The 144179-nt window shown below is 42.2% G+C and overlaps 3 protein-coding genes and 1 non-coding gene across 6 annotated transcripts; 1 reads left to right on the top strand and 3 right to left on the bottom strand.

Annotated features, from left to right (window-relative positions):
* The first annotated feature begins 8620 nt into the window (after positions 1-8620).
* On the top strand, positions 8621-21336 carry irs2b (insulin receptor substrate 2b). The gene is made up of 2 exons (XM_044018416.1): positions 8621-12289; positions 18514-21336. The coding sequence occupies exons 1-2, from the start codon at positions 8938-8940 to the stop codon at positions 18516-18518; spliced, it is 3357 nt and encodes a 1118-aa protein (XP_043874351.1). The 5' UTR covers positions 8621-8937; the 3' UTR covers positions 18519-21336.
* Positions 21337-45702: 24366 nt separating this feature from the next.
* On the bottom strand, positions 45703-128170 carry myo16 (myosin XVI). Of its 2 annotated transcripts, none has more exons than XM_044016253.1 (35): positions 128049-128170; positions 112764-113033; positions 106117-106187; positions 105257-105400; positions 99267-99375; positions 97256-97380; positions 97034-97159; positions 93725-93800; positions 91902-92052; positions 91577-91727; positions 91359-91469; positions 88674-88739; positions 87891-88018; positions 86519-86624; positions 85282-85399; positions 84763-84910; positions 83975-84092; positions 82047-82164; positions 81371-81442; positions 80410-80551; positions 79506-79578; positions 73568-73720; positions 73115-73315; positions 71364-71439; positions 70241-70437; positions 69144-69224; positions 66442-66647; positions 60124-60226; positions 59304-59400; positions 58925-59201; positions 57238-57617; positions 55880-57124; positions 53094-53246; positions 52295-52380; positions 45703-45963 (listed from the first exon to the last, which is right to left on the bottom strand). In XM_044016253.1, exons 2-35 carry the CDS (start codon positions 112996-112998, stop codon positions 45790-45792), a joined length of 5817 nt encoding a protein of 1938 aa, XP_043872188.1. In that variant the 5' UTR covers positions 112999-113033; positions 128049-128170; the 3' UTR covers positions 45703-45789. The 2 variants fall into 2 exon arrangements, with proteins under 2 accessions (XP_043872188.1, XP_043872179.1); XM_044016244.1 differs by lacking the exon at positions 128049-128170 and adding an exon at positions 117221-117437.
* On the bottom strand, positions 123580-123689 carry trnal-caa. The gene is made up of 2 exons: positions 123652-123689; positions 123580-123625 (listed from the first exon to the last, which is right to left on the bottom strand). It is a non-coding gene; the product is annotated as a tRNA-Leu (tRNA).
* An 11388-nt stretch (positions 128171-139558) lies between the features above and the next one.
* On the bottom strand, positions 139559-141931 carry LOC122761032 (tumor necrosis factor ligand superfamily member 13B-like). Of its 2 annotated transcripts, none has more exons than XM_044016264.1 (6): positions 141288-141931; positions 141064-141172; positions 140775-140831; positions 140470-140594; positions 140057-140207; positions 139559-139964 (listed from the first exon to the last, which is right to left on the bottom strand). In XM_044016264.1, the coding sequence occupies exons 1-6, from the start codon at positions 141519-141521 to the stop codon at positions 139852-139854; spliced, it is 789 nt and encodes a 262-aa protein (XP_043872199.1). In that variant the 5' UTR covers positions 141522-141931; the 3' UTR covers positions 139559-139851. The 2 variants fall into 2 exon arrangements, with proteins under 2 accessions (XP_043872199.1, XP_043872204.1); XM_044016269.1 differs by having other exon boundaries at positions 140470-140570.
* Positions 141932-144179: the final 2248 nt, after the last annotated feature.

The raw sequence follows: 144179 nt of genomic DNA, 5'->3' as shown, positions 1-144179 counted from the left end.
AGAACTGCATACATGTTTTTCATATTTTTTCTGGATGTGTTCCAATAAACTGATATACAGTGTGATCATTATAGTATTGCTAAAACTAAAACATTCTAAAGGTGGCTTCAGTCTTTTTGAAGAGTTGTGAAAGGATAATGATGTTCTACACTGTGAAATTTACATTGTGACCTTTGCTCACAGACATAGACGATGTTTTATATCAAATGTTGGATGGAGACAATCATTGTTGTCTGTCTCACAGAAGGTGTTCTGCGCCCGAGGATAGAACATTTCCTGTGGTCTCTATAGCAATTGGTCCTCCTCCTCACATCCTTCCATCCCTGCGGTGGCAAAAACCACTCTATTAGTCCACTGCCCACACAGCCGGCCTATGACTGATGAATGTGCAGGCAGACAGAATAGTTTATCCCACAATACACACGATACACATGTGATCTTCACCCACCAGCAGCAATAGTATGTTGAGAGATACGTGACACTGAATGGTACAAACAGATTTTTTCCTTTTTTTCCCTCAGTGCAGCTGTGAGTGTCTTTTCAAGCAAAGAGGTGTGGAGATGGACGTGGATCATTCTGAAATGTTAAATATTTAACGGCTGCAGGCCCCTGAGCAATAGAGGGGAGGGAATAGAAGAGGAGATGGGGGAGCAGCACTGAGAGATGGGGGAGGAGAACTGAAAGTGAGAAATATGAGAGAGAAGGAGGTAGAATGATATAATATTCCAGCTTTCTAATTTCAATATAGTCTTCATTACATATTCATGTGATGGCGCAGCCATTATGTGTGTGTGTGTGTGTGTGTGTGTGTGTGTGCGTGCATGTGTTGCGTGGCCAGTGATCATACATATTACCTATCACTTCCACTTTAATTGCACGCGGTCATGAGAGGGTGGGCTCATATCAATAATTCTAATGATACATAAAAGCAAATTCTCGTTTTTCAAATGATTTGCTTGAATGCACCCTCTGGAGTGTTAGATGAATGTGTTTATGTAGCGAATGTTAGTGTCTGAACTGTTATATATTATGACTGATTCTTTCATGAACCGTACCTTTGAGCGAGCATGGTCATTTTATGTCTGTATATGCATATATGTGGCTGTGTGTGTGTGTGTGTGTGTGTGTTTGTGTTTATACATGCATGATTTCATGTATCCCTCTCTGTCTCCATATAAAATTTCATTACAACCCCATCAACGCCCAATTTATTAGATATCATGTTGAACCCGTAGCAAGTTGCGCTTCAAATAAATACAATTATGATTCACTTTGTGTGCATGTGATGTATTAAATGATACACATTATTTGAAATAGATCTACCCTGACTAATAACATTGACACAAAACAAGTAAAGAAAAAGGTAATAACTGTATGGCAGCCTGTAAGTCTCAGCATTTGTTTCATGAGAGATGATGATAAAAAAACAAAAAATACATTATGGTCACTTTTCACTCCTGGATCAACATCAGAATTGCAATGATGAATCTCTTGTGTGTTTACTAGTACCTGAGTAAAATGAGTTTAACCTTAATGGGGACATTGGTGACTTTGTTGACATTTAATTGCTCTATACCAGACTATTATGCAAATGTCATCGGGATGTAATTAAAAACATATCGCATAAGCAAATGGCATCATTAGAAAACAATTAAAAAGTGGGGCCAGATTTAACATTAATAGGCTAACAACCAAACTGTACTTCATAATGATAATGTTACAAGTTTTTTTTTTTAATGAGGAAAGCCCAGAATCACCACCTAATTATTTTGTGGCAAAGAGTCATCAATGTGTAATTTAAACGTGGTTGGCTAAATTAATCTACATGGATAATTTAACTTGCTTTCTTTTCTCGCCCTCCATTGAATGAATAGAAACATGAGAAATTCAAACCCATCTGTCTTTTTCGTCACTGCCCCGAAGCTGGACAATCAATGCATCGCGGGTGCGTAAATGTCAAGTTTCTTTTTGGGAAAGTTCACACAAAATGAATGTTTGTGGACGTCCTGTACTCTTTGACGTCACAAAGGTGGGGAGTTGTTTGTTTTCTTTCAGATAACCATCGGCAAAGCACCTCTAATGGAGCAACAGTCAGGCATCTGGTGATAAACCTTGACCTTTAAAACCATGTGATCCCAACAGCTGAGCTCATCCTTAAACAGCGTTTCTGACCAGATTACCGTTGCGTCTTTTCATGCAAGCTGCTCCAGTCTTGCAGGGTCAGAAATATACTGTATTTTTAAAACGCTGAAACTGGTAAACATGGAGTTGCCTTCAGTCGATGCAGAGACGTCACAAAAGGAAATTGTTCATCTAGTTTGCAACATGAGAACTTTGACATAATGGAGTTTTCACTTTAAGTGGATATAGTGCGTGTGTTAAGGGACATGCTCACTTGATCCTTCATCATTTTATCTGAAAAACAGGTGCAATTACTGCTAAAGAGAGAGCGAAAAAACGTTTCATTCGGAGAGCACGTTACTTGGTCTTTCTTATAGAGTTAACCCCCCCCATGGATAATCATGATACAACACACAACAGATGAGCTCTCTCATGCAAATACATACTTCTTATTATAATTTTGGGTCTGATTTGAGGCTCTTATTTTACCTTTAAATATGTATAAATCGATTAAAGTGTATGTGTATGTTTATGTACTTCAATTTCTATAGTAGTGAGGACCAAATTAGGTTCAAAGTCGTGACACATTTTGGGAGGTCCTCTTCTCAGGGGTAGTTAAAGCTTTGCTTTAATGTTTAAATTTATATTTAGATATAGGTTCATCAAACCAGTTGGAGGCACAAAAAACAACAACATGCAATACTATTACTTGGACTTACAGTGCATCTTTGAAGCAACTCCTTAGGCCTTCATGGATAAGGAATGTGCTGTGTCCTTGCAGCTATAGAAAGAGAAGAAAATGTGTTCGCACACTAATTTGTGAGCATGTTGGTGTGAAAGACTGAAACAGGATGTGTGTGTGTATGTGTGTTTTTTTGGAGAGGAGAAGCGAATATTAGATGAGCGTGTCAGCTGAGGCTAAGTCACAGAAAAAAAATAATACAAACAAGCAGGAAAGGAAGAGAAACTTCCTACGCACTCCCACATGGAGCTATTCTCTTTTTTTCTGTTTTAAATACTCGACGTGCCGCCCACATTCCTCTAATCTTCCTTCCTCTCATCTCTGTGTGGACTGTGACTGGCAATAGGGGAAACTAATTCTACAAACTGAGTTTTCATGAATGGGAAAAATATCGCTACTAGGATCCAAACACTGCCTACAGTTTCCTCCGCAATGGCAAATGTCACCTGTCTCAATTTTTTAAGCTGTCTCACATATCCAAATATGTTCAACAAAGTTGACTGTATATTCCTTTCCACGTTTAGAGTCATTTTTCTATGTTTCCCCCCGCTTTGACCGAAGCAGAGAGCGGGGTCATGTATCATTGTCATTTATATCAGACCACGTGACACGAGATAACGCATAATTATGACAAATGACTGATGATGGTATTATGGAGCCTGAATATCGCATGCGTTCATATCCGTTTAATCAAAGCTACAGAGAGCTTTAGATTTCAGATGGCAGGCTGCTGTTATGTTATGTCGTTTGTTCAGGGGAGATGTGCTCATGAATAAATATGTTGTCTGTGTACGTTTCTCCCCTATACATAAACACATTATCATCGGCTTCTCTTCTGGTCACATGTGACCGCATCTGCCTGGTATGTCGCCTGTCCCTTCTAATGAGCATATTAAGTAAATATCTGTCTCAGTGACCTGTGAAATGAGACACCCCCAAGTCATTCACCGCAAGTCACGTTCTTAAAAAAGGAGTTGATAATGTTATAAGAGTGATAAGGCCCGGGAATCGTCACAGAAAGTGGAATTTCCACAGTCACAGAAGGGCCTCAACCGAATGTGCTATTAGTAAAAATGTAAGTTAGCAAACCTCAGCAGCTGCACAGTTCAGTAAACATGCAGAAAAGATTATTTCACAATGCGGGTGGGCCACTGAATACAACACAGTAAACACTATAATTGACTTTCTGATACTATGCTACACACACACACACACACACATGCAGTATTAACTCTCCTCAACTCGCAGATTAAAGAATAAATAAATCAAGTCAATACCAATGACTTGGTTACCTGAAGTAATCAAAACTGTAATCACTTGTGCTGTGGCTCAATACAGCTGCGGGCAGTCATGTCCAATAACACGAGGACCTCCATTGGCACATGCTGTCTTTGCTCCTGGTCAGGCTGATGAACAATCAGCACAAAAATTAACCAGAAGAGAAATTTCAATTTCCCCTTTGTTGTATTGATTAGGGAATTGAGTCAATTATGGGTGACAGCACGAGATTGAATGGAGCAATCTATACTGCATGTGCTCAAGAGCATAGAAAACGGTGTTTGTCATTAACTGGTTACAATATTAGGTAAAAGGAAATTACAGTTAGTGGGAAACACAGTTTGAATATTAAAAGAAAATAGAGGAGGCCTACATGGTTAATGTGGTTTTCTCATATAAATTTTCTTCTGATTACATTTTTCTGACCAAATCCATAGAGAAATATTGACCCCTTGTTTTTCCACCAAAAAAAATAATGTTGTGGGCCCAAATTAAAATGTGGAAAACAAACAGACCTTTGTATTATTCATTCATTTATTTATTTGCTTAGGCACCTGCATTGACAAAGAGGAGAGGTAATGTAACACAAAGGGTCTTAAGTCTAAATTCATCATATTTATCCATGTTTTCTAGTTCTATAATCTGTGTCATCTCCATCTGTCGTTTTCTCCGTGCAGCAGACGTCCAAAGAGCAGATTTCTAAAAATTCTCCTAAAGATTACGAAACAATGAAAAAAGAAAAACATGTTTGTAAGTCTGTTACAGATAACATCGAGTCTGAACAGAACATCACAGTCAGCTGACTAAGTTATCCAAATAAAGGTTAGCCTAACCAGTTCCATCTCTGATGCAAGTGTCCTGACAGTAAACAAACTAGTAACACAAACACCAAAACAACACTGTCACAACAATATGAATCAGACACCCCGGGCTTTGACTGTGACTAATGAGTGTGTGAGTGTGTGTACTTATAATTGTTACCTTTTAAGAACCTTTTCTGGCACAAACACTGACCTTGTCAGGACCCATAGTCCTCATGGGGATCAAAACCTGGTCATAATGATGGTCAGAATCTCATTTCTGAGGACCTGGTTAAGTTAAGTTAAGGACCAAGATTTGAATTGTGGTTAGGTTAAGGTTACGTTTAGGCATTAACAATGATGATGATATTTGTGCTGCTCATTTGACGGAGCCTTGTGTGGCAGTGAGGGGAGTTTGTCTGAACGTAATCTCCCTCCCTCCTGCTTGTGCTTAATCTTATCTCATCAGATCACTTTGTTAATCTGCTTTACGAAAGCTTATGAAACGAATTGCCGTGCTCAGTGACAGTGCAGTGTGTGACGGAGGCGTTATGTGCTTGTGACTCAGCAAGATTAGCGCCTCAATGCTACAGGCTTGTGTGAGTTTGAATAATCCATTACACTTAATTTAATAAATCAATATTCTCATATTTAATGGACACTATTTGCACTAGAAAAAAAAAGAACGAGATCCAGGGCGTAAGAAGGGCCGATCTGTTTTGACAGGATGGCCAAGTAAAGTCACACCACAATCCATCTTTAAATAAATAAACCAATAAAGACCTAATGAGAGGCCCAGGCTAAAGCCTTGTAAATCAGGTTAGGCTGGCCCTTTAATTAACTTGTAAATTAATGCACCATGCTGTGTAAATTGGAGGGTGATAAATATTCATGTAGTTACCTGAGAAAAGGACAAGGACATATCACAGACATAAGCAGACGGGGTTTGCAAGCAGCACACGTTATGGGACGATCACCCACCTTATTGGTATTTTATAGACAGCTGATTTGCATTTCTTATGCTTCAAGGGGTTTTCAAAATGAAACAGTGGCTTCCTCTGCCCTTGCTTTCACTCCACAACACTACCCCCACTCAGTTTCTGTTTATCTTGCCAGAGTCAGGTCAGGGTATTAGACAATGTGGGTTGTCATGGGCCTGAAAAGCTTCTGAAAGGGACAGTCTATTCCAAATTTATCAGAGGTTTAAGCAACGGCAGATAGTAGAAATGTTAACCTTTACTTAGCAGTGCAGTCAGCAGTCGGATAGTTTTGTTCACAGAGAGGGTGAAAGTTCTGATTCAAGCCTGTGTCTGTAAACCTAATATAAACAGAGAGAACCCTCCATATCCTACAGGGAGATATTTGATCCAGGGGGTTTTAACAGCCACCATTGCTACATCTATTTATACCAATCTGCACAAATAGCATTTCAGGCACAGCTGAGGTGAAATGGTAGCTCAAATAAAGAATTGGCGACTACAACACAATACATAAATAAAAAAAATGTGACAAAACTCTCAGTTAAAGGTTGTTGGGGATATATCTTGCAAGAGGGTTGTTGCTTTATTTTTGGTTTATTCGTTCTCCATGATGGCAGCAGTCATCAAATCATTACCTCTGGTTTTGCATGTGACATAGTATTTGACCTTGCTGCTGAAGACAGGATAGTGTGGTGCTGAGCCAGCATTCACACTGTAAGAATATGATATCCCCCATTAAGTCTTTATTATCTTTAAAACCAATTAACAGGACATTTTGGACCCTTAAACACAAGTAATTGAGTTTTCAACTCATTATCGTGACTGTCCAAGTTGTCAACATGTATTTAGCAAAGCAGAAACATTGGTCTTGTTCTAAAGAATTTCATATATTATCAAGGCAACTGGCAAATGCACAATTAATAGTAAAGATAAGGAATTTAGTTTATCTGTGTGAAAACAACAGTCAACTTGACCTAAAATGACTGATTTTAATTGAAAGTATTTTTCCTTTTTTTATGGCAGTGGGTGTATTCCACCTTGATATGTACTAATTTGAGTTGTTGAAAGAATAAAGACAAAGAAATCATATAGGGATCTGAGGAGGGGTTGTTGAATTTTCCCTGCTGTCATCACTGGCACAAGGACAGCAGGTGGGGTACATGGAGTGATAATGTCTGTGAGAGAAGTGTGACTCGGTGTTTTCGTCAGTCAGTCAAACAGCACCGTCTCTGTGTCTGCCAGGATGAGGACACTGCCTGGTCATTGGCTGTCAGGAGCAGCATCAAATTCTCATCAGCGCCACCACCTTTTTTTTCCGCGGACTGTAGCTACACCAGCAGCTGGCTCCAGCATTTCATCATTACGCACATCACCAGCATTGACGCATCAAGATATTTTTGCGTCATTGTTACCGCTGTGTGTGTGTTTTTTTTTTTTTGCTGTTACCACATATGGATCACTCTTCTGTTCGGCTTACAGGGGGATATGTCTGTTTTTGGCGATGCGCTTTAACCTACAACCAGTCACAAAAAAAACAACATATTGTCATCCTTTTAAATGTGCCCCACAGTGTTTCTGAATGAATCACTCGGCACCAGACTATAATGGGATCTCCAGGCAAACATGAATAAAACAGGTTATGCAATCAAGCTCCGTCCTCGACGTGTCTGTGTCTCTCTGTTCTTCCCAAATATGTTGTTTATCTCGATCACTCAAGACATTAGGACGGAAGGCGGCGGGCTAGGAAAACTCCCTTCCTAGGATGCACATTAGATTCCCGTCAAGCTGAAGAGCGGATGCTTGTTTACCAGTCAGAAAGAGTGGGATGACTCCCTCTACAGTCACGGTGAAATAATATCAAGTGGGGTTGTGGAAAACATCAACATATTGCGTGAAAATAAAGCAATAATAAAAAATAGTTGTTTTTGTTTTTTTTATACAAATTGCCCCTGTACATGATTCTATAGCACAGCATTTATTAATTATTAAATGTTATAATCGTAATCCATTTGATGAACTGAAATGACGCAGATCATATGTGGCTTTATAGGTCAGAACTACTCTATATTAGTCCCGCTATTAAAAGAAGTACTGCTTTAAGCAATTCCTATCCAAAAATGTCAATTTCATATTCATTTCTTTATTAGGACAGAAACAAACCAAGTATACAATAGCATTGCTCACATGTTCATTTCTTTGGAAGACCATCACATCAATTGTCTCCTTGTATCTTGAACTTCAACTAAGTAAAAAATCAGGCGAACGAACCATCACAAATTGAACATAAGAACAGAGGCAGAGCAGCCAATAAACATAATAATGATAATAACAACAACAACAACAATAATAATAATAATAATAATAACAATAATGATAACATAGTACTTAAACAAACACTACATGATCAAAATCAATACGTGTGTATAATCGTCCTATAGATACACATGTGTGTATGTGTACATACGTGTATATGTACAGTCACAGCATAAAAAAAGAGATATTTGAGCTGATTGGTGAAAAAGCCCCACACACCACAGATATTTTGCTGGATCATAAGACCAGAGCTGCTATAAATAAAGCGTCAGTGCTGACTGACTACGCGCAAACGCGTCGGAAGAGGGCAGAGTGATAGTAGGAGGGTTCTCTCCTTCTCTCCCTCCTTTGAACCTGAGCCATCTCACTCCAGCATTCATCGTGTTTCCACCAATAGGCCCAATGAGCTGACTGTGCACCACCCACTATCGCTGTGTGTATTTTTTCTTCTCCGCTCCCTTCCTTTTTTTTCAAAGCCAGTCAGAGCTGGATGTGTGTAGACCGTCACATGTTGTTTCCCCTCCTCAGTCGGGACACCGGGAGACATGTGTTATATATCGCTCAGCTGTGGGAGAAGACGAACCGACGCACTCGAGCGGCTCCGGAGACACAAGGACTGAAATAAAAGCGCAGTCGTTTCTCCAACAAGTCGAGGGAAAAGAGGGGGAAGGAAGCATTGTGTCTGCACGCAGAGGACGCGAGAATGGCGAGTCCGCCGAACACAGGAGAGCAGTCGTTATTCGCCGGCAACGTGAGCAACAACGTCAAGAAATGCGGATACCTGAAGAAGCAGAAACACGGACATAAGCGCTTTTTTGTTTTGAAGGAGCCGGGCGAGGGTTTCCCTGCGCGCCTGGAGTACTACGAGAGCGAGAAGAAATGGAAAAACAAATCGGCTGCGAAGAGAGTGATACCTCTGGACTGCTGCCTCAATATCAACAAGAGAGCGGACGCGAAACACAAGTATCTTATTGCTCTGTATACCAAGGACGAATATTTCGCCGTGGCTGCTGAAAACGAGCAGGAGCAGGAGAGCTGGTACCGGGCACTGGCGGATTTAATGGCTGAGGGGAAAGTGTACGACGGCTCCGCGTCCAACTCTGCGTCCTCGCTGGTTGGCTTCGACGAGGCGAGCTACGGTGTGATAACGCCGGTCACCGCCGCCTACAAGGAAGTGTGGCAGGTTAATCTGAAATCTAAAGGCTTGGGACAGAGCAGGAATTTAACCGGGGTGTACAGGCTGTGTCTCTCCAGTCGGACTATCAGCTTTGTGAAGCTGAACTCGGAGGTCGCCTCCGTCATCTTACAGCTGATGAATATCCGGCGGTGCGGCCACTCTGACAGCTTTTTCTTCATCGAGGTGGGTCGGTCGTCAGCCACGGGTCCCGGGGAGCTGTGGATGCAGGCTGACGATTCGGTGGTGGCACAAAGCATCCACGAAACTATTCTGGAGGCGATGAAATCCATGAAGGAGCTGTCGGAGTTCCGTCCGCGCAGCAAAAGCCAGTCGTCGGGTACGAACCCAATCTCGGTGCCCACAAGGAGGCACCTGAACAACCTGCCCCCCAGTCAGACCGGGCTTCCCCGGCGGTCACGCACTGACAGCATGGCCATGACCTCCCCCGTGAGTAAATTCTCCTCCTGCCGAATACGAACAGCCAGCGAGGGCGACGGCACCATGACACGCCCTATGTCAGTGACTGGGAGCCCACTCAGCCCCGGGGGTCACAGGACCCTCTTGAGCAGATCTCATACCATTACAGCTCACCCCTGTCGGACTTTTGAATCCTCTTCCCTTCAGCACAGTAAGTCCATGTCTATGCCCCTGTCTCACACCCCACCCATAGCCTCCCCAAGCCAAGTGAGCCTGTCCTCCTGCCCAGACTCTGTTGCCCCTCGACCCTCCAGTTGCAGTGCCTCCTTCTCAGGCTCACCCAGTGATGCTGGCTTCATATCATGTGAGGAGTATGGATCCAGCCCTGCAGATGCACGCGACATCAGACTGCCACTCACCCTCCGAAGCAACACTCCCGAGTCCCTTAAAGCTGACACTCCCCCCTCCCGAGATGGCAGTGAGCTTGAGGGCTACATGGTGATGGAGAGGCAGAATTTGAATGGTTTTCGTCGGTTACCAGACATGGACAAGGCTTATCGAAAGCGCACATTCTCTCTTACTACCCCTCGCCAGCAGAGGGCCCCTTTCCAAGTATCCTCAGCCTCCCTGGATGAGTATACTCTTATGAGGGCCACATATAAAAGCGGAAGCCAGTCTTTTCGCAGATGTCACATCACCTCAGCTAAAGGGACCTATCCTGAGGATTACAGGGACGTCCAGATTGGATCTAATAATATCCAAGCCGACAGTGGTTACATGCCTATGATGCCAGGTGTGGCACCACAAATGCCAGGGTCCAAGGATGACCCTTACATGCCAATGAGCCCCATGTGTGTTTCTGCTCCAAAGCAGATCATCAACCCCCGTTCACACTCCTCTTCTGTGGGGCTGGCCCCGCACACAGACTCCCCTGTGAGTGTTTCTCTGGAGGACAGTGGCTATATGCGCATGTGGTGCGGAACCAAAATGTCTGTGGAGAGTGCAGATGGAAAGTTCACAAATGGAGAGTACTTGAATATGTCTCCTGTTGACCCTCTGGTGTCTCTCACACCCCCCGAGTACATCCTCAGTCCAGGAGGAAACCCACAACATCACAAACTGCCTTATTCCTTTAGCTCTTTACCACACTCGATTAAAAGCCCATTGCAGCGCAATGGGTCAACAGATTCGGATCAGTATGTGGTGATGAGTTTACAAAGACAGCGAATAGAAGAGGAGTCCAACTATTGTCCTGTGTCCCCAGGAGACTCTGTGGTCAGCAGCTGTGCTGGGACACCAAGCACCGTGTCCTCCGCTGTATCTCCACTCAGACTGGCTCGTGTAGATGGGGGCATGGTGCACCGTAGTAGGGTGTGTCGGCCCACCCGTCTGGCTCTGGAATCTCTCAGAACATTACCATGTATGAGCGAACATCCCCTTCCGTCAGAGCCACGGAGCCCTGGCGAGTATATCAACATAGATTTTAATACTGCTACCCATGAGACTCAGGCCTCCACTGTGTCAGAAAGCTCTGGGGTAACTGAACGTATATTGTGTGAAAACCAGGTCTCCCTACCACTCTCTGACTATGCTAATGTTGACATCAGTTCCCCAGGTCACCCTGGTTCACACCAAGCAAGGGCTCCCTCCCCTTCAGGGTCCCTAAACCACACACCCGAAGTCTTGCCTCTGGTGAACAAAAAGCAGAGTATGCAGGAAGGTCAGGAAGAAGAAGAAGAAGAAAAAAGCACAGCAAGACAGGCAGAGGAGAGGGGGAGGGTAGAGGTATATCATCCCCAGCAGCAGGTGAGCCTCAAATGTCAGAATGTACCAGTGAAGGATGACTATACTGAGATGACTTTCAGTCCGTCTGCCCCACTGCCTGCTCTTTGCAGCACAGATGCTGCTTCTCTCCCTACCAGCCCCACTACCTGTGTCCAGAGACTTAGCCTTGAAAGCAGCATTGTGAATGGGGTGCCCCATGTGCCAGAAGACTCATTTCTTGTGGGGTGTCCTTCATTATCTGTCACCCTCCTGGATCCTCACTGGGGGGCCAAAGTGATCAGGGCTGACCCCCAGGGTCGCAGGCGGCACAGTTCTGAGACCTTTTCCTCCACCACCACTGTCACTCCTGTGTGTCCATCCTTTGCCCACAACACCAAACGGCACAGCTCTGCCTCTGTGGAGAATGTCTCCCGGACTGTGAACAGTTCTGAGGGACCTGAAGAGGACTATAGCAACAACAGCCCCATGTGCAGGGAGATGTCAGCAGGTTATCAAAACGGACTTAACTACATTGCCTTAAATTTGATGGAGGGGAACTATGGTGGATGTCGGTTAGGAGGCTGTGATGGACTCCTGAGCTTCAAGACAGCCTGTGGCTGCAAGGGTGGCATGAATAGTTTCAACACAAGCCCCTATGCCAGCATGGGATTCAAGGAGACTGCTGCTGCTGTGAAAGGTGAGTGTTTATCTTACACGTCTCACTCACTACTCATTCATCCCACAGGTTTTCATTCATGAGGGGAGTGGTGTCAGTGTTTGAGCACATTTGTGATCCACGTCACGACTACTGTTTGCTCTCAGCGATAAGCTATTTGTGGATCAGCAGCAGCTCTTGAGCACATTCTAGATTAAAATTTAAAGGTAAATGTTATCTTTTGCGGAATATAGTAAAACAGAACAGCTCATGTGTGAGTGTCTGCAGCCGAGTGTGTGTGTTTAAACCTGTCTATGTGTGAAACGCCCCGAGTGTCTGTGCTTTTCAAATTGATTGTGAAAACTAAAAGCCTACAGTGTTATGTCATTAGTAGTAACATGGTTCAGTTGCATGCTTTTTTTTTATTAACAGAGGTGGCATTCCGAGAGGTTGTGTGTTATGATGGCAGCTTTCGGTGTGTAAACACAGGCTACCAGAGCTGAGGGAAGGGAAGTTGTTATGAACATTGCTGTTGGGTGTAGGCTGTGATGTTTAGATAGTATTAGTCACTTGCTCGTCACACCCATGACACATGGGCAAATTTCAAAGCCGATGCTGAGGAGGAGTTTTTGCTCGGTCCTTGATCTGTTTGAAAACAGCACAGAGATGTAAGAACAGAAGCAGAGACACGTGATCTTGTTTATTCCAATAATAATAGCTTAGCATTTGACGATCTGGAGAAAAACAGAAATGGAGCCACATTTTCTTTTGGTTTGAATTTAAAATTGTTGTTGAAACCATTGTACTGAAACTATGACAATGATTTTACATTGCATTTAATTGTTGCTGGCCTGATGCTACAGTGTGTGAATAGTCGGCTGTGGTTTCCCCCAGTGATGACTTAAAAGACAACAACACATTAGTGTTTCACAAACATCTAATCTGACTCCGTATGAGTGCATGATACATGAATAAGCAGTGACTACTTGCCTTTGTAGAAAGAACACTTGCCATCAAAATATTACATTTCACCTCATTTATTTTCTTTTGTGTCGGTGGCTTTTCATGTGTCCCTAAAAGGCAGGGATTATTTACCGGGAATTGATGACCTGGCAGAGGCATGTCAGAAGTTGCTGTTGTTTGAAAAGAAAACACTCTGTGTCAGGATCATCTTGAGTCAGGAGTGTGTTTTCCTGATGGTGAAACACAAGAGTTTAATTGCCGTTTGTGGTTTCACAACCAAGTTGTCTCTCTTTGTTTCTGTCTCACTTGACTCTCATGCTGCGAGCGCAGCCAGTGTGGGACTTGATGGAAGTCATCGGGTTCCACAGAAAAACAAGTGAGTCAGTTGTTTATCAGTTTTCAGGTACTGGGTTTCAGGACTGGAATGTAGGCAGTGTGCAAAGGTTGCTGGGAGAGGTGAATGCTCACTTGTTTTTCTAAGCTGGTGGGATTGACTGGGGGGGTGGGGGTTCTCCTTTTTTCTTTTCCCCACCAAGAACATCTTCATAAACATGCTATTGAAACTACTATATACATATGTATATATATGTGTATGTATATATATATATGTAACTAAACTTTATATGACCTAATTACAGGGAAGACAACTTATATGCACATGTGTTTTAAATTACTCGGTCATCATTTTATCATCTTATGGTTCTTTCATCTCTCAGGACTCGAATAATACTTTTTGTGACACTCGGTCCAAGGCAAAGAGGAGCAGAGTAGGAAAGATGGAGCTGAAAAAACAGTGTGAAGGAGAGATGGATGACTTGTTTTGTTATACGAGTCCAACAATATAGACAATCAAGCTTTGGGCTGAAGGGTGGGAAAGAGTGAGGGGGAGGAACGGAGGAGTAAGAAGAAAAGAGAGCCAAAGATAAAGATCGTTGTCTCTCCAGTAAGAGTTGTTTTTGTGTTTCTGTCTTGGTTATGTAAGTTCCACCCAACAAATATTTTCTGCATAGTAGAGAAACACTCAACGCTGATTGGACATGAGACCTGACCATGAGTGCAGCAAGTCATTGATATTAACTGGCAAATACACTTCTGTTTCCTGTGCGTGGGAGGGAGAAAGAGAAGGCACGCCTGTTTACTACGAGGTGATAGGCTTTATGGCATTCTCTTATCGCAGAGGGAATAGTTCATATTCCCCACAGGGCATCCTTTTGAAACGGATGAATTAGGTAAACAAATCACTTGTCCTCATTTGGCGTTGCAGTTTGAAGCATAGATGGGTGCTGCAAACATGTATAAAACATGGTCTATCTGTCTGTGGAGGTTTTCACACAACACTTAATTTTGTCAGGTTGCACTGTTGTTATTTGGGTTGTGGCCCTGACATTAGATGCAAAGGGCGGCCGGGGGGGGACGGGACTTCTTTAGCTTTCAGTGCACACTTTCTGGTCCTGCTGACAATGTTGGTTACTTGAACTTTGACCTCGCACTGCATGTGTTGTGAAATGGTTTGAGAGAGACCACCCCACCAGGGCATTTCCAGATATCCAGACACCCCCCACACACACACACACACACTGAATTATTTCAACAAAAATGTTTGCAACTTTGGCTGTTCTCATTTTGCCTCTCCTTTTATTTGTTTATACATGTCTCTATCTTCAATCAAACCATAATAACTATCCCAGCTCCATCCCATTTCTGTCCATATTTAGTTATCTCATGTTTGCCTCTCTGGCTAAAAACAGCCCTGCATTGGTGGGAAGATGACAAGAGAACTCTGACTCACACTCTCCATTTATAGACACCCCCCCATCCCATCCCATCCCCAAAAAAGAAAAAAAAAAAACCTCTCTCTCTTGCACACACACATTTCCTCTTAGTCTGAGTCTCCATCTCCTGTGTGTGTGTGTGTGTGTGTATATATACGCAGCCATAAGCAGATGGCAGAGGGGTAGTAGGGTCAGGGGTTTTGCACCTGCCCTGCCAAGCAGTGCTCACTGGCCCTTCAGAGGAGAGTGACAATACGCTAATGACTGGCCACCATCTGCCACAACAACAACAGGGAGAAAGTGGGGGGGGCCTACACCAACCCAAAACCCTTCCCCCCTTTCGTCCTCCCACATTTCTCCTCCCTTTCTCTCCAGGCATTGGTTTCTTTTTTTTTTTTCTTCTTTTTTTTAACAGAAATCATGTGATTCACGCACACACACACACACACACACACACACCCACCTCGACTCACACCAACACACTCCGTCACCCCACTGGTGTATTGGAGCCCTGTGTTTTTCCTGTGATTATCTGACCTCAGTGGACTGTCTCTGGTTGGCTTTTCACACACCAGAGGGCACGGTGGATTGTCCGACAGTGCGTTAAACAATTAGCTAATCATATCTGATCGCAGCCACTAACAAGACGCGCTCCTCTCGCCTCTTCATGCACCTCACACCACCAAGCACAACAACAAGACAGGCAACCAACCGGTCTGAACAATTGATGGAGTCACATTTCAAAAACACATGCCAAATGTTTCCTGTCACCAGTTTAACAAATGTGACGCTGTGATATTTTTTTTTACACGTAGCCTTATCAGTCGAGCATCTTTGAGGCTTGGAGGGCGCCTCGTAAATCTAGACACTTGAAAATTACAAAAAAATCAAAAAACATTTAGTTGACAAAATGATTGTACCTGTAAAAATGAGTTGTTGTTTCACTAAAAACATCCACACACCTAAATATCTTCCAGTGTTTGACAGCACAAGTCATGCATGCTTATGTACAGTATAGCATACCTTTCTGTAGGCAATTACAATACTGAAAGAACCTGTTCTTATCCAAGGACATTTAACTGTGCAAACATAGCAACACATGGTTACAGTACATTTACGTACAGTACTGTGTTTTTTTGTCTGTCCTGTCCTCACCTGTCCTGAACACACCTCCCCTGCAGACACACATCCACATCACCCCTGGCTGTCTGATTCATAACATTTAAGGCAAAATAGGGCGCGACGTTCCTGTAGTACATGAAAACAACGCTACCCTCTCGTATCCTCCCTTTCGCTTGGAGGTAAGAAGGATGACGTTCACTTCAGAGGACGGCGAGAGGGTTGAGATGATTATTGTTGCGATGCGACAGACATATGTTTAATATAGTCAGTCAGAGTCAGTGGGGATAGCAGAGTTAGTCGTGGTTGTTGTTTTATTGGCCAGACAGAGGTGTGGGAGGTCAGAGGTGACGAGTCAGTCCGTGTTTGTTTGGTGGAGCGCTGCTGTAGATCGGGGAGGAGCCAGGAGGGCAGGAATGTAAACAGCATATCTGAGACGGCTGATCTCTCCCTCTCTGTTGGAGGAATCCTGCTCATTGCATCAGTCTTGTCATGTTGTGAAGCTCCATTTCCATCATCTGTGCAATTAGGAAACAACCAGTGACCCGGTTTTACTTTTGTTGTCTTTTGTTTTTGCTGTTCAGAAAATACCGTTGTAGCAGTTCACCTACAACCCATTAACTCAGCCCATGAAACTACTCGAGCAGGCGATGCATCAACAGACATGGGCACTTGTTTACACTGCCTCTAAAGCACTAGAGAGGAGGCCGCTAATGCGTGTGTGTCCTGGCCGTGAATGGAGCAGGGCTAAATTTAGCCTGTGAGGACTAAATAAATAATGAACAGAGCCTTGGAGTGTGTGTGTGTGTGTGTGTGTGTGTGTGGGACAGGGGGCGCAGACATGGGTTGTTGGGGAGGGGTGGAGGGAAATGTGAATGTGCTTGAAAAAGGAGGAGGGGTTAAAGCCACTGGGTTCATTCCCCCCTGTCTCTCACTATACACACTCACACACACACACATAAACATTGTCCCTGCCCCGCCACACTTTTCTCCGATCGGCATGTGTTTCAAAAGCAAGGGGGGTGTCCGTGGCGAGCCCCGATATACCACTTATCCATCGTGCCCACAAGACTCGTAATGTTTTCGAACATTTATGTCTGTGTTCCCACCCGGTGTCTAATAGAATATAACCGTTAGTGATTCACCTCTACTTCCCGGTAGATCTCAGTCATTCTCACCCTAGTGTCTGACTCTGCAGGCCACTGTGTAGCCCAGGCCCTCCAGAAAAACACACATGCACACACACATTCAGATCGTTATGGGCCGACAGTCCCATGACCTCACCGCATTCCCGTTCCTCTCCGTCAGGTTGATTCTGTTACTGTGGTTTTTCCACCACTTCCCACCTCAGTGTTTCTGTTTTCCTCTGTTGCCGATATCCATGGCTGTGAGGAGACCGGGCCCAGCACACCCACCCCCTCGTGCAGGATTGGAATCAATTATGTTATTTCTTTTTCAAATGTCTCTATACTTATGCCTTCATGATGCCTTAGAGTCTCACTGGCCTCACTGATGTTGAAGTCATCACTAAGGGTTGTTGTCTGTAAAGCTTTAGATTTTTTTTATATTAACATCTGATTTTCATTTCCAGAAAGTATGCATAGGGCAAAAAGAGAGAGCGAGAACAGATGCGAGTGTGTGTTTATGGTGGGAGTCACTGGTGGGGGGGGGGCTTTGAGGTTCCTGAAAGAAAGGTTTGTTTTAGAGAATGACAATCACATCCAGCTTTGTGAAAACAGCTCTTGTTTGCGACTGGGCAAGAGGGAGAGGACGTAGTGAGTGAGGGAAGAAACAGCCGTGGAGAGGAGCTCTGTGTGCGTGTGTGTGTGTGTGTGTGTGTGTTAGCCAAGACTTCCGCTCCCATTTGATAGCTCTGCATGCAGATGAAAGCACACAAACAAGCACACAGGGGGAAGGGACCGTTTTCCACCAGGGAAACAGCAACACCCTGGAGTTTGAATAGTGTGTGAAAATAACTCACTTTGGTGTGTGTGGGAGTCAATTTTTGTTTATTTGGCTCTAGTGGGAATGTAATCAAGAATACTCGCGTGTATGTGTGTGTGTAAGTCAGTGTTGTTGCTGTCTCCTTATTTGTTCATGGTGCCTGTTCTGTTCTGTGGCGGTTGTTTTTTCCATTTTTGTGAAAGCACCTGCCACTTTAGGAACACACACTCACTGTTACTCACACATACAGTAGGTACTGTAGGCCTGTGAGAGCACAACCTTACTTGGTAACAGAGTGGTTGGTATATGTTTGACCTAATGGTCCATTTAATTGTTTGGTCCTATGTAATGAATCACATATACTTTATGTACATTTCTGTCGGGAATATTGATTGGGAAATATCGTTCCGTTACACGCAGCTATGAAGTCACATGACATGGGACTCACTTGTGTGTCTTTTCTTTCAGAATGAAGGTCGATGGGTCCTCCCTCCCTTGCCCGACCCCCCTCCTCCTCCTCCTCCTCCTGTGAACGTAGGATTTGGCTGCAGCCAAGTGACGAGGTCGCCACAGCGACAGTTGGACCATGCGCTGCAGCTAATGTCCTTTGACCTCTTTGCTGCCTTCAAGGTTCACAGGGACTGCCATCACCATGGAAACATGAACACTTGACCCTTGCCCCAAATCTCCCCTCCGCTTTTCTCCGGCACCAAAACATTCAGGCGCCATCGCTGCTGTAGTTCTAGATTACTTTTAAAAAGAAAAGAAAAACACCTTAAATGGACTACTAACTCTAACCATAGATAGGTAACTATTTATCTATTTATCTCTGGATGTAGGTCTGCAAAATGATTCTGCAGTATATTGTTATGTTGATTTTTGTTGTTATTACCATTCATACACTTTCAACCGGCCTTATTTTGGCTTTAGTCAAGAGTTGCCGGTTAACTTTCACCTGAAAACCTGTGAACCAAACCTGGAGAGTACGAGCGCGCACACACACACACAGATACACGCAAAGAATGCATACAGATTACATGTATTTATTTATTTATCATGTCTGTATGTACGGAAACGAAAATGTGTGCGTAAAATACTTTTTATACAGATTGTACTGCAAAAAAGAGGTGGCATTTATGAGCATATTTAAAAATCAGAGTTAACATTTGCTTAAAAAAAAAACCTACCTCAGCAAATAACCAGGTTGGTACCAATTCACACAGTAAAAATATATAGAAAATATTTATTTTCGGAGGTGAATATTTTGTTTTTTTTTTGTTTCTTTTTAAAAGAATCACCAATCCAAAGCCTTACTCTCACCATCAGCTTCCATCTGATGGACCTTTTCAGTTTGGACCTATGAACACGCAGTATATCAAAGATTTATCCGATTATCAGAGACTGAATGTGCGTCAGAGCTGAAAGAGAAGCAGTCTCTCTGAGATTAAGTTCCTTCTCTCCCCACACACATTTATGACAATATTATGTATTAAGAAACATAGTAATATATTGCCTGAGATGGAGGTTGCATTCACACCGAGGAGAATGCACATGCAGACAATATGATAACACTTTACATTATAGTACAGCAAAAAAATATGGTAATTAGGAGGTGATATTACAGTAATTCCAACTTATTTCTAATGCAATTTCCAGCTTGGAAATAGTGTGGTTCTAATGTGATAATATTACAGTAATACCATGTTATTTCTAACAAATATCCAGTGAATAGCTTGGTAATGAGAATTACTATAGGCTGCACATACAAATGAATTAAAACTGATAATTACAATATAATACAGTTGAAATTCATGTCCCACATACGTTTCCCAAGCTATTACTGGTGATTACTATAACATAAGAGTGTATTACCATAATATTACTTTACAATTGTTACAAAGTTATTACCATATTCATTGCCTAGTCGTATTGTTACTGTACTGCAATGTAAAGTGTACCAGACAATGCAGCATGAACCAGGTCTACTTGGACTTGAGCACCGGATCTGTGGCCTGACTGAGTCCAAGTCTCAGCACCTTTTTTTTTCTTTTTTTTTTTTTTTTACACTTAACCAACTCACTCCTGTTCAACTGTGATTTCCTGCTTAGCCAATCCCGCAGGACGTTTAATGACCTTTCAACACAAGGGATGGGAACACGAATGTTTCGAAATTCTCTGTGGAGTTACTGGACAGCCCCAGTATCTTACATTTTGTCACCTGATGCCTCACTGTGGGGCGTCCGTCACACGACGTCGGACGGCATCGAGCAGCGCCGCGAGCGCGGGACGCGGTCCCAGCGGCTGGCCTGAACTCCCAGCCTCCGCTGCACGGTCTTGCACTTACAAACTTTCCAGATTGTAACACAAGACACGTTGAATGTAGTATACGCTGTGTTCCAAGTTCGGGAGCACACGACTCACAAACGAACACCACAACAACTGCAACAACATGAATGAAACACGCAGAGGTAGAGAGTGGAGAATATAACGCAGACACAAGCCGAAGAAAAGAGACAAACCAGGGGAAGTATCTTATTATTTATCTGAACTCACTGGTACCTAACCTTTGCTTCTACACTGTAAATAGTGCGATGTTACAGAGAACTACATCCAAGCAAACGCTGCAAAAACTTTGAGAAATGTTAAGTTAAATAACTTATGTTGTTTGTACTGTACATAGTCTGTGTTTGAGTGAACTTTCTGATACAACAAAAGCACTAATTAAGTTATATGCTAAATAGTATGGTTTGGCTTTGATTTTCTTTTTTAAACTGTCATGGGATAACGTGTGAAATGGATGCCACTACGAGGACATTTTCTAATGCTGTAATTCTGAAAAAAAGATTTGAAGAGAAATCATTAATACTTGACATAGTTAATTCTTACCAAGGTACAACACAAATGGCATATATGCAATATTTACACTTTCTAAATTAGTTTACAAAGATGTACCAAATGTATAAATACTGTTAATAATGTTTGTTAAACCTAAAAATCTAATTTTTGCTGTTTGTACTTCTTTTTTTTCTTCTTCAAATTTGAAATTGAAATTTTCTCCTGTTTGTTTTTGAGCAGTGTTTTGCATTTGGATAATGTTTCGACTTTTTATTCAGCATCTAAAGGTTATGATATGGGCTCTGGCTTATCTTGCTGTGACTTTCATTGTATATGTTTCATATCTTGCATATTGTGATGCTACTAAGAGAGGATAATTTAAACATAGTTCATTGCTTAAGATTGTATTGATTCTTTATAGACACATGCAATAAATAATGACGTTATTTAAGACAACCAATGGCCTCTGTCTGCTTTCTTCTCTCTTTCTCCCCCTCGTCACATCACAAACAAACACACAGCTTTCCCGTCTCTTGCGTGAATGGTCCCTCACTAGAGCAGATGTTTCGATTCACATTGATCCCTCTCACCAAGGAAGCTCTAATTAGGAGAGTGAGAGAAGGAATTGAGGACAAATCTTGATTCTTTCATTTATTTCATTGTTTGTGAAGCCCAGCTCCCTATTGAGAAAGCATGCATCAAGAACTGGGTGTAGGCCTAACCTAGCGTCGCCTCCAGCATGAGCATTGTTATTGTTTTTCTTTGCCTGCTTCTCAGTCCCCACCCCCAGCAATAGTAATTAGACCAGCATGTTGAAACAGCCCATGGTACTGGGAGGGAATAAATAACACTGTGATAGGATTATGATTTTGCACCCGTAGCCATATGCTGTCAGATTATTCATTCTCACAGCCTTGCTAATTAAAATGGTAATTAATGCTGAAAGATAGGTCTAATGTTGGTGCTGCGTTTAGATGGGAGGTGTGTGTGTGTGTGTGGGGGGGGTTTTGTTTTTTGTGTGCTGAATGACGGACATGACATGCTCTTATTTAAGTACAGCATGTGAGCAGTAAAGTGGCGGAGAACAGCTGGGAAGAAGGGCTGGGCTGCGGAGAAATGTGCAGGTTGACTGACAGAGGAAGGGCAGAAGTGTAGCCTGGAGGTAGAGCTCTTCCATTAGGCACATTCGTCCCTGCAGCATATGCAGGAACTAGAGGGCTAATGAGAGAGCAAAGTATGACAGTCTCTGTAAACCAAATCTCATCCATCACTGCTCTGTCCGTTGCTCCTGTTCCCCCTCTTAACTCAACCTGCTCCTAAAGTTTAATTAAAGGAAAGGCTGAACGAAGGCACAGCGTGTGAGCGGCAGACATTTCAGCCTCCCTGTCTCTATTATCACCGTCCAATGTGTCACTCCATGGCCGAATATGTCCAGAAACACGTGAGCACACGCGCTTTGTGGGGGAAAAACTGTCCCTGAGACATTCAGACATAAAACCACTCAGATCACTATTGCACTGAGTGAATTTATGTGCGTGTGCATGTGAATGAATGTTTGTGGTTTGCGGGGTTGATCGTGCAACAGTATGCAAGACCGTATGAGAAGTGTAAGTCACGCCAGCTGCCCCAGGGAGTGGAGGGACTTGCATTAGCTCCGTAGGAAATTCTGCAAAGCTGTCTTGTGCATGGACACTACATTAGTGGCAAAGCTGCTCTCTCTCCCTCTCTTTCTGTGTGTGTGTGTGTGCTGTAAGAAACAAAATAAGTTTGCCGTCAAGCCATTTGTTGTTGTCTCAACATAGAACAATGCCCTTCATTTACAGAATAGCAGTAAAAGTCCAATGTTTTATTATTGAAAGCCATTATACACCGATACAGACATACGTATGGGTGGTACATTCAATTTCTGCCAGTCAGTCCCAATAAAAATGTCACACATTGGGCCTTCAAATACCAAAACACATGCAACCAGAGCTGCTGCTGCTGCTGCTGCTGCACAGGAAGTGCTCCTGGACACTAACAAGGTGACAGTATTGATTTAAAGCAGCATATTGTGTTTCTGAATAGACAGAGGAACACGTTTTATTCACAGAGATTAGCAGAAGGTGCACATTTGTATTCTTTCTGTAAGTGATATTACACCACATTTGTTATGTCTGAAACCAGCCTCTCCGCTCTTGTATCTGCGATACAAGTTCTGTTTCCATGAGTTCCCATGTCAAGTTTTTAACAGCTGTCAAACATGAGAGACTAATTGCTCATACTCAAAATACGTTTTTTCTTGTGATCACACGCACGACTATTTGCTTAACTATTTGGCAGCGGAGTCTGCCAGCAGGTTTGGTCTGGTGTTATGGGCTCATGGGTAAAACTACGTTGAGTTTCTCAGATATTTGCCGCAAATCCTACGAGCGGACGTTCAGATAATGCGGCATACAGAGTTTGTTTCCACCGTACGTGTATATACAGTGAAAGGGAGAGAATGGATGACAGTTTCACAAGTCACAGTGTGTATTACCCATGTGTGTGTGTGCGCGCGCACGTAACTGATACTTCTTTAACTGTGCCACCTATTCAAATGCCACTTCCTAATTGTCTGAGTTTCTGCCATGATATCAACAGTCTCTCTCTCTCTCTGTCTCCCACACACACAACACTTGTTATTATCATTTCAGTGTTGCATAATCTGCCAGCAAACGTGCAGTAAACAACATTTAACTTCTTCTTTTCAGTGAAATCTGAAAGAGCAGAGGCTGTTTCTTCCCGTTCACTTCCAAAGACATGCACACGTTCTGTACATCGACATGCAACGCACTGTAAAGGTATATGCCCATGAAAATATATAAATGTGATCAAATCGTGGTTATATTCAAACGAACCAAGTCATTAAAGTGTGCAAAGAAAGAAAGAAAGAAAGACCCTTTTGAATGGTTGAAAAAGAGCGCAGGGTCAAAGAGTGGTAGAAAAGGCTAATGCAGTTACGTGACGTTTTTATTGAAAGTAAAAAGCACTTTATGATCTCCCAGGCTTTTAATCAAGCTTTCCTCTGTTTTCAAAAACTATCATTCTTGAGAAATGAGTCAGTACGAACGTTCCATTTGGGTCTGACCCAACATGTATCTTACAGGAATGTGTGTGTGTTCCAAGTATTACTCATGCAGGGAGGAAAAGAAAGTCCCCATAATATAATGACAAAAATCTTAAGATTAAGGTAAAGATAGGTTGAGAGTGAGATTAAATAAATCCTCAACTGCTGCTCCCTTGCATGCATTAGCGGGTAAATGTGTGTTTCTAAGTATATACATGTGTGTTTGGTCAGCTTGTTAAGCAGACATTCCCAGCTGTTTTCCAGGTAGTGTTCTCACGCTTCTTGTGCATCTCCTGTTTCTCATGCTCACTGGCTGCTTTGACTGTAATCCCTACCACACAGACACACACACACACATGCACGTGTGTGCATGTGCGTGCGTGTGTGATGCTCCACCTCTTTACTTAGCCACCAGGTGAACAAAACCACCTCACACACATTAAACGGACACACCTCTTCCTGTCTCTGATAAAAGAGACGCCGCCGAAACAAAGACAGGAGGGAAAATAATCACAATCACTAATGAACACACACACACGCACACGCACACGCACACACACACACACACACACACACAGCAGCAGAGGGAATTAAAAGTGATGAACAGGTAGAAACGGGAAGAGCCACGTAAGAGGAGGGGAAGACAACAACAGGGAGTTTGGGGGTGGAGATTAAAAGTGGGAATATACGGGAACCAACAGGATGAGCTCATGCTCTACCCCCCCCTGGCTCTGCCCCTGCCCACCTAGGTGAGTCATACACGGCAGGTGTGTCTGTATGTGTGTTTACAGCTGCAGGTCAGCTCAGGGTGTGTCCTCATTACACTACTATGGAACATGTTTCCTCAAGCACACGTAGAGCTATTCATCACACCGGTGTTCCAACAGCTTTGCTTCTTTATTAGCACACTGCCTACTCTAAGCTAAGTGCAAACGAGCAAGAGAAATAAAAGGCATTCAAAAACCAATTTTCTGGAGCAGGAATTTTGAAAACAGTAGCCCTGCAGAGTGAATGATGTAAGGATTACACATTTGGACAAGTCTTGTTTACGCAGTGCCTGGAAAGTAACCACATCCCCTCCATGAGCACAGTATGAGGGAGCGTTTTCAGGAGTGGGCCCCCACTACAAGTCGTCTGTTCCCTTCCCTGCTTTTGCCTCAAATTGATGGATGTTGTTGGTGGAGACGGCACACGACCTGCAGACAGCATACCGCCAAAAGCTCCTTAGAAGGAAACCCCATCTGCTTCTTAGGCTGCTGAGTGTCAGTGAGCCATGTATGTGTATCTTATTCAGAATGTGTATAATCGTAAAATTTATGACAATGACACATGAACCCAGGGATTTTGGAAAAGGAGCCGTCACTCTGGGTCAAGCCTAGCTCAGACATAACCTGTGGCAAGTACAAATTCATCACTCTTGTTGCATCTGTTCTTCGTTTATTGCGTCTCTTCTTCAGCAAAAAGAAATCGTGTGTTGAAACATACACGTCATCTTGCCTCTAATGCATTCCTTCATGGTTATTCTAATCTGCCAGCAGTTCACTCCGTCTGCACACGGCCTACATTGGTGAAATTCCCATTACCTGACATGGTCATAATGCCAGTTTTTGTAAGCATTGAATTCTAAAAATCTGTTAGGCTGAACATTTGAGTTATTTTTAGTATCCTATTCTGCAGAGTGAAATGAGTGCCACAGCTACGTTTTCATCAAGACTCCAAATGTTCTGACCTTGTTCGTGTTTGCATATTTATATGGAGGCGCAAGACCAATCGTTACTCACACCGACAAAACACAGTCATTCATTTCATTTTCGTTTTGTGGGATTCAGTGGGATTCTTCAAATAAGATGAATTACTCTTTGACTACTTTTCCACAAATCAAATCTTTCCACACAGGGACCACTGTGTTAGGTAGTTTTGACATGTTTTGCATTCAGAGATGATTTTCTCCATAAATTGGTTATTTGTCTGTTCATTCTGACCTCTGACCTCTGGCATATTCACCCTGAGAACGGCTGCTCAATGGATATTTTCTTTTTCGGATCATTCTCAGTAATACTGAGGCCAGCTCACTTTTCTCACCTTTCTTTCCCATTCGTTTGCTCTGTCTAAACCTCAAAGTAGTCTTGACAGTGCATCTTTAAACGACCACGCGGTTGAGTTTGCATGTTCTCCCTGTGTGTGTGTGTGTGTGGGTTTTTTCCGGGTTTTCCGGTTTCCTCCTACAGTCCAAAAACATGCCGATTTAGGGAGTTTGGACACACTAAATCAGGGGTGTCAAACTCGACCTCTGGACCAATGAGCATCAAGTCTGGTAAAAAAAACAGCAATTCATCAGCGGGCTTAAAATTCCATCATGAGCTTAAAATTACAACTCAGGATGTTGCAGTTAAGATATTCATGATGATATTTAACAGAAAGTAAAAGTGCTTGTTTTTAATGTGGAATGATGTATACTCTAAATCTATCAATATCAAAAACAGAGAAATCATTAGATGAAATAAATATTAATGTGGAACACCAAAAAAACACCAGCCAAGCTTATGAAATTCAATGTTGACATTCGGTTGTAATGTGTTAATTGCAACCTAATGTCAAAGGTGTACACCGCCTTTTGGCCTGTGTCAGATGGAATTGGAACCAGCGTCCCCTGTGACCCTCATGTGGAGGATAAAGTGGTGGGAAGATGGATGGATGGGTGGATGGATGGGTGGATGGGTGGATGGATGGATGGATTGGCTGACTTTCAGTTACTGAAAATGGGTCAACAACTAATCATCAATTACAGAAATATCAGGTTTAAATTTGCTAACATTTGCTTCCATTGGTCATATAGACCAAGTCTATAGCCTCAACAGAGTGAATTTGAATGCTTCCATCACATGTTGCCATCGGTTATTCCATCTTTAGATGTAAATTAGCCAGTTGCAAAAATCTGCCATATTTACATGCTGATGTAAAAGTAAACAAATTAGGAAATTAGCATGACAATAACACTTCCCATTTATGATTTATGGTCAGGGTTAAGCACAACAAGCGACTTGTTCGGGGCACGAAAAAGACTGCGTGAACCTTCTCTCCATAAAAACACAAGTCGTGTGAAAATCTATTAAAACAAAGTGTATTTGTGATGTCTGTCCTTGACCTGCTCTGGAATGACACCACTGACCTCGCCACCTTCCAATGACAATTGAACCTAGTTCTGTCACATTAGAAATGTTGATATTAGCGCTGTCAGTTTAACGCAAACCCATTTTAAAGGCGTCATGTGATTTTTTTTTTTATCGAGAGATTAACGTTCTTTTTGGCCTAGCAAACTTTGTAGTTCTTTTTCACATGCAGTTGCAACAACTAGTAAAAACAGTAAAAAACACCACACCGGAAAAACAAAAACAGGAATATTGTCACAGTAAAAGAGCACAGAGCACTTTTCTATGTTGACAAGAGCATTAAAATGAGAAAAAATAATGGGACAAAAAGGAATCAAGGGACATTTAGAATAGATAGAAAAGTGCGATTAATTGCGATTAATGTTAAAGTTAACTATGACATTCATGCACACAGCACTAGTTGATATATCACGTATGAAATGATTTGCCCAAAACATAACAGCGAAACGTTTTTTTTTTGTAAAGAATGTAAAGTATTTTGCATGGTTTGCAGAAAAGTAAAACGGCGAATCTTTTTCTGGAAGAACAAGCTGCTTATCAAAGACAGATAATGCACTTGTTACACTGAATGGAAAATGTACACCCTGCAGTGGAAAGGTTTTTGCAGCTTATCTCCTCAGTGTTTCAAATATGTCCATACAGAAAATTATTTATTTTAGACCAGAAATATCATCACTGAGATGTGCACACCTTGACCTCTACTCTCTCCATTCATCGCCTTCTCCACGTAAAGTGTTGAAATAAAAGTCATCCGCCATCTTTACAAATGTTTCACTTCTGCTAATCTCCGTCACCTTCATCCACGTTTTCCTTTATCTCTGCTAATGTTCTGAATTCTCGGGACTCGTGTCTTATCTCGAGCTGCTCGCTATGACGCACGGAGCTGAGCAAGGACATGCAGCTTCTATGTTACTCTGAGACAATTTTCTAAAAGCGCTTTACAAATGTTTCTGGTGAGATTCTGATAGAAAAGTGGACGAGGCCTGTGAAGGACAATTGGTCAGATTTAGACTTACATGGTTCATGTAGGGGTCCAGTGAAGTGACCCCTAGATAAGCTCATGCAAATGTATAAGTGATAAACATGATAGGCGGAGCTTGCAGGGACTGTTTACAAAAGTGAAGGGGGGATGGGGATTATCTCATTTGGGAATGACCACATTATTATATGAATGATGGTAGCTGGATAAATAAATCATTAGGGAAACACACAGTTGGCTTCTTCTTTTCAAAGCATTCATAAAACACAAGCATTGATTGATGTCCCCACTTTTGTTATTCATTTCCTTGACAACAATAACAAAATGAGATTTGAGACACAAAAGGTGTCTATGTTTGGCTTCTCCTGTAACAGTGCGATCGAACAGTGAGTGCTCCAGAGAGACTGACACCGTCTGGAAGTGGGCCATCAGTTTCCTTCAATCAAGCCAGTGTGGAGAGCTGTGTCGGTGACAGCCATCCATAGCGACGTGATACCCCTCCCCCTGAGCGCTAATAAACAAACATGCAGCCTCCCTCAGAGTCCCCCAGGTGGTCTCAGTCAACACGTTGAAAGGAGCATCACTCAGTGATGGATAAAAAGAAAGACCATCCACCCCATCGCTCATCTTCTCTTCCTCCATGTCCTCCCAGCTGTCCTCTCCTCCACTCGCCCACTCTTTGATCCATCCTCTCTCGTTTAGCTATACTCGTGTATCCATCTTGGGTGATCCTGCCCTGCTCTGAGCTCTGAACAGGCCAAGGAGCCCCGGACACCATCCCTCATCCAGCTCTCCCTGCTGGGACAAATAGGTCCCTGAGTGCCCCCGGTGAAGGATGACCCTGTTAGGCATACAACCATTTTCTTTCTTTATTTTTTCCCTTTTTTTTTTTCTTTTTTTTTTTACAAATTCCTATGTCTCATACTCTCATACATGTTGCTCTCATGTCATCAAACCCAGCTGCTTTCAAACGGATGATCCATTACTAAGTCATTTGTCTAAGATGTAGAAAAACACACACATATATATAGATAGATATGAAACGTACTGACGCTGCACTTTAAGTTCTAACTGTTTCCACCCTCAGCCCCTGTTTACAAAGCAAAATATGTGGCATGTGTGCAGGGATTACACGTCTCTGTCTCAATGACACATTCTCAGACTCCAGCGAGGCCATCTTTGAGATCAAAGTAAATATGATTCTAATTTCAGAGGACAAAAAAAAACCCATGAATGGTTGTCCTCCATCTCTTCAGCCCGGAAATGAGTGACTGATATACTTAGAATGCGTCGACCAAAATGCTTTTTGGGGTATATACTGATTTGAAAAATCCCAGGTAAAGGCTCCCATGTGTTGTCATGATGTTTGCCCAGTGTTCCTTATCAGTGGTCAAACGCAAACAAACTTCTCACAATTAACATGGTATATTAGCTGTTATCTTGTAAAAGGTGAAAGATAGAAGAACATAGGACTGTATCCCTGCATCATACCAGAAATGGCCTGACTATGTTCCCTAAGCTACTTGTTATTTGCTACGTCAACGTCTTAATTTATCTGTGAGCTCTTGATAAGAGCAGGTGCTTAAATCAGTAATCAGATATGTCAGGCTTTATTTCTCAGCAGAATGCCAAAGGTTACTGACACTTGTTTGTGCATCAAGTAAAAGTCTTAAAGTTGGTTTAACTCTTGGCCCCAGTTTGCATGAATAAGGCATCTCTCCGCTCTTTTACAGCTGGCGTTTTTGTCTTGACTGTTAGCGCTGACTTTCACACAGGCCTGATGAAGCACAGGTATATTAAAGCAGAAAGAGACCAGCAGGAGCAAGGTTTAGACTAGCAGACGAATAACAGGCAGGCAGTTATGCAAGGCCTGAGCACAGAGCATCATAACAGATTTAATGAAAACCAGAGACAGGAGCCAGTGCAGACCAATGATAAACTCCCCAGGTTTACCCGCTATTTTGACCACTTTCGTAACATTTTTTGGTTTCTCTTCCCACTTGTGTCGCTCTGTCTCTCTCTCTCTCTCTTTCCTGTCTGTATATATCACATGCTCTCTTCTTTTTTCCTCGAGCATGATATCATGGTAGTTTTTTTCTCCCTTTAAGCCCTCGCAGAGCAACAACACATTCCTGTCCACATTCCAGCCGTAGGAAAAACAGTGTCCAGAACATAATAAAAGGCCGAGCACGTCATTTGTTTTTTAAACCCACTTGCTCGCTGGAACAAAGCTGCGCTGAGGGCAGGATTGGGCAAATGGGTTAGTGCATGGGGTGATTTGTTTGTGTTTATAAGAATCTGTGTGCATTTGTGTTTTCCATTTCTCTCCGTGGTAATGAGAGCATCATGAGCTTACTACTCTGCCACCAACAATACACCACACAGCCACCGCCTGACATATAATTGTGTGGAGGAAAATAAAATAAACACCCACAGCTCACAGTCTGACTTTGATCAGCCCATATCACAGGCCGCACTGCCCGTCAGCACATCATATGACTTCATTTGTGCCGCATTTCTCCCTCTGACTGCTGTTGATGACATGTTGTCCAACTTGTCTCTTGTTTTACTCTATCTGCACTCGAGGTCACTTTCAAATCCCCAGGTTGACTGTGACCTCGTTCGGACTCACCTGCACTCTCTGCTCTCTTTGCTGCGCAAACACACACTGGAGTGACGGCACACATACGCAGAAGGACAGACAAACGCACATGGCTGTACACACAATAATTACCATTGAGCAGCTGATAAGAGGAGGGCTGGACAATTTGGCGCTGTACACGTCCTGTTTGTTGTGGAGACGGCCTTTGGTGTTGTGCGTGTGTGTGCGTGCGATCACACTGGAATCTTGATAATTATGCATGCATCCCTGACAGAGGTGGCAGGTTGAAGGTCAGGTTAGTCTTTTAGTCATAGTGTATCCTTGGTCTGAGAGCCACTTGACTTCCTGCCAGGGACAATATCACTTTCACTCCACATCCCCCCAGCTGGCCATCACTCATCAAGCGTGACTCTGACCGCTTCTAGTGGACAAGCCTCTGTTATGACATTTTGCATCAGTCATCCTCTTGGCCATCCAGTCCACTCCATGTGCCACAACCTCCCAAACTCTAATGTTCTACACGTCTTGGGCTTGTTGGGAGTAACTGCTACGAAAAGCTTCTGGCCAGTCCATAGCACCATTGACCTCAGCGTGTCCTCTTTTATGTCCGGTGTCCCTCCCCCTCAACGCCATCACTTGCTCGGGAAGCTAATAATCGCCTTCCTGTATCTGACACAGGACAAGACTGACAGCGAGGCCCATGGTGGAAGGGTGCGTGAGTGTACATGTACGCACAAGCTCAAGCACAATGATTATTCAGCCATAACGGAAGTCATAAAGACTTCCGCTGATCACTATCAGTGTAGACAGAGGGAGTGGGGAGATAATACACACACGGGGTGTATGCGGAACACTAGAGCAGATCTGTACTGACACCCAAACAAAGCTGCTGCCTGAGAGGGCGGGAGATTCCGCATTCTTCCTGAATGCCTGTTAGTGTCAGGTAAAAACTGTGGCTGTACCACGGTGCTGATATAAAAAAGATGGTTTACATTTACCAGGTTCATGCATAGCAACGATTTGTTTGCACGGAGCATCACAAGTTTTCTTTGCTGAAATATAGCCCACCGCGCTCTCGTTATCGCACGGAGAATTTAAATCTTGCACTTGGCTGTTTTGCTCATACAAGCCGTCTTGTAAGCACCCCAATTAAATCCGCCGCGTTTATTTTTTTGCTTTGTTTATCCAGTTTTCATCAGAATGATGCAAAAATATACAGAACAAAATTGAACCAAACTTGGTGGAGGGACATGCCGTGGGACACGAAAATGTTGGTCCAAATGAAAAGAGCATGCATTTTGCATACTAAACATAATAAGATAGGACCTATTTGTAAATATATGATGGACACGTTCAGATCATAGATGACTTTGTCCCCTATTCCTTTTGTTTTTCTATGAACTACACAGGCATGTGTAAATTGTTTGGTGTTCTGCTGATGTGTGATGCTTAGTCAATAAATAGTCAATAATAGCCTGTTTATGCCTGTCTGACACAGACCTCATCACTGACCCACATGGCCGGACTGGCTTATAATCCCACATACACAAAACCTAACCAAGCACAAATACTTTCAGTCCGACGCTGCAACAAATATATGATTTACTCAGTAATTGTTGCTTAAAAACTAAAAAGCCCAGTGGCCTCACGAACAACAGTGTATTACTAAAGCTGTATGCACAACACAATGGAAAAACAAGTAAAGAACATTTTTATTACTTATGTCTGTCTCTCCACTCATTTTTCCATCCCCACTACCTTATATCACCCCGGTTAGGAGAGAAGTGTCTGTGTATGTGATGATGATCTCACTCAATATTCTGCTCCTATTAAATCTTATAACTTTACACGTGAGAATTGGATAATGCACATGTTTACACAACAGGCTGTTAAGAGAGAAACCCCAGCCTTTTGTCCAACATTAAATGTCTACTCGTGGCCCATTTTCTAAGATTTAAGTCATCCCTTGTTATAATTATTGACATAACCTTATTGGCTTGACAGTAGATAAATATAGAGCCACACCAGCGATGTCCTTTATCTTCCTGAAATCAGCTCTGATGCACACTCAGTGGTCACAGCGAAAGGCGCGGCCAATATCCGTGTCCAGTTGTAAGTGATCTCACAGAGATGTCCCACACAGGAAACATCAAGAGGCCAAAGTTTAACAGCCCGCCAATAAACCAGCAGTTCTTACAACCCGCTTTTATATGACCCAATATCACACAACCACTCTGTTAGGACCTGAGGGACCAATAACTTGTGTCATTAATGACCACCGCTTATCCTTCCTCTTGACCTGGACATCTCTTGTAAAAGAAAATAAACAAAGGAGGGGAAAAATAAAACAGCGCCCCAGATTTTCGTCTGCGCTCTTTTTGGTACGTTCATATACACAAACATGGATCAATACTGTGTTGAATTGACCATTAAGCTGTTTAATCCCTTTTGTTTTGTTGCTCTCCTTTGTTACAAACCCCTTTTACTTTAAAATGACAAAAAAGATGATTAACACATTCCAAATCTGCTCTTTTTAACTTAACGACATCGTATCCTTCACTTCCGTGTCTCTTTCAGTCGATCTCAAAGTCAATTCAGTTACTGAAAAAAAGAAAACTAAAGTGCCGTCTCGTGTTGTGAAAGTGGTAGAGTGAGTCATCTTTAAACTCAACGGTTGGGGGTTCCATTCTAGGCTCTGCTCGTCTTCAGTGTCTTCTGTTTGCCGTCACGACCAGATAAACATGCGCTGTGGTGTTGTGCCAAAAATGAAGCAGATGAAGACGATATTATGACAATCAGAGGCAACGCTGATAAAAACCCATGTGCCTTATAGAGTCATTTGACCCCGGGGTGAATGCAGGTTGAACACATTCCCGCTGGTGAAAAACCTGTTTCAAGCCCTGGTTAAATGTGTTTTTTGACCAGTGGAAATATGATAATACACAGCTAAAGAATGAAGGGGGAAAACGTTACCTTCTTCATCTGAGTGTGTGGCTATCACTTGCACCCTTTCTGTTTCATACTGCTTCTTATTTTCTGTGGCAGGGTCTGGATGTCGTAATCCACACCTGGACAGGCGCCAAGCATGTCTACACCTGCTCCGGTCCCACTGAGGAAAAACAAGACTGAACAATAAAGGACAAATCCTACCCTCCATCTTTTCTCTCCCCATCTCTGTGTCTCCTTCTCTGTTTGTCCGTGTGCCTTCTACCCCCCCCACCCTTTACTCACTGGGTCATATGACTTCCTTCCTGTTGTTTTGACCCCGGGGTCACGTTGCCTCAGGGTCAATGTATCTTGCCTTTTGTTTATTGAACATAATCTAAAAATCTCATTCTCTTCTACAGTCACACACACACTGATGAGTGGGCCCCTTACTGAATCTGATTGAACTTTAGAGGAACTCAATGACCAAGTTCTCCTCCTCTTTATGGTGCTCTCCGGCTGACCTTTCAGTCTGTGGAGGACAGCAGACAGCGTGTGTGTGTGTGTGGGGGGAGGGGCGCTTCTCTCTCCTTGTGTTATGGCTGCTTCAAAAAAGCAAACTCTGTTTTGGGTGCAAGCAATAACTGTTGTGTAAAGACGACTGTAAACATCAGTCGGCCACACTAGATGCGTCACATTATGACGACAGAGGCAGTCTTGAGCAGCTCTTCATCACCGCATCAGTTGTCAGGGCAACAATGTTTTTTGGGGTTGCCTTAGAATGAATGGTATTGAGGTTTGGAAGAACAATCCAATCCAAGGTCATTAGAACCAAAAAATGTCCTCTGGATTTATACAGAAATCTCCTGACTTATCAAAGGCCTTGCTATCTGCAGTGCTGTTTTCCCACAGCAGCAGCCTCCTCTGCTCCTATCTCACACCATTCATACATTTTTCCAATTCAGAACGGGCGTCAGAGGGCCGAGCGTGGATCCAGTGTGTTGTCATAGTTACAGATAAGGCTGTGTTTTATCACGCTCTACGGCTATGGAAAGCACATGACCATGAATTGTAGTGCAATTGGTTTGTGTGAGTATTTGCGTTTGTGTGTTTGATTGTGGGCACTGGTCTGTGTGTGTGTGTGTACTGCGCACGGATATGGGAAACGTGTCACCGGCCCGAGTTCTTGAGCAAGATGGAAAAGGACATTGATTACTCTCGCCGAGCTTCATCACCAAGCTGATATCCACCTCTGTATGGTGATCTGTCAGCGTGTATGAAAAACATCTCACTTATCAAAAATGTTCCTGTCAAGAATGGCCTGGTATTTGCTCTGAGTGTGGAACACTCTGTCTCGTGCTATGTTTAATCTGTGTGTGCACGTGTGTGTGTGTGTGCGCACAGCAGAACGCTTCACTCGGTGTTCCTCAGCTGACAGAGAGAAAGAGCTTTTCCCCGCGCTGCTTTGGCAGCTTTGCAGAATGCCGGGTGCTAAGCGGTCCAAATTAGATCCACTTTGGCTGCGGCGCGTCCTGTTCCCAGTCTGAGAACGACGAGCTCCCGTGGCACAGTGTCAAATATGAGTTTGAGTGCTTCTCAACACCTTATGCAAGTAGAGCAAGGTGACCTGCGAGTGTCAAGTCAGCCATTTGAGCGGAGGAGTGTGGCGAGCGCTCCATTCTCTGTGTGAATGCCGTGTCACTGCTGCGGATGGTGGATCATCATAATGCAGATGATAGAGACACAAACACACATAACTCTGCTCATGGCACTGTGGCGTTCACATATTTCTGTGTGTAATGTAAGGTGGTGTTTTTTGAAGAGTGTTAACACAACGCATGCTCTGAGGTAGGAGGAGTGTCTCGGTACTGGAATTGAACATTGTGCTATTTATTAAGCCTCCATATTTAAAAAAAACAACAACAACAACAACAACAAAAAAACAGGATTGACACTTTGCTCGGTTTAGATACCCTAACTGTCATCACCTCTGTACCTTCCTTTTTGTGTTGTAAACATTAAGCGCTAACACGACGGATCCATACCGCTGTAGCCATGACAAAACACAGTAACAGGTCGGTCATGACTGAACCACTGTTGACCTGATTCATACACACACACGTCACTTATACCATCGTTTACCATGTTTTTGTCTTTTTCATTCCTCCACCGAAAAGCCCCACTGGGCGTCTTCATGTTTGAGTGTTATAATAAATGCTGTATGTTGATGATAATAATGCAAATCCGGCATAAACATTTGCATGTTCACATATAGATGATAAAGGATTATGCGTGTGTGTGTGTGAGTGTGACTTACATGACAGATCGAGAAGGGACGGAAACCAGTACTTACACATGCCTCCCATGGAGAAAGTGAATAAGGGGAAATCTTTTTATTTATTTATTTATCTCCCAGATTGTGTGTGTGTGTGTGAGTGTGCGTGCACGTGTCTGTGTGTGCTTGTCTGCACTTAATAGTTCATTTTCTCACCGTACAGTGAAGATAACTCAAATGGTAAATGAGAAGAGAGCTGACAGCTCAGTGTAGCAACTCTTCTTTCAACCCATAAAGAAGAGCCGGCCATGCTAATTAAACTACTTATACATCTTCAATAGGGCAATTATGAGATTTAATTATTTAATGAATGGTTGATTGGTTAGTTAACTAATTCCTGATTAAAAAAACGACCACAGCCCGGTGTGATGCTGATTAGAATGTACAACTGGGAGAGGGCTTGAGGAATGGGGAGATTGTTTTAAAGCCATGTAAATATGAGGGATGAAAAGAAAATAGCAGGGCGTTTTCCACTCTGTATTTCACTCTGTATCTCCCCCCAGATGTTAGGGGCATAAATGGTCTGGGGTTTTCTCTAATCTTTCATTTTACCACTGACAGCGGAGACAAATGAAGGGAAAAAAAGCCGTGGCCACAGCACAGGCCGGGCCCACAGGACAAAAGGAGAGAAACATCTGACATTCATCCCTCATGACCAGAGCCACGTTGCTCGCTGTGCGTTTTGCCCGCTCTTGTAATTTCACAGCGTATAAATGTCATTCTGAATTCATCCGTCGCGTGATCCATCTGACTTTTAAATGTGCATATGTGCAAAAAAGAAAAAAAACAACCCTCTGAGCAAGTACACGTGCATGATGCCGGGACGGCGTGACTCGTGCCTACGTCACCACTTCTCACTGCGGTTCATGTAAATCCGACGTACAGCAAAGAGAGGTCTGTGCAGGAGTCGACCTAAGGCAGAGAAGCAGCAATGGTTATGCTGCCATGACGGGGGCCTACCGTTGCCGTGGAAACCACACAGAGGTTATTGACATAAATTCAGAGAATCCTATCTTGTCATTTTTTCCCCTGATGTTTTCTACCAAACCAAGATGCATGTGATGCTATACATATTACATATACTGCATATTACGAGAGAGGGAGAGAGAGGGAGCAGATATTTCATTATCACCGTTTCTTCCTTAGCCCTTAAATTTGTCAAATATGCATTAAATAAGTCTGTACGTCTGTAGCCGTTACAGACACAACTAAAGTGAATTGCTCCCGTATGAGTCTTTGTGAGCACCTTACTTGACAGATATTTCCGTGTATATGTGGATCTACGTGTCTGACTCTGTCAGCAGTATAAGGGCCTTGTTAATTGTCGTGTTAATTAGTTTTATCATTTAAAGGCGGCGTTTGCTGATCTGCTGACTGCCGAGGAAAGGCATGAAGGATGGAGGCCGGGTGATTTCAGCGGCCGCCGCCTCGGCTCACGGAGGGTGGAGCGGATCGAATTCGTCTTCTTCGTATTCTTCTGTTACTGAACTCCTATCAGTGTTTAATCACTTTGTTTTCCAAAAGCACACGTGATCGTTGTGATTCAAGACGCACAGAGGAAAAGTGCGTTATCTCGCGAGTGACGTGAGACCGCAGTGAACTGTAGGTTATGGAAGTTCTCTGAAACCGGAGCGAGCGAGAGAACGCCTGCAGGCGGTCAAACAAGCAGTGCTTCTGTTTAGTGACACACATTTGAACACGCACAATTAGAAGCAATGACAACAACATTGTGTTTGTTTTGTTGCATCGTGGTGACAGCGAGGCAAACTGAATGTCAAGTGTTATTTATAGTGCTGTCTCCATATAAAGCTCATTTGACTCCACAGAGATGAACATGACTGGTGATTTAGTGTAGTCTTCAACATAAGATATTAATAAGTGATGGAAGTGCAGCGGGCGTATGTTGTGCGTGTGTAACGACACAACAACGACGACAACATGTGCCTCTTCTTGTTTGAATGCGTGTCTTATCTGATCCGCTGTGATGGATGTGACCTCAAACTTGTTCATTGAAAATTGAGACAGTGCTGGGACGATGGTATCGATCTTCCCGCCGACAGCGAGTAGTGCACAGAAGTCTCACCTATTGTGAGCGATGGGTGAGGAGTTGAAAGGGAAATAACAGCGGGGTCAACGCAGGATCGTGAAAACTGGAATGGGGGGAGGGGCATGAGCAGACAGAGTAAGAGAAAGAGAGAGAGAGAGAGGGGGGATCATGAGGTTAGGGTAGGTAGTAAAGTGGGGCCGGCAGATAGACATTATGGTGCCTTTAAATGCTTGGGAAAGAGCTGCCATCCTTCATGTATGTTACAAGCGTCACCCTAAACCTTTGACTATCATAAAACCGCTGAAGAACCACAGCTCAAGGAACGACATGTGCCTTTTCTTCACCGCATTGATCAGACAGGAGTCCGTCCCCAGGCTGTTTAGAAACAACATAAACCCACAGACCCTCCAGTAATCAATAGCGGTGGGACTCATGTTTACTCCAGTGTTTCATGGCCTTTAAATGTCACGGAAAACAGGGGGACTCCGACGCAGCTTTCATTTGCTTCACTCCCTCGTGCTCCTCCCCCCCCTTCTCAAGCACAAACACAGACACAAAGACAAACAGTACTGTAAATCAGTACGTCTCAGGTGAACGCATTGGGGGTTGTTTGTGGACCAAATCAAAGATGTATGATCAATACCTCGCCTCCATCTGTTCATTGTCCACACCACATGCAGTCATCCCCTCCTTCTGCACATCCTCCTCCACGCCAAACCGCTCAGTGCTTCCTCAGGAACAACAGTATTATTACTCCAGCATGAAGTGATGCTTGATTGGAAACATCGGCCGTTCGGTTGTTGGATTGAGCCTCAGATTATTGGACAATCATTCTTGCTTCTGGTGTTAGGAAGTACAGCGGATCATTTACTGGACACATCCACATTTTCTTTGTTTCCCAGTTCATTTCAGGACATTCTCTGAAATGAAACACTACACTGAGGTATCTCGTGGCAGCTTTAAACTGTGTGTTTCTGTACAGTGACCTCAAATATGTGACCTTGACTTGAACACATTATGTTACAATGGATATACCATAATACCAATGAAACCACTTATGTCACAGCCAATCTAGTTTATGCTTTCAGTGTCATTTGTCAACAGATTCTTCTCAAACTTATTCAACATTATAAAATAGAATGTTTTCTTCAATATGTCGGTTAAGAAGACAATACATATAATCTATAATAATAAATATTCAAGCAAATCCAGATAATGATCCAGACTTTGGAAAGTAAAAGTAAAAAGACGTTGGTTCTTGGTTTATTTATAGATAAATACTTTGTTCATTCACTAAAACGGATGGAAACTATCAAAGGCAGCATGACCACGCATGACCTCAGATGATGTCTGAGGGGCGGGAGAAAAGCACTGAGCGACAAACTGTCTGCGAGTTATTAAGTTAGTGAATTATCCAGTCACCTGTATCACATTCAGCTGCCTGCGTGCCGCACAAATAATCAAAGAGTCGCTGTGTTCTCCAACAATTTTTCAGAATACCAACACAATCGTTCACTCCACCCACACACAAGCGACGACTATTTTGACAATGTCCACTATCTTTACAGCCCCTCAGTATAGACTTAGACAGTTATTTAATGTCTTTTATAATATAGCCTTGATCTCAGAGAAAAAAAAGACTGAGGTCCAGCCCTCAGAGACCTCATAAATGACGACAAAGGTGATGAACACCAAAGAGAATCAGGAGAAACAGAAGATATATTGCAAAGGTGACCACATTCAGTGCCCCAGATGGAAGAGTGAAAAGAAGGCACTGTGTGTTTGATTAAGGGCTTATTGGTTTAGCATCAGGGGGCGGTTTGGTCCAAATTACCTCGTGGCCATTTACTCCCTCTTGCTGTGTAGAGGTGGACCTTTCCAACCTGGAATAGATGACAAAATGGCCTCTTTTAGTGCTGGGGATAAATTAGGAAACAGCCCTGCTCTCCACGGTGACCTGAACAACAACCTTCTGATCCCTTTTTATTTTTAGCAAACTGCAAAACTGAGTCGCTCAGCTTTCTGCCTAAATCAACAAGATATAAATGTAATGACGACAGCCGCGTAGATTAGAGCAACTACTTCTGTTTCAGACTTCAAACAGTCATAAAAACGCTATAAGTCAGAGGATCATATCTTTAATCACTGGCGCGATGCGCCGTTTTATTGCTTTATTCTTGCTGATTGTTTGTTTTTGGGTTTTTTATCCTGTATTGTATTCGTTTTTATGTGCTGCTGAAAAGCAGTTTTAACTGAGTCAGACCAGTTGAACTGTTTTAATGATTCAGTAGGTAAATTGGACACTCTAAATTGACTGTAGGTGTGAGTGTGAGAGTGGATGGTTGTTAACGAGCATAGCACTTGGTAACAGGTACTTTTTTTAATACCTGCTCTGGCGAGGATCCAAGCGAGATGAGGCGATTCTATGCACGGCCACTGATTGGTCAGAGTGTCGTCACAGGAAGAGACGCCCGATCAAGCCGAACAATGCCGAACTGTCGATCAGTTAAAAAGACTTAACAATCCTAAAAACGTGGGTTAATCTCCAACAGTTACCAGGGAAATGTCTAAAATCTCAATATTTAACAGAGGAGTTTTTTCAAGCAACAGCACTGCTGACTGCGAGTGGCATCACAAACCCTGCTGTTGTATTTCAGTCCAGTGACTGTGTCAGACGGTGACTGTGCTCCGGGCCATGGAGGCAGTACTGAACAAAAATCCGTTTAATTAACTGAGAATCAGTTAATTAAACGGATTTTCATTCATTACAGTTACACTGCAAACAACTGTAAGTCAAGTCACTAGTAAAACAAAGTCACTGTGGTTTCATGCAGCCGTGCAGTGATGACTCCGCCCACGTTGAGTAGCTACTATTTTTGTCGTGGAAAACCAACCTAAACCATGCCGTGCAGTGCCGTGGTGAGGTGAGGTGAGGCGAGCTGTGACCATAGTGGACCATAGTGGGCCATATGTGTCCCTGTGATGGACTGGCACCTGTCCCCCTACAGATTAAACAATCAAAACAACGCCATTTTGGCAGGAAGCCGCGTGCTGTTCAAATCCATACATACAGTACATATGTCAGCTTCATTAATAAAAAGATAACTGTTGACAGAACCAAGGATACAGGAGAGCATTTGACAGGAGCACCAAAGATGCAAAGAGACCGTGGGAGTGGATCACTGCCATGAAACACAGTGTCACACAAGTCAGATTCAACAGATTCCACTTGTGTAGTGATCACTTCATACCAGGAGTTAATCTCTGACCAGCTTTAATAGCTTATTTATTTGACATGCTTCGTCAGCATTCTCTGGAGCAGAACGAGGGAACGTTTGTCAATAAGGTTGAAGATGTTGGAATACTGCAGGTCTGGAATAATGTCCTCTCTGGCCACTAGGGAATTATACGGGTCAAGTTCTGTGATACATTGCTCAATCTCCGCGCCCATTGAATGCTGACAACTTGAAACCAGCACTGGCACCGCTCATTTTTGCTGAAGCTTCTCCAGACGCTGTGGCTTTGTAAACAAAGAAGAGTCAAGATGATTGTTTTTTGTTAATGAAATCATTTAAAAACACAATTATTTGAACGTTACAGTCGTAAGACGTGAGGTTTATCTGTGTGATTAAAAGTATGTACTCTACTGCACAAACAAAATCAAACTACTACTATGCCAGTATTCTTAGCTTTTGCTTGAAAAGAACAATATTCAGTTACAACAATGTGAAGACTGAACCACTTTCCTTTCCAGCTGTATATACAGTATCTCCCCCCTCTCTGTTGTTGATCCTGGACTACACACTCCACACACACCTGGCAGTGCATGAATCAGCACTTTCCCACACTCTGAGGATTCTTGTAGGTTACTATTGTGGATTATTTATGTGGGAAGACACAGTTCAGTTGCTCCGCTGACATAACTGGTGCTTGTCTTGACCTGATTCTAAACAGAAACCACCGCAGGTTAAAATACCTGGAAGGGCAGCCTCCTCTCCTGGGATATGTCACCACACAGACATTATATTGGACCTGGCAGAGATTTTACAACTCAGCTAAAATAGAAACAGAACCAAGTTTTAACCAGCCTCTAGTAGCATGTGCCCATGCAGTTTCATTTTACAATCTTGTGCGCACAAAATGACTTATTAAAGAACACCACTTAAAGCACTCCTGTGGAGCAAATAAAAAAAAAAAGGATGATGTGCAGATGATTTTGCAAACAGACTTTGAATGGCAAAATTGTCATAAATATCCTTTAAGGTTAAAAATTGATAAAGATTACACTTTATAACTTCATAATACGGCGCAGTTAGGTCACCTTGACCCATTAGATCATAAAATGCTTGATTACGTGTACCAAGTCTCCAAACCCACAATGTTTTTTTATTTTTAGCCCTGTCATTGGTAAGCGTTACCTTTCTTGCTCTCTCTCTCTCTCTCTCGCACACACTCACACAACCATGAACGACTGGCATCGACACAATTGTGCTTTATTGCTGTACAGGTACAGTACTTATAAAACATTGGGAACATAATAATTATGAAATATCACATACGATCTTTTTATTTCCACAAACACGTACGGTATGTATGCAGTTTAAAACGTACGTATGCCATGTACAAAAGAAAGATTACAATTTAAAAAACAAAAACAAAAACACTATGAAAGGCAGTGAGATGCCCCCGTTTAGGTGCTAAAATATTCTCTCTCTCTCTCTCTGGACAACTATACATGGACTGGGGACAACAGGATGGTCTTTCTGCACTGACTGTAGCACCAGAGAGCTGATCTCAGAGCAGAGGATTCCTGACGAACAACGATGACCGGCAGTCATGTGGCTGCCGGGGTTTGATATGCTTATGATAGTCTGACCTGGGTCATCAGGGAGTGTATATGATAGAGCCTATGTGTGCATTGGAGCCCCAGTTAAAAGTGGATGATAAGTGGTCAGATGCCACAAAGGGAACAGTGAATTGATTCACAGTGCAGTTGGAAATGGCTTTTCACATTAGAGAGCCATCTCAGCATGAGCACATTATGGGGACAGACGTGAGGCCCTGCACAGTGGAGAGCGATGATGTGCTTTAAAGCTGTGGCGTGTAACTTTTAAACAGAAACGAACGGTTGTAACATTCCCGCTGTTTTAAAAGGGTTTCACACAATGTCGATCATCAGCTCCTCACAAATCTAGCAGTCTTTAAACGTGGAAGCACAGCAGCTACACTTGAATAGCAAAATACAATACAGTGAATATTTGAAATATGGACCCATCTGACCCATATAACATACTATGCACATGTCTAACCAAAACCCTGATCACAATGACATGAGGCTCCTTCACTGACATCAGTGTTGACGTACTTGCTCCGGGTTTTTGTCTCTTTTGTTTGATCACAGGAATAAATACTTGTGTGAATGAGCCGAATGGCACCATAACGAAAATGCAGCAAACAGCCACCGACGTGTGACGCATGAAGCAAATCAATCCCTTACCATCATAGTCTTGCATTAATTAAAAATGAAGTGCATACATAAGTTGTAAAGACGTTGTAATCACATTAAGCAGTCAGGTACACTCTTAGGATACAGGCGCATGTTCCAGTAATAAGATACGCAAGGGTTTTATTGATATGCACAGGCAGTGGGGGGAAAAAAAAAAGCATCCATACATTTAGCCAGTCAGTCTCGAAAATGCAGCTCAGCTGAAATATCAGTGGCCTCTAACTCCTCTTGAATATCTGTGCACCTTCAAACTCATCGACAGCAGCGGACATTGATCCGGTGAAGGCGCTGCTAATTTGTAAGGCTGAAATCGATCAGACACATTGCGGGTGATCAGTGGGAATGAGAAATCCATTAGAGCTATTGATACTTCGTGGCTCTATCAATTCAGACCGATCGCCAAGTTATCAAACACCTTGTTGAGCCATGCCCAGCCCATTACAGAAGTCAACACGATAAAACACGCAAAATACTGTGCAATAAAACATCCATATGAAAACATCTGCCCTGCATTAAGGGAACAGAACAACAGGCTCAAGGGCAGGGGGAAGAAATAATATTAAATATAATAGTATAAAGAATTTCATAGCCATAGACAATCATTCAGAAAAAAAACCCCAAGATATTCACATTTTAAAATAAACCTCTTCTCTTTACCTTAGTCACTGTAGTCATTGCATCGAACCCATGACATTCTGGCATCTCACCATTCTAGACGCCGTGATCTCACCTTTCCCATGTCTTTCAATTCAAACTGTGCTTTTTCCGTCATAGTAAAAGCTACAACATTGTCACCATTTACATAGCAGTTACCATGGAAACACCCGTAGAGCCGGTTTAATCCATTAGGAAGGTCAAAAATGAGGGGTCAGTTTGTTGGGGTCAAGTGTGGAAAGGAGGTGAACAGAGGACACGGAGGTGAGGACTCACCAAAGATGGGGGACTCTGTACAATAATTGAGTTCATCTGCGCGTGAGTTCCTGAGCTCTGCACAGTCTCCTGAGCAACACCGAACACATGGCCGTTCTGATGTTGTTCAGACGTTGATGAGACACATTAAGAGTTATTAAGATTCTACTTTCTAGAGTGGACTGTTTTGGTTTTTTTTGTCCCCTCTTTTTCTTTTTTTCATTTTCTTTAGATCCTTTTAACCACCGAACAGCTTTGATTTGGTCATTCTGTACATATGAGTGTTTGAGGACGACTGGATTTTACAACTATACTTGTTATTTCAGACATATATTTCATAAGATGTGTCACTTTGGCACAGAGTGTCATGTTCGCAACATGAACCGTATACCTTGCGGCTTTTGTTTTTGTTGTTTTAGCTTTATCCTTTGAACCAAAGTAGGTTGTTGTGTTGGATTGCCTTCTCGTAGTAAGGTAAGTGCAGTAGTTTGCATTTTGGCCGGAGGGGGTTGTTCCTCGAAGGCTGGTGGTAACAGTGGGGAGAAGAAGTGCACCTTGGGATAGTACTGAGGTTACCCTGACCCCTGGTTGCACATGGCCAGGGCTGTAGTAGCACTTAGAGCCCATACATGATAGGCTAAGTGAGGCTGTGTACCTGAAAAAGGTCCCATTTCTCATCATGTGCTCTGGTGCTGAACACTGACAGTGTCTGACAGCATCAGTGGACTTGTAAACTTCAGAGAGGTCTGAGACTCACCGTGCACACACACACACCCACAAGCACTCATGAGAACATCACAGGACAGCATGCCACGTAAAATCAGCACCATGTTTTTAGGGGGTGGAGATCCTTCCTGTGCAGCAGTGCATCATGGTCCACTCAGACACAGACAAACCAAAAGGGCCGTTTTATATCTGACTGCCATGGAAATGCTGCTCTTTAATCCATCAGTGGACATCATAGACTTTTTTTATCTCATAAGACCTGAGATAAATAATAACATCATCTGCGTTATTTTCGTTAGTAAAATATTTGATCTTGATCACAAAATAAACCCCAATCTCCCTGTGAATCTCTGTGTGATTCATTGATAACACCCGTCAGTGTCACACAGTGCTGCGCTTCTATGATAAAAGTCGGGGGCATTTTTCCACAGTCGAGGTCGAGCAGAGAGGCAGGACGTTCAGCCCAGGGACTCAGCTCACGCTTTGGGGCTTTGGAGTTTTAGCTCAGCCCCTGAGGGCTACTAACTGGTCCCGAAAAAGTGTAAAGAGCACGTGCGAGTATTGGCTGAAGAGAGAGAGTAAATCCGGGGTCAATACATGTGACTGCTTCACACGGCCTCTGTTATGGAGAGGCTTTCCTGTTGGTCCAGAGCAGTGTGGGGGGCAAGGGTGGAGATTGTGGTGGTGGGCGGTGCTTCCACTCACCCCGCCCCTCACACTGCGCACGCCGCCACCGCAGAATCTCTGCCAGGGTGGCACTTTCATTCCCATTGGAGAGACGTAACCGCTGGAACACCTGAAGAGGAGGAGGGGGACGGAGAGAGGAGATTAGAGTGTGTTTACATTCAAATCACACGCTGAATAGGGACACAAGGGCTGGGTATCGAGCTTCACTACTTTTGTGGTATCGACTGAACTTTGGGCTGGGTACTGAACTCTCTCTGTGCCACCAAAGGTGTTGTCATTCGATATCACATTTTGTTAACTAGGGTTAATCTCATCAGCATCAGTGAGCCAATACTCTGAGATCTAACAATGCTCATGATTGGCTCTGGAAAATATTGCTCTGGAATTGGTATCAAATTCCTGATAACAATCCTTCAAACATCTTTAATCAATACCCAGCCCTAGAAAGGACAAGTTTGTGAATGTGCAGGGAAGCAGATGACAAAAAGCTAAAATGACCAAGCTGTGGCGGGAGCGAGTAAGAGAGTATGAATGACAAACAGTGGTTAAACAAATCAACAACAAAAACTTTGTTCTTATCTTTCTGACACTGTGAACTTAAAGTATCACCTTCTAATCTTCGCTCCATTAGAGATTACCACCGACTGAAGAAGAAGAACATGACATTTCTGTCTGATCCATCATCGTGAAAGAGCCAGTGATCAGTGGGATGAATTTCTCTCCTTAGAGCGGGTCAGTTTTTCTCATGAATCATTCTAATGAACAACACGGAGATGAATCTGGGGCTGGCGAGGACCCGTCTCATGAGACCATAGATACAACAGGAAGCATTTGGGTGGCGGGGTCCGTCTTTGACTGACAGCTGTAACTGCACCTCATTTCCATATTCTATCTCTGGAGCCCACAGAATGCACATCAGCAGGAAGGAGATCTTGTGAATTACAGTGGGAACCCTAAGCAGTGAGCACCTCTGAGTGGCTCTCCTGCTTTCTCAAAGACACTCGGGTCAAATTCACAAGAGCACACACACACACACACACAATGGTCTGTATAGAGCACATGATCAATCATTTGCCAGTCAATACCCTCGTAAATCAATCAGAAAGAAATTCCAATCTCCCTCAGTCAGTAATACCAGCGACAGGATGGGGCCCTGATGATCAAGATCGGATTAGGAACTGGAGATCATAATGGTGGCAGCTGATGGCCTGCTGAGAGAAAAAAAAAAACTCTTCCTTCATGCTCACAGATGAGATTTAAAGGACAGGACTGGCAATATCTTACCATATGTGAACCATATGTTACCTACTGTCAACAAATCCCATGAAAACAGCAAAATGAAAAATTGTGACTCGGTGTCTCTGTGTTTTCTGACTTAACCTGTCTGTGACACTCAGCTCTAATGAGCCCACTGAGGTTGTTAACCATGAAAAATGGCTTGACAATACTATATACAGTATATATATATATATAGTTACAGATCAGGGCTGTAGCAAATAATCAATCAATCTCTCGATTACTGGAATGGGTCCATAAAATGTCAGGAAATGTTGAAAAATGTTGATCGGTGTTTGATGTTCTCAAATGTGTTGTTTTTTTTCCACACATTACAATGATTCATTTTTAATGATTTTCTTTGTTAAATGGAGCAAAGAAACCAGACAATATGCACATTTAGGCAGAAAAACAAGATTCAAAACATTCAAACTGATTATCAAAATAGTTGGGGATAATATGGTTATTGATTAATAATCAATGTAATCTGTGAAGAATATGTGCCAGGACAATATGGGAGTGATAATGAACTACATATCGATCGTACAGTAAATATGGACCACATCATCCTATGTAACTGTGTGCGGACTATTAATGTGTTTTAAATGTTTGCAAACTTTTGTAACAATGGGGTGCTGTGGCACAGAAAGGTCAAATATATCAGACTTCTGATTCTATACATATTTGTTAGTTGGATAATTTCCTTCCTGTTTTGGTCTTACAATAGGAACTGTAACAGGAAAGAAAACTGCTGAACATACACATACAGAAAATACCACGTCTAATGTTGTGGCTCTGCCCCATCCTGCCCTTTTAATATTTAATGGAATAGTAGCAGTGACCTAAATCAACAGTAAATACAGTATAATGTAACATTTCCATGCATTTTGTACATTGACTTCACATGCACAGATTGACTGCTTGCACAAGCACAATAGTCAACAACCTAATCCATAATTTACACCTCCCTGCCAGGCTATTCTCTGCACTGGCGCCAGCCAGGAACACCGGCTACTGGAACAGTGGAAACACCATGTCCTTCTGCAGTACATGACTTTACACCCACACACACACAGACAGACAATTATATTTTTTTAAAAAGAAAAATGACAATCTCTGTACAAAAATATCACAACTTGGGTTCAGTCGACAGAGCCACAAAAGCCTCATTCTTCTTTAGAATGGGATTACTTTACTGACAAGGTATTGCCAATCACATATGTGCAGTTGTCTACTCCCAGATGATTGTTTTCAGGATTTGGTTGTTGTTGACGGAAACTTGTGGTTGTTATTCTTCTGTCTCATTGGTTCTGACAACACTCCCCCAAATAAATGCAGACAGACTATCATCTATCTCATCAATCAAAACTGATATGAGTTATTTTAAATGCAGTAAAACTGCTGCACTCATTTTCACAAAGTAGCTTAAACCTGACTGAGGATACTCACCCCGCCTTCCTCCATTGAACAACCTCCTACTTCTCAAATTGTGTGCAAGGGGCTGAGAATCAATCCAGATTCAAATGTGCATGTTAATGGGTAAGTAATGTTATGGTAATCATATGATAATGTGGGATGACTAGTGGTCATTCCAAACTGTCACTCACAGACTGGGCTCCCTAAGGTCACAGGGTGCAACTATGTCCTCTCGACATAAAAATGCACACACACACAATTCAACTGCAAAAGACCAATACAAGCTACTGTGTATGCACCTACAACTGTATACATTACAAGGTAATTACAAAGCGTTTGTTTCCTCTCATCATCTAAGTGCAACAGATGCCATCATTTGCACAACCACACAGGAAGAACCTGTATGAAAACAGTTACTAAAAAAGTTGCATTTCTAGAATTCTTGTTCTTGCTCTTGTTGTTGAATCACAGAGGAGCGTGAGTCCAGGGGGACAAAAAGAAGAATTGTGGAGATAGAGAGAGAGAGAGATGTCTGTGGTCACTGATAGCTTACTTGGGAGTTCTTTCCTGGAAATTTCACCGGATGGGAAAAGGGATTTCAGAGAAAGTAGCATGGCATTTTTACTCCTTTATGTGTATGTTTTAATGAATGCAGAGAATCTAAGGTTCTCCGCCTGTCCTCCTTTTCCCTAACTTGTGGCAGACACGTGACATGATGTTTCTCCAACTGATGCTTTGACTTTGAAGAGGTAAACAGAGAACATGAATAGGTGCATTTAGCTGGCTCTTTATCCCTCATATGACTAGTTGAGACTACTAACTACAGAAATAAACTCAAGCAGCCCACTTCATTAATTTCTAACTGAATTACCCCACTCTCACTGCTTCCTACATCCTTTCCTTTTTTATTTATCCAATTAGGTCTATTAATGCTGCATTATAGAAGACTGGAACATAATACGTTCCAATCTTTTGAAAGGTTTTCAGGGTCAAATGTGCTCTCTTCTCTTGAATGAACACATGCTAATGAACCAGTTCAAAAAAAGCATACCAAATTACTAAAGCAAGGATCCAAGATGAAAGCATCTCTATCCACGTTTCAACTGTAACTATGATAAAACTAAATAAAACAAAGGGCAACAGTATCTCAGAATAACGCTCAAGAGAAAACTCTCTGTCTAAATCTTGTTTAGATGTATCACCCATGACAACAACGATGCTGGAAAAAAGAGAGTGAGGAAAGGTCTAAACATGGTCCATGTGATGGATTTAGCAACGGAAAAATACAGATGAATAAGCAACTGTAAAAACTGCAGCTCTGCTTTGTTGAACAGACTGACTCAAGGTTTGAAATCCACATGTTTTTGGTTTTGGATGCTCTTTTGAAGATGCAACACCATCTGCTAATACTATCAGATGTATTCCCTTGCTGACTGGCATTTTTCAGATTACACATTTGTCCATATTCCTATGATATGAGCATATTGTCTTGATGATTTTTATGTTCAACAGGTCAAAAAGATGTTTTGTAACGCCACTGCGATCTTGACCGTTGGTCACTCAAATATAAGCAGTTTTTTTTTGATAAGTCTAAGTAAACATTTGTGCCAAATTTGTAAGGATTATATGGAGGTGTTCTTGAGGTATCGTGCTCATAAGAATGGGAATAATGGACAGATTACCTGAAAACATAAAGCCATTACCAAGTCAGCGTGATTCGATCTGACTCGATCCGTGATACAGTAGCTGACATTTTCTTCCCCAGTAACCTACAGCACTGCACAGAGCGACGCTGCAAATAGATTTTCTATATTTTCCACAGGAGAAGAAGCAATTTGATTACAGCGTTATCAGGGAAGTCTTCAGTTTTGGCAGGCAGTGTGTGATGCGGAGTGTCTGAGCCCAGGAGCTGCAGTTTTTATTTTCAGAAACAAGGGGGTGTGAATATGTGACACTGACTCTATGATCGACCTCTTTGTCCTTGACTCTGACAAAGGGCAACAAGCACAGTGAACATGAGCTGGAGGTCTTCCATAGACCCATGCTTTGGATGACTGTTTTGAATTCATCATCCAATCATGACAAATCTTTATAACCAGGTTTCAAGTCTACATAAAGGAATGGCTTTTCAGGTCCCAAAAAGACTTGGAAATGGACAATAACTGCTCTAAACTTTACTCAAAATGTTTGAGGTCGTTTGAAGATCATGACTGTCACGATCCCACACTGGGTCTATGAAAAACACTGCCATTAAGGGAGGAGAGCGGCGAGGCATGACACACACTCACCAGATCTCTACATACCAACGGGGCTTCCAGTAAACACTCATTGTCCCCCACCCCACCTCGCTGTTCTAGAGGGCAGCCCCCGCACCAAACGGAGAAAAGTTGAGATGTCCCCTCTGCAAGATAAAGGAGGGAGTAAAAACAACACTTAGACACAAGAGAAAGGCCAAATATATCACATTTTCTGAAACAAAATAAATAAATAAATGTAACAATTTAAATATCAAATCACTTGCTGGAACAGGCTTCATTTGTACACACACACACATAGACTACACTTCAAAGAGATGCATTAGTGGAGCCCACTCCTGCTGAGGAAGCAGGAGCTCAACATTTCATCAACCTGAGCATTTTGTACACCGTGTGCCTTCACATCTCCTGTGGCAGCGTCTTACAAATGATGTGTCCTGAGCCACTCCCCAAGTGGGACACTACGTACTCTGCTGATTCTTGAGTTTAATGCACCACTGATAGTGAAACTCGACCACTGACTGATGCACACTGTGATGAATCTCGATTCGTTTCCACGTGGAAACTCGGGGAGATGGCTGCATCCTAAAATACGAGACGCGGTTGCACATCAACTATTGAGGAGTGGATTTATAGAGTGAATGGAGGGTGTTTTCAGGGGCTAAAGGGCTGTGGGCCATCAGGAGTATTATTCCGCTTTCTATTTATCACATGGGCAGAGGTGGATCTTTTTCCACTTCAAAAAGAAAGCAGATCAAAAGAGAGCACACGAGTCATAAGGGCTTTCTCTCTGCCAGTCATGACTGGCTCTCCCTGTGGACGTCATGTAGGCTGCAACCATCTTGTTAGTGTGATCAAGCTGATGAAGCCTTTTGTCTCTGCAAAGGGATCTACTATTTGAAAATGGCTGTACTCGTCTTCTTGTTACAGCCTTTGTTTGTATGCAGTGAATGTGTTTGTTGTGTGTACTAATACGGTATGTGCAAGTGTGTGCCATACAAAAATCGTATTGACTGATTCATTGCTGTTTCTATTTTTATCAATTCCATATAATGATAAAAAAGGTTAGGGATAAGGCTTTGTTTAGGCCATTTATATGAATGGACGTCAGTGAGAGTCCTTAAAAAGACAGATGTGCAATCCTATGTGTGTGTGTGTGTGTGTGTGTAAATTCAAGCCTGTAACTGTACTCCTGTCTACAAAGCCAGAGAAAGCTCACATGTCATGAGTGATACGTGTTATTCAATGGAGGCCACTTTCCGCTCCATTCTAAATGTCAAGAAACCCAAAACAAAATGCAGTCCTGACATACATGTGCTGTTCATATACTCTTATATAAGTTTGTGTTTGTGGTGATATAAGTGTGTAAGCATGTGTATGTGTACATGTCACTCACGTGTGTGTTACATCAGGAAATGAAAGCTACGCTAAAAAGAAAAAACAAGACACAAAAATATTTTGACACACGCCACGTGTCTATCGTTGTTTGTTTACCTGAGTATGATGGCTGTCCATGTGTCTGTGTAAAGAGGTGGAGCTGGAGGAGTTTGACTTGCTGTGACTCTCTTCTTCCAGTGACCCTGAACACAATATCCAAAGCACGTTATGAAGCACAGGCATTGCATTGGAAGTCCTCCCACACACAGACAGGTACAGACTGAAGGACACCTCACTTTTCACACACAGGCATATGGCACAGGGTCGGAAAATGTAAAAGAAAACATACCGGCTGGCAACGTCAAGCATTTACTATTTGACTGTAGCTGAAGAACTTGGTTCTCTTTTAGAAAAATCTGTGTTACCCCTTACATATTTCTCACAATATGTCAAAATCATACATAGTTTTTCTTGGTAACCCCTCCACCCCTTTTATTCCATACGCCACGATGTGACTCTGTTGTGACCTGAGCTAAAGTGTAAAAGGAGAGTAAGCAGATTAGTCTGGTAAATGACATTGTCACACCCTGAATCTGTGCTGTTAGCCTGTTGGACTTTGAGGACATTAATTACCGCAGCAGTGCGATCTTCATTTAGAACTATGTGGCCTTTCAGCTTAGCTTTAGGTGAAAACTAAACTGTATTCATTCACTGTGTAAGTTTCTTCTACATTGTACACATAGTGTATCAACAGGACACAGTGTCAACACTGCTGTAGCTGGTAAGGGCTCAACCATTTATCGCACCACAATATATGTGGCTCTTCACATTTATCAAGAAACAACTTGGACAAAAAAAAGGTAATCGCCATAAAAACTGTGATTTTAATCAAAATGTGCTAAGGGGTGGCTGTTACCGTTGGAGATCTGGTTGCCGTTCTCTACAGGGTTGGGAATTGGGCAGTGGGGGGTGTGGTTGTTGGCGTTCTTGTCCTGTAGCGGCAGAGATGGTGAAGTCGGAGCAGAGCCACATTCTTCCCTCCCTGGCAGATTGATATTAGAATTGAATCCTGGGTGGAAAAAAAGCAATATGAAAACATACATGTCAGTGCTTTCCATTTACAGTAGACACCTGACATCAGATTCTGTCATGCATGGTATCATGAGAGTGTGTGTGTGGTAGAAAATCCTTAAAACATTGAAGGACACACAATATACTGCAATTTAAAGCTGCAGTGCACAACTTGTTGTTATGGTGATGTTTGTGGTTGTTATGTTATTTTTATTTATGATATGTTGTTATTCTACCTCCATGATATGTTGTTATTCTACTTCTGTTTGGAAAAAAATTTATATTATTTATATGCTGTGTTCTGAAAATGTCAAGCAGTACTATCAGACCTGACTGTGGTAGTGTTTGTGAGTATACAGGACCAGCACAGGATGCCTCGGTTTTCAGTTCTAATCCAAACTGCAGCCTTCTCACTTTACTAGCACAATATTGCTCCATCTGTCTTGAAATAAAACAAGTGAGTGAAAGTCACCGGCCGAGACACATGATCTTAATACTGTTATACTGAGAAACACAGTCTTGGTTTGAACCTAACAGACATTTGTTTATGATGAAAAGTTATGTACTACACTTTTAACTAACTAACATTTTTTTTTTCCTTTTCCCTTCATCGACCTTTTAGAAAGTACTCATTTAGCTCTGTGTGCTGGGAAGGTGACTCCACATGACCTGCTTCAGCCCTGTTGCTGCACCTCATGGCTCACATGCTACCACACTGAACAAGTGAGTGACTGTGCATGGGTACATACAGTATGTGTGGGAGTGTGAATGGGAATTCGTCAGCTGCTGTCCCACATGGAGAATGTGTGCCTCCTGGTCCCCCCATGGTCACAAGATATCTAAATATAAACATAGCAAACTCTACTATAGGTCCAGCGGGGTAGGTGTGTGTTTGTGAGGGACAAAAGGCCAGGTAGAGACACAGCGACACAGAGAGTCCTGGTGAGGGTTGCATGCTTGTAAAAGCATGAAGCGCAGTGACTATTTGGATTTGCTATAACGAGGCAGAGCCGGACAATTCAATTTAGTGAATTTTGTCTGATGCCAATGAGGCATGAGATGCCTCATGACAGTGATTTCCTGAAGCCTGCCCTGTCAGGACCACCTGCCCTCTTCTCCTGGCATTCCTGTGGTTTTCTCATTCCCTGTGGATGAGGAAAGGGAAGGAGGAGGAAGGAGGGGCAGCTGCTCTTCACAGAGATGTCTGGGATAGCAACTGTAACCCCAGGCCACTCCCACAGTATCAGGTATCACATTCAGTCATTTAACAACCGAGGGGGAGCGGAAGTGGGCCATCCTGTTAAGCCCATCGGCATCCCTCTGCGCTCTGATCTAAGCAGACCGCTGTTGCTTTGCCCACTCAAAATACCCAAGCACCAGGTTCCACTGTCACACAAACTCTTTCCATGACGCCAGCACTTTTTTTCCTGCGCAGGTCCAGGTGCACAAGAAGAGTCAAGTGCAAGAAGTCATGTGAGGTAAATTCGTCAGCATGTGCACTTGCTTTCACACAGTCGCTTATAAGGAGTTCAGCTACCTGCCCCTTGAACTTGCTACAGTTATAGACGTATGACACAAGTGGGTCTTATACGAGTTATGCAGCTCCACAGCAACAACACGCCACCGAGATGACTGATTACTGACAACTGTAGCTGACACTTTCACTCGTTTGTAATTTTTCTAACTTGTCTACTAGATAATTGTCCAGGATGTCCTGTTCGCCGCTACAGGCCAGTCACACTCCCTTCTGCAGAACATGAGTGAGCCATTAAATATTTAATGCCCGTCCTCATCATGCTGCTGCTCATGTATTATTAACCCAGCCACAACTAATACACTTCAAGGAAACAGACGAAACAACACAGTTTCTACCTTCTCTGAAGGGCCACTGCTTTTTCAACACTTCAGTTGGATATTCACTGTCATAAATACAACAGGTAAGTCATTTCTTGAGGGTTCGAACCCTGTGACCCGAAGAGGCACCAACTTAATTTATCATATGAGACATATGCTTGCCCTCCTTTTGAAAAGGTCAACCTTTGCATCAGTGTCAGAGAGTCTGTGTGTGCTTGGCATGTTTTGCACAGAGCGATAACACAGCCGGGTCGTACTTAGAGTGCAGTGTGATGCTAAGTAGGCTTCACCTGCTTGCTCATTTGCTAACATGCTAGAAGGTAGCTGCAGCAACCAAAGGGCACAGCACAGGAGGCTGTAACGAATGGGCTGCCACCAGTGGACCAAAGAGGGTAGCTGGTTACAGCGCCTGCATTAATGTGAGGCGTTTCCCGACGAGCGGAAGAGGATTTATGGATGAAGGCTTTTGGATGCTGGTACATTTAAGGTCATGTGATAGCTTGTGTGTCACGGAGCCGCACAGACAAACAAGGGTTTATTACTTACCTACAGTACAGCCCTACACCACTCATGTGGTACAGAAAGTAATCACCCAGTGCCCAATAAATCATGTCCCGACAGAGACTTTGGTCGTAAAGACATTGCAGTAGATGAAATAAAATGAACCCATGAACTCCTCGCCAAATTCACATCAAATCTCTCTTTGCAAGTGTTATGGTTGTGTGTAACTGAGTGAATGAGTATGTATGTATGCATGTATGAGCATTACTGACAGACCTCCATCTCTCATCTTCCGGCCAGATGTGGACTTCCTTAACAGGCTGCGTCCAGAGCTGAACAGAGTGTTGAGTTCATCCAGGGGGCTGGTCAGTGGTCTGCCATTGGCTGGGTTGAATAGCAGGGGAGAGGAGGAGCATGAGTGCGCTCTTCGAGGCTCAGGGCGAGACATCTTCACTGGGGAGTAAGGAGGTGGTTTCCCCAGTGGTTCCCCACTTGCCCTTTGTGCGTCCGAGCTCCCTGTGACAGATGCTGCTCGTGTCAGAGCCAGGAAGCTGGCTTCAGGTGGGAAAGGGAAGTGGGAGGGAGGTCTGTAGGGAGGAGGTGGGGCGCTGGGAGGAGGAGGCGGAGGTGGAGGGGTGAGTGGAGGTGTAGACTTCTTCTCTGGCATAAGGACAGTGAGGCTAGGGGAGGAGTCAGCCCTCTGGCGGGCATACTGTGGGGACAGGGGGCTGTCTGGGCCAGTAGCGTAGTTCAGGTTCGTCTCAAACACTGGCAGCTTTTTAACCTCTAGAGGAGTGAGGGGTGACTCATCTGAAGCAGGCGAGCAGGTGACAGGGGAAGGAGGAAACACCAGGAGAGGTGGGCGATGAGGGAGCAAGTTGGGAAAGGGAGCAGGGATGTCACAGCTGCCATCTTTGCCATGCTGAGCTTTAGGAGCCCTGCTGGTGGATATAGTACTCTGTGAATGAGCGATGTCCATGGAAGCACAAACCCCTGCTGCAAACCGTTTGGTCTCTCCATTCTGTGGAGGAGAGGAGCCTAATCCTACCAAGCTCAAGCCTAAAGCCTCCAGTTTTGCTGCCTTGGTAACCACAGAGGCAGGAGGTCCACCATCTTCAGAGGGGAAATATTTCATCTCCTCATAGACAGCTTCTGAATCAGCAGCTAATTCTGGACTATCAGGTGGTTCCTGGAGGCTCCGAGCCCGTGGCTGGGAGCCCAACATCTCTATATACACATCCTCGTCGTCATGACCCTGGTACAGGCTCAATGCTACCCCTTGTGGAGTGTCAATGGAGGATGCTCTCTGCATCAAACCACCAAACCCTCCAAATCCCCCTGCACGGGAAAACAAAGCCAGCTTTACATCAGCAGAACGCAGCTGATTGAGGTGGGGGGCAACAGCATTGATCTCCTCATAGGAGCCTGTCAGTTTAGTGTTGGGACTGCGCTTTGGTTTGGGGGGTGGAACCTTCCTCATGGTGGTGTAGTCATCACTATGGGGGCGGGGCTTGGACAAAGCTGAGGAAATTTGAAACACAACAAATAAATAGAGAGAAAGCAAAAGCAAAAGCACTGAATCAATAAAAAACACCATCTGTTATTTCCTCTGAAGACCAGTAGATGAGACGTACCTGCAGGGTCTGTGGGGGACAGCTGGGACTTGGGGGGACTTCCAGCTGGTGAACCGTGGCCCTCTGGAGTGGGGCTCTCTTTAGTTGCCATCACCAATCCAGCACTAACTGCTTCATAAGATGCACTCAGGCGGGTGTTGGGGTCCCGCTTAGGTTTGGGGGGAGGTTGCTTCCGAGGAGATGAAAGACTTCCCCCGCCTGCGCCATCCTCACTGGTATGAGCTACCTGTTGAAACGCTGGTTTGACGGGTGGACTGGCCGAGGAATAGGCCATTGTCTCCATGACGATGGGAATAGGTACTGAGCTGGACCGATAGTGGCGAATAACTCGACTGCCCCCACTGAGGCCCTCATGGACTTTCCCACTTTTCTCCACAACCCTACAAATGGGTACAAAGATTACAATAATGAGGGTTATTTTGTTGTGTTTGACCATAAACTATTTCATATCTTAGACAAAGCTGAGGGAACCATTTTGCATGCAATTATTTCTCTGATTAATATCATTAGTATAGTCAAACTCAAAGTGAGCTAAGGAGGCCAATTGGGGGATAAAGACCAAAGGGATTATGCTTCAAATGTAATCTCTTGGCAGTAATTTGACAACATATCCAGTTTGATATTTCCTCCACTAATCTGAGTGTGCCATCTGTTGGTTCCATGATTGCAAAGGGGTGTTGTGGGGATTGACCAGCCATGTGTGCAGATGATGGGGGAGGGGGGATTTTAAAATCTTGCTGAAAAATGTGCTGAGTTTGAACAACTCTGTGCATTTATGCAGATTTGTGCAGAAAATGTTTATGTGCAATTTAATCCCCTCTATATATAAGCAACTATGACACCTCTCCTTGTCTGCCCACTGACACTCTTGCTCTAGTTAGAGTCCTGCCAGCAAACCTATATGCTGTCCTAGCAGCAGATGTTGCATTTACGTATCACAAGGACAATATATCACATGTACATATTTCCAGGTTCATTAGTGCGGAAATCAATAAAACTACATTTTAGGTAGTAAGGTAAACGATGCCAAATTTTTATTTTTTTTTTTCAAAAAACAGGAAAGTGATTTAATTTATTTAGCACCTTATCTAAAGAGCTGCTTGCTACCTGTTTTGTTTCCCGTCTAACCCAATCCTCCACTGCGGTTCCATTTCCCCCACGCTTGTTATATAAGAACGAGGTAAGGTGGCGATAAGGATAGCTTTCCATAGGTGAAACACAATACTAATACAATCTGATAACGCCGATTGTTATCCAACTACCCATCATGAAACTTACAATTAAAAGCCTACACGGCACAGGGACACCACACAACATGCAGTATATATGCAATATATACTGGCAAAGGTTTATTTCACGCAGTCATAAATCCTGTGAATGACAGGAACTACAGATTGATTACTTGCAGGCTACATAACGCTACCATCAATAATGTAATCACAATTATTTATATATTTTTGCTTGTTTGTCTGTCTGTCTTTTAGCAGGATTACTCAAAAACTACTGAAATGATTTTCATGAAATTAGGGTTGAAAGTAATCTGAATACAAGTATGGACCAGGCTAATATTAATATCTATAATGTATTTATTTAACGTCTCTATAAGTTGAATATTCTATCCAGACATCTTCGTTTGCATATCTGCATGAAGGCATGTGAGCTATGAAGGTGTTTACAGCTAATTTACCTCCTGACAGGCTGATCCTCCTCTTTACCCACTGGCTCAGGCCTCTCACCAAGTGGCGGGCTGCTGCTGAGAGTGTTTCGATTGTAGTTGCTGCCATGGCAGCGCAATCGGTCGCTCTCTCGTGCAATATCGGATGCATTTTGGATGACCAACTGGTCATAGGTCCGTAGCCCCATGTCCTCTGCCCCCTGCAGGAAATGTTGCACACTGCACTCCTCTTTTTGCTGCGATGATAGCCTGCGATAAACCCGCTGTCTGGCCAGCCAGCCGCGCACCACTGAGATGCGATGGATAGATCAAGACAGAGGCAGACAAGGATGTCAGAGAAGGAAAGCGGGTTATTAAAAAAACAAAAACAAACATATTTTGGTATAATTACCTCTCTGGCAGGTGATGATCTTTTTATGAAGCTGGTAGCAGCGGTCGTTGAGCTGGTCTGCCTGCCAGTACCTCAGGAACACTTTACTACTGCCCATCTACACACACAATGGTATGATGAAGTAATTAGTCAAATATTTACACAAAAGTACTGTAACACACAATGTTGCCTTCATCATCTGCCTCTGGGAGTGGCCAGCAGACCCTGTGAGACTGCTTTCTGTAGGAAAAGCTCTCAGAAAAATGTGCGACATGGAAGAGAAGCAATGGGGGCAATTGCTGGGTGTAGAGTTTGGGCAGGGTGTGGGTTTGTATGTAAACACCACATTCACTTCCTGAACTTAGGGGGACTTTGGGGAACGACAGAGGTCACTCTACACCAGATGCACAGCACTGTGGGGGTGACATACTTCCACAGACAGACACTATTCATTCCAACACATGTTACTTGTTGGAGTGACATGTGTGTGTGTGGGTGTGTGTAGAGGAGAGCTGTATTAAAAGGTGGCTTTAGGGCATTGTAGAAGAGAGTCTATGCGTGTGCAAGGCAGCAGCTGATGTGACCTGGAGGGTCGCACACTCAGACACAACAGCAGTCTGGCAGACAAGACAGAGAGGGGGGGTGTGGAGGGATCCATGCTGCTCTGTGTGCGTGTTTGCGTGGAAAGAATTATGATGAGGTGGGACAGCTGGAATGGGCTGTCAAGGATTCCATGGGATCTTTCAAATGGAGGGTCAGGGATTAAGTAATTTGGCAAATCTTTTGTCATTGATGGGAGGCCGAAAAAGACACATAGACAGACACACACACACACATCTACCTGCCATCCCTGGAGTTTGGACTGCTGCAGAACTGAGCGGCATTTCTCCTCTGGTGACAATTTTTTCTTGTCCCCCAAGGTTGGGACCACAAGGTCTTTATATCTGAAACACAGAGAACATTAGAGCTGCAGCACCAAATGGAAACAATTTAGACGAGACAAGGCGACACCGCTCTATTCAGAAACAATGGGTTCAAAGGTCAGCGGGGGTCATACAGCAGAGCAGCCAGAACAGCATCTGTTCCTATTGGAGTTGCCCTAGGCAACGGTTGCCATGAACGGTCAGCTGGATGGAGACAGGGGTTTGTTTGTGCTTGGATTGGAGGGGGGACAAAAGCAAAGTGAGCTACGTGGATACTGAATTCACAAATAGAAAGTATAGAGGTACAAATGTGTGTCTATCGAACTGAAGACATTTGTATATATCGTCTGAATTCTGAATATGTAGCCATGAGTGGATTAGTACTGTGACAGAAAACAGCTTAAGAAATGGCTTAGCAATGACTTTCTCCTGCTTCAAACAGACTGCACCACTACAAAGTGTGTAAGTGTTAATATAATTGAACTTAGACATTAAGAACTTAATCAATTTATGAAATATCCTGGTCTCTATTGCAAATATGGTCTAATAAAAATTGTGTAAGTGGCAGCAAATAGGACCTCAAATCATCCATTTGCTCTGGTCCACATTGTCACTCTGGCTCTGGTAATCCTGTGTGTCACTGTGCAGCTTTGACTAGAGCATTACCACCTGTGATGGATAACAGGCTGACAAATTCCTTCCCCATTGTCTACAGAGCATCAGAACCAGATGAAAACATCACTGACAAAACTTCACTAACACAAGAAAACGTAGAACTAATGCAAGTTACAATTTAAAATCATTATTTTATGCTGGGGCAACGATGGACTAATACAAATACATGGCGAATAAAGTAGTAGACTTGTTGATCCACAGCTTTTACTTTCCACATCAAGTGTTAGGGACAATAAGTATCCTCCGACAAGACGCTGAACTTTACATTGTTCCCTAATGGTCAGACAAGCACTTTGGAAGGTAGCTTGCTGCAAAAATGTGTGTAAATGTAAATCCTGAGAGTTAATAAATCATGCTAAATGATCATCTCTGGGCTCTGGGATGCCATTATTATTCCTGTTGTATGATATAATCTCTTGTTCCTTTCTTGGCACTTAGTCATTATTTTATTAACAAAAATACATTTAGACATGGTGTTTCTATTTTCTATTACATATCATTCCCATCTATTCAAACATTGCCAGCGCAGCAATCATGACCAATGTGGGATACATACTTTACAAATCCCAAAATGTCATGTTTGTTGCTCAGTGTACTGTGTGTCAGTGCTGTCTGTCTCTACTGTTCTCAATGTGAGGATGTCATACATCTGACATAAGCAACCAGTGTTGCCAGTGGTGAGTAAAGGATCACGTGTGATTGCGGGACATATTTTATTTGCAGGAGCGGGGTCTGTCTGAACTCTCTCTAACCTGCTCTCTGTATGGTAATGCTAGCCCTGCAGACAAAACAGGCCGTCCCCCTGAGCCCATAAAACACAAAGGAACTCTGTAAACCCATGACCTTCCCTATGAGGATATGAAAACCATCGATGGCCACTGCTTTTACAAGACCCAAGGGGGCTTCATGAGGAGTCAAAGAAATGAAATAACCCATTCGATAAGGGTTGAAGTGGAAGGCTGCAGGGCACTAACAGACTTCTCTGTGACCGAATGGCCATCAGTGACCACTGTTATTGAACGTCACTGGTGATGAAGCCATGGGAGAAGAAATCTAGAAATGTAACCACTCACTTCCTCTTTTACGCTGCTTTTCAGATGAACTTTTAGTTGCCATGTCTTCAAGACATATTAGTTGTGTTTGGTCATGGATATTCACCCCCAGGCTGATGGATATTCTTCTGTTTGTGACTTAATAGGCCTACAAATGAGTGTGTTGAGAGGTGATAATGAGGACCCACTTGATAGTAGCTATTTAGGAAATATGACCTCGTGAGCTGCATTTGTGACATGTCCAAATGTCTCTGTTTTACCCTACAGTATTTCTAACGGTGTACATAAAGGTGAGGAAAGCCACACGCATGGAAGCCTGGGATTAACAGGAATAAGTGGTAGTATTTGACCTTACACATTGCTAGCAAATAAACCTGGCTACAAAACACACAGTGTATCATAAAAGACAAATAAAAACAACAGTAAAATAGATTTCCTCATAAATCATTCTGGTTAGCAGGACAGTAATGAAATTCGCCTTGGGCGGCCGCTGTGACATCATGAACTGGGCTGCCCGGTTCCACTGTGCAAGTGTGTGTTTCCTATACAATTGTGCGTGTTTGTATTCACAAGAATATAGCAACCCCAAGATTAATGGCTGATTTATTGGCCTGTCACTTTGATTAGACAAGGGCCAGGGCCTGTTTTGAAAAGTGACAAATGGAAAGAGTAAAAAAGGATAGGGCATCAAGACAGTTTGTGTGTGCGTGTGTGTGTATGTGAGAAACGGGCAGAGGGAAAGATAAAGACTTGAAACGAAGCCAGTGAAAGTAAGAAAAAAAATAATTGGGAGAATGAGAGAATGAAAGGAAAACGGTGGTTCATATGAGGGCAGCACATGAGGAAATAATGAAAAATGGAGTGAGAAAGAGCCCTTTGACGAAAGCAATGCAGCCCCCCCCCCCTCCAAGCAGCTCTCTCATTCATCGGTTCTGTCTGCGCAGGAGAGGAGAGAGAGAAAGACATGAATGGCAGTTGGGCTGGGCTGACTGGTGTCTTTGTGAGTGGCAGCCTCTTCAGTTGAGCATGGTCTTAATGTATGAGCGGCAGAAAAGGGACACACTTCAGACACAGACACGCACAAAGGGTCCATTTGTATGACCATAACACACTACATAACACACAAACCGGTGATGGGGAGTAATGCATTACTGATTCAAGTAAAAGTAGTAAAATTGTTTGGTTTTTTTTGATACAAAGCGGAATTATGAATTGAAATTCTGTAATTAAAGCGCAGTCGCCAGTCCTGGCAAAACAATGTTTTGAGGCTTCAGCTTGTTTGTTGTTTTATGAGGAGCTAAAGAATTCATGTCTGTGTGTTCGGGCAACAGACTGGCTTCAGTAATATTAGTTGGCTGCACAGACTGGAAGAAATAGTCCTTCCATGAACTCAAACGTAGTCTTGAGTAATGTGTCCAGTCACCTGGGACTAAGCCTGCTGCTTATGGTCAGTAAATGTAAACAAAACAAAGCATAGGGATGTGCTTAAGTTCTCTTGACGATGAAACTGAAGCAAGTCCAGTTACCCATATCTACACTCCTGATATCATATTGTTCTCAGTAACTTGCAAAAGAAAATCATGTGTTCAGTTAAATTGCCCAGGGATCAGTAGGGAACATTCTGTTCTATGTCCTGCCCACTTTGCGTTTCTACATACATTACAGCCATTTTTTCATTTTGTAGTAATGACCTGTGAGCCCAGCCTAAGACACAAGATTCTGTCCCTTATTGCTGTCCAGAGTGCTGATCATGGTGCTCGGTCACTTGCACCAGAGGATTTGACATCACACTGTTGCCTTGAACTGCTTACATTTCCATATCTAGTATAGTAATAGGCATTGATCCCCTGCCAGCCAAACACCACAACACCAATGCTGCCTCTGCAAAACAAGAGGATGACGACTTAGTTTCTTCTAGTTTCAACCTGTAGAAACTGTGAATAAGTGAGTAACCACCCTACAACCACACCGCCTGTTTGTCCACATCTGAGTCATTTCTGCTTCCTCTCCACTTCAGACACAGCTGCCATGGAGGAAAACTTCAAAGAGGCACTCATGGTGGTGGAGTTTAAGTATCCACCCACTTCACCAACTGGAGCAAGTTTCTTCTTGTTTTGTAAAAATGATAATTTTCTCAGCCCACATTGTGAATATTTTACTATCAAATAACAATGAACTGTTCAGTCGTCATGTGGTTCCTTCAGATTCAAGCACATCTGGACTGCTGCAGGATCCATAGGTACTATGGTAATGCGTAACAGAGGTTCTGGAAACCAGCCTGGAATCTCAGACAAGAGTTATATTACAATAAAAATCATTGTAACCGGCTGCATGTCTGACGAGATCCAGGAAAACTAAACACAGACTCTTGACCTCACATGCTCTGGTTTATGCCCAGCCCAGCAACGGTTAAGTTTCCCTTTTTTGGCAGCCAGCTGCTGCTTGTAATGCTCAGTTATCTGCTGGTCACACTTGCTACTAACAGAGAGATTATCGCCCAACACATGGCTGCCTAAAAAAATATAAGAAAGTCACTCACCGACCAAGACACACACACACACACACACACACACATGCTCAGACAAATATATGGCTTAACAGACAGCATTCACCAAAGCCTCAGGTATCTTTCAATTACAGCTTTAACAATGAGTGTTATCTTCACAATCTATTGGATTCACTTCACTATTTGACATGGGCCTACACCTCCAGATTCAATTCTCTGCTCATGTTTGCCCTCATGAAAACCTATTAAACAGGTATCTCTTTCACTTTGTGTACGTTTCATTTCCACAGCATCAGGTACTGTGAGTGCGTCATATTTTCTTTATTAGGAAACACTAATTTGGCAAGACAGACATAACTGGACACTCATAACTGACTCTTCTTTGCTGGTACCTAAAAACCTAAATTAAATTTTGACAATTGATTCAAACTTAGCTACTTAATGCTCAGAATTCTTAATTATAATAATCAACCAGATCTTGATTCATCCGGTTTTATCCAAATAAAAAAGTGGACAAGAGATATTTGTGTGTGTGTGTGTGTGACCTGATGATGTTTACAGCAGAGAAGTGGAAACTTTTTGGGAGGAGGAGGGGGTCATGTGACCAGCTTTGTCCTCTCTTATTATCTGGCAGGAATGTTTGTGTTAATCCCTTTATCCTCAAAAAGAGAGGGGTGAGAGACAAACTTAGGATGTGAAAGAGAGAGTGGAGAGGAGAGAGAGAGAGAGCTAAATCCTCTCAGTTTTCCACTGGTTCTCAGAATCAGAAGAACAGGGAGAGAAATAGTGATGGACAGAACATGAAACAAAATACAGGTGATGTGACAGCAACACACCATTCTCTCTGCATCTCAACAAAAAAAAAGAAAGAAGGCGGACCCACTAAAAATGGCCCGTGAGGTAGAGAAGGAGTGAATCAACTGGATGAAAGGGAAAAGCCAAGAACAGAGTTAAAAACAGGTGGTTTTAACAGCTAACATTCAAGAGTGGCACATAGTGACCTTAACCACAACTGATGGGGTAATGAGTGTCAGGCTGACATGGGAAATGTGATAGTGACATTCATCTGCTACAGTGGACTCCTTTAATACAGTAAAAAGGCCATTCAAGGTTTCAGTGTGCTTCTAACAATGAAGGTTACTGTGACTTGTCAATGCCAATCTGTCAGCCTGCATATGACTGTGTTGACCTGTAGAGTAAATGCCTGTATATCCATTTGCTCTGTAATGTTCCAATGTCTCTTAAAGTAAAACACAACAACAAATGAATTGCATTTGGATTTAGAAATAAGGACTTAAGGAATGTTCTCACTGAATTAAATATAATACATTTATCTCTTTAATACATAATTTGACATTTCAGTTGCTTTCACCTTATGTCCAGTTCATCCCAAACCAGCTCAAGATTGTGCTCATCTATGGTCATGTGAGGCAACTTTTCCTTTCTTCTCACATTTTTTGATTTTTGGATGACCACCTGACCAGTTTGTCATCCTTTGTTAAAGGAGTCGTCAGTGATTCTAATCCAACTCTCTTTGATTCTCAGCTGTGGCTCGAAATGGGCTCAGATCGGGCCACACTACTCTATCCCAGCCTATCAGGTGAGAGGGGATGTTTGTGCTTATAACAGTAAACATGGTTTTTCGGGTTTTAATTCACCCCCTTAAACCCTTTCTCTGTTACTTGAGGTTGTTTACTGAACCTAAATTGTTACCAAAAAAGGGGAGTGTCCTAAAACCTTTCGCCCAGAGATGTATAAAAGTTTTTTTCCCTGTCTGTGTGTATGTGGGTTTTCTCTGGGCTCTTCTTCCACAGTCCAAAAACATGCAGATTTGGAGATAAGGCAAATTGGACACTCGAGTGTTGTGTAACTATGCAGTGGCACAACCTATCATCATTCACTAACAAATAGAAAGTATATTAGGTGAATCTGAATCAGCATACAGAGAACAATAACTTCAGTGAATGGGTTATGAAAGTTGCACAACCTGATATCACACTGACCTGCTGAGGAAGCCTGGGAAGGACAGGCGCACAGGATATCCATAACGGATCATGCGCACCATCTCAAGCACCCCAATGTACTGCAGCTGAGTGGACACATGGAAGCTGTCAAAACTGTCTGGCTGACCGCTGGCGTTGGGACTCACACACTCCACAAAGTGGGGAGTGCTGGCTTGAAGTTTACTGAGCACCTCTGAGAGCGAATTCTGAAAAAGGGGGGAAAGGAGAGGAGATACAGCTGAAGGCACTCACCAGTGATTTTACATGCACAATAAAAGACAAGACTAACAGAATGAAGAATATTCTTTGATTTATTATATTTAGTGTTCATGTTACAGGAGGCCCTGTGACTGTTCTTGTACAGTAAGTACTGCAAATGAAAGGAGAGCTTTTTCCTTTTGACGCCGCAGTTTGATTTGTGGGCCACAGTGATTGGAGCGAGATCACGCTGTGTTTGTGACAAAGTGGTCTGACTTTTGGAGGTATTTTCTTCCTCTAGGGAGAGACACAAAGAGCCCTTTGCTCTTTTCATGGATATGTATGAGTGTGAGGGAGCACTTCTTTTCCAAAGCCTAATTTCAAAGATGCCACGTCCAAGGTCACAACAGGCCATGGTTATACCTGGCATTAACAAGCCTTTTGTGATATCTGATCACAAGTGGACCGCTCAGAGTACGTCAGTTCACAACTGGCAATAGAATTTTGTCTATATATGCATGTGGTGTGACCCGTGACATGTGATCGCATTTCATTCCCCCCCGCTCTACGTGCAAAGAGCCACGTACGTCATTTGTTTGCAGAGACCAGATGTGTTGTCATTGTTAGCCAGTCTGAATGTGACAGACAGGTCCATTGTCAGCCCGTCTGCATGCATGCATGCATGTGTGTGTGTGTGTGTGTGTGTGTTCTTGTGTGGGCATCTTTGTGAGGACCAAACAACTTAAAAACCATAGGGAGTGAGGACATTGTGGCTGGTCCTCACTTTGGCCCACACCTTGGTTTTAGGGTTAGGGTTAGAATTGGGTTAAGATGAATGAGGGTAAGGGGCTCGGGAATGCATTATGTCAACAAGTGTCCTCACTATGAATGCTGTGCAAATGTGTGTGTGTGTGTATGTGTGAAAGAGAGAGAGAAAGACATGGAGGGGATTTGGAAATCAATGTGTTGTGTTGTAAATAGTTTTACAATTAAATAAGAATTTTCCCATTCGAAGCATGCTAGTAAAAATAGAAAATATGTGGTGTGATTGCCCGTTCTCATTACGAGAGTGTCATATAATGCCGCTCTGTCACATCTCTCGGCGTCGCCTTACGCACAGTAACTATCCACCAAGCCTCAATATTTTACCCTAACCCTAACCTCAGTCCTATCCTGGTCCCTAACCCCAACCTCATACTCTGACTGTTATTTTACCGCTACTCTGCACTGAGCGTCTAAATGCACCACAAGTGGGTTTACATTGGAGTCAACTGAGATCTCGGTGTGTCACATGACACATGAATTCCAGAGTCTGGGATTCATGTTAACACAAATGTTGTCTGCAACATGCTCATTTCTCAAATATACTCAGGGCATCTTTGGTGTGTTCACATCTTTAATTAGATCTGTCTATGTGTAATCATCCAAACACAGCCAGAGAAACACTTAAGCCACACATCGCGACACAAGTAAACACTTAGAGTACATCTGTGTCTTTTGGAACTCTTGGAACTCCTCAAACTCACGTCAGGTCTATGCTCTGCTTAACCTTAGGCACAATGCCCAACACCTCACTCCTCATCTTTGAACGTCAGCAACCCGCATTAACATTCCCTCCAAACATGCGTACGCATGGCACACAGTGGTTGTTGTTCATTGTTCATTCATTCATGAGGAGGGCTTCATGTTTGGCTTGGTACAGCATCATTTTTCAGCCCACTCTCTGCTTCCCTGCCATTCCCGGAGGGACTCATCGACCACAAGCCCACAACTCTGATTGTGCAACACACTGGCTTCATTCAAACCAAAGGTAATGCTTCTCTGAGCACATTTCAGCCTTCTTGCGTCACTAGCAGACACTCTACTGCTCTCCTCAAAGTGAAAATGATTGTTGCTTTACATAGTCATGAAGTCACGGTGCTAAACTCTCAAGTCTTGCGGTGATTGATTCAAAAGCTGTGTTTTGCATGAGAGACTAATGTGAAGTGTTATGAGGACTACCACTTGAAATAACAGCCAAAGTCACTCAAAATCCTGAGGTTTTTTTTTTTGCTTTGCTCTGACATGAAGGTTCAGTAAAAATAAAGAACAAATATGAAATTAACAGATCGACTTCACTCTGACCTCACAGCCCATTTGTTTGGTCATAATGTTTTGTATGAATGCCACCAGTAAACAAAAATGATAAATTGGCTTTGTACCAATAACCAAATGCTAAATCAAACTACTACTAAACAAAGTTAAAATGTATATATGTTCAGTAAAACTTTTTTTTTTGCAGAATATGCAGAATGTTTCTTTTGATACAAGATCACATGCCTGTCCGAGCATGCAGCGGGCAGGAGGTGTGGATGGGTCACTATTATATTGCAGGGCAGGCACATTCACACTCATATTGACAATTACTGGTGAATTGGAGTCGTATCACCTGACCTGGATGCCTTTGCCCTGTGTGAGGAAACTCGCATGAAAGAAAAGCTCATTCAGACGGGAATGGCTCCTACCCTCAATTGGACAGCCACTGTGATCGGCCCACACCGTTCCAGTCTCTGGAGGAAGGAGCTTGAGCCTTTCTTCTTCAGGATCTGACCATGGAAAGAGAGTGGAAAAAAAACATTTGACAGCGTCGACATGTGAAGAGTATGGAGAATACATAGCCATTATCAGTCATCGTGTAATTGCAGCTACAGTGCATAACTGTTGTGATTGTCTCTGCTTCTGTTTGGTCTTTGTGAACAGGAACAATGCAACATTATTTGAATGCAGTCCTTCATCTAAGAAAACAGACTATGTCATGCAAAACTATGACAGAGGGAGCACTTTGTGGGCACGTCTTTGTGTTTTCAGTGACACTCCAACCTGTTTGCAGCCGTCTCATTTTACTAGTTTTACCAGTGCAATGGTTCCCGTGTTCTCCATCTGTCTTGACATAAAATGAATCACTCCTTTCGCAGTGCAGGAATGTAAACACCACTATGCTGAGAAGTACAGAAGACGGTTGTGTGGAGCTGATGCTGAGGCTTAAATGTGACAGATATTTGTTTATATTCAAAATGTATGCAGTGTACTTTTAAGTTGCCGTCTTATGGGAGGATTGGAGAGTTTTCGATGGGACAGACAGAAAAGGTGAAAGCAATCTCATGCAAGCCTTGGCTCTGGATAGCTAACAAGACACAGAGACAGCGGGCAGTACAGTCGTCGTCCCCAGGAAGTTACACAATCCGCAACCCTCACACATGAACACTACAACATGTGCTTTTTAAAACATTAAAGCAAGTAGAAATGAGAAACAGGAGACTACTATATCCAGGATATTGTCATCAGTTATGTAATTAACTTTTTCCGATTCTGATTTTTTTAATCTCCTCACATCTAAATCTGAACATATGTATATGGTACAGTTGTGGGTAAGTAGACATGTAGACTGTTGTTATATATCCACTGATCAGTCAGTTGCAAGTTGAGTTTTTGAATATTGCTTATTTTCCGTAAGATCAATTGTGAAAATTCTTGATGCTGACAAACCCGATGCAGCTCAATGATTCAGAGCAACAGATCGCTGTGGTACTGGACTCATTACACTGTGAACAGTGTGCTCTACCTTGGTAAGGTCATGGTACCGCCGAGGTTGTTGGGGGAGAGAGTTGGCAGTGACAAAGGAGGATGATGGCATCCTGTGGAGTAACAAGGCAGCTTTAGGCCCCCTCAGCCCTACTCGGCCCTGAGCTGTTGGCACCAGAGACCCAGTCTGAGTCAGCTTGGACTGGAAGAGCTGCTGCAGTAACACACTCTCACTAGCTGTGGGGCACAAAGCACAAAGAGAGAAGAAAATAAGGGAGGAAAATAAGAGCAAAAAGAAGCAACAGCATTGGTGGAAAGAAGGGGGTGGGGGAGAACAATGGGAAGAAGGGGAAAGAAAGAAAGCAAGAAAGAAGAGGATGTATACAAGAAAGGGGAGAGGGAGCCGAGGACACATGAAGTTCGGCACCACGTAAACAATCAGTCAGTCAACAAAAGGGGGGTGGACTTTGCCACTTAAAAACACGTGGAGTGTTCCGCAGCAACAATGAACTCATTCAGAAAGCCAAACAACATGTGTGCGACGTGGGCATGTGAATGGATGAAAAAGATGGGGGTGGGGTGGGTTGTGGGGGGTTTCAGAGGTAGGCATACTCTGCAGAGAAAAGCAAGCACAAGTTGGACTTTCAAGCATGTGGGTAACTGTCTTTTCATTTGCAGTAATCATCCCCACAATCTGAATATTGCATTAAACTTACAGTAGGAAGGCGGGGGATAAAGGAAGGCACAAATAAGAAAAAACACATTGTGTGTCTCTGTGTGTGTGGATGAAAGGCAGAGAGGCATCTCCTCATTCAGGCAGAGGGATAACAGCCAAGTGTGAGTGAAGGGCTAGCTTTGAGAAGATTAGGCTCATCATGGAAATTATAGCAATTAGGCTGCTGGACGAAAGGCTAGCCTGGCACTAACACAACGACTGCCTGTGTTGTACAACCACAACACCCCACATCTGGCACCTTCTATAGACAATATACACACAGACGGTGCTGTTTGCTGCATATGGGAAGAAACACACACACATAGAAACAGCGCCACATTCAGACAAAGAGTGGTTTTGTGTGTTGATATTTTAGACAAGCGTAAATCTTTGTGATCATGCGTTCGCTCTGATGTGCTTGTATGTGTGTTATTAATTGGAAACTTACACTTCATCGTAAGCATGAGATTCTGGGGAAGGAGGTCTTTGTTTCGTGTGAGTGATCCCGTGAGGTCATATGAAATCTGGTGGAAAAACAAATTCAACTTGAATACTCATACACAATTTTAAACCGTTGATTAATATACAATTTCACACAGTCCTTTATCTTTGGGGATTTCCTTTACATATAACAAGTCTCAAGATACTACACAATATATGATACAAGACCCACAATACCTCTCAGTCATCCAGGTCATAGTCATCTTCAGTATTTAGCTGTAGGCGACTAGACTTGCTTGAGTTAAGTTTGAAGACGAAGTTGGTGTCTTATGGTGCTTTTCCATTATACAGTTCTAGCACTACTTGGCTCAAAGGCTTCTCCATTTGGTATAGTGTCTGGTACCTGGTGATTTTTTGGTACCTGCTTTGGAGAGGTTCCACACAAGCTGAGCCGATACTAAAATGTGAGACTGCTGGCCACTGATTGGTCAGAGAGTGCTAGCACTGGCACAGTTTAGATCCTTTATACCATTCTTTTATTACTGCACTATTTTCACACTGTTGTACATTTTATGTTAAATACAGTATTTTTTTGTATAGTATTGCTGCTGTGTTAAAACAACATGAAGTATTTCTATTCTATTCTATTCATGAGTGCAACGTCCGACACAAGAATCAAACCCGCGAGCGTTACAGCGAGCACACATGGCTACTGTCTGCTTTGTGTCCACCACCTGTTGAGTAAAGAGAGAGGGTGGACTTAGACACCTACAATTCTGTCCTGAGCGCTCTTACTACAAGGATCAACAGTCACACACCGAACAACAAAGGTGAACTCCAACACTCACACAATAGCTGACTCTCAGGTGACCCCACCGACCCTCTTTCACACATTGACTCAGGCGAAACTGACAAACTGAAACTGGGTCAGAGAGGTGAGTGATCTGCGTTGTTTAAATGAATGACTCGCAAGTGAAAAAGCCTCTTGGATGAGAGAGGAAATGTCTTCAAACTTAACTCAAGCAAGTCCAGTCGCTCACAACTAACTACTGAAGATGGCCCTTGATAATGATAATATCATGATACAGTGATTCTGTGATGACTGACATATTGCAATACAATCACAAACATAACAAAAACAAAGGTTGTGCAGGATATGAGAAGATTACAATTGTTTCACAGCTGCCATTACCCTGCTGTCAACCTTTACCTGCTACATTTACATTACCGTACAATTCCTGGATAAAGTGTCGGAGTTAGGACCCTTGAAGTTATATGGTAGGACAACATTTTTAAAATAAAATGATCAATACTTGCCATCAGCTTACTGATCAAACCCAAATCTCTCAATATTTTGCCCCACCTCGAACTTACACGGTTGCATCGTTGGAAGGAAACACGTGTGTCTGAATTACAGCCAGGTCATAAAATATGACAAGTACGTGACAAGGGAAAGAGTAACGGCAGAAAATCCCACATTTAAAAAGGCCATGTTAAAAATACAGCACTGTATAACATAATGACATAATACATGTTTGCTAAAGCAAGCTACCCTAAAGCTTCCTGTGGGTGGAATGAGACAAGATGCAGTCCAAATATTTGCACTCCTATTTACTAATATTATTTTTAGCTGCAGGCATTGATTTATTGACTGATATTCTGTTTAAGGAGACAGAAATGAATGTCCTAAACTTGATTTTTTATTTCGGTATAGACTGTATGTCATACTGCACCACCTCTTCATACATATATACAGACCTGTCCAGCAAAGTGGTTAACAATGAAGGCTGGGCCCTGATCTTTAGGTGGGGGGTTTCCATTGCCATCCTTAGTTGTGAAAGAGAGGCTGTGAGTTGGATTGGAGTCAAGCTGGGCTAACAGCCTCTTGTACAGGGTCTGCTCTGTTGGCCACAGGCTCTGGCTCTCCTCATCTAACACACACAGCAGTCCTTGTGGCTTCTGGAGGATGAACAAACACATTATCATGTTTTTCTGGTCAGTCATCGTGACAGAGTGTCATACGTGTAATGGAAAGAGTGTAAACAGAAACGTGCCAACACCTTTAACAATTAAAAAGTGATGAAAATATCAGTAGTCTTATTTGGCAGTGCTATCCTTCAGCATTTGCCAAAGCCCCACACATGGGCTCATAATACTGCACTACATCAAGAGCAACCTGGTCTGGACTGGTCCAAACCAGAAACATAGTACCTGAAGAAAGAAGTCCAGGACAGTTGGCTGGTTGCTGTGGGAGCGTGGCGTCTCCATGGCAATGCCCTCCTGCAGACACTCAGTCTGCTCCTGCTGGAATAGCACCTCAGAGACGTACTGCCTCAGTCGCTCGTTGGTCATGTTCACACACAGCTGGAATGTACACAACACAACACATGCTTAGACACACGCTTATCAACCTGTAAACATACACTTAAGCTCACACGGTGAAGTTCCTCTGAGGCACAATGCTGACTATTAGTTTTTAAAGCAAACCAATGCATGAACACAACTCCAACACAAGTACAACTTCCTGCTGAGACACATGACCTCTACCTAACATAGCAGTAAAGCAATCACCCCGTAGAGAGACATCAGGAATTCTTGAGTGATGGCCAAATGCGTGCAGTGAGGTCACAACTTAATCTTCGACCATCAAATTCAAATCAACTCATCCTTAAATCAAAGTGAATGTTTGTTCCAGATGGAATGCAGCATTGTCCAAGCATTCCTGACAAATCAGGTTCACAAAACGTGAGGTCATGTTGACTTTAACTTTGCCTCTAATAGTTGAGGAAGTTCAGTTGAGTCAAAGCAAAAGTTGCAGCTACATCTTAAAGGGACTTCCTTTGGCAATTTGAGGAACACAGGATTTCTAATATAAAAAAGCTCCCAAATGTAGCTGTTGTTGTGACCAAGTCGCAACCATCAGAATCAGAACTCCCGTTTAGAAGCCTTCAGATGCCATTGCATTGTTGACATTTTGAAACAGGAAGCTCAGAGGCATCAGATGCAACCACACTCCTAGTGGATGACACCAGCAGTCAATCACACTGGCATCCATTCATATGCACCATGCTTTATTGTTTATCATGATTTACAAAGATGTTAAACCAAACGCGTCACAAAGAACATGGTAAAATCATCACTTTGTGTGACAATGACTTTCTTAAAAAAACAAGTGATCATGAAAATGCTAATTGTTATTTCATGTCCTGTAGTGGTTAGCTTTGGAGTTGTGTTTACAAGAAAATGTACTTTTAATGGAACATGTGGGTGTTTTTCTTCTTTGGCCACTCATTACATCAGATGTGTGCTGTGACCTACATTTTGTCTTTAGTGCTGATTCAAGTGTGTTTTTCTTTCATGGTTGTTAGCCCATTCTTTTTTTCCAGGTTTTCCTACAATATTAAAGGCTCGGTCCCAGCAGGTGGCTGATTGACTTAGCTCATTAGCAAAGTGCTGAGCAGCTACAACACACACCCCTGACAAACACAACTCTAATTAACAAGCACTAATGATCCTGATCACGCTGTGCATGTGAGGCATGCCTGTCTAGGTGTCTGCATGTGTGCGGATACATGTGTGTACAAACATGCCAAGGCTTGTTTGTCACTTATGTGCCACATTTACTGTAAGAGATCATCATGTTTGTTTACCGGGAACTTACTCCTACACTTATTGCACTTCTCTGTGGGTGGTGGCTTATGTGTTTGTTTTGAGCAGGCTGATATTAATAGGCAGCTCAGCAGCGACAAGATGTGGGCACTGCCACCACCTGCCAGACAGGGTTTGTGCTCATTTTTGTAGCTCTCTCATCCGTGCTCTGTAAAGAGTGCTCTGTAAAGAGTCACTAGGATTAGAGAACATCCAATGGTAGAGAAAGGCAGCTGTCCGCAAGGTACCACATATGTATATACAAGGCCATCTCCACACGTACAGGTAGAAAATCAAAGACAAACAGATATTGGCTTCAGCTAAATTTGGAGAACAAACAAGGAAAACCTTATCAGAATATTCAGCAAAAGTGCTGGTCTTTTACCCACGCCTCAATTAGAAATTAAAAATGAGCCAAGTGGAGTCAAGTGGAAAACAAATTCTATTCATGTGGAACAAATTTGTCATCTAGCACACTAAATAAGACATGAAGTTCACGTACAGCACGTACCAACCTCAGCAGCTATCTATAAATCTATTGTAGTGTAACGATTTTGGTATTTACTGTAGCTTGTAAAAGTACTCACTACCATGCGGGCAAATACCTCAACTATGCAGAGAAGCTGAATCATTTGACTCCTCACTCACTCACGCACACACATACAGGTTGTACAACAGTGTAGTCTATTAACGGTGATGAACTTGACGAGCACATGATGGATTTACAGCCTGTCATAGGTGAGCTGAGCACGCTGTACTCTATGCAAAGTAATCAAACACGTCGACATATTAAAACAACAGGTGTTGACATGGTGATCCATATCTACATCTTATATGCGAAGGCAAACACAAAATAAGTACACAAACAACCTAGGGGTGGAGAAGATGACAACTGACAAAAGAAAAATGTGATACATTTAATCCTCACTTAATTCAGTTACTCATTGTAGCTGCAGGAAGCTGAGGGGAAAACAACACTGAATAGTTCCGAAGCTTGTGAATGTAAGATTTAATAAAATCTCCAAGAAGAAAGAGTGACTGTTGTGCTATTTTCCAGTTGTCCACTTAACTAACTAATATAGAATAGATTTTTCCCAATTTTTAGACTTCATGCTAAATATAACCATGCAATCAATTAACTGATCAAATTTATTGTAACCAGCACCATTGTTGGTTTGATATGTAACCAACATGTAGAGGACACTTCTTCAAGATTGGGAGAATATTACCAAAATGATCAAATAAGTAAACACACATGGAGCATTATTGGAGCCTGTAGAACTTTCTAGCAGGCAAAGCTATTTGTCTTTCATTCTATTTATTTGTTCATTGTTGTAATTGGTATCAAAGCACCGTTGCCTTTAAAGTGCCTTTAAGGTGCATTGTCAAAGCCATGTTTTGTTCTATATTGCCTTCGTATACAGCTTTGTAAATCTATCTATCATCAGAACCTGTACGACTTGTTGGTTTTACAACCTAACTTCTAACTAACAAGATGCTGTCTAACTGCTAACTGACGTCTGCTTAACTGTGTATGTGGAATAAACCTTCAGAAAGACAGTCGAGTTGTGCCCGCCGTACTTGTTCTGGTCACCCTTTCCAGAAGGGAGCATTGAGCTGGAAAGACCAGCCAGCAGAAATCTGGACAGAGCCCATTAGTTCATCTGAGGACAGCTGAAAATCATGTCATAGTCACAGACCTCCCCTCAGTCATTACAATTACAACCTAAATTGTTTTGATCTAAATCAGGCCCACTCAAATATTTTAATAAGTAGATAGAAATGTGTTTGCCATGACAGTACCATGTGCTATAGACGTATTTATAGCTCAGGGATTCCTTCAAAAGTCTATATTATTCGGGAAAACTAATAAATGCATTTGGCTCTATTAAGAAGATTGTAAATGTCAATTCAGAAAAAACAGGACCAAACCTTTTTAAAAGGACCAATTTGCATAGGGAAGCTTGTAAAGCCTTTATCAGAGGATAATACAAATCAGGACAGCTGACTCTCTTTAAACAAAACATTTCCTCTCATTGATAAAGCTAACTAGGTTGAAGTATGAGAAATTCTATACTTTCTCAGAAAGCAGAATGTTCTCTCTTTAGGGCAACATAAAGATATTTTGAGGAATACAATGAACATCTTACAAGATACATCAAACAGAGAAAAACAATGTGCACTATACCAGCCATCAGAGACAAGAATGGCAACTTACTCTAGGGTTAACCTTAACCCTAACCCAACACTAGAGAGATAAATTGAGCCTTCTACACTAAACTCTAAAAGTCTGAATCCCAAGCTCATAGAGAAATTATAATGTAATTTCTCGCTCCCCTCAACCTTTCACTATCTGGGAACCAAGTGCAAGATCTTCCAATTACAAAAACGAAATGATACAGGTCATTAAACATCTACCAACAGGCAAGGCCCCTGGCCTAGATGGGTTTACCTCCGAGTTCTACAGGACCAATCCTGAAGAACTGGCCCAGTTTCTTCTCGATGTGTATAATCAATCCTTGACAAGGGGTGAGTTGCCCCCATCATTATCTGAGGCCCTAATTTCCCTCATTCATCATAAAGATCCACGAGACTGCAAAAACTGCTGGAATATGGTTAGAACATCTTTGATTCCCTGCGACCTGGTCGAATTCCTATGCTCCTGCTCTTCTGTTGACAATGTTAGGCGCCTTATTGATATTATGTGGGCTCTACAGAATGTTAACCCCAACTGCAGCTATCTTGCTAGATGCTGAAAAAGCTTTCGATAGGGTGGAGTGCTGTTATCATTATTATTATTATTTTCTCCACCCTAAACACCTTTGGATGGGGCAGTGAAATCATTAACTGGATCAAACTGCTTTACACCCACCCCAAAGCATCTGTTCTCCCTCATTCAACCTCAGTAGGTGCACAAGACAGGGTTGCCCTCTGCCTCCACTTTTCTTTGTGCTTGCTCTTGAGCAATTAGCTGAGGCCATTCGAAAGGATCCAGATTTTAAAGGCATCCAGATAGGCCAAACAGCCCAGAAGCTAAAGCTATACAGTATGCTGATGACATCCTTCTGTTAAGTCTCTGAGCCAGAACAATCTTTGCCCAAAACAGTTGACATTTTTGCAAACATATCTGGATATAAGGTGAATATTGCCTTAAGTCTCTCTTCCATACTTGCAATTGTACCTGGCCTTAAAAGGCATAACATATATTTCCTTCAAATTTGTCTGAATTAGTTAAGAGCAAATTTGAACCCATATTAGCTAATTATCAGACTGATACTGAGCGCTGGGCTCCACTTTTTCTCTCTTCTCTTTCCCTTTTTATCTCTCAATGTAATAGAAATGATTTCCGCCCGTAAATTTAATTATCTGTTGCAAGCTTTCCCAGTTAAAATCCCACAGAAATACTTTAAACAACTTGACAGAATGAGTTTTTCCTGTGGAATAACAAACTGAAGACACTGAAGAGGCCAGTGAGTTGGGTATCCCTAACCTTAGGCGTTACCATCTTGCCTTTTGCCTCAAACACATGACACTGTTTTTTGCGCAGAGAGAGCATCACCCTGGTTTACCTTGGAGAATGCTTAATGTGGTTCACTTTCTCCAGTGCATTCCATCACAGCCAAATTACCCTTACAAGCAAACACACATCCCATAGTTTCACACCTAAAATGGACCTGGAGGAGAGTCGCACAGATTCATGGGGTTAACCCCCATCTTCACTTACATGCAGGAATCTGGCTTAATCTTAAACTTCGTATTGACAAAGCACCATTGTTTCAGGATTTGGGTCATCTTTATGGTGAACGAAAAACGTGATCACTTGAAAAACCTCAAACATAAATTTGATATCCCACAAAAAACCCGTTCCGGAGATATTTGCAGCTGAGGCATCTGCTAAAACAGACATTTGGCTTGACCACTGTGGCTCCCCCTAGTGTGGACATCTGGCGCCGCATATTAGATATTTTTGGAAAGGGTGATGAGGCAGCAGCTTATTATTCCATGCTGCTCCTTGAATCTGAGAAAAAGTTCATGTCAGCCCTTTGATTGTCCCAACATTAACTCATCAGAGGAGAACTGGAGTCTGATTCTTAAAAAAAATCAAAAAAGCTGTCAAGAGAATTGGAAACAATACTAAGTCGATATTGCATTAGAGTTTATTGGACCCCATCCGGGTTATATAGAGCAGGTTTGTGGGAGGTGCTCTGTAAGTAATGGCACACTAGTGCACAATACTATGTGGATGCCCAAGAGTTCTGGTCTAATATCCATGACTATGTAAAAACAATTACCAGTCCAGATATAATTTTCCCTCCAAGTTTATATATCTTAGGAGATCCCGTGATGTTGAAAGACATAAATCTGTCTAACTTATGCTAGGACAAAAACGTATTATTATGAATTGGAAAGGCCCCACTGTACATACACCATTTCTGTGGTATGTCCAACTGTGGAAACTAAAATATGAATCATAAAAAAAAAAGTGAAAGTGCTCCCCCACCTGCTCATATGCATTCCTCTGAAATCCTTCAAACCCAAATATGTCCAAGATCCCAATCTCCAAGGCAGGATCACTGGAAGAGAGGAAAAGAACATATTTACATTGCACCATTTCTAATACAGGAGCTTCTGTCACTCACATGCCTGTGTACAGTGTAATGTGCGTGCGTGTGTGTGTGTAATTGCACATTTAAAGTGGAGTAGTCTGTGGTTGGTGTGTAAACAAGGCAACGCATAAACACATTCCAGAAGATGTAGCCTAGGTTATCTAACAGACAGTGATAAGATTCCCCAACATCAACAAACCCAAGGATCCTATGGCCTCCATCCAGTGTGAGTGTGTGTGTTAATGTGTGAAATTGTGAATTTTTCTGACATATCACTGACCTTGTCAGGACCAGTAGTCCTCATAGAGACCAAAAAACCTGGTCTTAATGAGGAACTGGTTACATACAGGGCTATTATTTAAATTGTGTTTGGGTCCATGTTAGGGTTTGACATTTACTGGTTAGGGTTAAGATTAGAGATAATGCTTTATTTAAGAAGAATAGCTGTGCAAACAGGTGTGTGTGTGTGTGTGTGCATGTGTTACAGACCTCTATATAAAAATTATTTGTTTACATGCTTGTTCATGTAAACTGTTAATGTACACTATTAGAAACCTCCACCCTATACGTTGTGTGTCAACCTACAATATCAGATCGGTCCCCCCAGAGGCCCTGACTATGTTACTGCTGGTGTGTGACGACAGATATAGTTCATTAGTGGTGTTTGTGAAAACAGATATCAACGGCCCGGTCTTCCAAAGAGACTTTGAGGTGGTTTACAGTGTAAACACTCCTAAGCAGAGTTGTGTGCATTGACAAACCCACACACTCAAACACACACACACACAGGAGTTATACCTAATGTTGTCATCCTGTCCCTGGAGGTAGTCGTTGATACTATTGACAAGATAACTGAAGAGGCGTCCATAGATGGCCTTGGCAAGCTGGTCTCTGTACTGCTCTGACATCTCAACTGTGTGGCGCCGAGTGATCACATCACCTGACACAAAAATGAAGACATGTTTTCAGGCATCTGACCATTCAGCTAATTTTTTTGCATAGTTTATCTTACATTTGTAATGTCCAGGATTCATATACCATATTAAAGGAACCAAAAGATCACAACACACAAATGGAGTGTGCCTTAATTCTATGCTCAGGACACCATTACATCCCAGCGTGTATAACATTAATGCCCATAAGTATGGAATTTGCTTAAAGTAAAAATAGTGAGTGTGACGTTCTTTCAGGCAGGGACCATGGTTTATGTTTTGTACTTTATTAATCCCCATAGGGAAATTCCTTCTGTGCATTTAAACGCACCCTCTAACCTCAACCTCTACTAGAGGAGTGGGCAGCTACTGAGCAGTGCCCAGGGAGCAATGGAAATTGGGTACTTTGCTCAGGGGTAGCCCAGGCCCTTTGACCTGGTGGAGACTCAAACTGGCAACCCTTAGGTCACAAATCAAGTTCCCTTTCCCTTTGGCCAAGGTCATGGGGAAACAAACCAGGCAGAATGTGGATTTTGCATTTTCAAGTAGAGGCTTATTACTGAAATGAAGACATCATCCTTTCCGTTTTTTAAGGTCACTGTTATTCCCTGATGCACCTGGGAAAGGGAGGGGTGAGGGCGGGAGTCCTCTGTTTGTTACGACCTGCAGCCTCACCCTGAGATGCCAGTAATCCTTAGACACTGGACCACTATATTTTTTTACATAGACAGTTGTTGCTGTCGTTGGCAACTAAGGTCAAGTTTGTTTTTGACTGCACTGTGTTGAAGAGCCAGGTGATGGTAAAAGTAAAAAAAAAGAGTCCATACCTTTGAAGTACTGGACATCAGATGTGAGGGCTGTGCTTAGGTCGTTGGCGGACACCTGCAATAACGCAGCAACTGTGATGAGGAAAACAAAGAGAGAAAGAGTAAAATGACACTGAAACGATGACCAAACAGGTTTCCATATCTCTCCCAGTGAAATCACATCGATCCATCAGCGGAGCTGGCAGCAGTTAGTCATCAATGGATCTGTGAGCACAGCCCATAAATGGCTGTCCCTTGCTGATGTCACTAGACATTACATCACAACACCCTGACTGGCTCTTTCCCGTTTGGGTAGTGACATCATTTGTTTACCACATCCAAAAGGTCGGGGGGCATGCAAGAATTGGTTGTATAATTTAAGAGGCAGGCAGAGACAAAACACTGCCCAAATACTCGGAGAGTATGTGTACAAGGGTTTTTCTCCTCACCAAGGTTACATTTGAGGAGAAAAGTTTCAGCTTACAAACAGGTGAATGTCTGGTATTTAGCTAATACTGGTAAGCTGCCAAGCAGAGCTCCAAGGGAGAGAGAGAGAGACAGAGGGAGAGGGAGAGAGAGAGAGAGAGGAAGGAGCTATGATGAAGTGGTATACAAGAAGAGATATTGTCATGCACCCCTTCTCACCACCGACTTATAGGGTGGAAATGTGGCCCCAGTTGTGACCTGAGGCACTGACCTCTCTCCAACAGCTGCAGGTCAGAAGGAAAGGCTGTATCGGCTTCTGTCAACGCAGTAAAATGTAGATCCCCAATATGGAGCACAGCGGACAGCAGCATAAACACTGAGTCAACCTCCTAACAGAGAGAGAGAAAGAGAGAGGGATTGCAGTGTGATCAAAGCCACCGTTTCAAAGTTTAAAACAAATTTATATCACGAAAGGACAATTTATCTTGATTTTTTTTTCCACATTATTGACTTAATGTCAATAAATCCTATTCTAGTAAAAGGCTAAAAATGTCTGTGAAGTGAGTGAATGAATCGTCAGACAACAATGTGTAAAACAAAAGTCTAGGAGTCTTTGCAAAAAACTTGAAATCAAGTCAACCACACGTTTACTCTTACTGACTTTGACACCGAAGTTTATGTTGTACCAGTTCCACATTATATTCAGGTAGAAAATATACACACACAAAAAATAGCTGAAAAATGCATTCGTTTCTGCTGTTTTACCTTCACCTTCCAACTCAGTGTTATGACATTCCGTAAAATGTAAACTCTATGTTATTCAAAAAACTATTTTCGAACATTTACCTCGTCAGTGTCACAGACTGTGAAAACATTATTCCTATGGAATTTTGAAGGGACAATTACAGAAAGACAGATTAACTGAATATTTTCATTATATATACAGTGTGTGTATATATATATATATACATATATATATATATATATATATATATATATACATATATATATATACATACATAAAATAATAAATAAAAAAATGCATTGTGCTCAAAAAAAAAGAATTCCAGTTAGAAAATACAGCATTTTATTTACACACCAACCCTTTTAACTCCATTCACACTCTCCCTTCCTCTCTGCCCTTGAGTAGAGGACACTTAATGGAATACCCCATTACACACTGCTCTAAGGAGGGGTGTTTGAGGGTGTGTGTGTGCGCGCGTGTGTGTGTGTGTGAATATGTCTGTGTGTGCACTCTCTCAAGGCAGGATATTGGAGCTGATATCTGGAAGATAAACACACGCATTAGTCTCTGTCTGACACTCTATACATAGGGAGACCCCATTCTCTCTTAGGGAGAAGAAGAAAGGGAACGAGGGAGAGAAAAAGAACGTTAGGGAGCGCTAATGACGATTGACCTTTGGGCCTGGACTGAGAGTCATCCCCTGATGAGAACGTAGACAGAGACCAATGGGTGGTCTACTACTTCCACTCTTACTCCCCCACTACTTCTCCTTTCCCTGGGTCCTCCTCTTATCCAGTGGACACTAGTGCCCTCTGATAATAACACTATATATCGCACTATTCCTCTGTCCCTTGCTGGCTTGCATGTATTGACTGCTGCTGGATTAAAAGGTGAGATAGTGGTCACTCACTGCTGACAGATGCTGACTGGAAATCTAAGAATAGAACCTGATAATGGGCTGGGAACAAAGCTGGTCGAGTACAGGACGGACTGTGCCATGTCCACAACATGCATGTTGTATACATCTTAACATTCTGCAGAGTCCTAATTCGGGATCTGGATTCCAAGAAATCCACGTGTCCATGCTAATAACAGATGCTTTCTGTGTCTAAATTGGCAGGACTTACTGTCGTATCCCACAGTGTCCCATAACCAGTTATGAAGGTGTCAGGGCTTAGGAAGGATTCACCCATTTTATGAGAGTAAACTGTGAAGAAGCTAAAAGTTGTGGTTCTTTTGTGGATGACATCCTTTGGAGGATCCACCCCCTAGATTCAGACACAGTTTTTTTGTTGAGACAGCTTGTGCTAGCTAAATCTGGGATCAAATCTAATCAGAGACATCGTAATTGGCTATTTCAGAATCTGTGACATCAACACTTTGAATTATCCCTGCTCTGCATAACCTTCAAGTAAATGAGCTCGGCAGAAGGTGCATGTGGTGCCAATCAATACCTGCTTGTTGAAGCCCAGAGCGTGCAGGGCTTGTTTGACAGCTGCGAGGCGTTCCCTGCTCTGTGCACAGGCTTTAGCTACTGGAGGGTTATCCCGTGGAAATCCACTACTAACGTACCTGCAGAAGACAGAAGGATGGAGCATCTGGACCATTACATCAGAGAACCACAACAACACACACACACATACACAGGCATAGAGGATAAGGAGAGGACTAGTGTTATGATGACCTATGATGAAGAATTCAGGTGCACTGATTCCAAATATGTAGTCAATGTAGTCAATGATTTGGGGAAAGTTAATGTAGGTATAATAAAAACTTCTCCATATTCTACTGCAAGGTTGATATGAATAGTTTTTTTAATTAATTTACAATAAAGATAGAACAATATAATAACAAAATAACCAAATAATTAAATTGCAGCCAATTGTTAAATCCTTTGTTTCCATCTGTGATTTCAATGAAAAAAATAAAAATATTTAGCCCTAATTATTACAGCTTTAACAAAGTTTGACACATATGAGTCGATGTGTAACACAAACACAGAGAAATAACATAAAGGCCAGAAATGCTTATTCACATAAATGTGCATTATGACCAGATATACAATACATCCACTTAGACACAGATGTGAAAACTGATTTACTGCACATGATGACACAGACACATAATCAGGACATCAAACACAACATTAAGAGTTGTATGTTATATGTTCTTCTTCAGCTTTTAAGCACCGTGTGCTTCATGTGTGCAGTAATGTACACATGTACATGCGACAGCCACATACCTATGAGCCAGGACATTGTTGAGGTAAAGTGCGCTTTTCTCCTCAGGTGACAGGCCTTCAGCCATGAGATAGAAGATGCTGAAGTTGTGTTGTTGAGGAGGAATTTGGACCAGACGGGACTTCTCCAGCATGTACGTGTGTACGCGGGCTTAAACACCAGATGTGTGAAATACTTCAATAACAGGAGTGTGTGAATACAAGTACAGCAGCGCTCACTATAGCTGTTAGTCCTAAACATTTCAATCAGCTGAGACAAAATAAGGTCAACATGGTTGTAAAAAGGAACACAGAGAACCAAACAGCATCAGGCTGATGAGCCTTTACTGCCCCCTGCTGGTTATTACACTGCTTTGCATCTGATATTAATGCCTCAGTTACACTGTCAATCTTAGTTTTCGCGCTTCAATCATACACATAGAGACATATGTATATAAATAAACACTCATTTAAATAATCAGTAATAAATAGAATAAAAATAACCTTCAAATGAATGACAACAGAGACAGAAATGTATGTTACCTCTGAGTGGTGTCTTCCTCTTTTCACAGTATTGAACAGTCAAGAGTTTGATGAACCGACTTGAGCTGTTGTTCCTCTGTGTTTTTGCATGACCGAAAGCCTCCAGAATACAGTTCACCTGTAAATGATATCAAGCCAAAGGAAATATGAACAGTGCTCTTCTATATCTTTTAGAATCTTTTAGTACTTAAGATACTGTGAATGTATCATCGGTTTCCATATTCTTTTCCGGGTATAACATGAATTTACCTGTGATATTTCTTACACAGGTTTCCAAAGCTGACACATAGGTTTTTCTTCCGTTCCACTTTTCACCACTAGATGTCAATATGCATCCATTTTCTAGATGCTCTACATTTACTCAGTCTCAGGATGATCAGAGAGCTGACCCAGATATTGAACACATAACGATGACTTCATCAAATCCAGGCTTCACGCTGCGTTGTTACTGACAGGCTGTGTGCGGAGCAGGTGAATTACATGGTATGCACCTCCGAGCAGATATCCAAATGAGTGGTTATTCTTTTTTTCTTTTTATATGCAGAAGGAAAGAAGACATTTTGACTGTGTTATAACATTTTGGTTTTCCTTTAGTAGAAATATGCCAACATTTTTCATTCTCTGCAAAAAAACATTTCAAGGTCATTATCTATTCTGTTGATCTTCTGTTCTGTTCTGTTCTGTACTTGTAATTTTGTACTTGAAGTAAAAGGAGAATCCCATCATGTAAAGACAAAATAATTTGCTCTGTGGCTCTGGCTGCTTAAAAAATGACTGATAAATGAGCAGCTACTGAGCCGAGAGAAAAAGACGACAAGCAATAGCTAATGATGTGTTCATCCACACATCTATTCTTACCCCACCACGGCAACAAGGTGATACAACCACACAGCAGCACTACACTGAGTGCTAACGGATTTTTTTTAATCATACAAAAAATGACATAAGCCGAGGAGAGAAAGTAAACTTCAGTTAGTGCCTCACTCAACACAGACATATTCATGAGGTTCCACAGGAGGATTTACTGTGTAGAAACAAAATTCTTCAACTTCAGAGTACTTTCCTGCTATTACCCTTATTTTGCAACTGCAACACAAGAGTCAAGATTCATCACCAGGACACAACAGTTACATCACTTGTTCTTAAGCCAGATAAGCCTCCAAGATTACCAACCAGGAGACAGCCTGAAGTACAAAATTGAGGAGTATCTTGCACACAGAGACAGGTCCAGACTTACGTGTTTCATTCTGGGATCCAGTGCAAAGCCTTTTGGGTTGGAACGGGCCGTCAGGTGTCTCACAATGTGCTTACATGCCTCTGATTTCCCAGAACCACTTTCACCACTACAGGGATAAAGACAATTATAGTTCATGGTATTAATGTTTCACATATTGTTTAGTTTGATGGATGTGTGCCTTAATGCTGTATTGGATAGTCTGTAGGAGATAACATGAAACACCAGGAAATCAAAAATAACAGCAACCACTTCAACACATCATTTACATAAATGTGAAGTTACATTAAAGAAATTTCATTTTGAAAAATGACACAATGATCTTTCTTTATGTAGATACATCGTATGTACTTTTTGAGTGAATTCAAACATAATGAGATTAAAAAAGAAAGAGAAATGAGGCAACTCTGCGTGTCTCAGCAGAAGAGCTGTGATGCTTTTCTCACTGGGGTGTTTTCGTTCACATCTCTCCACCCACCTGACATCTTCTGGGACCTCTTTTCACTTAATTCCCATTTTTCCTTTCAACCAGCACAACCGTTGCTCCGTTGACCGGCACTTTCCACACGCTGTTACTTTCACAGCTTATCTGACACTGGAGGCACGTTTTTAATTTGGCATATTTGACACAGTGTACCTCTACAGTACATGCTCTGGCATGCAGAGATTCGAGACAGACATAGTAACACCAACAGATGGCCTGAGAAGGTCAGAAGCCTTTACTAATGACCACAGTGTGCACACTGTTTGTCTGTATGTGTGTTGCTATATCCCCCACTAATGGCCCTGCTGAGCATGAAGCGTAAGAGCCCTTTCACCGTCTTTTCATTTACCAGTTTTTTATTAGATTTCAAGGGCATTTTGTCAGAGCACTAGCCTGCTGATTGCCTGCTTTAGTCTATGGGTGAGGAGCCACAGAGTTAAACAAAAAAGCTTCAACAAATACAAGAAAAGGAGTAGTAAAGTGCAGTAAGAACAAAGTCAAGGATATACTGTATGTGTGTGTACTGTTACATGCAAATCCACAGTAGAATGTCCCTGCATGCCTGTGTGTGAGTGAGATGGATAGCCTCTGGCCAAGGCACATTAACTCCCTGCCAGATTGGTTACAACTCAGCAGGAAAGTCACTGGAGAGCCGGAACGGGATTTAATTGCTATCAGGGAGCTGCCTCCGTCCAGCCGAGGACAAAGAGCACGATGCTGTAATGCTCTCAGCAAACATGCATCCTTATGTGAACACTGAACACGTCTACGGCTCAGGGCAAGAGCTATTAATCTCTCAGGGAGTGTTTAGCAGGTGTGTGTCAACGGGATGTCGACAAACCAGGTGGTCAGCTGAACTCAGCACTGTGAGGTACAAAGTTCAGTGCATACCTTAGGATGAAACACTGCGGCCGTCTCTCCTGCAGCATCATGTGGTAAGCTCTTTCTGTCGAGGAGAAGATGTGAGGGGGCAAGGAGGAACACAGGCGACCCGTGGAGCTCAGGTACAACTGACTCACCTGAGAGAGAGAAGTGAGAGTCAGCAAAACATTGTAACCAATGCGGCGTGTGCATCTACTGTACATAGTGGTTAACCACTGACTGGAACCACGCAATTCAACCCTAGAGTGACAGAGGGAAATCTAAGAGAAAACTTTCATCAATTAAATAACGAAAGCTGTGGTGACGTTTCCATTTAACAAGTAAATGTTATGTCAGAGAATGTGCTAAAAATAGAATTCCACATTATTAAAAAAAAAAAGTGAAAACAAATTCCCCTGCCTTCATCTTTGCAGCAGATGTAATATAACAAAAAATGAGTATGTATGGTTGAAAATTGTGCTTAATATAAATTTGTGTGCATGTGATCATGTGTGTATCTACCTAAACTGGATCCATCTACTTCCTGGCTAATGCAGAGTCAGCCTCATGCTGTGTATCACTGACAGGAAGACTGCATTATTTATCAACCACAAGGTCCATTTCATCAGTTCATGTCCTGCTTAATATACAGAAAAACATGTCTCCTTTTGTGGTATGATTTCTCATGTATGATGCATAATCTTTCCTATGTGAAGCTCCAGGATTTAGGCAGAGATACTTTAATTCAAGGAGAGCTCAGCACAACACGTCATGTAAGCCTACGAGGAAGAGGTCATTTAAATACATACTCACCAAAGTGGAATAGATGGGCAGCTCTTTGTTTGGATTAACCAGCAAAAGGATGTGTCCAATGTATGTCTACAACAGAGCACAGGAACACAACTTCAACTCCACAAAATAGAAAAAGTCAGAAAGTGTATCTTCTGAATGTGAGTTGACACAGTTTTGAAATGCATGCTGTCATTTAGAGAAGTTGGCACTGGCTTTTTAACAAAAGTGATACCCCAATCTTTCCTTGACATTGATTTTCATTATTACCACAGCTGTTAATTAATCAGCAACTATTTTTAGTTATTAAAACATGTTCTCTTAAAAGTGAATATTGTCTGATTTCTTTGCTCCATATAACAAATAAATCATTAAAACGGATTCCTTTGGGTTTTGGACAAAACAAGACATGTAAGAACATCATCATTTCAAGGTCTGAGAAACACCTGTCAACATTTTCTGGACTAAGCGATGACTCGATAAAATGATGATCAGATTAATCGATTATGAAAATAACCATGAGTTGCACCCCTAATCATTACCATAAGAATAACAGATAAACATCAGGAAATGGCCTTCAGCGGTGACATAAGTAATGACCTTTTTCCAATAAAATACAACAAATCTGTCCTCCCACACACTCACAAACCCCACACCCATGTAGACAAAAATATCCAACTCACAGTTTCTGACTATTTCCATTAAACTGCTAAATCTGTTTCTTACAAGGACTCCTGGAGGCTGTTTGAAAAAAAACTGTCCCCTGGGAAGGTGCAGGCATCGCTAACATTCTGTTACATGCTGCTCTGTGCTTAGGCCCTGGCTGAAGGTTAATGAATTCCGACTGCTTGCAGACAGAAACGAAATTCTCCCAACTTGTCCCTAATATTTTGTGTTTTTCCCTGGGTAAACTTTTTTTTTTATTTAATCTCATGACATGCTTGACAGTCATCCAGCTTTCATCACTGTGTGCTCTTATATCCTTTCCCAGTTCCTTGCTGCTCTCCTCAGGGGAGAGGAGAGAGCGCACTGATCCTTCTCCTCCTGGCAGAAGGCGGCAGATCACTCATCAAAGCCCCATCTTGGACCACCCTACTGGGAACATATGGAGAGTTCTCTGCCTTTGTCCCTTCACCATTTTTTCCATCACCATATCTCTACTTTGTTCCCCTCTCTCTTGACTGACTATATGTATGTCAACTACATGAGATGTATTAAAAAAAGACTAAATCTTATACTTTATTAATCCCCTTAGGGAAATTATTTTCTCTGCATTTGACCCATCCTAGAATAGGATGGGCTGCCACACTGAGTAGTGCCCAGGGAGCAATGGGGGTTGGGTACCTCGCTCAGGGATACCCCAGCCCTTTGACCTGGTGGGGACTTGAACTGGTGACCCTCCAGTTACAAGCCACGTTCCCTTTCCACTTGGCCATGGGCTGACAGGCAGGGAAACAAATCTTTGTTTTAGTCATCTTCACATCGCAAACCTTCTTCCAAATGGACTCCACCTCAGGATCCACTCCTCATTATACTCAACTGCAATCACTTCTTTTATCTTCATCCACCACTTCACTGTCTTTTATTGTCATCCACTTATGTATGCGCCCCTGCTGTGGCAAACCCCACTGCCTGTGGCCCATCTGGGTTCCCATAATAGCAGACTATTACTGCTTCCTCGCAGAGAAGAGCAAGCACCAGATAGCTCCACATTGATCTGGTTCCAGCCTTTAGAGACCTCAGTCCCAAATGGAGAATCATGGCGTGGACCACAATTTTAAAGAAGGGAGAAAATGACATGAACACAAAATTGACCAATCGTTGAAGGTATTTCAATCGCCAATATGGTTATTGATTTGTCTTTAAAACTGTCCTAAATGGTATTGAACTGCAATTGTCACCAGTCTAAGTGAGGGAGTGTGTGACACACGTACAGTATATTAGTGCATTCGAATCAACTTCCGCTCTCACAGAAATCAACAAGGGAATGAATGCAATCCAGTGAACACACTGGAGGCAGTGAGAGTCACGATGATTGATGCAGTGACACAAAAGTGTACAGTGCGATTGCCCTGATTTAGAAAAGTATGCACCACTTGGGAGCACAAGCAGTTACAAGTTGGGAGAAACTCTAAAATAATTTTAATCTAATTATTAGTATTCCTTTAACATTCAAACTATGATAATATATGATTTCAGACCAATTAGCTCATACTGTATTTAGATTGATTTCTCTTCACTCTCATTTCCATTGCTGTCAAAATTTACATTAAGAAGTATGAGTGTGATTGACATGTTTGCTCACTGAAATAAAGATGCCTATCACCAGTATGAACTTAGCACTCAGCTACATTCAGAAATTTTGATCACAGGGAATAAATAAATATTATTTTCAGTGTTTTACAGCTAGAGTGCCACAGTGTCTGTGGTGCACTGTGGGAGACGTACAGTGTATATAAACAGACTATACTAGATAGAGTATAATGTGCATATGTTGAAGGGACCCCCAAAGCACAGCTCATGGGTATAACATCTGTAGGAAATGAGCTAATCATCACATGATGAAATTCCCAAACCTTAAACAACACAGCTCTCCACTACAAACAAAAACTTGCCGTGAGATAACTACTGTGTATTTCTCCATCTTCTCTGTTCCTTAATGTTGAGTGGGACTCTTTGTTTACTGGTACTAGGAAAGGGGTGTCTTACATAGATTTGGTCGTTGCCACAGCGCTTCTGCATCTCATATAGGAGGCTACTGTCTGTCAGCTCACTGAGCGATGCCAAGTCGTCATTTGGAGCTGGAGGCATCAGCTTGACCTGAAGAGGAAAAAAAATGCCATGATAAGTTGTCTTGTTTTGGGTTATTTATGTTCTTTTTTATCTAACTGTGCTCATGGTGCAGGAACTGCAGGAAGAGTACGCACATATTCCAGTTTGTTGGTTGCAGAGCTAAAGGGGCCATCTAGTAAATTGTTCTGGGATGACTGTCCGGTCAGTGCTCCGCCAGCCTCTCTGAACATAGCACATTTTTCAAGCAGACTGTCCCGCTTAGAGATAGAAAGACCCAAGGGGTTCCTGTGCATTAGGTGGATTGTGAAGGATTTGGAGAAAATACAGCGGTTGGAAGGACAGGGAGATGTTTGGGACAAAGTGGTGGATGAAAGAAAAAGAAAAGGTAAGTAACAACAATTACCCATCTCTCTATTAACCATAAGTCTATCAGTTGTGCTTATGAAACTGTTAACCCACAAGTTCTTGACCGGAGTGGTGAGATCGTGCGATCCGCCATCGTAGCGTTGGTCTGTGGATGGCAGAGGAACTGAGGGGTCCTTCAGTCTCTGCAGCCAGCTCTCCTCTGCTTTCAAAAGCATATCAGCTATAGGATCTGAAGCAGCTATGTCTGGTGACAGGGCACACAAGAAAGGGGCAAATCAGTTTACCAATCCCATGTAAAAGTTTCAATTCCAAGAGACTGGTTTAAGTGGACAATAACCAAAACTTATAAATATCACATTTGCAAGCCTTGATAATGAACTCTCTCATTAAAATCCCACAACATACTCTGCTGGGAAACACACAGGTACACTTTTCGGCTCTGCCTTCTTTTGCAGTGTCAACCCGTGTGGATGAGCCAACGCTGGAGCAAAATGTGGACACCACCGTAGATCAATCTATCTGTGTTTAAGAAGAGGGGGGAGCGACGGTCCACCCCATCACTGAGGTCTAACAGGACACCAGGGAGGGGAACGGCTTCATCCTGTCTTTTAATTTATGTGTGATTGACAACCCCCTAGACCCCCATCACTTGCCTTGTCTGTCTTTCGTCATGTGGTTGGTGAGGGAGCTGTGTGTGGCTCCATGTGAAAAAAAAGGGGTCTGTCAGCCTCTCAGGACTTGTCTTGCCTACATGCTAGATGGGACTATTGATTAAGCACCAAGTGTGGCAGTTAGAGTAAGTGGTTAGACTCACATATGATACTCCAGATAGTACTCAGTGACACATTTCATCACAATTTAAATGACTACATGATAGTCACCAGCAGCCTGGCACAACGGGTGGTGTTGTAATGGTCCTCTTAATGCTTGCCCCTGCTGTTTCCTTGTGTGTGTGGACACAAACCATCAGCCAATAACCGCTTCCACTTCAAAAACATTATAATTGACCTGAGCATATTCAAATGTTAATATTTATATTCTGGAGTGTTTTTTTTTTAGACAAAGAACATGTATGAGATGTCAAAGACTCAAAGGACCCCTGTGGTCTGGTGTGTCAAAAATGCATTGTGTGTGTCACTGATTGCTGAGATTAGAGCTGCACCACACGCATCATTTTTCAAGTTGCTTTAGAGTGGCTAATGTAGGTCAACTCGAACCAGTTTTCAGCAAAAGGTACACACACACACACACACAACTCTGAGTTTCAAGTCACGGATTCACGTTTTATTATGTATGACAATAGCGTGACACAATAAATGCATTCCCATTTCATTGTCCTTTCCTACTTCCATTACAGCACGTTTTTCACAACATATCTATATGTCTACCTGTGAAAATGGGAACCTCTTACGGAGACATTATGTCAACACACATCAACCACTAGAAATAATTGGTGAAAAGTATCTCATTTTAGACCCCCTCTGATGATTTTGTTTCCTTTGATTATTAAAATAAACAATGCATGCTCTTTGCTGATATGCTACCTTTTCGCCCACCGGCAAATTAATCACTCCAGTCCCTTATGATGACTGCAAATACCCACATGTAATAAGTGTGTACAGAAAAGTGAGGAGTTAATGTTTTCTTTCATTAAGAAATGTGTGTTATCTTGGAGATTAATTGCACAAATGGGATCACCTGAGACAGATTATGAGGAAGCCTAATGCACTGCGTGTATACACTCTGTGTGTGTGTGATCACAGTGATTATTAATGCATCTGAAAATGCTCAGCTCAAGTCAAAATCCATTTCTGTGTGTCTCTGCTACATTGCCTCTCACTTGCGAAAAGGTGTTTTTCTCATTTTGGCTGCAACACTTGCGTGTTCATATTTATATAAGTGTGTAAATCTGTTACCTGAGGGCTTGTCTTGGTTGCGGTTCAACAAAGTCGGGTTCGCTCCGTGTCGCAGGAGCTGACTAACGATGCTTGTCTGTAAGAGATGGAAGAAATGCTCACATCCATTTTTACTAGGGCCTAAAAAAGATTCAAACATTTTGAAGCACGACTTGAAAAAACCTATTATTTTGAGAGTGCTCGTCGAAATAGGATCATTCAGGATTGAATGTGGTTAAACACACATTTAATGCAACATTGAAGACGTACATTACATATGATGTACCGTGCGATGTAGGACAGACTGACACTGACCTAAAATGTAAACACTAAGGAGATGATGTATACAGTGTATGTCAGATAAGGCAGGTCTTTAAGTGTCAACCCTGACAAGGAGACCCTTAAATAATGAGCTCATCTCCTGTCGATGACAACACAGTGGAAGAACCCTGTCGTTACAAGCCACGTTTCAACAACAGAGTGACATGTGCTGTCTGTCACCTCTGACTTCCATTGTTCTGTCTCAGATTTTCCTCTATAGACATGGCGCTCACAAAGATTTCTGTATTCTTCTCCTTTCCCTCTCATTGCCACTTCATTTACATTTAGTCTTTTCTTGCACTGCCTCTTTCTGTAACCCACAGTGCCTCTGTGGATTAACAGCTGTATGGAATCTAATGAAGTGTAACACTCTAACTCAGAGATGGGCCACACTGACATTTATGAAGCAAGCAAAGTACTACAACAAGTTTTTAAAGAAATAACAAATCATCAAATTCCTGGTTATGCAACCAACCTCAGCAGCTCAATAAATACAAAGACATCACTTTGAAATGACTAATAATCATACCGTCAAAACATAAAATGTCTTCCATGGCTTTTAAGACTTGATTGAGTCATCTAATCTTGGACTTGGGGAAACATCAAACAGTATGGGAGTACCCAGCGTATCTTATGCAGCATTGATTTCAACTCAAATTCTGTGAGTCCCCAGCCTATTACTGATGTCAAACACTAGGCATTATAAACTCAACTTTTCAGCGATGTGACAGGGAAAAATGGTCTTTAAGTAGAATTGCTTCTTTGTTCTGTAGCAGAGTAATTGCACATCATCTGCAGTACAGAGGAGCTTGACTTGACACATTGGACAGACTGGCTGACCCATGCTGGCAGCTGTTCACTTATGAGTCTACAGAATCTCTACTGCCCACAAACACTGTCAGCTGCACTCACACCCTATAAATACTGACAGCACGTCAGTAACACCACAAGATCTGAACTCGTCGGTGAGTCAAAGTTTGTGAGACGATCGGGGGAAAGGTCATCTGTAGATGGGGATCAGTGGGGTCAAAACAACCTTATCAAACCAGTTAACGTTATTTAACCTGCCGTAGATCAAGATATTTCTTAATTTTTTTATTTCGTAAAATGTCTTTTCAGAATTGGGTTAGGGTTAAGATGCTTTTCAATATGTTACATTGCCACAGCATTCGTGTTTACCTTCCCCCTCAGACTGAATTAATCACCCTGTCATTTGGTTTGAAAATTCAACATGGGAGGATTTAAGAAAAAAAAAAATATTAAATATTACTTAAATATTCCTGGATCAAACAAGAGAAGTAAAGAGAAGCTTAATTTGTTACAGTAAGAGGTCTTTGGGGGTCTCTGGGTTTAATATATTCCAGTTTCAAGCATTTTCAGGCAAAAGACTCCTTCTGCCTCATATCGGCTACACTTTCTGATCAATGGGACCAGTGATTTATTTGGCGAGTGAAGGAGTTAAAGTATCTCGGGTTCACGAGTGAGAGGAACAACGGTGCGTAAGATTAACTGAAGATTCGGACCAGTGGGTCCAATTCTTGAAAGGTAAAGCTCTTGTTATTCTGGTCGATCTTTATTTTTACCCCCATCAATGGTCATGAGAAATGTGTCATGACTGAAAGAACAAGAACGTGGGTACAGGCGGCTGAAATGGGTTTTCTCAGGAGGGTGGCTGGGCTCTCCCTTAGAGATAGGGTGAGAAGTGATCAGTCTTCTGGGAGGGACTCGGAGAAGCGCCGCTGCTCCTTTGCGTGGAAAGGAGCCAGTTGAGGGGGTTTGGCATCTGCTACGGACGCCACTGGAGCGCATCACTTGGGAGGCATGTCCAACTGGGCAGACCAAGGACCAGGTGGAGAGATTATATAAACTCGCTGGCTCGGGAGTGCCTGGGTATCCCCCAGTCAGCGTTGGACAAAGTAGCCAGGGAAAGGGAAGTCTGCAGCTCTCTGATAGATCTGCAACCCCCATGACCCGATCTCGTATAAGCGGTTGATGATGGATGGACATATAAGCGCATTATATTCTGTGCAGACACGCCATCGTCAGATCAGACAGAGTAAGATGGTGCCAGGAAGTGAGTGTTCGGGCTCATGGAGTGGTTGGTATGCAAGAGGCAAAGCACTGGCACCAGTAAAGGGTCGATATCTGTGGTGATTTTGTACTCCAAGGGAAACCTTATTGATTCTCCAATCCTCTAGACTGACACTCTTAAGTCAGATGCACTTACATATTAAATACACGCACACACACACACACACACAGACTGTACACAGAGTAATTTTATATGCACAGTCTGAAGAGCAAGACGAGATGGGGAAAGTTATTAGAGAATGGCTGTCTGCTGTCTGACTTACTATCATCTAGTCAACAAACAACCGGATGATGGAATTGTGTAAGAGGAAAGAAAGCAAAAGAAGGCAACAGATCAGTATGAAACTAAGACAGTCTTTGGGTTAACATAAAGAAGGAACACATTAGTAGTGGGGGGAAAATCCTGACTTGTGAATAAATAAAGTGAGTTTAAATACCAAATGAATAAATTCCCCTTCTTAGCAGCCAAGCACACAGCCCAGGAATGCAATTAAATATCCAGTTGGGTCAGCAAGATCAAAATGTGATTGCTTCCCTTCTTTCATATTTGGATCACTCCCAAACCACCAGATCCCATCGCTCTGATAGCTCACCTCCGCTCCATCTGGAAATCAATCTCCTCTCCTCTAAGAGCGACATTAAATGCCTCATTTAAAATGCTGTATCAAACGTATATGGGATCCTCAGTGCATGGAGTTGTAGTGTTTCTGATCGATAGGCCCAAAATGAGTGTTTTATCAGAGTGTGCAGGGTAACTGGAGGCAAGTTGCTCTGAGGAACAATCCATCAATCATTTCCTCATTATTCAATGAATGACTGCAATCACATTGACTCAGTAAATCTAGATGACTTGGAAGGAGGTGACCCCTTCAGAACGCCAAATACATTCTGACGTTTCAGTGTGCAGCTGTGACTTACCTGTCCGTATTTGGCAGCCAGGTGGAGAGGTGTCCAAAAGCTTTTGTCAGCAGCTTGAGGGTCCGCTCCGCTCTTCAACAACACAGATGCCACCTCTCTGTAACCACTGGCACATGCTATGTGGAGCTGAGTAGGAAGGCAAGAGCAAACAATTGACAGAAGGGGAGTAAGACGTTAAAGATCAACTCCTAAACACACACAGATCCACGAGATCCTACTCACCAGCGTGACCCCGTCATCATTGGGATGGTTCAGGCTGATGCCTGCAGCTATAAGCTGTCTGACATCAGATAACATGGTGCTGGCTCTCTGTGTTTTCATGGCATGTATAGAGGACACATCCACACCTATCAAATACAAACACATTTGGTATACTAATACTATATAATATGCCTGTAGTTAGTTTTGTGACATTTCATATTTTACAGTCACACTATACAGTATGTACACTATTCTGTTGGCTTCGCTTAGGATACAGAAAAAAAATGACCTATACATTTAACACAATGTGTCTCTATTATTCATTGCAATCTTGACAAATAAGTGCAAAAAATTCACTGAGAGAGCTGACCTTCGTGCCCAACCTTTAACTTTTAGGAAAAGACTTATTAGTTTAATCAAAATATGGTCAGGATTTACAATGAACTATTCTGAATTGCATTCAAAAATGCCCCAGTTTATGTAAAAGATTTGGTTTGCATTGATCAGCATGGTGTTTTATGATGGTGGCTGGGCAGTGTCAGAAATGAATCAACAAAAGTCAGAGGACAGATGCATTGAGCACAAAAGGGATCCTGAATTTGATATCATTTGAATAGCAATCAGAAGGTTATCATGTACTCATGCAGGGCTCCGATCCTCCAACGCCACTGCAGCTTGTGCTCTAGGCCAACACAAACATACAGAGGTCTACAGGGACATCCCAGTCAAGATCAGTGTACTCGCATTACTCACATTCATACAGGGACTTCAGTTTGCTGTGATAGGATATTTCACACTTACTAATGGGACTTTTCTAAACAGACATCTTGTTTTAGCCCATCAATGTTTATCTTTGCAAACACACAAGAGCCTCCGGGGTTTGTAGGTGTTGAAAACTGCTCATATGAACATTAACAGAGGATAATACTTCTATTCTAAAAAAGTAAAAAGTAATTCTAAAAGTACCACTCCTCATGAAAATTCAAAATCCCATAAAACACAGACGACATAGCCAAAGCACCAAGAGGGAAATAATATTTATCTCTTTGCCTCCTTCATCACTGATATAGAGACACATGGACACCCAGTCTTCCCCACAACCACACATATTTGATGGGGATAGAGAGCATGCAACCAAGTTGCTATAGCAACAGAGGTTCAGCAAGCCTGTGTGAGTAACAGTGTGCTTCGTGGTGGCAAAGCCCAACACATGAAGGGTGGCATCAGGGGAGCTGAAGGTAGGCAGGGGGATAGATAGCACCACATGAGCTGGAAGAGTGAAGCAGAGAGAAGTGTCAAAAAAAATTCCGCGTACAGTATGAGTGTGTCTGTGTGAGTGGGTTGCTTCAAGCTTTAATGAGTTAGCTGTCTATAGACAGAGGCTTGCATTTGTCATGTGATCCTCCGCAGGCTCGTGTGTGGCCACTGACAGATGGATGAGGGAAGACCCTCCATCATTGTCTATATCTGTTTCTGTCTAGCTTTGTCAGCATGATTCCTGTTACCTTCTCTCTGCTTGTTTCTCTATATTTCTCTGGCAGATTTCTCACCTTTCCCTCTGTCATTCCTTCCTTGAGCCTCTACCACTTTTCTCTGTGTGCCTCCAACACTCTTGTGCCTTTATCTCCAGTTATTTTGCAGCTCCCATGATGACCTTTTCCTTGCTGTGTGGGAGACAAGTGGCCCATTTGCAATCCACCATCATTAGGTCTGTGGGTGTACTTCAACCTCACATATACTGTACTGTACACACCTCTCCTTCAACTGCAGGCACCACATTTCAAACGTTTGCATCTCCCCTACTTCTGCTGCCATGAAAGCAGTAGCTTATATAGCAGCAAGCAAAGATAGTCAGGCCCTTGTATTATCCAATTACAGATGTTTTCATCAGACCAAACTGAAGCCGACTCAAGCGACAACTGGATTTCTCCAGGATTCTACAGTGCTCTCCAAGACCTGTAGAAACAACTGTGGAGATCCCTTTAAATACACACAACATACAATACTAAACACAATTGTTGCCGAGCTTTACCATTCTCTTCCAGGTGTTTTCGTAGGATATAGCTGCTCTCGGTTCCCTCAGAGGCGTAGTCAAGAGGAATATTTCCGTTGACGTCCTGCAGCATAACATTCACGCCGGCCTTCCAGATGCAGGGGCAGACAAAAAGCGGAGAAGACACAAATTTAGCCGGGCCCATTCATCAGACTTGAATTGATGATAGAGTGTGCACAATTATCTTGGCTTTCCAGAGGCAAAACCATGGAGACAGTAAGAGACAATGCATTGAATAAAAGAAATCATTAAATAACTGCCTGGGGGGGCAGTGAAGAGTGAGGGCATTGGTTACAGTTACCTGGGATCACTGGGTAAGTGTGTGCGTGTGACAAGATTAATGTGTGTTTACTCAGCAAGGACCCTGCCAAAGGAGTCTTCTATTACAACATGAGATAACATGGACCTTCTCTTGGGCTCCTTTAAAGACTGTTACTCTGACTACAGCTCATTGGACACAAGATGGTTATGATTGATTGCTTCTCTTTGGGGGATCTCTCCTGCACTTATTGTCTGTTGTACACCTTAAATCGGAAGAGAATTGTGTACAAGCTATTCAAAATGTATTTCAGTTACAGACGTGGTCACTAAAAGTCACCTACATCCTTTGAAGTGACAGTAGTCAGCATCCAGTACTAAAATCACTTCTAGTTGTTTGACGAAACCGTAAAGGACATGCTAAAATAACGATCGTAGCTGGACCTGGTCTGATAGCAGGGACAGAAGACTCTAAGTGAGCACATCCTTATTGCATATTTACAGCTAATAGAATTCTAACGACCTAGTTGCAGTGCGGCAAAGAGATTTATGGCCCAGTCCTTAGGCAGACAGAGAGGGAAAGGGTATGGAAAGCAAAAATAAAAGAAAGAAAAGAATGAAACTGGGTTTAAGTGCCAGAAGGGAGTCAGCTGACAGAGCAACACGAAGGCAGTTAACCTTAGTGCTCTGAAAACCAATCAAGAAAACCACAAGGACACTGGGCCTCAAAACCTCAAAGCAACCTTGAACAGTTTAATTGATTTACACAGTAAATATCACAACAGGATTTTGCTCTTCAGTTCTGAATGTGCTTTGCAGACGTGTAACCATTTAAAATTCACTGAAATGCCAAGCAATTACGTATTGCCAGTTTATGTTATCAGCGAATCTCTGCTGGTGAGGTTTGCATTTTCATTGTGTGTCATCGAGAGCCATTTTCACTCACTTAGGAAGGCTAACAAAGAGAATTAATTAACTTAATCAGCTGCCGCATTTTGAATATTCACGTGGACACAAGAAACCTTATCGCAATGTGAAGCACAGCTTCTGGAGCAAAACAAGAGGTGATGAGTGAGCCAGAAGGAGAGCAATACAACATTATGCCCCCTCTGCCCATCCCCACCACCATCACTCAACCCTTCATTATCAACTATGTCAAATTTGGACTGCTCCATCATCTATAATTACTAGGGTTCCTCTGTTGGCATGTGAGCGTTTGTGTGTCTGCAATGTGCATGTGTAGTAATGATGTGTTCTAAACCAGACGATTCACCAGTAAATGTCAATAGGAGTTTGGCTGGAGGACATTATCTGCTGACTGGCAGATACATCTTATGTTCTCAGGGGTTGACTCTCACCACTGACGACCTTCATTGGCAGCTGGACAAAACCAGTTGGATACATTCTAAAATGAATTTGGACATTTTAAGAATATTAAAATGTGAACAGTCTCATTTTATATTGTACACCGAGATGTTATTTTGTGACCACAGATAGATGCTTTTATCTCCTGGTGGCAGCCATAAGAGTCTGAACTTGTCGATTATCATCAATTTTCCTCTAAATGGGAACATAATACAAAATTGTTATCATGTGCTATTGAAGAAGACCAGAAAATAATACTAAGATATTAACTCATCAGGAAAATGTTAACCAATATTTGACATCAGGGGACAAGTAGTTTTTGTTTATAGTCAATGGGTAAAAAATGATGGTAGAAAACTCTATGCTGGAATAATTTATCCACAGTTAATTTTTTTTGTAACGCATAGCTCCAATGCATATTATGCTGAAGTAAGGATAATGTGCAGGCTAATGATAAAGAGACAAATCATGCGTCTGCACTCTCATGAGAAACAGATAAAAATGACAGATAAAAATGAGTAGGCGCTAGCTGCCAGCCATGCAGCATAAAAAGGGTTAACAAGTTAACCTCTGACTTCAACGCGCTCTTAGTCACAGTATGATGGATGCACCGCTGGTGTCCCATAGATGGAAATCTGTAAACGCCACACTACACATGTTTCATAATGGCAATTGTTCCATGTAGTATATCGAATCAATAATAACTACAAGGTATGTGTTGACTGCAGTCTGTGCAGGAGCGGTTAATGCTGAGCTAGACACCATCGTGGCACAGTGGACATCTGCAAGCAGAGAAAGTGGGTCAAAATTTTGGAGCTTGAATCCCAATGACTTTTCAGTTTCAGATACTAGAAGATCCATTCCAAAGGATAAGGGGAGACTATGATCTTTTGTTTTAGTCATTGAAGTGCAGTGGTGTTAACCCTTCTGTGGCCATCCTATTGTCGGCGACAGGATTTGGCATGCGTACTTCTCATTACCGTTATCGTTACTTCTAGACTGCTTGTGCTATCTAGAAAATTCAAAAACTCTGGACTAGCGATCAGTCCAGGTTGTGACACTGCCTTTTGCCCTATGTCAGCTGAGATTGGTACAGCACCCCGCACGACCCTCATGTGGAGGATCAAGACAGATAGATGGATACTGGATACTTGTCATTACAATAGCCCTCAGGGCTTCCATGGAACGACCATCCAATCACAGACAAGATTCACCAGTGTGTCACATGTTTGTAAAATAAGCTTATTCCTGAACGGTTGAATAACTGCCAGATATCGAAAGGAAAAAGGAGCAGAAGCACTCACTCGTTGAGCGTTTTTTTGACAATACTACAGCCATAAAATCAATATAAATCCAGGCAGCCTCATTATCTTGATGGTCATAAGAGGGCTAATAGAGAGTAACATTTTTTACTACTGTAAACACTATGTCAAAGGTCAAGTCTGCAAGTTATCCTATCCTAATCACATTTCATTAAAAAAAATTAGGAAACCATAATTAAGCCCTTTTTCATTACCACAGTGTGGACTGTGGTTTGAATCAAGGACCCGCTAAGTTGCAGCACCCTGATACATGAGTCAAGCACAATTAAATACTGAAAATTCCAGTTCCCTTTCGGGCAGTAGACTCGACACAACACATCAGTATGGGGACTGCGTCTTTGTGAGACCAACTTGAAGAAACTTTTTCAACAAGCCTGTCAAGGCCAATGAGACTGCTGCAGGTTGGGGAAGACCTGCATTCCCCTGGGGCTATTAATTATCCTGGACAGTCTCATCTCCTCAATCTTACTGCACTTCACCTCGCATAACCTGCACAACCCTTGCTAGTGATTTGACTGTCCACCAGAGGTGAGCTCGCTCCCTACCCTTGGTATCACTATCAAGGCTTGTTTCTGTACTGCGCGTGTTTAGCTTGCTAACTAGCCACACCGTTTGCCATTTAGCTCAGTGAATGGGTATTCGTTTAGCTACGCTAGCAAACTTTCTAGCAATTTGCTAACTTGCAAAGTGGAATGGCTCCAGAAAAGAAGAAACACTCTCGTAATGGGTCTGGAAAGCCTAGCTCATCTAGTGCCAAGGAAGCTATCCTCATTCTGATGTGCTCCATGTTTCCCTCCCTCAGGCAACATTAATTATATGCATAACCTCCAGTTTTGTTTGATATTTACTGACTGTTTCCATTAACCTGAAAATCAAATATTTTTGTAGAATCATTCCTACAGACTATCCCGTCATGTTTTATTTGCTGTGTGACAATCTATGTAACTGTGTCTCTGTTCTTCTGGTTAATTCGACAAGAGTCTCAGTGATGAACATTAATCAGGGCTAGCCTGTAGCTATAGAATAGGTTTAGAAAAGACATTGGAAATCGGCTAGGAACGACAGTTTATAAATGGCATACTGGCTCTCCTGCTGTTTGGAGGCAGGAGATAAGAGAATTAACATTAATGCCAATCTAATGACAATGCGCCAAGACTTCATCATCAAGCCCTCTATTTTCCCCACAAGACAAGCTTGGTAACATTTCTGTCAGCAAAAAACCTCCCCGCTTCACTGTGCAGGAACTGGAAACAGGAAATCAAGGACAGAAGAAGCAGAGAATGAGGGGGAGGGGGAAATGGAGAAAGAGATGTTGGAGCAGGACATAACAGATTAGTATATATTAAGGGTGCAATTCCCTCTAGTGCCAATCAAAGATAAGGCTGCCACTCAAGCAAGACCAGTGTTCCGTTTCTTCTTAAAGTATAAACCCCGTTTCCGTACATTTAGAGTAAAGATCTTCCACTTACAGCGCTGATAAAGGAGCAGTTTGAGAACAGAACAGAGTGACCGGGCATTGGCAGAGTCTGCGGTGAAGATGGTTGCCAAAATGAATGAATCGAAGAAATGAAATATTGCATCTCTATGGGACTTAGGACTTGACTGAAGCTATTTTTACCCTGGCAGACAGGAAGCACCTTGGGCTCCCCTTTCAGCCACCATCTTCCCTGATGATTATACCAGGAAAAGAAATGCAAGTGCTTATCTTACCCTGAAGAAAAAAATGCACCATTTAGAAAAAATTCACGGTGCTGTCACAAGCAAGCACAAGGGCACATTTTAACTCAAGGTGATGTAGCTGAGATAAGCACTTTGAAACAATACAACAATACAAATATATATTTATTTATATATATATATATATATATATACATATATATAAACATGCATATATAAACGTTCTGGTGTCACTAGAGTAAGCTTGACATGTGATACTGAGTTAGATAGATTTTTTAAATGTGACCTGTGCAAATAAGACTTCATTTACCAGGAACTAGTTTTGTCTCAGTGGTTAATGATAGACATTAGGTAACTACTTCCTGGGAGCAGAATTAAATCTATTTCTTATGGTATTGCCCATCATGAACTCACCACATAAATTGCATTTAATATTTCGATATCACTCACTGCTCTACTAAGGCAATGTGCATGCATGCACTCATACAATCAATTAATCCAACAGTCACATAGTCAGTGCTAGCTGACAGATCCACTCTGCACACCCCTTTGCCTGGCAGCTCTTCAAACAAATCCATTCCTCTCCTGCTCCGCAGACAGGCAGCCACCAATCACTCAGGACCCAATCAACAAAACCAGAATGTAAAGGAATCTACCAAGCTCCACACTGCAGGCAACTCTCCCTGGGTCTAATCAACATCATCAGAATGGACCCAGCTTACTTAGTGATTGGGCTGGATGTGCAGGCCCCACCCCTGCAGCTGGCCCGGCTCTCATTAGGGATCTAGTCAATAAAACCACTGCTTTTTTCAAAATGAGCGCCGCTGAACAGGCTCTCTTTGATCATGTCATGCAGATATTCTGAATATTTCTGATTTTGTGTGATTCAGCAGGGTTTGTTAAAAGGAAGTAAAGTCAAATTTCAGACAGTTTATGATCCAAACCACCGCCCAAAAATCAGTCACTTGGGCAGAAGATAATCGGTGATTAATGTCAATAGAGTGATTCAGAGCTACTTCAACATATAACGCTTGTATGCCAAAGGATCAACAAGGAAACTACACAACTAACCATGTTCAAAAAGGACATTCATGTAGGACTGGGTACCGAACTTCGGTTCTTTCATGTACCGACCGAAATGCTTCGATAGTACCCGGTATTGAAAAAAGTATTGTTCAGGAACCGGTATCAGAGAGAAGGTATCGGTATAGGCACTGGTATCGAACATTTTTGATTGATACCCAGCCCTACATTCGTGCCCGTTGGTGGGTGTTTGTGTGTGTTGTGGTATTGTATAAAGCAGCCACCATTATACACTGCACATCGCTGTTGGCATGTGTTTCTCACCAGCAGTAGCAGTAGCACAACGTCCGCGTGGTCACATGCACACGCTACATGCAGGGCGGTCCACAGGTCTTCGTCCTGCAAGTTGACATTCAGGCCTCGCTCAATCAGCAACTCTGCCACAAACACGTTGTCATGTCGAGCACACTGCAAGGACAGAAGACTTTTTTGTCATCAGTTGGCAGAAATGTTAACTGCATGGTTAACATGAAATAGTTCACATAATTGGATTGGTGCATAACAACTTCTATGTAGTAGGGATGCATGATATTAGCGACCTGAGTATCAGCAGATATTGGCTTTAAAATGTATTATCGGAAATCTGCGAACACACCAAAGATCGGCCGATATGACTAATGACTATCACAGTAGGCTGAATAGACCCTTACCTCCCTGACTTATATGCTGGCGCCCTCTACGGCTATTTTTTTTTTTTTTTGTTATTTATTTTGCTCAATGAAGAAAATTCATACCTACATTTGATGTGACATAATTATGAAAAATATCATGTTAATTGCACTACAGAGAGGACTAAATGATGAAAAACGGACTCCCGATATATTTCATATCCGATATTACCAGAAGTCCAATACCATGCATCCCTACGACATAGAAAATGTAATGTATAGTGATAGGAGTTTTATGTGAACATGAATTGCTATGAGAATGCTTAATTCAGATAAAGGCAAAATAACGGATCACTGGTGAAGTAAGATGAATGACAAACATCTTCATTCGTGATCTTTCTCAGCTATTTGCAGTATTTCAGCCCACTCTGTACTAAAAAGCAGCACATGTGTATAAACCAGTACACATTAGGACTATTGTCATACAATTAGTGATCAACATGTGATCTGTCTTACCAAGTGTAGCAAGGATCCGTCAGAAGAAACGGGACTGTTGGGGTCTGCTCCCTCCTTCAGGAGACGCAACACTGCAATGAAACAAACACGCGTGTTGTTTGTTGTAACACAGACATGACACTCGGGGCATGTAAAACAGGCATCAACATACTTAGACACGACACACAAACACAGCATCCTATGACTGTCCTTGACATGTCATTGCACATCAGTGTTTTATCTGTGTGTGTGTGTGCTTCCAATGAACCACACAATCCACTGACACACTGTCAAAGACTCAGTGAAGGTATTCAACATGTACAAAAAAAACGACACTAAGCATTTCCAGAAAAATGTATTTTACACTTAGTAGCTGAAAACCTTTGCTGAAAGTCCTTGTCTGCAGAAGAAGCCGAAAGATAAGTGGAAGATAGGGTGAAGTGGAAACTGAACAGTTGGAGGCTAAAGAAATGTGAGTATTTAGGGGTGTGGTAATATAGCTGAAAGGGAAAATGACACCTAGAGGTTTACAGTATGTAAAGGTGTACAACAGCAGCATAACTGTTTGACTCACAGCAACCGATATCATTTCAACCATAAGAGAAACCTTTGTGCATCAGCTAGTATTTGATTTTATGCTGATAGATGTATCTGTGTATGAGTTTTCCTCCATCATAAGGCTAATGGTTGGGGAAATGGAGAGTTGGAAGTACTGTATGAGGCAAAATTACAAAAACAGTTATTGGAGACATATGTGGAGTTACCATAGCAACCAGCTCGGAACTGGTAGAAAGCGTAAAAGAGACTAAATCAGAGAGGACGTGGGGGATAACCTAAATAAGGTATAGCCTGACAGATTCAACGTGCATCACGAACAGTCACCAGGATGCCCTACAAACAATGTAAACAGATTCCTTTAGCAAAATGTGCACTGTTATTTTTTTTCGCATTGCATGCATTTGTTGAACTTGATGTACACGCTAAAGAAGCATGTTCTTTGGACATGATACAAGATTAAATGTACTTTTCTTCAGCTTCTCTTTAGATCTCTCTGTTCAATGATATTCCATGCATTTGATAAAATCCCTGAAATGCAGCCTCCATGCTATGCCACTTTGAGAGGAATTGCCAGTTTTCTCCATCTAGCAACACTCTCCATGTACAGCATCATTCCCTGGCTCCATTCCTTGACATTCCCGTATGAGATTGTGTTCAAATCCCTCACTGTTATAAATGCCTCTGTCTCTTTTGTCCTTATCACACAGTCATAGCCACAAGAGGGACCGTCTCACTTCGCTGCCCCATGTTTCTGAAATGAGCTTTGACATTTTTTACGAGTTGTAATCCTGATGGGGAAAAAAGGTACTGTACGCTTTCTCAATAATGTATAACTCTAAATGCAGATTATCTTATGATGAGTTGGGATGAAACGGGGATCGACCATCTACTCATTCAGAGACAATGTGATTTCATGAGATCCATGTGTTAAAAGTATCTACAGTGTATTTACAGAAAACGCACCGGGGTGTTATTGCGTTTGCACATTACACGAAATGCCACCCCCGGATCTTGAAATTACAGTGTTTACTCAATTACTGTGTAAACAGCCTCCACGACAAAGAAAAAAAATAATAATATAACATGAATAAGGTTCTCACGGTGCTTCCTCCTCAGAAAACCCAGCACACAGACTGTATAGGAAAATGCAATTTTTTTGTGAGCAGTAAAAGAGACTGAAAATAATAAATGAGATTGAATTAGTTAAAGGCGACATAGACCGGAAGATCCAATTAGCACTGCGTTTGTGTGTGTGTCTGCGTCATTACCTCGTTTATGAAACCCTAAAGTTTCAGAACAAACAGTTCAGCCACTGCTGAGAAAAGTTGTATTGTTTTCCTGGGCTCTGCGAAGTGGATTGGCACTTCCGTAATTTGATGTCGTCATCAGAAATCCTCACCACTCCTCTCACCACCGTAGCGCCTCCTGGTGCGGCACTAGTCTGGGCACATCCGGTTGCGTACATTCAACCGCAGAAGAAGAAGAACTACTCTTGTTGTTGCCGCTGAGATGCAGAGCATCAGATACACAAGGGGGAGCTGTGTATCTGAGAGCTGGCCTATCTATTACGTTACTTCCAGGTACCTGGCCAATCACAGGACAGTGGGAAAGCTCTCGTTGGCTGGCCAATCACAACACAGTCCACGTTCTGGGGGTGTGGTTTTGGTCTGAAAGCGCGGCTGACGAGAGCGTCAGTGAGGAGATATTTTGATCGGTTTGTTTGCAGCGATTAGGAGGTTTTTAATCATGGAAACAAGTTAATATATGCAAGTAGACCTCCATAACTAACATATATGTGTGATACAAGCATTCTATGTCACCTTTAACGTGGATTTGTGTGATTTTAAACACTGATTTCCCTCTTGGTTTTGCTATTTCAAACAGACATAAAACATCTACATTCAGCCTCTATGAAAACTCGTGTATGAGTGTCTCACATCATTTGCCCCTTCTCAAATTAATCTGCAGAGAAGATGATGCGATGAGTCATCAAAAAAAAACCTGAGGTTTAAAATCCGTTGCCGAGTCAAAAGTCGCAGTGTTCTGCCTGATGAGTCAATTAACTTCAAAGCGATCCCTGCTGTGTCAGACTGAAGGTTGTGTGTTTTTTAAATTAGATTCCAGTAAAATCATAACATCCCTCTCTACCACCTCTGCAGGCCTACTGTAAAGGCCCCATTCTGTCAAAAACATGACAGGTGCTCTACATGCCTTTAGTCCCAGTATGCTGTACTGCAGAAAAATATCAATGCATTCCAAAACATTTGCATACCCCCTACTTCTCCTTCTCTCGTCGCCTCCTTCTTTGGTGTGTGTGTGTGTGTGTTTCACCATCTAAACAGATACACTCATCATATATATACACCTAAAGTGGTAGTAAGAGTGCAACATGTTTTCTCCCACTGAAGAGATAAAGTGAGTGACTAATAAAAAAAAGACGGCAGCACTACTTCTACTCTGAGTGGTGCATTGATTTTCAACTTCAGCATAATGATTAAGAAAAACAAAAAACAAAAAACAAAAAAAACATGCATCTGGAGAGTAGGATATCCTTTGACAAGACCTGTAGCGACAATAGAGAATAAATGACAGCTCTCAATACTAAGGACAGACAAACAGAGCAGCAGTGCCATTTTGCTCTGTATTCAGAGGTATTTAGCGGTTCGAGACAACTGTACAAAATACTTTTCCCTGTTGCAGGTAATCAACTAAGAAGCTTTGCTGCAAGAACACAAAATGACTGTGTGTAAACAGTGTCTGATGCTAGACAGGCCACAGACACAATGCATATTGTATTTCAGCCACTGCGTGATTCAATTTAATCAACTGTGTCAGACAGAGTGCCCCCAAAAACACCACGAGGGACTGAAAGCTATTATTGTAACCTATGCCCTGCTTCACTTCCTCTGATTAGAATATGTGAGTCACTGTTCTATGCCTGCGGGACGGAGCAATGCACACCGATCGATAAGAGGAGGTAGGTATACACCTGTATTTGTACCACATGTACGACAATTACACTCTCATAACGCACTACAACCTCTGCATGCACGCAAACATTGGCACACGCACAACCCAGCACACACACAGCATACGTGCAGGGGAACCGTTGTGCAGAGACCTGGGCACAATCTACAGCAGAAATGCTTCTGGGTTGGTTTTGATAGTGGACATTGGTAGGTGACTTGTTTTATAATAATTCTGGCAAACACCACAAAGGACAGAATTTATTCTTCGGTGGGTATGAACGTCTTTCTCGGCCACTTGTCTGCAAACTTCAAAATGACTACCACGTTTGAGCAGGAGTAGACAAAAGCCATTATTTGTTTGATTATTTACACCTGCTTCTCCTTGTGACCTGTCAAAAATGGCTGCTGTGAAAGGGGCCGATGTCATTATTCTATTGAAAATAAAAAAAATATATCGTGGGGTTTTGTGGAAAGGACAAAACAGAACAGCTGCTGCCTTCTCACTGGTGTCTCATTGGGATGAAGTAAGGATATTGGCTTGGGAAAAGCAATTTCACCAAATGTCAAAATGCAAGTGAGCCAGATTTTTACTCGTGACAGATTGGTTATATGCTATTACTATTTTTTCACCTTAAACCTACAATATCTTCTTAGCCCCTTTTCAATGTCTTCTTCTTCCACTGTGTTCTGCTCTTCCTTCCCTCCCTTTTTTCTGCACCCTACTTCGCTTTATTGTATTTCTTCATCTTATTTCCTGTGCAAGACAAGTGATGAGAAATACTTTCTTGGTCATTTTGTGTATGTGTGGGACTGGTATCTCTAATCACCTGCAGCATGCTGAGTTTCTGCTCTTTCTATGGTGCTAATCCTTACACATATTCTCTTAAAGAGCACTTTAATTAAAAACATGACAAATTTCACATTTATTTCCAATTCAAATTCTATCTCAACCTCTTTGACCCTGGTATTGTTTCCTCTCCAAGTCTCATTTGGCTCATTGGTCTCTTCATCTCTTAAGAACTTCATGAGTCACCATCAATAAATTGAATTAATTACCAGTTACAGTAATTAAACAATCAAGTGGAGACATGAACAGTTAATAAATAAAAGCAATATAACAGATTGTCAAAGGTTTTTTTTAATGGTCTCTAAGAATTATATTCAGTTTGTCTAATTTTCAAAATTCACAAAAGGATCCATGAGGTGAAGGTTTAACAATAATTCAGAGGAAAAATAAAACAATTACGAGGCAAGCGTGTTTTTTTTTTTTTTTGCGTGTCGTCAAACTGATGTTGATATGATGACACGACTCCAAGCACTTTGAATCAATGACACATTCTGTTTTTTCTTTTGCAGCCAGCTTTCTAGACAAAACACAGTCAGTAAATGAGTTGCAACTACACAGTCCTTGTTCCTTTACACCAGATTAACCCAGAGGCTCTCAGAGTAACAAGTGCTGGTACACATATCCTCTTAAAATGCATCTTTAGCGAAAGAAAACGATCCAGAAATGTTCACACATTACTCTGGGGAGGGTCCTACCCTGAGGCACATTGCATCGTTCTGTACAAAAAAAAAGAAAAGAAAGAATTCACTCAAGCGGCAATGGAGAGAATAACTGTTATCACTCAGAGCACCAGCACCACTGAGGAATGCTCGAAAACCATCATGAAAAGGGATTAGGGTGGTTTGGACAGACGTATGGGTCCTCACAAAGAGACAAGCAGAGAGTACAGCAGCAGAAAAGGACAGGCCAACATGACATGAACAGACTATGAACATGAACAGACTACCAAAAGGTGGAGGGGGGGAATGTATAGTCCATAGTGGAGGGGTGATAGATGGACACTGCGTCAAGTCGAACACTGCTGTGTCAGGTGATAATGTGTGCGTTGTCTATCCCAGCCATCATGTCAAAGATGGAGACTTGACCTCATGGCTCTCCGCCACGCCACTACATTCAGGTGTCTTCAGCACCAAATAATAGAGTCGCAATAAGAGCACAGACAAGTGTCTGTGCTGTTAAGTAGTACCGTAATCAGTCCTGGCATTGACAAAAGCCAACTGAGATCAGATCTGATTCATAAGAAGCCAAGCAACCCTTGTTTGAGTCTGAGAGCAATGCCACACCAGCTGCTCCCACAGACCCCAGCTGAACCTCTTTGGCAGCCAGGGAGCAGAGATTAACACAGTGACCTGCAAAGACTGCTTGTATGACTGACACAGATACATTCAGACAGCTGGGTAAAAGGCTGCCAAATGACTGGCATAGACAAAAAAGAAAGACATTGAAGTTAGTTGACTATCAGAGGCCTTTAGAATGAAGTGTAAAGACCTTTTTTTGTAATCATGTGAGTTCACTGACTAACTGAGCCTGAAAATGTGAGTGTGTTTTTACTGGCAACCAGGCAGCAGTCTAGTCCCACTTAAACCAAAGGCCTGGCGGTTTGTCGAAAACAAAGATCTCATAGTCCTTTGCCTGATAAATGTGCACCGCACATAAATACAATGACATGTTAAACACGTAATATTACAACAGTGACATTTTCATTTGTTCACTGAAACTGATAAAACAATGACATTTTATTGCTCCTCTATTTTTCACTCATTTGTATTCATAGAAAATAGTGCAGCTCGTATTGACAAGCCATGTGTTTGAAACCAAATGTAATAATTTAAAGTGCTAATGTTTGCTCTGGTGCATGTTTATGTCAATTATTTATTAAATTGATTCATTTCGCTGCTGCTTGAATACTTTTGTATCCACTCCGATCCACACCACCACAGACTGAAAGAATTCAGTGGGAAAATTAATCCAGACCAGTTATTTATTTACTATGTACAGTAAGTGTCAGAAAACAAAAGCAAACAGTTTTTTGTGTGTGCCAAGTCCTACAAAATAGGATAATGTGGAATTACTGTTTGCCCACAACCACACTCAACATCAGACCTCATCAGTGTTCTGTTGTTTTGTCTTTCAGATCTGTTTGTACCTGGATAAAAGCTCCACTCTGTTCTCCACACTGGCCTGCTGCCAACAGAACATATTATCTTACCTGTACTGTTCTGGTGCATGTTTGTGTGACAAATATCTATCTTCCTCTTTTCTTTGTGTACACTGAGACACACCCTCACACGCACCTTCTTTGTCGTCATGGCGAATAATGGCGTCCTGAATGACATCGGAGCGGTTGAAGCGGACATGGAGCTTCTTGTGGTGGGTGGACAGGGCTCGAACTTTGATTCCACCTTGCTGGCGCTGAAGACTCTTTTCCCGCTCATAGTACGCCCTTATTTGGTCACAGCGCATCCTCCTGACCAGCCGCTGGCGCTGGCCAATGGGAAGAGACTCCAGGAGACACTGGTCTATCTCCATGTTCTGACGAAAGACATTACATAGCTGGAAACAACCTGTGACAGAGGAAAGACAGATCACGATAAAATGACACAGCTGCGTTCAATTAATAGGAAATGTCATTTATTAACAGTCAACAGGCTACTCTCTGGCTCCTCTAGTGCTGTGGAATTTTCCACTCACCCTGCCACACTCCCTCATCAGCTGAACCACCTCCACCTGTTGTTCCCAGCAGTGGCAAATTACCCTGGCAGCATATAAGCAACTATAATCATGCATTCACTCTTTGCCAGATTGTCCTTGCCTCATGCCTGACTCTCCAGCATTTCTTTGTGGGTGGATTTCCTGGTTACAACTCTGCCTCCCCCTGACCTCTGCTCTTTGTCTCTGCCCTGGCAAACCCGAGAGCCTTCTGTCTTTGACCTTGAGCCCTGTCTATTCCCAGTGTCTCTGCCTTCCTCTCTCGGCTGTAAGTGAGTTGCTAACCTCCCTGAAGCACTCACCAGCCTGACTATTCTCCGTGTCCTTTGCACCCTGTCCCCCTCACCCCATCTCTGCACTGCCCCCAAGAATGAACAGTGTTAACTAACTTGCAACAGGCTGCTGAAGACTCTATTCATGAAAGGTCATTACAAACTGCCTTTTTGCCTAATTGAGCTGCGTTTGGGTCCCATCACACCCTTCTGACATTGATACTATGCTTGTGAGACAAGGCTTGGTTTGGTTGATTAAAGCCTCCTGGCAGAACTGCCTGATTCTGTTTGGGCAGTCAGTCAGCATACTTATTGCAAAGGAGATGGCTGTGTTTGTTTAGCCCTGGGCTGATTTGAACGAAGCATCAAAATATCAAGTGTGGTATCTCTTCTCTCCAGTCCCAACAGAGCGTTGTGATTCTCCTGACTCTGCATAAACTCTCTGCCTCTCAGTGGAACTTAGCCAAACAGATCAAATCTTAAGGCAGCTGTTAACCCATTGTGCAGTAGGTGAGGTCAGAATTTGATTTACACTTAGATAGTGACATGCAATTTTACAAAGAATACATAATGTAATTGGTACTTTAATATGTGCGATCACTGCCAGCCTAGAGGACAAGCAAAATGTGCAGAAAAGTGTGTCTTGTATTTTCTTTCTGGCTCACCACCTCCCTTCCTCTTTTGCTTGTGCCATCTTAATACTGTATGTCATAGATTTTACAAACCAGAACGTGCACTGTCTTTGTTGCTCTCATTGTTTGGTGTTCAGTTTGAACATGTCATTGATCTGTTTGGATGTGGCTCTCTTTGTCTCTGCATTTCATCTGTATCTCTCTTTCTCCTCTCTCTGCATTAGGGTGAGCACACATCGGTCTGTTTGTCAGATGGAAAAGTATCGTTAGGACTCGACTTTATCACCTCTATTCATCTCTTTGAAAATCAGCACAGTGATGTCCAAAAGGTATTTGATCTGTGCTTAAAAAATCAGGGGTGGATAACAGCGTCCCAACAGTCTTCCAACGGATATGAACAGACGTACGTTGTGTCTCCTTTTTACAATAGTAGGCTGTGTTGTGTTTGAACTAGATCTCTATCTAAAATAAACAAAGATATGCAGGCTGAGCACTGAGTCTTTATGCCTTTTTTTCTATTTGATATACTGTACATCTCCAACACCTGCCTACTCCACCCGTGTATTCTCACAAATACACAAACACACATCCTGCACAATAGACCAACGCCATCTGCTCTGGTTAGACATGCAAAGAGGGTCCTTTTGTACTGAGGTTGCAGACGGGGTGGGGGGGGGCATTTTCATAGAGTTCATGCCAGGTGTCTTCTGTATTATATTTTTGGCACAGGGTTTTGCGCACAGACACACACACACACACACACATATTTAGTCTGCTAGCTACTCTAATTTATTTTGTCATTCAATCTTGCAAGTGTCCAGCTTACTCCCACATTTATTCGCTGCACATTCTCTTCTCCTCCTCAGTGTCCTTGTTGGAGTAACTGCAGAGTGTAGTCGGTTCGTGATCATAGAAGACAATCACTATATTAAAGTAGCTGCACTGATATGACTTGCCCTGACATACTGACACATACAGTACTTCACTGCAGGTACACACACACAGATTGTTAGCCTAAACTAATGTGTCTATACATTTGTTAATTGTCTTGATTAAATAATAATAAAAAAAAAATACTATCATGTATTGTGATAAAGATTCTAGACAGTCTAGACATTTTCTTTAAGTTGTCATGATAACGTTAAATATGATTACACAGTATAATGATGGCAGGGAAACACCATCCATAATTATATTGGTCAACTGTGAGCCTCACTTTCACTTTGTTAATCTCTGGGATGGGCATGCACCCGATATCCACCATGTTTTTCCATGCAGGGATTTTATTAAAGAAACAATACAACACAAACTCTGAGGAAAAGTACCCATGTCCTGACCAATATCTTGCTACAGCTACTTCTTCAAATCAAACAGGAACTGCTGAGGACAAGAAGGTGGCCGGTTACACATCACATGGGGTTAGATTAATCAAAAGAGTAGTCTGTTTTTCTTCTATAATAACCGATGCATCAACATATTTAGGCTCTAAACAGAAGCTTCAGTGAAGTAGAAAATTGCCAGACTAAGAAACAAACTCAAAATTCAAAAGTCTCTTCTTTAACCAGCACTACCAGAAGTACAGTAAGTAAGTTGACTGAGGACCTTGTTCATTATACCACACAATACCTAATGTTGCTGACTATCATCTCATCTTTGTTCAGCTGCTCATACTTCACACTCGGTCACCCACAAACGTTATTAGGGAAACATTTACACAGATGCTACAGATGCATCAGTGCCTGATGGACATCACATAAAATGGCATAGCTTCAGTCATGCACAATCCATTGAGTATGTAGGCAGTAAATATATTTATTTATTTAAATTAAATGTTTCAGGATGTGCTCATTCAGAAATGTAATGTTTTGTAGCAAAAAACTGTAAATAAATATATGCAGGTCCATGACTGACACTCATGAATATCACATCTCATTTTCATTAAAATGTGCAAAAACTACAGTTCATTTTACTGAAAGATGATGAGACGACGTGTTGTCTGCGCTGAAAAGTCAAACACACACGACACTGACATTTGCTGCAGTGTCATGAACGCTCAGAACAGAGCGAAGGAATGTGAATAAGGACAGCGAGAGAACAGTAAGACTGAGTCAAACGGAAAATAGGGCTGAATGGATCTCAGCAGAGATGGAGTGAATGGAGAGAGAGAGAGAAAGCGAGAGCGCGAGAGAGAGCGAGGGAGAGAGCGAGGGAGGTAGAAAGCAGTTGCTTTCTTCTGCCTTCCCATCTCCAGGTTATCAGCTATTGATTGAATGTGAAACGTCACATACGGGTTCAGACTAATAACATTGAAAGCAGAGCAGGAGTGCACAATTGACAAACAGTACACACACACATACAAATTGCGATCTGTAGACATCACGAACAGGCAGGATGTGGATGCATGTATAAAGCCGGTAGAGATTTGTGGGTGGGAGAGTTAAGGATCTCAGAATCAAGGGGAGGTTTTATGACATGCTGCATCATACAACTCAGTTATGTATCCTCTCTTCTCTTTATTACGTGTTTGTTTTGCCATTACCAGACAAGATACCAGCATTACTCTCCCTTACTCTCTCGTTATGTGTCCGATCACGGCATCTCATACCACTTGGCTGCATTGTTCACATTCCTTTCCTCACCTCCGTTCCATTTCCCAATCCTGTCATTCCCTCCCTTTCCCCAGCACTCCTCCAAATCACCCTCAGTTTTCTCCTCCATCTGTCCTCCTCCTATCGAAATGACTTTCCCTCTTTGTCAGTCTGTCATGAATATGCCAGACGCTCATGGGATCTCCATCCTTGTGGCTCCATTTCATCTCTTTCCCTTCTGCTGCTATACAGTACCTGCCGCATTCACCGGTCAACTTCACACATCTGCAGCAGCTCTCTGCAGCAAGCTCACACACCCACTTACTGCACACACACGCACACACACACACAACCAGGGACAAGAATACCCATTTGAAGTTCAGACTAGGCTGCTGTGTCGACAACTGGTTACCAGAATTCCTTAGCATGTAAACTCATACACTATATGACACCCACTATATATATAGTAAGTGCAAATACCACGGACACAAGTGCACACACACACACTTGCAGACACACAAGGATAAAGAGATGCAGACCGGCTACTTACAACATTTGATGAAATGGTGGTGAGACATTTTTTGAATATGTCAGACAGTCTGCCAGTCTGGTAGAAAGGCGAGCAGGCAGCACTGTAGGTGGAGAGTCAGTAAGTGAAGAAGGCAGGCAGACAGTAGGCAGCTACAGGTTCCAATAAAACTAACTATTGCAGAGCCTGTAACCTCGCAGGATGCATTATTAATCTCACTCCCTGCATGCTGTCCAAACTCCGTCCCCCTGACTGCATTATTCACCCGCATCAGCAGCAGCTCCAGTTGCAGCCCATGTAGCATCTAAATGCACCCAGACTTCCACACACACAAACACGCACACACACGCACACACACGCACACACGCTCCCACGATCCCTCTGTCTGTAAGGGGAGCTCCGGCTGTTTCTAGCACCCGGCGCTTGCAGCCAAATAACCAGCGCACAACGTCTTCCAAGCCATGACCGATGCACGTGCTCCACTCGCATCAATGACTGACAGCCGGTTTAGCCCACCTACCATTCAACACACCCCCAATGACGCAATGCTCTTCACCTTACACACACCCCTCCCATTCAGCCTCTGCCACACATTCACACACACACACACACGCATGCACACACACACAGAGAAGCAGTGACTCACACAGACGCACACTTTCTTAGATTATCCTCAGCCAAAGGAGAAAAAATGTGGAGGGGGGGATTAATTGTGCCTCCAAGAGATGGAGGGAGATGGAGAGCGGAGAGCAAAGGGGGTCACTGGAGGAAAACAGACAGAAGCTGAATGAAAAATGGAGGAAATGCAGATACAGCAGGGGGAGCAAGAGAAAGAAGAAATTGCAAGAGATGGGGGGCATTAAATTGGATAGAGGGGCAGCTAAAAAGAGAGAGAGAGAGAGGCTGCTGCAGTGCGGCTTTTGGTGGGATGGCAGGTTAAGTGCACATCATTGGTTTCAAACTGACTGCAAATTAACAGATAAGTATAGTTGATGGAAATATTATGGCATCAGATCATGCATCGTATGCTCCATCACACACACACATATACACATAGTGTTAAGTGACATAATGGGCTTGCAGAGTGTGTGTGTCTATAGGGCAATGTCTTAAGGCTGATTTGCATACATGAATACATAAGTTTTTCATTAAAAACAGCTTTTGCAGGAGGATGGTGAGAAAAGGGAAAAAAGAAAGATCTATGAGGAAGACAGCGCGCGCACACACACACATTCACACACATCCAAGGCTAAATGAATATATGAATGATAATTATAGTAGTGTTGTGACACCCACATTTTGGAAATCTGTGCCTCAGTGTCAGCACATCTTCTGCGGGTTATGCAGCATGCTGCATGTTCTGTGGGAGACTTGGAGCTGTTACTTTCTTGCTGTTGTTTAGATGGGATACAAGCCAATGAGAAGCAGGTGAGGTTCATTTTGTGACAGCAGTGAGGAGCAGCTTGAAAGAGAACATGAGGAAGACAGAGACTGCGACATGGATGTGTGTGTGTGTGTGTGTGTCGGGCACAAAGCTCGAGTAATTCCTGTCACAGGAAATCAGGTCAGTGAAGCAACTCGCTGCATCTTGTACAAAACACTGCCAAGACAACTGCTACTCGAATGCTTGTCTTAGCAAAATAACACGGCAGATTTGTCTGTGGATGTACACACGCGTTCAGTGTATTATATGGATAATATAGAAATCCTGTTTTTTTTCATGCAAACATTGTGAAGAATTACTGACTTTGTGTGTGCAATAATAACAGACGTGTGCATGCTGTATCACAGAGCAGTGATGTGCTGAAACACTGGGACAAGGTTATGCAAGGTCTCAATGTGAGACACCAGAGAGCAAATTAACTTATCTGTGATGTAGCAGCCACATAGTAATGTGCTAGTGTCACAGCCTAATCATTTCTATACTTTAAAGCCACAGTACAGATCAAGCCGCAGGTATGTAAAAAGTACAAACAATGGGACCAAAGTAGAGAGTTAAAAACATGCAGCACCTTGTTCTGATATGTATCGATATATAGTGCGGGTTCATGTTGCGCAGCAATGGCAGTGTGTTTACTAGTGTGTGTGTGTTGTCAGTTAGAGCCCAACAGTTTGTGTAAAATGTCCAATTTTCAGACAAATACCGTGATTTTGATATGATTTGTGAAATAACTATTAATTTAAGACAATATGGAGCATCAAAATGTTATACTCTAGTGCAAGGATGTCTCAAGTTAAACATGAGAACAAATATTAAGTATGTCAGCTCATTGTGTAGCACATGTGTGTGGTTACATGACGTGACTGTGTCTGTGCTTTTACTCAACAGCGTTGCACTCACTGCAGCAGTGTTTGTCCAACACAGGAGATGACAAACTCCATTTTCCCTCGACACAGCTGTCTTCAACACGCTCAGGTGTCAACCAATACTGTGACTGCGTTACTTCCTTGATTTCTACGGCTATGCACATGGTTGCGTACAGTCTGTTTATATAGCAATGACTGAGTGGGATGTCTGATGAGGGAAATGTTCCCATTATGGGCAAAGGCACGTTTTAGGGTGATGCATAATGCATGAAGAGATTTCTTTGGATAAATGTTTTATCACACATCGTTTACACAAATAAATGTTTATTTATTTTACGTACCGAATTTGAATTTTGAACATTAGCATGTATTATTTATCGCTTCATGTTCCTGTGAATGCAGCTGGATCCACACACACACAACATGTGCAAGTCCATTATTAAGATTCTCTTAATTATCTCTCTACTTTTATCTCACACATACACACAGAGAGACTCAATTCTGGTTAATCATGTTAACTCTCTTGCCTCCTTCAGTCTTTATAGTAACCCCTCTCCACTGTACCTCCATCATGCTGTGATTAAAATGTCATTGAGCATAAAACAACGCTGCATATTATTATCATTATTAATGTTTCGCACAAGATTCTTCATCACATATTTTATCATTTACTGTGTATTTAGCTTTGTCAGTAAATTCCACTGCAATACACACTTTTTTTTTCAGCTGACAGCTTATGTTTCGCCCACTGCATTAGATTTGATTGTTATAATACCATGCACCACTGCTCTTTTTGTTAACTGTATTACCGGCGAAACACTTTCTTTTTTTTATGCTACACGTTCTATTTTTATTATGTTGCGAGTAATTTCGAACCCAGTTAATCTTGAGCATATTTAGACTTTAACACTGTAATTATTGTTATCACAGTTTGCTCATGGTGGTGATACAGAGAAACATACTGTCAGCAGTTGTGTTAACACATTTTCGCCACACTGTAATACAGGGAACAGTGATGTATCAACAAGGGTGCTGACAGACGGGATACGCGGTGCGTTACACCCTGGTGGTTATTCGTTAGCTACTCGGGGAGTGAGAGCGAAAAATAACTAATGTAAGAATTAAATATTTATGAACGAATGAAAGTGAAGTGGAAGTCGGGAAAAACTGAACAAATATCCTTGGGCTACACAAAGACGCATTGATGCAGTTTTGCACATGGTTTTGCTCAAGCTTGGAAATTTAAGTATTGCATCCTTTCCTAGATTTACATTGTTTTATAAGACTTGCACATAAGCATTATTGGTTGTTGGGTTTTTTTTGTATAATAAAGTTTAAGCAAGATAAATAACACTGCTCTAACTTTGTTCTCATACTCATGCTCTACTTTCTGCAAAAACAGCAAGAAGGAAAGCACACTGCTATAATTTACATGGATTATTTTCAAGGGTTTGCATTAGCCTACTTAATAATTGATGGTAATTGATAATCACTGATGAAAAAAAAAAACTAAAGATACAGATTTATTCCCACTCTGATTGTGTGAAATCAGCATTAATCAGTGTATCAGCGTGTAGGTTGGATTGTACCCTAATCCAACCATTTTCTCTCGCCAGATCAGATGCTCAGTCCAGGTCTGAGCTCAACAGCAAGCATTATGATCTCATATTAATAATAATACTAGGTAATAGCTTAGCAGCAATTTTGTTGAATTGCAAAGAGGGAGGATTTCAAGGCTTCTCTCAGCATGATGCTGCAGAGCACTGACAAAATCCACCGACTCAACCACAGAAGGAAATAAATGCTTCACTATGTAATTTATGACCATTCAGAGGAAGACAGACTTATAACAAGCCTCGACACACTGTTCATGAAGTGCTCATGGGTGTGACTGCCTGCTGCCTTTTAAAAATAAAAAGGAATATAAGTGTAGTGCATTTTTCATCAAAATGAATTTGAATGGTGGTTTTCCTGGTAAAGAGGGAAGATCTAAATTGACATGAAAAAACTTCCTTTCAGACATCCTTTTTGTTCAGATGTATTCTGTATGTCAAATGCAGAAGAATGGTAATAAAGGTTACATTGACTAAAGCATGCCCCTATTAAAGGTTAAGATTTATTTTTATATAATTATGATAATTATGACACTTTGTATCGGTCCAATACTGGTCAAAATCACTGGATCAGACAAATAAAATTGTAAAATGTGATACAATCCAAAAATCCTATATATCATATCGCATGCTTCACTATCAATAGACTGTAAAAAATGTAAATAAAAATCATTTTAGCCGAGTCTTGTTGTGGGCTGTTTATGTCTTTTTCATGGGAGAAGAATATGTGTTACACAGTTGGAGAATGATGTTTGAAATAGCTTGAAATGGCACAAATGTGTTCCTTAGTCAGCTCCTTAGTTTAAAAGGTCTTGACTGCCTGTATCGGACTGATATCAGTATCAGTAGATTCTTGAGTTTGTGATATCTCTGAAATGCAAGAGGGACATAACTGAACAGATGAAGCTGATGACGGCCCGAATGTCACGCTGTCCATCTGTACAGAACAGATACCAAAGCTCTGCCAGTATGAGTCAATAACAGCAGCAAGTGTTACTTTTAAAGCTCACAGGCATTGATCAAACAGACATGGCTGCAAATCTGTTTGATAGGTTTAACACATGGCAGGTGAAGTAACCTTTATGCTCCATCCATACTAAACCAAACCAGAGCAAACAATAATTCTAAACGTGAGTTTATATGTCCAAACCCTTTATATATATAAAAAAAAATGCAACTGTTTAACCTACACTGACAGTAAGGTACCAAAAGTAGTACAATAATAGCAGCTAAACATATGAGAAATTCAGCATCTTTTAATACATTGCAATATTTCTAATGCATCACTCAAAAATGGGGTCTGGGAAAAATGTGTTATTGATGTTATTACCAAAAATATTACCCTGTTGTTAATAGGTTCCCAGTGATTTTGCCTAAAAAACATCTGTAACATCCCGTTAATATATTGCTACAAGTGGAAGACTGGTGAAGTGATTATCACCACTGACCAGGAGGATTAATAAAAAGCAAGAGGAAATCATGAGGGAGGGGGATTAAAGCAAAATCAGGGGAGTTTGTCAAAAAGAGTGAATTAATATATGATCAAGGCACGAAGAATCAGAGGAGCGCTATAATTAGTAATGTCTTATCAGCCCATTTCTCTGTTTTATCACATTCTCCAGTTAAATGCCTCACTTTACGCAGAAGAATACATGTCCCTTTCTCTCCTCAAATAACCTCCCATCTCCACATCTACTGCAAAATCTGGAAGTCGCTCACAGGACCTGGCAGCTGGCACAATGGGAACGTAAAGGATGCAACATTCGGCGACAGACGATCAATAACCAGACAAACAATGGAAGAGCGCAGCCAGCATGTGAGCAGCTCCATACTAAACAAGCATCCAATACATAGCATACACTCTCAGTTGACAAAGTAGAGGGAAAATCATGACCACCATGTTAGTGACTCACAGTGTGCGAACAGACTCATCTACAGTCGGTTCTACCGACACACATGACATTATAATCATTTTAATGCCAAGTTGATGAATGTAGCACGTTAAAGCTACATCATGTACAACAATGTGCAATCATGTCTAAATTACATCAAATGCAGATATTGAACAACACAGTTCACTGCAGACATAGTCGTGGGATGAGGAGAGATTTGTTTTGTGCAGGAAAAATACTCCATTTTGTGACTTAGATTTGCTGAAGCCGTGAGAAGTGATCCCATCATGTGTCGATACACAAACAGATCTGCAGGCAAACACAAGCATTTAGTCACGGCGCCTTCAACAATCATGCACTCGTACTTTGCCAAGGTGCAGAGAACAGGTGGAGAGAATTTCAACAGAAGTCAACAGAAGAAGCTAAAATGAAAATAGTGACAGCTAAGATAAGATAAGATAGTCCTTTCTTGGTCCCGCAGTGGGGAAATTTGCATTGTCACAGCAGCAAAGACAGTAAAGATAAAGATAGTAAATAATAAACATGCATTTCCAAGAAAAAAAATTATTGTCAGAAGTGGGATTTGAACCCACGCCTCCATTTGGAGACCAGAAGTCCCATTCACAGGAAAGTTATACAACTTGAGTCTGGCGCCTTAGACCGCTCGGCCATCCTGACAGTGGCAAACCTGCTGTTCATTCCTGTTAGACCTTTTTCACGTGAACCACTGAGAATCATAGCAGTCAATAAAATGAAAATGATTGACAGATTGTTTTGAGCAGAAATAACAGCACCCCATAATTCAATGTTACATGACTTTGTGCTGCCTATAAGTATACTAGAGTACTCTATGAGTCTGACTGATCATTTGTATAAGTCATAGCAATCACCAGGTTTGTGTTTAACAAGTATGCAGCTGCAGTAGTTGAGGATATTTATTGATTTCAGCTCATGAAAAGGCAAAGTCAAGCTTGACTAGTAGTTCAAGCAGTCTATATGCGAGTTAACTGTAACAGTAATGGCAGCATGATTTATGTTTTTCTTTTGTATTCATCCTGTTGCACTTGTCTGATAACTGTTACTGCTGCTGTGACAATAGTTTAGATGCAATTTTTACAAGTTCCACATTGATCTCAGCATTCGTTGTTTTCCCCCATGGGACAAGCTATAATCAATCTTGAGTCTCTACTTTACTAGGTTTGGTATAGCCCTGCAGAGAGTGACAAGGTCAAACATCTACTTTCCATACAATGTTTTCACATTAAGGTCAAAGGGCTCAAAACTAACGTTTTAAATATTCATTTCCAGGGATTAAGTCCCTCTTTTTTCCCCCCCAAAAAAAACTAATAATAATTTAGTCCCATAAAATAATTTTGATATAAACACTAAAGTATAGATAATGTAAGTCATTTTGAAAAAAATATATTAGCAAAACAAGTTCAATTTTAAGTTCACTGTCCTTCACTATACAGAATTATGCGAATACACAAACAGGTTTCCAGATTTGGCAAGTTAAATACCCTGATCTCAATATCTGATCTTCACCCTTAATTAACATGCAAATTAGCAAACTAAAAATAATGAAAAAGAGGCAAAAGACCTAAGGCCACCTATATAGCTGTTCTACAGCAATCATGATCTTCATCTTGTTTTCTCCCTTTAGCGGTCGCCACAGAGGATAATCCTATCCTGCCCTCTTCTGTTACTCTAACTGTCCTCATGTCCTCCTTCACAACATCCATGAACCTTCTCTACGGTCTTCTTCTTTTCTTCCAGCCCGGCAGACCAACCCATCCCTTTCCCTTTTGCTACTATCCCTGTCCCACAACACCCCTGACACTCGTCTCCACCGACTCCTCAATGCCTGCATCTCCTTCGCTGTCCATTGCTTTGCGTAGCTGACCCCAGGTTTTAAAACTCCTCTGCATTCTAGCCTCTACTTCTTGCATCTTCAACATGCCACCTGTCTCACTGTCATTCACACACAGACATTCTATCTTTCTTGATTGTCCACGGCAAACGTTTTGTTGTGAATGATTAGCCTCAATAAATACAGTGACTGAAATAGCAGCAAAACCCTTGAGGTGGCACTGCAACTGCATAACTGAACCATCCTCCACACAAACATGGCAGTGTTTATGACCACAGTCTAGCCAAAAATGTGACATCACATGTGCGGCGGAGTGACCGCACACACAGAAAAACACTCACAAAACATGCACATAGCATACAAGCAAGAGAGACACAGAGTGAAGACAATGATGCAAAATAATCCAATTCACTAAACTTGCTTTTGATCCTATCACTGAATGTTGAGTCTGTACTAAAAAACCTGCACTATGTTTTCCTGCAGGGTAGCGAGAGAGAGAGACTAAGAGATAGAGTTCTCCACTATTGACCCACTTGTGCCCCAACCATGTTATCCAAAAAGCTGTCAGTCATTTACTCAGCTGAGCCTTTCAGCCAACATACAAACACATGCTGGAGCTTTTCTACATCCACTCTTAATTTTGGATACTGAAAATAAAACACATGGAATACATTTCCTCAGTTTCAAATGAACATGTCTGAAAGTGTTTTCATTCACTTCCTATTGATCATAGAACAAATCAGCAGTGAGATGGGGCAAGTTGAAGTCTTACATTTCACTCCTCAAACACACCTGACATTGTTCTACCACTTTCACTTAACAGCAATTTTTCTGGGTGTGCAACTATTTGCAACATATGACCTTTGTTCAGTGTCCTGCAGTGATTTCTGGGTAAAACTAAATAAAACACACAAGGTTTTAACATCAGTATACATGTCATCAGAACATTTTAACTGTTCAACTACACATTAAAGGAGAAAAAGATACCATTATCACTGGTTACAGAAGCATAAAAAATATATAAATTGGCTCTGGTTGTACAGGATTTTTTGGGGGTTGGTCTGTTTTTCTGAATGAATGAGATAGTTGAGAAGCTTCCCTTTCCGTCTTGACAGCTCGATTACGGTAGCCCGGCCACGAGATCTGTAGAACTTGGCGGAACAATGTCAGGTGTGTTTGAGGAATAAAATGCAATAATTCAGCTTGCCCCATATCAATGTTGACTTGCTGCAATTGACCCACAAAAACCTGGTCTAAATGTTGAGTGTTGGTTATTTAAACGGTGCATTTGATGCACCTGCATAGGTGAGCTCACAATGCACACTCTGCTAGTTACACACACAGAGATGTGCTTTCCATCCTCCTGCTCCTCCTCCTTCGCATCAGTTATATGCAGAATTAATGTCGGTGCAATTCCTCGTCCTGTGCAGTCTAATGGAGTTGTTAATGGCACAGAGAGTCAGTAGACAGCGGAGTAGTGTTGTGTCGTTCGTAAATGATTCGTTTGGGTGATCTCTGTTGTGACTAGAGTGAGGCAGCGGCCCGGGGCGGGGTGGGTGGGTAGGCATACATGATTAGTTTACTGCAAACGACCCAGTGAGTCACTTAGTGAAGGAATCCCTGTGTCCCCCTCGAGCTAACAGCTAATGTTGTCGGCTAACGTAGTCAGCCATGGGCACAAGATGTTTATACTTGTGCCCAAAGCGAGAACAAACACACACAGTCACTTGTGTTTTAACTTCCTACGTGACTGTCCTGGTCATGCAGAAAGTACTGTAAGATTTGATGAATGAATCTTTTGAACAAATCTTTTAAATAAACAGATTCTAATGGTGTGCATGCAGTACACCAAAAATAACTTCTTTGTCCATCCCTACAGTGGAGGCAGAGGGTCCACCGGGTCTGCTTCAGATGTCAACAGTGAGACTACAGGCTACTGTATTACCATTAATTCCTCCTCTCCTTGAGTAAACTGTTATACCATTAACCCAGCTGAGAATCAAGTGTCTCAGACATTAATGCCGACGCACAATCTCACATGATGTGCGGGTATGATATAAATAATTGTTGTTTTACATTTAAGATTGACTCAAAAAATAACACAACTCAAATGTAAATTGCAATACATGACAGAAACATCACAAAGCTTTTACCCAAAATGTTCGACCAGAGTGTCAGTAATAGATTATACTTGCCAGATCTGGACTAAATGTTGATCATTTGATCCCTAACATAATCTAATTCTCCATTCAGGATGCCAGCCAATGCCAGTGGCTTTCAGCTTTAGCTGTTTGTCACTCAAAGGTCGGTGAAGGTCAACAGAGTCATTAATCAGACATCTACATGAATGACACGGTCTTTGCAAATGAACTCACAGGTGGGTGGTGCACAGCAAAGGAGGAAGACCACCCTTAAAGTAAAAGGAGCTGGGTCCACACTTCTGCAGAAGTACTTTTAGAGAGACTTTGCCAGTTTCAAATGCGCTGATCAGTAGCTGGCCCATGTCCCTGTGAAGAGGGACAATTGTTGAGACACTTCCCTAAAGGGACCGGAACATTATCGCACAGTGACGGAAAGTATCAGCACAGCAAGCTGCTTAACAACAACACTACAACAAGACAGCATGTGTCTCTCTCTCTCTCACACACAAACACTGTCGCAGCACATTCAATTCAATTGCAGCTCTAAAGAGTGACGACCTAAGCATGTACAGGGGGTTTCTCATCGCACAATCAGCTGTTCCCAATCAGAAACACAAACATTCTTCCACACTGAGTATCTCATGATATATTTAGACCAATGACAACTGCACAACATATCCGCCTTTCTTCTCATTCCCCGTGGAACGCCGGGAGCAGCACATGACATCAACATATGCACGTTACATTCTTCATGTTCTATGCTCACCACACATGCAGTCATCAAGACCTGCGGACAGTTATGAGAGAAGAAAATCACAACTGCGCTCGCCATCGTCCCAGTAATGAGCGTTTACTCTGATGAGAGGAGAGAGAGCAGAGAAAAAGCAGAGAGCCTTACCGGAGAGAGCTCAACCACAGGAGACACCAGGGCAGAGGAGAGGAGAGAGAAATGTGTCTGCCTAACAAAAACCCAACAGGAGCTGCCTCCCCGTGCTCCACCACCAAATCAATTTCACACTCTCTCACCTCTCCGCCACTGTGATGTCACTCATTCATCCGTTTCTCCGTAGCCATGGCAACTCTGCCGCTTGGAGCTGTTCATTCTCCTACATCTGCCTTTGCTCTCTCTCTTTCTCTCTCCCCTAGGTCCCTCCCCCTCTCCAGACCAGAGGCCAGCCCACTTACTCCATCTAAGGGTTACAGTAACACCCAAAGTCTCACTTGCATTCACCCCCCCTTGTTCTTTGAAATCACATCACTGAGCTGGTGTGAAAACACAAGTAGGCGGGTGCAAAACACAAAAATGGGAGGTGCCAGAACTCACCTCATATGGTGTACACACCCTGAAGAGATTGTACTCAACCAGACACACTTTGTTTTCAAGACGACACATGAGAGACACAAACAGGAGACAAAGACAACTGTCAGACAAGGGAGACACAACAGAGGTTGGTTTGTCTGGAAACTTGGTGTTAAGACGTGAGCCTGAACCAGCTGTCACAGACAGAAATACACAACATGTAATGGAGCCTTAAAAATCTGATGAACAGATGTATTTGTGACTCCAAGATGCGCACACACACACACACACACACACACACACACACAGTGCAGTATAGTGTGAGGTGATGAATAGTTAATGAACACTGCTGCTGTTATTACGCTACATCTTGGCTAATAATCACCATGTTGACCTTGAACAAGGGAGGAAAAAAAACCTGGACATTGATACAAATCAAACAAAAAGACACACCTCCATACCTCCATCATCACCAACACCCACCTGCAGAAATTGACACATAGAAACACCTGGGGCAAGAGAAAAATCTAAACATCTACTTGTCTGTCAATCTCTGGTCTACAGTGAAACAAAGGACTGAGAGGTAGAGGTTTAAAAAAAAAAAGTCAGCACTGAACGACCACACAAAGATGTGCTAGAGGAAGACACACACACCCACAAAGAAAAAAACAATTATCTTCTTTCCGTCACATCTTATCGCTTTTAATCTGGATTTTAATTAGATCTTCTGCAACCCCATCTGTATCAACCCATTACATTCTGAATTTCCTGGTTGGATTCCTAACCTTAATCTACTTAGCATGTTTTTGAGCAGTAAGACATTGTTCAACTGTCAACATAAACTGTAGGTTATCAAGTAAATGTTTGCATTTTTAAAAAAATTCTAATATACCACAAAGAGTAGAAAACAATAGCCTTCTTTTGTTTTAGTGTGTGGATGAGTTGTCTATATCCTGCAGGTCTTCTTGCATTCAAATTGCCCCTCTAGTTAAAAATAAAGTATCTTGAATTGGCTTGAATTGATTTTCAATATAGTTTCCTGAACAATGGACATCATGGAAGCAAAGGCATTACTGGAAGGGAGAGTCAGAGGCTCAATTAGTACTGACGCTGACATTACTTGTGGGGAGTTAAGCATAGTCTACTATATAGTTATTTTAAAATATTTTATGCAAAATAAAAGCACGGGGCAGGTGTGCACAGAGGACAGTCAAAGCCAAAAGCATTATCAATATAAAAGAAAGTACAATAAAATAACAATTAACAGTCATTAACTATGACAATTAACTATAACATGTAACGTAAAAGTTAATCAAAACAGTAACCCACTATTAAATAAATTGATATAATGATTTTGTGGAAAATAATTAAAGATAAACATAGCTGCAGCTCTAAATGGAGTAGAATAATGAAAAAAAACATGACAAAATGATAGCAAAAAGAATAGCATGTCATGTTCTTCCAGTTACAGACACAGCACAAACCAATGTCGTAACGTTTAATAAGAAAGCCCACTGTAATTGTACTGGCCTTGTAATTGTTGTAATGCATTCCCCTTGCGGCCCTTCAAAGAAGAGAAACAGTTTGGCTAACTTGCTTTTAGCATCCAGCTAGCATCTCACGAGCACCCAACAATCATCGAATTAGCATCTGCGTAGTTGTACCTTTGCAATGACGTACTTCGGTGATTTCTTGTCAGCATCATTCCCATTCAGTCATGTCATGGCATCCACGAGCTTGTAGATTTCCAACCGATATTCTCTCACGCGCGCGCGCGCGCACACACGCACACACACACACACACACACACGGGACCCTCATAGACGCTTACTCTAGCTCCTTACCCTAACCTTAACCTAAACCCAATTCCAACCCGGAACCTAAAACCAGGCCTTAACCCCACAAAAGACCTTCGTTAAAGATGTGAGGACCAGCCAAACCGAATTTGGTCCTCACAAAGCGATAAATACAAGAAAATGCACAAACACACACTCATTCTGACAATCTGACACTTAATTAAAGATATCTTATAAGGACAGTGTAGATATCTTCAAATGAGGATAATTAAAGATGACTAGTTATAATGACAATGTAGATAGCTGAAAATCTCTAATTAGACGTATCTGCAAATCAATTACACATATCTGCAACTTAAATGTAGATAATGACAAACCCCCATGCACACGAATGGCAAAAGTGATGTCATTTTGACATGTAAAAACTGAAAATATAAATATCTGCAACTGCAGTTTTGACTGGTAAAGAATGATGTTGCAGATATTGTGAATAAACTGTCCAGCGATTAAATATTAAAACGGCTTGCCAAGCGTCTTTGTTTCGTCTGTTTTTGTTTCTGTTATTATAATGGCTATGGAAGGCATTATGATATTATAATATCATAATGCCTTCCATAGCCTCTTACCGTAGCCTCAACCATATCAAATTAATACTTAAACCCAAATGTTACAGCTTATATATACTTATAATATAATATATACTTATATTATATAGCTGATATAGTGCGATAGTCCATCACAGGGCCACATATAGACACACAACCATTCACTCACACATTCACACTTATACAGTCAATTTGAGTGGCCATTTTACCAAATCCCATTTGTATACACACACATATATATATGTACAGTATGTGTAAATACACCACCAGAATTGACATGAATTGACCAATCAAAGTAAAACATTTAATTTTGTTTCATAAACTACTAAGTTCGACTGCCCCATTATTTGCAGCAAAACGCTTCATTCTCTCTGACTTCATTATGTGACAGTGTTATCAGTTTTTCTAACTAACTCCATGTTTTTTTTGTTTTTTGTTTTTTTAAATACTGCAGTGATGTACACATAAAGGTGAGCACACATAAAGGTGAGTATAAGAGGGTTGGCAGAGCTCCATTTGAACTAAACTCAGTAAAGAGGTGGAAAATACAGAGTGAAAAGTAGAGCGAAAAGGAGGTGGGGGTTCAGGGACGAGTGCTTATTAAAGCTCCAAAGTGAGCTCCATCAGGGGCATGACATTACCAGAAGATTCACTCAGACGCACATGCACAGAATACACAGAGTGAACCTGTGATCCAAAGCCAAAGCACAGTATGTTCTGAGATGTCACTTTAACCAGACATTATCTCTCACTTCAGGACTCCTGTCAGAGAAATGAACAGACAGTAAGACAAGTCCTTTATTGCTCCTTTCTCCGTTGTGTCTCTGACATTCCCATTCACCTTGAATCATCTCTTTCCCTTCACTATGTGTTGCACCGGCATCAAGTCATCCATGCAGTGTGTCAGCTTTAGCCTCATACACGCTGCTTGTTGCCTCACTTTTTCACCCATGCGCCCCATGCCCACTGTTGCACACAATAATCTGACAGGGATTCACAGAAAATGATACATGGTGGTAAAGTGGGAGCATACGTATCATAGCAATGTCAGAGTGGGGGCATCATGCCTCATTAAACACTGATCTAATATGATTAAGGATGATGTCTGAAATCAAGCACATGAGCACAGTCAGATGTTATATTTCATCGAAGAATGAATTCACCCTACGACATCTCAGACCGATCAAAGCAGTGTTTTTAAAGGGAATACATAAGCGCTCAGGCAGATCCTTGACATGGCTCTGCAGCTCATGCTCGGCACTCATGTGTTGCACTGTAGCAGCAAGCAAGAGAATGTGTGAGGTGAGCAATTTTGTGGATTTGTTACCTTTTTTTGCCATAAACACTGACCTTGTCAGAGCCAATAGAGTGTATGAGACCAAAACCTGGTCCTAATGTTGCAAAACCAATCATTTTTGAGGAAGTTTAGGAAAGACAAGGGTGCACTAAGCGCCGCTCAGCAAGCAGTAAAAACTGTTTGACAACAGAAGAAGTAGTCGCTATACAATAGTCACTGAGGCGGTGGCCATTGATAGCTCTGGAAGCAAAAACAAAGTCTGCAAGGCCGCCAGTCACATGCCATTGGCAGCAAGCCTGCATTAGTATGAGGAAGTCTTCTATAGAAAGATTAGGTCATGTGGGGGTACAGCCTCTTGCTCCCGTGACAGAGAATATCATAAAGCACTTGGTCAACCTTTGTATGCACCTGTCTACGACTGAATCCCCGCAGTCTGCTCTGCTTTCATGGTATATTGGTTTGGATTTAATCTTAGTCTGCTGGAAGGCTTCCACCGTTGTTACTGCTGCTGCTGCTGCTGCCAGCAATGTCTCCCACCACCTGTTATCGGCCTTAGCTGCTGTTTGACTTCACCAACTGTCCCGTCCCCCTGAGAATCAATGAAAAGACCAGTATGGGATTACATCCTCATCCCATGATCATTCTTCAATTTATGCTGACACCTGGGATTCTCTGTAGGAATAGGGGAAATCCTACTAGGACATAAGTCCTATAATTAAATTGTACAAATGTTATTTTGTGGAATTTGAGTCTGTCCTAATAAGCTCGTACTTCCAGCCATGAAAGATTGTAGAAGATGAGAAGATAAGATTTAAACAAATTACCCCAAGACAAATGAGCTGTTATTGTTATTCAATAATATTGATTTTTGTCTCTTTAAAGGTTTGGGGCGCGTAATACAACTTGAACAAGGCTGTAAGAAGCCTTTTGTTTACCCTAACCCTAAACCAGACAACCATATATTTCTCAAGGGATGTCAGAGGAGTCAGAAGTGGTTAAGTCTGAAGATAAATCTGGATGTGTGGCATCACCAGACCTCAGTAATCCTCTCCGCATGATGCCAACAATATGAATCTTTATTTGCAGTCACTAGCGCAGCAAATCAAAGACCACACTTTTGGAGGTTGGTTTGTAATTTGAGTGGAGTTAGTACTATTTTGTATGACACAAAAGCAGAATAGATTGAAATAAAAGTATTGGTATAGGTTGGAATGTTAATATAGAAATAACCCTTAGGAAATGACCATCAGTAAAGTGAGTTACCATACACCTTCAAACACAATGCCATTGGTCTCTGTTTAACTATATTTACTCCTGCACATGTTCAATCAAAAGTGACCAATATCTGTTTTAAGTCTACATGTACTACAAATCCGTGGTTATAAATAACATACATTGGAGTGGATTACAATTTGCCCTAATCAGATTTAAAAGTGAGATAAATCTATGGCTTCCTCAGATGAACAGTAACCCCTTTAATCCCAGACAACCCCACTTCAGTCTGCCCAGTCAGCTGTCTGACACAGGCTCATGACATGCATCCATCTATGTATATATGGTGCTGGGGTGTCAGAGGAGCTGGAAAGGAAATCCTGTAAATATTCCGACCGGACAGTTCCATCTAAGAGCACGTTTGTGAATAATATGCGGCCATGACTTTGACAACCACAGGTCACGCCCACACACACCTCTTTAATCATTCATAAAAGGTTTCATTTAAATGTTGTGAAAGCTTCATGGCTTCAGCATCATAAACACAGCCAGGGGTCTGCATTACATGAGTAAAAGAGTGCGGGCGGGGGGTGTAATCCTTGCACACCTCTGGAGTTCTGACAGTCGCAAATCCATCAAAAACCTCTCTTGCACGAAGAGTCCCGCCCCTCCCCATGCTCCCTTTCGTCATCCTCCTTTCTTGCTCATAAATCAACCCATAATTATAAGGGAGGACGGTGACTAAGTCCTGGGACCATGTGGCTCGACAACTGCTGACCACAGAACAGGAGACTGGGCGCGTCTTGACACAGGCTGACGGACTAGTTTCTTGCCAGCGCAGTGGGCACAGTCATACGAAGCCATAAAAAGAAAAGCACGGCAGAAGAAACAAAAGAGACAGGAACGCATCTGCCGGAAAATGGCATTGTGGTGGAGATAATCTTTTTCAGTTTGAAGAGCGCGTGATACTTCCATACAATGCTGCCAGACTCAGGCCCACAATCTGTCTGTGGACAGGAGGGTGTACACACACACACATATGCTCACTGGAGGCTTGCCCCATAACTGCTACTAAGCCCTAATACTTAACCTAACTTTAACCTAAAGATAACCTGACTCTCACCCTTAAAACATATCCTTACCTTACAATTTAATCATCTATGTGGCAGGAAGTTGCTTATTGCCTACATGAAGTGTCTGTGTAAACATGTTTAGCTCCCTGCAACAATCCCACATACACACAGAGTGGCGTGTGTGTGTACACACACTTGTGCCCATCTGAATGAGCCCATCTGTGAGCTCCTACACAACAAAAGCAGAGTTTTGTGTGGTGACAGTGCCAGAGATACGTGGCTACATTCTGTCACATCAGGTTCAGAGAGTAAAAGCTGTTCTTCTTCTGCTCCTATTTATTTGAGACATAGACAGGTGCTATAATGCACATCACAAAAGCAACGCAGCATTTGGATGGAAGCTGCCCAAGGTTTTCCTGAGAATGGTCCGATTCCCAACTGACACAGCGCCCCAAAGGCTTTTTTGGAGGGCTGCATGTTTGCATGTGCGGCGAACGAGCCAACAAACTTGGTTCCCTTTCTTTCCACACTGCCAGCCAGCACACATGCAACATCTCAGGGCAAACAGCATGCAAGAAGGAAACAAGGGAAAGAGACAAAAGGCAGCCCACAGGCAACAAACAAAGATGATACCATGGAAAAAATAAATAAAGAGACAAGGACACAAATTCATGAAAAGGATGAAGATTTCAGAATTGAAGAGGGAAGAAATTGCTTGTTATGGGCTGTCATGTCTTCAGTGATTGGGACTCTAACTAAAAACTACAGAGAAAACTCAGACAAACAGAAGACAAGCGGCACCTCACCTCACGGCAACATTCCCCCGTTGTTCTTGGTGCTTTCTTTATCTTTGTGGTGTAAGAAATAAAATCCAGAGATGATCTGGTCTCAGCTGCAGAGATGTGAGAAGACTTCCAGAAAACACGAGGGAGGAAATCAACTCCCAGCTCCCACTACATCTACACCCATAGGCTAAAATCCACCACTGACATCCCATCAGAGAGGGAGAGCGGGGTGGGGTGGTGGGGGAGTGTGCCAATTTGGCTGAATAAAGGGGTAGTTGAAAGGGAGAGAGAGCAAGAGTCAGCGAGAGAGAAAGGAGAAGGTTGAGATTTAAGAGTTTGTCAGTGAGTGTGTGAAGACATAGAAAGACTGGGAGTTTAAATCTTTAATTACAACTGCTTATCACTGGCTCTTAAGCAGCTGGTTGGAGTGAGTGACACAGGACTCCACACACACACACACACACACACACACACACACACACACACACTCCCTCTCTCTCTGTTGTGCTTGTTTGGTGTGTGTGCCCGCTGTATTAGGGGGAGGAGAATGAAGCCAATCAGACAATGGACAAAAAGTGAAACCCGACAGTGACAACAGGAGGACAAACAAAGCAGCTTGCAGCAGATGTGCTGAGCATGAGGATAACTCCTCCCTACGACACGCCGTCTCTCTCTCTGTCTTCCTCTCTTCTCCTCCTCTCATCTCCTTAACTTCTTCCTTCACTTCATCTCTGTCTGGGATGTTTTCCTCGATTCCTCATCGGCGTGACAGAGTCGTAGTTGATTTATGAACACATACGTACAAACGCGTGGTGGGGGATGGCTGATGATATAGTTATATACGTTCATACAGCATAACTGCTCATATCTGTCTTGTGCCAACATGTGGGTGACAGCCTTAGTCATCATGTGTTTATGTTGTCTGTACATTTAAATTTTGTGACCATAATATCTCAGGAATATCATGGTTATTTTCAGAGTCGTTATAAAGGTCGTCTTGGACTTGGGGATCAATAGATTCGACTTTGTTCGTCAAAGTTTAAAGATCAAGGTCACTGATTCACAAAACCTTTTTTTTTGTGCGTATCTGACTCTTGGACTCGTAGATCAATTGACTTGATGTTGGAAGTCAAATACCAGTACCAGGAACATTGGCAGGCATTCAGATGGACTTTAAGGATGTCAACGTGACCTTGACCTAATGAGTGTGAAATCTTTGAAATGCCGCCAAACGTTAATTTGGACTCGAGGATTACAAGTGATGATATATCCAAAGGTCAGCTTCACTGCACTTTTATGAAGTTCTGAAAAATGGACCACAATTAAACTCTGGAACAGAAGGGATCATTGTCATTGTGGGCATGGCTCTCATCGTGTAACTTGTGGCGCACAAACATTTACTCTAGTTAGTGTATAAAGGTCAAGGTCACATCCACCATTTCAATCTCGCCTTGATTGCAGACAGAGGCAGAGCCGTATGAATTATAGATATCTTGTGTTCCAACACATCCTATGTAGTCAGAGAAGAGAGACTAAACCCGTCCAGGCCAGTCAGGTTTTTGAGATCAAAACCCACTTGTGTCTCCTCAGTCTGAATTGATTAAAAATCAAAAAAAAAAGAAAAAGCATGGCGCGTGCAAAAACACGGTGTTTAGAGTTTAGAGCGATGGACGGCACGAGTCAGGTTGTTGATAAACCAAATCCTCACTTAAAAGAGAAATCCGTGCAGTGCTGCTGCCAGTACAGTTGGAGGCCTCTGGATCAGCCTGATTACTTTGGGCTGACTGCAGCAGATCAAAGTAATCCCTAAATTCCTGTATGTACACGGCGCAACTTTGTAGCTCACTCGCGCATGCGAGCGTCGGACACTTTGTTAGTATTTAGTGTACACTGTACGTCGGTGCATGCATGTGTATATGAAGGCGTGTGCATGGGCAAGGGTATATATGCCTGTCTCGATGCAGAAACTGAGCATGCTGGATTTTACAATCAGAATTCAGGGTTCACCTTTAGTCCCCGTCATCAGTCAGACCTGTCCCAAAGCTCACAAAAAGGGAAACAGATAAGAGGGAGGAAAACGACATGCATGAATGGAGGCTCCCAGCCACGCAGGAGTACTTGTATGTACATCAAATGGGACTCCAGCAGTAGCTATGGGTGTGTGGAAAATGTGTAGTAGCTCAAGTATTTTGAAATGATATAGTTTGAATACAAATATAAGTTGACATATTAAGGCGGCTGCAACTATTAAAGGCAGCTCCAGGTTGCAGATAAATGGTTAATACATCCAGCAAGATTTAAATGGAACGCTGTGCTACAGCTCCAAACGATGACCATAAATACTGACCATTCAGGACAGCATTACAACAATAGTATATTTTGATACTATGAAACTGTGTATTGTCCATTTCTGCAAAAAGCCTTCACATATAAAGGTTTGTGAGATATACATGGTGATGCATAATGTGTCTGGGCCTTTAATAATGTGGCACTGTTTACTGGCAACATGTGTGAGTGTGTGAACTATAAACAGTGTCACTATGTATACGCAGCAGGTCTCATTTCCCAATTCGCCGGTCAGAAGCTGGGTTCTCTTTTGAGAGCGGAGCCCATAATGACATCAGCTTCCGCCAACACACCAGCCATCACTATGGCACCACACAAAGACATTTCTGACCCAGAGAGTGAGAGAGAGCGAGGGGGAGCATCATGCTTCACATTTATAGGAGAGATCTTTGCTCTGCTCTCCTCTTCTCTTATGCCCGCCTCCTCCTCCTCCTCCTTCCTCCTCTGCTCTTGATTTGTGTGTGTACAGCCGCCCGCTCTGTTTACCACATCATCAAACGGCTTCTCTCACTTCCATGGCTCGAGCACCCAGGTCCTGGCCTACTCCTCTTATGTCTTTAAGCCTCACTCTTCTCTTCCGCTCACTCTTCCACTAATAGCCACTACTATCCATTAAGTCCATTTGAAATCTTTCTTTCCCAGAATTCTATTTCAGACTTTATTCCCCCCTCCCCCTCTTTTGGTCAAATGGAACCATGAGTCCAAAGGCAAAATGCCTAGTGGAGTGACCACCCACTGGGCTTTGTCTAACTCCTTGCCCTTACAGACAGAAGGTCTGTGTGTGTGGAGTGACACAGACAGGACAGGGCATGACAGGTGGTGGGAAATTCCAGTGCAAATGTATTTAACATCAAAATGAAAGTTCAAATCAAACTAAAAACTTTTTTTGGAAAGTCCAATTCACCTTAGACAGACAAGAGACTATAACAAAATTCCAATTGTATATTCTATGTATATTAATGAATCACTTCACTGGGGAAGGATTTTCCTGGGGAATTTTGCCTGAATTTTTAAAAAAATTTTTTTTACCAGTTTTAATTTTCAGTCTCCAATTCATCACCTGTAAGTTTTTCTGTGTCTGCTTAAGTCAAAAATATTCAGTCCCTTAAAAACCTTAAAGAAAATGGCCCAGACATTAAGCACACCATTTCCCCAACAGCATATTAACGGATTTATGTGTTCCCATATAGGATTTACTTGTGTCATTAAAATGATATACATTATTTATGTAAAGCAGTGGTCACCAACGTGGTGCCCGCGGGCACATGGTAGCCCGCGAGCAGCCAACGAGGTGCCTGCGGGCTCATTTCACTTCACCTCACTTGTATGTATCCATATGATCACTGAGTAAAATGTCCTTGATATTGTTTATAAAAACTGTGATAATCATTAGGAGTAAGCACTGGAATTAATGTGTATGCAATTGAATGCATAATATTCATCATTTAAATGGTAAACTGCATAAAATGTTAATATGGTAGCCCTCCATATTATTCTCTAACCTTCAGGTAACTCTCGGTCTCAAAAAGGTTGGTGACCCCTGATGTAAAGCATATTAGGAAAATGAGACCTCAATACCACACTAATTACAGTGTTTAATTTTTGTGATGACAAATTCATTCCTATTTGGTTTTCCTGTTCAGGTACATGGATGGATGGATTTGTTTTTAAACTGTATTTATTTTTAACCCATTAACTGCTTATGTAGCAGGTATTTATGAAATATCAGTTCACATGATGTAATATCATCATTATCATTTGATTCCATCAAAAAAAAGATCGGCTATATCATATGCAAACATGTCAACCGTATACTATTAGCTCTACCTGCTCAGTCTTTACTGGACTGTCTCTTTGCTGCTTTTTGTCCTCTAGTGGTCATTACGGGAACAGCAACCCTCACCCACACTCCAGATGATGTCATCGCTAGAGCAAGACTGTCACTTTTAAGAATATGAACATTTTAAACATACATAAAAGTAAAATTAAACTCTAGCAAGAGACATTCAGATTGTAACCAGAATGTACATGCGTGGAACAATTAGAGAAGAAAGAAAGAAAGAAAGAAAGAAATATTATTTCCAGTGGTGTGGTAATGTGGCTGCTATTAAAAGACAATTGATCAGTGCATAAAGGGTACTTTATTATGGCACAACTTTTCAATAGTTGTCTTGCTGAGTGTTAAAAACAGAGCTATAAGGTGCATCTTGAGTATATGTATGCAAAGACTATGTTGTCAACTCCTTGTCCACAAGCAAGGAGTCACACAGGGAGTACAGAAAACTCTACTTCCTGCATCTGTCCGTCCAGCATCCTGACACAGAACTGTTCCTTGTTGCCCACTCTCCTCCCCATTTGGCACCTGTTCCCCAAGACAACAGCGTCCCATGCGTTCAAAGGGAGGTGACACACATTTTAAGCCAATTTGACGGCACCCAGAAAGGTGGCTTCTCCATCCAGGGACACATTGGCTGTGGGACGGGGGATCAGAATCTCCAAGTGGTCGCCAACCTCCAGTTTCACAATACCTGAGGCACATGCAAGCATCAGAACTCAAACTGGCCCCCACACACACACACACATGGCTTGAGAACAAAAGAAAAGGTGACTATGAGCTCACCTCCTGTGTAGCAGGTGTTGAAAGGGTAGTCAGGATTCATGTTCTGGACACAGCGGAACAGGATCACATACTGAGGCTCGTCACCCACCACATTCCTCTTCCTCCGGATCACCACGTGTCCCATTGCAAAAATTTTGTCCATGTAATAGACCTGTGCAAACCAGACATGGTGAGTTGATTCTATGAGTTTTGTCATAGGCATAAACTGTCAGGGAGTGGTAGATCATTTATTATGCATGCATCATTTGCATTTACTATCCAAGGTCCGATAACAAATTCATGCTGAGACGGAGTACACACTTTCTTGCACAAAATGGAAACTTACCCCTCCTATGTGAACTCTGGTGATTGGCAGACAGAGCAGCAGCACCTCCCTGTGGTACAATGATACAATGACAACAAACAGCCCTTACCTGACTGTACACAAAGAAGAAGCCCTCCTCTTTAACCAGGATGCTGTCACCGTCTGCCTCCATGGCAGAGCCCCTCCTCAGTCCAGTCTGCCACGGGATACCTGTGTGCGGCTCCAAGTCAAATTCTGATCAGAAATAATAATGATAATAATAATATAAAAAGAATATAAGGATACTGAAGAAGAAACAAAAAAAACAAAAAACTGTCAAAGCACCAGAAGCTACACATCGTACATGGCTGCCGTGATTTAGTTGATGCACATTACTTTGTGAAATTTGTTTTGAGTATATGATGTATACTGTACCTTTTGCGAAGGTTGTCCTGTCATCGTCCGCCAACAGCTGTAGACAAGGCTGAAAAACTGACGAGGCATAAGATCAATTTAGACCACTTACACATTTTGACATTTACACCATCAGTCGCTCTAAAACAAATGATAAACATGGAACTGGAACAGGAAATGTGCAATGACTGCATGCGCCGAAGACCTTCAGTATCTTAAATATTTAAAATGAAGCTGGACACATGCTTAATATTTTTCTCTTTCTGCAGGTGAACCAAAAATATTGTGACCAATCCAAACTTTGTCTTACCTCGTGTCTCTGTTGCAGCCACCATTCTCTTCCTTCTCATGTGGGAGGAACCATACGGAGCCTCAGGTTGATGTAGGATTTCTTGGCTGCTACTCCTTATATTCTCAGGCTTGTAGGAACACAAACAGAAATGAGAAACACAAGTCAAATATAGTTTCTTGCGTGTCTTCACAACTGCGAGGAGTTGGTGCGCTGCTATGCCCCCGAGAACAATTGCCTCCCACCTGCGCTCCACGCTTGACCTCTTGACCCTCTTGTCTCTTACGAAGGACCTCTGATTTGAGTTCCTCTACCTCAGCTCTGAGAGCCATCAGCTGGTACAGGGACAAGGCTGAAAGAGAGGACGATGTGACGGCAGCCAGCATCAGGAGGGAAACGGGCCACGACAGACTCCCTTTACGCGTCCTCTGTCCAGCCCCGGACTTCACACCTGTCAAAACTGCCATCGAAAGGATCATTTAGTCTCTCAGCAGCTCACACTGGGAGCATGACTGGTCTCAGAGTTGAAATATGAGACTATTTCCTCTGACAAGACTTCTTGGTCAATGAATAATGGATCTTTGTCGGTTATCAAACTTTCTCTAGCTTTGCCTTAATTCCTTTCTTAAAGCTCCACTGACTCTTGCTTTAATCTTCCTGTGCCTGGTTCCACTTCAGTCTGAGTGACTACGCAGAACATACTGAGTGTATTTATATAAAAAAAAAAGCTTCCCCTCCAGTCTTCCGTTAGGCTAACCACACTTTTTGCTTCCTGTCTGACCAGTAACCTTCTAAATGATAAAACGCATCCCAGCTTCTCCGCATTATAAAAGGTTAACTGCGACCAAGTGGACACAGGATGGTAAGGGAGGGAAAACAAGTAACTAGAAGCTCCAACAAACAGTGAAAGAATTGAGGAAGTGCAAAAATGACTCAGTGGTGAACAAACATTTCTCAGAATACAAGAAGTCAAACCTAAAACGTTAACATTTTTTAATTAAAAAAAAAAAAGACAAGACAAACACATTTAATGTATCAATTTATTGCATGTTACAGTACAGAAAATAGAAAGTGAAAATGTGTGCATACAAAAGAAGTCAACATTGTTCTTGAAATAGAAAAGAAATGACTGAAAAATGGGAAATCACTCAAACTGACTGCTTCGTACTAAAGATAAAGATGAGTCAATCAGATGCCTAAATCCTCAGGTATCCCATTCATGTTTCCTTAAGGTGAAATTACTGCAAGTCATGGTAGATGTACACAAACACCATTCAGGTTCACAACAAACATTTGCCAAGACTCAAAATATTCACATTGCAGCTTGTAAATTTCAAATGATGCCAACAATTTCAAAAGCATTCACTCCACTCTATTCACAGTTGCGTGGACATGGAAATATGGTCGTTCCATAGTTTATTCCTGCAGCCACTGTCCGATTATTTTCTCTATTAACAAAATGTAAAGACATTCAAATTTTGTCCATTTCTTTTCAACAACAGGACACTGAACCATACACTTGGTCAGTGTCGGAACTCTTAGGATTCTTTTAATGACAGCCACCAAATAGGAAAAATAATTCTTTTTTTTTTTTTTTATGAATGAAGAAATGGCACTATTGAGTCAAGAGTCAAGTGTGAAAAGCATGTGAAATGAAATGTGTATATTCACATGATTAAAAACAGACTGCCACACAGTGGCGCACACGGGTAGCACTGTTGCCTCACAGCAAGAAGATTGTTGGTCACGTCCCTGCTTTCTGCGTGGAGTTTGCATGTTCTCCCAATGGTTGTTCCTGGCCCTGCAATGGACAGGCGACCTGTCCAGAATGAACCCCGCCTTCCGCCCCATGTCAGCTGGGATTGGCACCAGCAGTCCGACAGCCCTCATGTGGAGGATAAAGTAGTAGACAATGGATGGATGTAATCAGACTGCACAATATGCACTCAGGATGCGCAGTGGGATAATATTCTTTAAAATAATATTTAAATTAGCTTATGACTTTCAAACAAATACAAAATAAAAAAGTCTGACTCTAGCCAGCATTGGTGATGGTAAACTATACTGTTTTTTTTGTGATCACACTGACAAAGTGTTTTGGTGTCGTCAAATTTTGCTTAGCACACTGTTTAAGAAAACAGTATCACATATGGCTGAGGAGATAAGTTAGGTGTATTTGAATGGCTTTGATACCAGCGCAGTGCAGGGTGCCTTCATGTGGAAAGCAGGAACAGATCATTGTTTTTTTTAAATCATCCAGTTCTGCTCCATCCCCTGGAAGACATGCTGCAGAGGTGAACGAACTCATTTAAAGCCCCTGCCCCCAAGTGAGTAAAGCCATTTAGCATTGGGTGAGAAAATAAGAGAGAAATAATTACAATGATTTAAAAAAAAACAACACAATTGTTCTTAAGACAGATTCAGACTGTCTTATTGCAATATTGAAACTGATTTTTTTTTTTGTAAATATGTGGGAAGAGTACATGAATACAGTCATTGTGTCTGTACTGACTGAAAAGACATTAGCTTAAGTTAGTATGAGGCATCTTTCAAATGTGTTATTTCATACACTTATCTTACTTGGGTTTCCCTTTCACTTTTGTTGTCCTGTAGTAGAACAACAGTAACATTTGAGACTTGGAGACTCCACAATGGAAAATTCCCTTCCTTAGTATGACTCAGAATGTATTCACTTCTGCTCAACATTGGAATTTTTATTTAGTTATTTTGGCATGAAATTAGTCATTGGGAAGTATTTACTCTTTCGGTGTACATAAATACAAGTATAATGGTGCTGTATTAGATTGGGGGGGGAAACCTGTACGAAGCCTTACATAACAACCTACACTCCGAGCACACTCTCCAGTTCTCCCACAGCAACTTGAGCCTATTTAAGATTAAGTAGTATGCCAGTTGCGTTTTAAGAGGGTGCAGTGACAAAACATATCTTTGAGACTGAATCGGAAGCAGTCTGACTGGAAATGAGATCCGACTTATTTTTAAAAACAGAAGCATGTCACTCAATGTTTTTATGCCCAACAAAAGGAATAATATAATAACCTTTTGCAAGGAACATATAAATATTAATTCCAATATGCCATAAAACCACTGCGTGTACTCCATATTAACGGGGGGAA

This window comes from Solea senegalensis, linkage group LG2 (assembly GCF_019176455.1).
Source record: "Solea senegalensis isolate Sse05_10M linkage group LG2, IFAPA_SoseM_1, whole genome shotgun sequence".
Lineage (NCBI taxonomy): Eukaryota > Metazoa > Chordata > Actinopteri > Pleuronectiformes > Soleidae > Solea > Solea senegalensis.
The sequence above is the reverse complement of the archived record's forward strand: the minus strand, read 5'-3'. Positions and strand labels throughout refer to the sequence as shown.

Excerpts from the sequence above, each read along its gene's own strand:
- irs2b (XM_044018416.1), top strand. The coding sequence starts at position 8,938 with ATGGCGAGTCCGCCGAACACAGGAGAGCAGTCGTTATTCGCCGGCAAC.
- myo16 (XM_044016244.1), bottom strand. The coding sequence starts at position 117,248 with ATGTCTCACCACCATTTCATCAAATGTT. Across the intron at positions 106,188-112,763 it reads TCGCCATGACGACAAAGAAG|TGTTGCGTCTCCTGAAGGAG; the intron begins GTGCGTGTGAGG and ends GTTTCATTGCAG. Across the intron at positions 53,247-55,879 it reads CCGGAAGATGAGAGATGGAG|GATTCAATTCTAATATCAAT; the intron begins GTCTGTCAGTAA and ends TTTTCCACCCAG.
- LOC122761032 (XM_044016264.1), bottom strand. The coding sequence starts at position 141,521 with ATGATCCTTTCGATGGCAGTTTTGACAGGTGTGAAGTCCGGGGCTGGA. Across the intron at positions 140,832-141,063 it reads GGCTGCAACAGAGACACGAG|TTTTTCAGCCTTGTCTACAG; the intron begins GTAAGACAAAGT and ends ATGCCTCGTCAG. Across the intron at positions 139,965-140,056 it reads CAACACCTGCTACACAGGAG|GTATTGTGAAACTGGAGGTT; the intron begins GTGAGCTCATAG and ends CATGTGCCTCAG.